Source organism: Lontra canadensis, unplaced genomic scaffold, assembly GCF_010015895.1.
Source record: "Lontra canadensis isolate GAN:19392208 unplaced genomic scaffold, GSC_riverotter_1.0 scaffold74, whole genome shotgun sequence".
Taxonomy (NCBI): domain Eukaryota; kingdom Metazoa; phylum Chordata; class Mammalia; order Carnivora; family Mustelidae; genus Lontra; species Lontra canadensis.
The window spans coordinates 5,993,663-6,129,012 of NW_022631068.1; the positions used below are offsets into that span (position 1 = coordinate 5,993,663).

A 135,350-nucleotide genomic window follows, 5' to 3' on the forward strand; every position below is an offset into this window, starting at 1 on the left:
TTTTCAGCTGTAATGTACAAAATTAATAAACCATTAGGAGGTAGAAGAGCACAGAAAGGGACAGCATGAGTTCTGGAGTCTATTTACTTCCATGAAAATTCTGACTCCATCACTTATGAGCTAGGTGACTTTGAGCAAGGTACTAAAACCCCTGTGCCTCAGTTTCCTTATCTGAAAAAGAGAGAGGATACCACCTGTTATATGAGGTTGTTAAAAAGAGTAAATGAGTTTATATGTGTAAAGTCCTTAGAACAGTGCCAGAGATACAACTGAAATCAGTTGATTAAAATGATTAAGAAGAATATCCTTAAATGTAAAGCAAAGGACACATGTTCTTGTACTATTAATCTTTTCTTATTCAAAACAGCTCAACTTACAGTGTGAGTTGAGTTGCAAACTCTGACCCAAAGAGAAACATGACAGGCTCCTACCAAATGAAAGTAAGGCACACAGAGTTTTATGAAGAATGACTAGTCATTCATCTATGCATTGAGAAAAAAAAAAAAAGTGACCTGAGCCAGACACACACCTGTTACCCCCCACCACACACACACACACACACACACCATTTTTCCCCTGTTTATCTTTTAGACTCGGTCTATATCTTGTTGTCTGAAAGATTATTAATTTTATGCAAGTTGAATTCAAAACCATTATAAAAACTATAGTACCATATTGTATAACATGATTTAGTACAGTACAGTATAGTATAATATAGTATAGTGTAGTATAATATAGTATAGTATAGATAGTATATTATAGTATAGATAGTATAGTATAGTAGTTATGAGCAGGAGCCCTGAACCATACTTAATTCCCTTATGTCTTCTGCTTATTTTGCAGAGAAGGAGATTGAGAAAAGGAGATGTTAAGATACTTGCATAAGAATATTGGGGACTGGAACTTTCACTGAGCTTCTGTAATGGGCTAGATATTTTAGAGTTTTCAGCTCATATAACCTCTACAACTTTCCTAAAAGGCACCACGCCCATTTCACAACTGAGGAAACTGAGCTCCAATAAGAATTGGAAGCTTGTGCAATGTTATAAAGCTAGAATTATGATTTAAAGTTGTTTGCCCACTCAAAATGTCATGGTTTTTCTTGGGTTCTCAGCTTCTATCACTCTTCAGTAGTTAGAAGGAAGCATATGAAATGAATATGAAATTAAATGGTCACATCTGAGAATTTCATATAATTCAATGTGTACTTAGAGATATGTCAGTTATATGCTAGATACTATATACGTATATGTACATGCTAGATACATATTTGATATGCTAGAAGTCATGACAACTCCTTGCTAATCCTCTTGCCTCCCTATCTTTTCAAATTCTTGCCTCCCTCTCTTTTCAAATTCACACCTTGACAGCTTAATCAGTCGGTACTGACATTGATTTGAATGAAACACCATTGGGAAGGATTTTGGAGGAATGTGAGATATGGTCTCTGCTCTCAGATGACTACAATCTAGTTGGGGAGATAAGACAATCACAAAAGAACTAGAAGAGAGCAAAACAATGAAGGAGAAATTCATCTGGCTATCCATCCATGAAAATTCATATGTCAAGCATGGTGCTTGCCTCTGGTGGATGCAGTTATGAGTAAAAGAGACACGGCTTGTGTCCTCATGGGGTAATGCAGGAAAGGATAGTGAACAAATAATTAAATAACTACAGATGTAAAATATACTTGAGGTTCCCATCAGTTCTTTCCTCTATGATTCAACACTCTACTTACTTGGACAAGTCATGGTTCTTCAGACCCTGCCTTGGGGTCATCTTCAAGAACTTCCCTGACCTCAGTGGAGTACATACATTATTAGTAATTTATCTAGGAGATAAGTTAACTTTTGAAGCAGACCTGTTTTTATTTTACAAATTCCCATTTCTCTGTTCTTGAAGTATAACCGTGTAACAGTTAGCACTCTGGACTCTGAAGAATGACTTTTCTGGCAATTCAGATTAGAACCATCCCCTTAATGTAAAGCAAATATGTACTTATGGCGGGTGGGCTCATTTTGTCTGTGACCTTGCAACAACAAATAAGTATCTAGCTTGGGGGAACTAAATAAAGAATGTGATTAAAATCTTTCTCCTGAAAACTTGAAATTACAAACCACAGCAGGATCAGTTGCAAGTATGCTCATGATTTGGGGAGAGCCAAATATATTCTTGATGCTTCTGATGCTACTGGTGAAAACCATGTAGCCACTGGGTTGGGTACTTGAAAGAGGATTTAATATAGTAGATAAAACCCCAGTTGTGACCACGGAGGCAGTGAAACTCTTTAATCACATTTTCTTTGTACTCATGGTTGAAATTATAACAAAATTAGATACTTTGAAGATAGACTATGTTTTTATAAACATATTTTATAAAAGGCCTCACTAATTTTAGCATACATAATTGTACACGTTGACTAACTTAAAGCTCGTGTATTTCAGTCAATTTTGGTTTTCTACTTAACCCAAGTTTTAAGGACTTCTTTAGAATTCCAGTAATGGGTATAATATATTTTAGGGAAAGCAAATTGGCAGACAGCATATTTGAATACAAGCATTAAATCATCTTTTAATGGGAATCTACTATTTCTCAGAAGCTTTTATTTCATTGCCACAGCACAAAAGATCCTCTAAATGCCACATAATGGAGCACTTGAATCAATATGTGAGTCCATTGGGTCTTAAGAGTTCCTTCTATTGCCTCCAGCAATATTTATACTAACATTTTTATGCACCATGCACTTGATTTCAAAGTCCAGAAATCTCTGGGTTTACTTCATAGATTACTAGAAGTATTATAGACTCATAAAAATAGATCCTTCCATGAAAAACAAAGGGATGAATAAGCATTTAACAATAAACAGCTCTAGCTTCTCCAGAACTCTACCACTTAAAGTCAACTGAACAAGAATAATAACAAATGTGATTAAATGAAAATGGCATGCCAAGGTTTAATATTTAAACAAAGGAAAACACACGAGTTATTATATCATTGCAGCAAAACAATCCTGTGAGTTAGGAATTATTTTCTCCATCTTACAAATAAGGGAAGGGAGGCTTAGACAGAGTAAGAGCCTCACCAGATATCATAGTGAATAACTGAGAGAGTTGACTTGAATCAGTTCTATCAAACCCCAAAGCAAACACACTTATCTCTAAAGAGTATTGCCTGATGGGAAGGAAGAAAACCAGCTGTCAGCCTGTCATAGGGACCTACGAGGGAGGCTGTAAGTGAGAGCAGCAGGAAATTACCTGGTATGACTTCCAACTAGACGAATGCATTTTCAATAACTGATGACTGAAAATTTTTAAAAGAAGAAATGACAGAAAACTGGTAAGTTAGATATATATAATAAACATGTTAGACAAAATCAAAGCTAATTTTAGTTTCCACTTTGAAAATCAATATAGTGATTAAGAGCATGATTAGAGTCAGGCTGTTCTGGATCTAAGCTCTCTTGCTTTGTGTTTTAATGCAGGGGAGGGAGCAACAAGATGCAGAAGAGTAGGAGACCTAAATGTTATCAGGTCCCAGGGGTTCAGTTAGATAGTTATCGAGCCATTCTGAACATCTACAAACTCGAAGGAGACTGACGAGAAGAAGCCCCGCAATTCTAGGACCAGAAAAGCAACCACTTTCTGGATAGCAGGATGTGTGGAGAAGTGAATCCGAGGTGATATATGGTAAGAGAGACTGTGGGGGTTGGGGCCGGCTCCCAGCAAGTGGCAGAGCAGGGCAGCACAAAATCGGGACTTTTAGAAGTCTACTCCACTGAGGGACATTGCTCTAGAGGCTAAGTGAGGGGTGGAGCCCTCGCAGGGACAGTGTGGTCTCAGGACTGGCAGGGTCACAAAAAGAGCAAGGGTGCCTGAGTTTCGGAGCAGGGAAGCTGGCTGCAGAGATGGAAGTGAGGAGGGGGCTCTCAGCTCGGGGTTACCTTAAACCATGATCCGAGGCACAGTTAGGCCACTGCTGTCCAGCAGGGACCCCACAAGTGGCAGATCCAGAGAGACTCCCCCTCCTTCCTCCTCCAGGAGGAGCAGCATGGGAGTGTGCTGCAGAAACCAGCTGGATTTGGAGACTCCAAATGGGGCCGTGCGCCGGAGACAGAAACCTGGTCACAGGCCAGGTGAGCACGGAGCGCAGCTGGAGACCAGGCAGACAGAAGTGATTGACCGCTTTTCTCCGAGGGTGCACCAAGAAGTGGGGCCCTGAGCTCTTTGCTCCTATGGGCCAGAGATTAGGAGGCTGCCATTTTCATTCCCATCCTCCAGAGCTCTACAGAAAGTGTTCAGGGAACAAAAGCTCCCCAGAGCAAACCTGGACAGATTGCTTAGCCTGGCCCCTGGCAAGGGCGGTGCAATTCCGCCTTGGACAAAAACATCTGAGAACCATGGTAACAGACCCCTCCCTCAGAAGATCAGCAAGAACACCCAGCCAAGACCAAGCTCACTGATCAATGAGAACAGTGGAACTCCAGAGTTAGGGGAATGTAACACCTCGAATTCATGGCTCTTTTCCCATGATTCCTTAGCCTTTCAAAGTTAAATTTTTTAAATTTTATTTTTTCTTATTCTATTTTTTAAAATTTTTCCTCTTTCCTGTTTTAACCTTTTTAAATTATTTTATCTTATCAACACCTTAAAAAATTTTTTTAATCTTCATTGTTATAGTTATATTTTATCCTTTCATTCTATTTAACCTTATTTTTTGTAAACATATGTTTTTCTTTCTTTAAAATCGTGGGATACAGTTTCTTCTAACTGATCAAAATATACCCTAAGTCTAGCACATGGCTTTGTTCTAGTCTCCAGCCTGATCACATTCTTTCCTCTTTTTTTTTCTTCAACCAACTTCTTATCTGATCAATTCCTTTTTTAAAATCTTTTTTAATCTTCATCCTTACAGTCATGTTCTATCCCTTTATCATGTTTACCCGTATATATACACATATACATATGTCTATATATATATTTTCTTTCTTTAAAATTGTGGGAGGCAGTTTCTTCTAACAGATCAAAATACCCCCAAAATCAAGTGTGTAGCTCTGTTCTATTCACTAGCCTAATCACATATATATGTATGTGTATATATATATATATATGTACATATACACACACATATATATATACACAAACATATATATGTGTGTGTGTGTGTGTGCATATATATATATATATTTTTTTTTTCTTTCCTTCTCCCCATGGCTTTGGGTCTCTTCTGATTTGGTTAGTGTATATTATAAAGAAGCAACTCAATCAATGTGATACAATACATTAAAAGAAAGGAAGCACATAAAAACAGGAAGCACAGCATACTCTCAATAGATGCTCAAAAAGTATTTGACAAAGTACAGCATCCTTTCTTGATCAAAACTCTTCACAGTGTACATACAGAGGGTACATACCTCAATATCATCAAAGCCATCTATGAAATACCCACAGCAAATACCATTTTCTTTTTTTTTTTTTAAGATTTTATTTATTTGACAGAGATCAAAAGTAGGCAGAGAGGCAGACAGAGAGAGGTTGAGGGGGGGACAGGCTCCCTGCTGAGCGGAGAGCCCGACGTGGGGCTCGATCCCAGGACCCTGGGACCATGACCTGAGCCGAAAGCAGAGGCTTTAACCCACTGAGCCACCCAGGTTCCCTGCGAATATCATTTTCAATGGGGAAAAACTGAGAGCTTTCCCCGCTAAGGTCAGGAACACAGCAGGGCTGTCTAGTATCAACACTGCTATTCAACATAGTACTAGAAGTCCTAGCCTTAGCAATCAGACAACAAAAGGAAATAAAAGGCATTCAAATCAGCAAAGAAGTCAAACTGTCACTCTTCGCAGATGATATGATACTTTATGTGGAAAACCCAAAAGACTCCACTCCAAAACTCCTAGAACTCATACAGGAATTTAGTAAAGTGTTAGGATATAAAACCAAAGCACAGAAATCAGTTGCATTTCTATACACCAATAGCAAGACAGAAGAAAGAGAAATTAAGGAGTCAATCCCATTTACAATTGCACCCCAAACCATAAGATACCTAGGAATAAACCTAACCAAAGAGGCAAAGAAAAGAATCTGTACACAGAAAACTATAGAGTACTTATGAAAGAAATTGAGGAAGACACAAAGAAATGGAAAAATGTTGCATGCTCATGCACTGGAAGAACAAATATTATGAAAATGTCTATCAAAATACCATCAATTTCTTTCAAAGAAATGGAACAAATAATCCTAAAATTTATATGGAACGAGAAAAGACCCCGAAAAGCCAGAGGAATGTTGAAAAAGAATGCCAAAGTTGACAGCATCAAAATTCCAGACTTTAAGCTTGGGAAAATTGGACAGCCACATGCAGAAGAATGAAACTGGACCATTTCCTTTCACCACACGCGAAAATAGACTCAAAATGATGAAAGACCTCAATGTTAGACAGGAATCCATCAAAATCCTTGAGAAGAACACAGGCAGCAACCTCACCAACTTCAGCCACAGCAACTTCTTCCTAGAAACATCGCCAAAGGCAAGTGAAGCAAGTGCAAAAATGAACTATTGGGAATTCATCAAGATAAAAAGTTTTTGCACAGAAAAGGAAACAGTCAACAAAACTGAAAGACAACTGACAGAATGGGAGAAGATATTTGCATGACATATCAGATAAAGGGCTAGTATCCAAAATCTAAAAGAACTTTTTAAACTCAACACCCGAAGAACAAAAAATCCAATCAAGAAATGGGCAGAAGACATGAACATACATTTCTGCAAAAAAAGATATCAACATGGCTAAACAGACACATGAAAAAGTGCTCAACATCACTCGGCACCTGGGAACTATAAATCAAAATCACAGTGAGATATCACCTTACACCAATCAGAATGGCTAAAATTAACAAGTCAGGAAATGACAGGTGTTGGCAAAGAGAAAAGGAAACCCTCCTACACTGTTGATGGGAATACAAGCTGGTGCAGCCACTCTGGAAAACACATGGAGGTTCCTCAAAAAGTTGGAAATAGAGCTACCCTACGACCCAGCATTCACACTACTGGGGATTTACCTTAAAGATACAAATGTAGTGATCTGAAGGGGCACATGCACCCGAATGTTTATAGCAGCAATGTCCACAGTAGCCAAACTATGGAAAGAACCTAGATGTCCATCAACAGATGAATGGATAAAGAAGATGTGGTATATATATACAATGGAACACTATGCAGCCATCAACAGAAATGAAATCTTGCCATTTGCAATGACGTGGATGGAACTAGAGGGTATTATGCTAAGCAAAATAAGTCAGTTAGAGAAAGACAATTATTATATGGCATCTCTGATATGAGGAATTTGAGAGGCAGGGTGGAGGGCTTTGGGGGGAAGGGAGGGAAAAAAGGTGAAATAAGATGGACTGGGGAGAGAGACAACCTTAAGAGACTCTTAATCTCAGGAAACAAACTGAGGGTTGCTGGTGGGTGAGTGGGGAGAGATGGGTGGCTGGGTTGTGGACATTGGAGAGGCTATGTGCTGTGGTGAGTGCTGTGAATTGTGTAAGACTGATGATTCACGGACCTGTTCCCCTGAAGCAAATAATATATTATATATTAATAAAATAAATAAAAATAGCCATGCAATTCTGGGTGGTTAATTTTTTTTTTTTGCCTCAGTTTCCTAAATGCTTTTAAAAAATAGGGATACAAAAGTCTATCTATCTTAGTATGGGTTTTCTCTAATAGTATGACATATGACTTATTTTCAGAAAGATTATTTTGGGAAGAGATTCTAAGGAAGCAGAGTGGGGAGGAAGGGAATGCTAGAAAGAGTCACACAGGGAAGGAAGAAAAAGATGATTGAAGGGCAAATGGGGGATGGTCCCTCTGGTATACCCTCGAAGACCTGCATTAAATACACCTCAGAAATGCCCCACCAAAGAATGGCAATAACCCCTACTAGTCAGAGTTGACCATGTTCTGGTAAATTCCCTGTTTTTGTTTGTTTGTTTTGTTTTGTTTGTTTTTTAAGGATTTTATTCATTTATTTGAGAGAGACAGTGAGTGAGAGAGAGAGTACATGCAGGAGTTGGGGAGGGGCGGAGTGAGAGGGAGAAGCAGACTCCCCGCTGAGCAGGGAGCTCTGTGATGCTTGATGCAGGGCTAGATTCCAGGACCCCTGGATCATGACCCAAGCCAAAGGCTGACACTTAACCAACTGAGCTACCCAGGTGCCCCTGCTAACTTCCTTCCTCTTAGAGGTTTGCACATGTGTCAGAGTAGCAGCGCAGACACACTTAGGAACCCCACTTCATGGTGGTAGAGAAACCTTAGGGAAGAAAGCATGAGATTCTCAGTGGAGTTCAGGCAATATCCTTTCCAGTTTTACATGTGGATAAGTAATGGCCATAGTAAAAACTGGAATGGAAAGGAGAGCTCCAGTACTGGTGACAGAAAGAATATCAGTGATTGCCAGGGGCCACGGGATGGGACAAGGGGACTGACTACAAATGCATGGAATAGTTTTGGGCAATAGTCTATGTAGTAAATGTTGTGATGACATACATATCACAAAACTTATCTAATTGCACGCTTTAATTGGTGAATTTAACTATTAATATAATCATAATTTTTATAAATTATCCCCAATAAGGTGATTTAAAAAAAAGGGGGTGAGGGATGCCTGGGTAGTTCAGTCAGTTAGGTGACTGCCTTCAGCTTAGGTCATGATCCCAGGGTCCTGCAATGGAGCCCCACGTTAGGCTCCCCGCCGAGGGGAGCCTGTTTCTCCAACTGCTGCTTCCCCTGCTTGTGCTCTCTCTGTCTCTTACAAATAAATAAATGATGAAATAAATGATATCTTAAAAAAAATAAAAGATAGGGTGAACTAAGATGTTCAGCACACACAAAAGGTATCTATAATAAGTACCTACTCATATCATCATGCAAAGTCAATGTAGTAATATATGCAAAGCACATTATTTAGTACATATATGAATAATAATAGCTATTATAATTAGTATCACTAGCTTGAGATAACCCTGAAACTCTGAAATAAGTAGGAGAGCTGGGAGCGGAACTAGTTTGAAGGAAGACTGATTTGTTCAAATAAAGGTAATATTAGAACACACAGGTGACAAAAATTTTCTGAGGAACTTAGAAATTTTCTTTCTTTTTAAATAATTAATTTATTAAAATAAATAAATAAATAAATAAATAATTTATTTATTTGAGAAAGAGAGATAGAGAGAGAGAGAGCATGTGTAAGCCTGAGCAGGGAAAGGAGCAGAGGGAAAGGGACAAGCAGACTTCACACAGAGCACAGAGCCATCATGGGGCTCAATCCCACGACCCTGAGATCACGACCTGAGCCAAAATCAAGACTCAGATGCCCACAAGACTGAGCCACCCAGACTCCCCCCGGAACTTATAAATTTTCAATGGGAAATAAGTGTGGACCCCTATATTTGAGAGAGAGCCTTAAAGAAGGATAGTTAATGAGGAAAAATAGTAAATGTGAATAAAAGGGACCTCTTGCTGAGAGAAGATGAAAGAGCCAAGGAAATCATTGAGTGTGTACAAAAGGAAGGTGAAAACTCATATTTATTTAATATCTCTTATGTGCCAAGGACTTGGCATTACTATTTAATTTTCATAACTGTTTTTATGATAGAGATGTGGGAATTAAGATTTAGAGAGGTAAACTCATGAGCTCAAGGTTATGCAGCCACTAGGTAGCAGAGGGAGGAGTCAAACCTGAGACAGGTCTGCCTGATCCAGAAGGGTCTGACTTTAATGTGTGCTTTAGGAGTGGGAGAGTGAGAATTATAGGGACTCGGAAGGGCATAGGTCTTGAGAACCACGGGGAGGATTTGGAAGTAGAAACTGCATGTAATGACTGATACAGAGCAGGGAAGGATAACCTCTAAGGGTGGTATGAAAACCTTTCAGGAGCATAATAAGGTTCAGTAAAAGATGTGACGGTAAGGAAAATGTAGGGTTAGTGAGTACAGACTCATCGGTGGAAAAGCTTATCTGTGGAAGATGGAAGAGAAATATAGTTAATAGGTGCAAATCCACTCAAGGCCCAGGATGCCAATTCTTCTTTGATGCAGCCAGTGTAGGCACATGGATTATTTTAAATTTTTATTCCCTGTTTATGTGTATGCCAAAGAAAAATAACAATACAAAACATCTGCCATTTATTTTTATTTTTATTTTTTTTAAAGATTATTTATTTATTTATTTATTATTTATTTGACAGACAAAGATCACAAGAAGGCAGAGAGACAAGGCGGGGTGGGGGGGGAGCAGGCTCCCTGCTGAGCAGAGAGCCCGATGTGGGACTCGATCTCAGGACCCTGAGATCATGACCTGAGCTGAAGGCAGAGGCTTTAACCCACTGAGCCACCCAGGCGCCCAACATCTGCCATTTAAAGAAGAAAATGTGATTATTTTATACTAAAGGACACATATTAGTACAGGAAGATAGTTGCACTAAAGCACAGATGGGTCAACTTGCCTCTTCTTGTTATTTGCTGCCACTGTTTGCCAAAGATCCAGCATCTGGGTCCAAAGAGAAGCCAAGAGATTGGTGCTCAGATGGTGAGATGAAGTCCTGATTTACTCTGGGTATCTGAGCTAATTCTAGTAGTTTCTTTGGGTAAATTTTATAGTTTCCTCAGAATTAGAAATTATTTCTCACAATGGCACTTGACATTTTTAAAGCCACAAGCCACTCCGAGTGTGTAGTAAGATTATTTGCCCAGCTACTAGAAAGCATGGGGCACTGGGGGAATCAGCTACTGGCTAGACTAAAAGAATAGGACATTTGATGATAAACCTTGGCCATATTGTTCATTCAAGAAATATTTATTGAAAGCCTTTCTGGGATAGGCAGCATTCTAAGTGCCACAGAAACAACTACGAAACCTCAGCCTCCACAGAGCTTATACACAAATAAATCCGCATGAGCAAATAAATATGGAGTCAGGAGGAGAGACCTGCTATGAAGAAAAATAACACAGGGTAAGAATATAGTTGTGTGAGATTGTTGCCTTAGGATGCTCGGCAAAGTTCTTTCCAAGGAAGTGACATCTGCATAGAAACTGAATGATGTAAGAGTAAGAGATCAAGCATCTGAGTGAAGATCTTTACGGGAGAAGAGCAAGGGCAAAGTGCTTGGGGAAGTAATGAGTAAGTGCTTATTATTTTAAGGAACAGCAATAAGACATGGCTGCCTTGGCTGGAGTGTGATGGGAGCGTGATGGGAGAAGTGGGAAATCATAACAGAGATGTAGCCAGGCCGAGATCATGGAAATAGAGCTTTGCAATCCTACTGACAAGAAAGGCATTCACATTTTCCCTTATGTGTAAGACAGCCATCGGCGGATTACAAGTGTTGCAGAGTCCTTTCTAACTCAGTTGCCGTCCCAAGCCGGCATGGGAGAGGATAACACACCTTTGTTCCTTATATTCTGCTGAGACCCTTCCCCATGATCTCTTTAGTCTGGGAACCAATGCCATTTTCCCAGTAACAAGGCAGAGCTGACATGGCATCCTGGGCATTTACAAGTATGTACATGAGGGCTAAGTATTAAATTATTTTGATGACTACAATGGTTCCAGAAGCCAGCTCGTGAAGTGAGGTTTTTCTAGGAGGGAAGAAGTCAAGATGACAGGCTGTGATAAAGGTGCTAATACATAGGACTAGGGCTCATTGTAAAAGTCCTGGACCTTAAAAGTAAAAAAAAAAATTAAAAAAAAAAGCCAAGATTTGAAGAAATAAGTTTTGCAACTACAGAGATGCAGACCCTCTGAAATCAGGGAGTAGTGCATGAGGAATCTTTATGGAGTCAGAAAGTGTCTGGAAATTCTGGGGAGATGGTTCAAGCAACATTTTGCAGGGGAAAGCAACCCAGGACTAGTGCCCCTACCCACTGGCAGATCTGTAACTTTGTGTCAGTCAATAAAACTTTCTCAGGTTTGTTTTCTAAATTCCTTTCAGGCATGTCATCTGTTTGACTTCACAACAACTTTGGGAGATGGGCAGAACGGGTAAGAGCTTTAATATTGACAGATGGGGGGGAACCTGTGGCTCATAGAAGCAAAGTCATCAGTTCAAGGTCATTGTGCTGTTCTGCTTATTAAGGAACAGAGACAAGGATAGGATTGTAGGTCTTTTGATTCCTGAGTCAAAACTCCATACTTTAGAACATGCTCTTTTATGAGGATTGTAGTGATATTAAAAACACAGCTGACATTAGCATAAGGAAGGGGAAAATGAAGGGGGCGGCAATCAGAGGGGGAGATGAACCATGACAGACTATGGACTCCGGGAATCAAACTGAGGGTTTTAGAGGGGAGGGGGCTAGGGGATAGCTTAGCCCAGGGACGGGTATTAAGGAGCACACATATTGCATGGAGCACTGGGTGTTATACACAAACAATGAATCATGGAACACTGTATCAGAAACTAATGATGTACTGTATGCTGACTAACAATACATAATTTTAAAAAATAGTTGATCCTTGAGCCCCATAGGTTTGATCCACTTACACATGGTCATTTTTGATAAAAACAGTAAATCCACTTTCTCTTCCTTATGATTTTAACATTTTCTTACTTTATTGTAAGAATACAGTATGTAATACATATAACATAAAAAATATGTGTTAGTTGTTTATGTCCTTGTTAAGGCTTCTGATCATCAGTAGGCTATTGTTTAAGTTTTGGGGGAGTCAAAAGTTATATGCAGATTTTTGACTGTGTGAGGGTTGATGCCCCTAACCTCTGTATTCTCCGAGGGTCAACTAAACATAAAATGAATGAAATTTTTAGGAGTTAAAAAATAATAAATGCCTAATAGCCCAAAAGAAGGAAACTTAGTCTAGGAAGTAAAGTATGATATGTAGAGAAATCGAGAAAGTAGACTGATCTATAGAACATGGACTGGAGGTGCCACATTCTTTCTTGAAATACCAAGAGAATGGAGAATTCATCAGATGAGTTCCCAAGGCCTTGTCTGGTCTCCAGAGTCTAGCTCATGAACTTGTCCTCTTCAGAGTTAAATCCAGCTCTTCAATCAAGTTGCTAGAATAAAAAATTACTCATATGTAAGTGTTGCTCAAGTGTATACATTTCACTTCCAGGCTTTCACATATTATATACTGACACCCCTGAAGTGTCTTTCCAATAGCAAATTCATACTTTCACTTGTCAGTTGGCAAATAATTCTTTTGATCTGTCAGTGAACAGTTTAATTTTCAAAGTATCACCATTTATATATATTTTTACAGCTATGTTTCTATTATTATTTAAATACCTTTGCATACCACCCTTAGTCTAAGAAACAAAAGCAAATATTTTTTCAAGTTATTTATTTTTATTTTTTATTTTTAATGACCTCCACATCTAGTGTGGGGCTTAAACTCATGACCCTAAGATCAAGAGTCAACTGCTCTACTGACTGAATGAGCCAGGCACTCCTAAGTTTTCATTTTAATCATCACAATAAGTACATTCCTTAATCCTCATCAACAAAAGGCATTTTTTTTTAATAGCACTACCTGATGATTGTAGTAACACTGAAACAAAGACCAAATAATCTTGAAACAAATGCAGAATTCATCTAGAGGGCTAAAAAGGACACTTTTTTTTTTCTTAAAGACAATTTTTGACCCCAATCCAATACTTAACTGTGTGTTCAATTACATTAAAAGAACATGTATTCATTATTCAGAACAAAATTCTGGAAATGTGTGGTTGATGATTCTGTTACAAGATGTAGGATGTAGCAATGGAGGAAATGGATAGATCCTAAAATTACAAATGGATAAGCAACATAAAATATTTCAGTGTTAAGGATACAGAGAAAATTTCCAAGAGCTAAAAGAATTGTGGGTAAGATAAAGACCTTTATCAAAGGAACAAAAGGAGCCTTCCAATTTTTAACAAAGTTTACAAGAAACTGATAAAATATCAGCAAATACACCATCAAAAAGTCCAATTACTTTTGTGCAAAATCATCAATATGAAATGTCTTCTCATATGTGTCACTTCAAATATGGTAGACAATCAAGAAATATAAAACATAATTTTATAAAATTATAAAAAACTTTATTGCATTTATTTTTATTTACTCTATGTACAACAAAGACTATTGTCATCTGCTTAATCACATATCCACAGCACCCAGCAGAGGACTGGTATACAGGAAGAACAAGAAATAAATCACGTTGTTCCACATCTTATTAGAATCAAAGAGTTATTAATAATCAAGAGGCAAAAACTAAACACTCATATCATAACTAGTGATTTATTATGATCACATTTAAGACTATTGCTTAACCTATGTACATTCGTGTTTCTTTTTTTTTCTTTGTTCTTGTTTTTTTAGATTTTATTTATTTATTTGACAGAGAGATCACAAGTAGGCAGAGAGGCAGGTAGAGAAAGAAGGGGGTTGGGGAGCAGGCTCCCTGCTGAGCAGAGAGCCCCATGCTGTGCTGGATCACGGGACCCTGGGATCATGACCTGAGCGGAAGGCAGAAGCTTAACCCCTGAGCCACCCAGGTGCCCCTACATTCGTATTTCAAACACAATTCCAAAATGCATCCAGTAAGGAATTGCCTCTAAGTCTCAATTCACTTGACCAGAACTGATGCCATTCCTAGAAGTTTAAATAGGGAACGGATAGCAGGGTATAGAAAAGGAAAGAATGGAGTAGAGGAAGGAAAGAAGAAAGAAAAAGAAAATGAAAGAAGAGAGAAGAAAAAGAGACCAAAAAAAAAAAAAAAAAGAAAAGAAAAGAAAAAAAGAAAGAAAAAAGATTTTCAGTTCCACAGTTAACCAAGACCTACACTAAAACATTTCTTTCTGGGCCTGTTTCCTCACCTGTAAAAGGTAATTCTCAGTTCCAAAATGTCAAAGGAAAAAAAAAAAAAAAGAATAGCTTGAAAATGAAGAAAGGTCAGGTTTTCCCTGGTCATCTCTGACTTTCCTCCTTATTCTTTTTTTAGAGGTGTTGTGTGTGTATGTGTAAGATTTTATTTATTATTAGAGAGACAGAGCACAGAGGGAGCGTGTGAGAAAGAAGCAGCCTCCACACTGAGCAGGGAGCCCATGTGGCTTAATCCCAGGACCACCACGGAATAAGAGGCTTAACCCACTGAGCCACCCAGGCGCCCTTCCTCCTCCTTATTCTTAAATCACCCCATCCCTGCTCCAAACTCCGTCACTCCCTTTTCAACATCGTCAAGGCTTTCCGCTCAGACCACTACCGCACCCTCAGTTCACCGGCACTCCTCTAGTTCCCCTCCTAGCACGGTGATTCTTACCTCTAAGTATTGGGGAGCTGGCAGTTGATAGGTCTCAGCCACACAGAACCAGTTCAGAGGAGGCTGTGAAGAGGGGGACCATTTCCTCCGCTCAAGGCAGTAAGGTGGAGGTGGAGCAGGGCTCAATGTCCTACGGCTGAGTTCTGTGAGCAGCTAAGTGTTAGCACCTTGCACCCCCACTCTCCACTCCTCACAGCACTCTGCGAGGTGAGTGCTGCTGTTCTTATTTTCAAAATGAGGCTTCTAGAAACGCGCCCAATGCCGTCCAACTTGTAAGGGGCATTGGCTGAATTCGAACTCGGGTAAAACAACAACAACAATAACAAAAAACGTCTGCACTTGCCCCCAACTATATTAGAGAGATTGGTTTAGGCCCAGGAAAGAGGCCCAAGGGAGAAAATTGAAGAGTCGCGCGGCAGGTGGCAGAGGCGGGGAGGGAGGGGCTGCAGGCTACGGAGCCCCGCCCACGCGCCGTGCTTAAGGCAGGAGCCCCCTTAAGGGAAGGGGGCTTTTCTTCCCCCGACAAAAAATAACTCCTCAACTGGGAGGGGGGCTCCCTCCGAGTGCCACCCGCGGAAGGCGGAGGGCTGGGCAGATGGAAGAGGAGGACCCGGCCGGTCGGCGGAGACCGGAGAAGGAGGGTTCGGAGAGATGGGAGGAGGCAGCCGAGGAGGTACAGCAGTCTTGGGTGTGGGCCAACCGGGTAGAAGGGGACCAGCGAGACCTGTTGATGGGGCTGAGCGGCCAAGAAAGCCGGGAGGCGGCGGGGCCCCCGGGGGTCCCGGAGGCGACGGACACTGAGGAGGCGAAGGAGCCGAGGCCCACGGACTCGGGCGGCGGGAGCAGAGCAGGGCGGGCGGGGTGGGAGCCCTCCGAGGAGACGGGCGGGGAGAGGGCGGCCCCCGGGGGAGGGGCGGTGGCGGGGCTGGAGGGAGGGAGCGGCGGAGAGGGGCGGGGAGAAAGGGACCCGGTGGAAGCCGAGGGGCAGTCCCGGGAGGCCCTGAGTATCAGCAGCCCAGAGGAGGAGTTGTGGAGCCTGGGCGTCCCGGGGCCCAGGAAGCTCCGGGAACGGTACTGGGAGGGCACCCAGGAGCGCTACCGGGAGAGGGAGGTGAAGCGCAGGGCCAAGGGCGCGAGGCTGCTCCAGAGTAAGTACAAGCTGGAGAAGAAGCCCAACTGGCTGAAGAACCCGACGCTGGTGGGGACCGAGCCGAGGGAGGTGCTCAAAGTGAAGACGGACGAAAACTTGGGCAACTGGGTGTCGGGGCAGCAGAGCCAGCGGGCCACGGTTCGATTCAACGTCTACCCCAGACCTCACCTCCAGTCGCAGTGGCCCATCTGCCGCCACTCGGTCAGTGTCATTAACGAGCTGGCCAAGATGGGCGATCCAGACGTCCTGGAGATGGTGCAGGAGGAAGGTAGGAGCCGGCGGTCTCAATGGCGCGGGGGAGGGCCGGGCTGGGCGCGCGGGGACCCCGGGGGACGTTGGCGGCCCTGCGGCCTGGATCCCGGGGACGTTCTCGGGGTGGCGTGCCCTGCGCGAGACAGCGGCTGCAAGACGCACAGTCCCTAACCCCGGCGGGTGGCTGGGTGTCAGCGCTCCGTGATTTCCCCTGCCGCTCGCGCTAGCCGGGGACCTGCTAGCCGGGAACCCGGAGGTTCCGAGACCGCCGTGCTGCTCCAGTGTGCGCCGCCGGGCGGTGCACTAATGCGGGCGGCGAGGCGAGCGCGTTGGCCGCGGGGGCTGTGGCGCTCTGGCCTCAGGCTCCCACGCGGAGCCGCGGTTTGGATGTGTGACAGCGGTCCCCGGTGTACGGAGCTAGCCCCCAGTTCTGCCTCTCTTCATTTGCCAATTACTGATCAAGCTGCGAGATCCTTGGTAATTACGCGAGGGGCAGACCCTACGGTCCATGGGCTTGAGATTCTTGTGCACCTGGAAACGCTGCTGTTTTACTGGCTTTCACTGAATCTTCAGTTCCGTTGAGAAATGTATGTTCATTGTTTGCTAAGGCCGTTGCACAGACCTATGTTCTGTGGATCTTTTTCAGTACACACATATGCCTAAGAATGCACGTATGTTTTGGGGACTATCTCCAGGACTCTCAATGACACTCACTTCCCTCCGAGACACTCTCTTTTCATGTCTTGTTTGGTATTAGGACTGAACATGGAAACAGTTTTTTTAAGTGATAAAACATCCAAGTAGGCCTTATTATTGAGTCTTCAGAGTCACCAAGAAATACAATGCATTTTTGAGTCCTCCTTTCTTTTCTTAACAGTTTTATGGAGATGTGATTTAGATACCGTAAGTCATCTATTTAAAGTGTACAATCGGTGCTTTTTAGTGTATTTACGGTTTTGCAATCATCTCCTCAAATAGAAACCTTAGCCAATAGAAACCTTAGCTGTCACTCCCCATCCCCCTACTTCCTACACTTAGTTCTAGGCAGTTATTAATCTATTTACTGTCCAAATGTACCTATTCCGGACACTTCAATGTGTGGTCTTTTGTAACTGTTTTCTGTCTCTTACCATAATGTTTCTGAAGTTCATCCCTGTTGTAATTTGCCTCCTTCCTTTTTATTGTGATGTACTACTCCATCATTATAGACATACCACATTTTATCTAGTCATCAGTTGGTGGAAAATTGGGTTGTACCTTTTTTTTCCATCACCACAGATAATGCTGCTCTAAAATTCATGGACAAGTTTTTGCATGAACACACGTTTTTTCCTAGAGACAGAATGCCAACATTTTACCTTTTAGACATAATAGTTAATGAGGTGTTTCTAGGATTTGTTACATTTTCTTTGTTTATTTTCTTCAAAATTGAATACATAAGCAATCAATCTTATCCAGTTAACTGTTTTCCCACTATCTAATAATTTTTAAACTGAATTGTAAAGGCAATGAGTAAATATATATGTGTATATGTGTGTTTGCATGTGTACTTTTTAATGATTTATTTATTTACTTTTGTGAGAGAGAGAGAGAATGAGTGAGGGGCAGAGGGGAGGGAGAGAGAACCTCAAACTCTGCACTGAGCATTGAGCCCGATTCAGGGCTCAATCTCAGGACCCTGAGATCATGACCTGACTGGAAACCAAGAGTTGGTCACTTAACCAACCTTGCCATCCAGGCACCCCAAGTATAACAATGTTTAAATAGTTCATAAACAGATACTGCTGGTAAAATGTCAGTGTTGCTGAAATTGAACTATTGACTGCTTGACATTGTAAGGAAGTTGTGATTTGAAATATTCATTCTTTAGTTAGTTTATGACACATTCAACATGGCAAAAGACAGTTTTAAGGGTTTAACATTAGAAAAGATACAAGTAAAGTTGAATGTAAAGTTGCTTGAATCTTTACAACTGCCTTAAGCATTGTATTTAGCCAAACCACCCTTCCTTTAGGATTGTGAATATTTGACTGTATGCATTTTGTTTTAGGCTGCTGGAAGAGGTGTAAACTGAGAAGATTATTTGGTAAATGCAAGGGCTATTTTTGGGCTCAGGGTTTGTTGGAGTGTGTATTCTTAGCAATGTGCTTTCAGAGAAAACTCAAAGCCCAGTCTTTGGGTTGGCTTTACTTTTGCTCATATTTTATGATTCTCCATAGCATTTGATGTTAAACCTTTTATATCTCTGGTTTCAAGCCCATAGGAAGAGTGTAATTATTTCTACTGATTTTAGAGGATGCCAGAGGAATGACAAGAGGCTGACTTAAGAGTTGTTGGCTTCACATCCTGCCTCAGATATGTTTGTTTTGACAAAGGTTTGGTGATTATGTGTAATTATGACAACTTCATACTTTGTGAGTGAGTGTGACAGTTTGCGTCTCTGGCATGTGCGAGCATCTGATTGTGCATGTGTGTGTCAGAGAGACAGAGCTAGTGTGCACTATGTGTGAGAGAGCACAGTGTGTGAGGAAATATATCTGTTTTTTTCTAATCTTTCTGCTTTTCAAAAAAGGGGAGAGTTTACAAAGTGTGTCCCACCTGGCTCTGGGGGCTTGCCCTCTCACAAAGGGTGATGTATTTGGGCTGGGTACCCAGAGAGGGCACCATTGGGGGGGGGGGGGAGCAGGAAGGATTCAAACACCGGACAGAGGAGGAGGTTTCAGGCCAGCACTGAAAGGAGAATGTCAGGAAGGATACAGTGTGAAAAATGAGCAATAGTTAGTTAAGGAAGAAGAGAGTTGTTAGTTCTAAGGAAGGAAAGCAAGTTGAAAGGGAAATGGGTAAGAGAATTAGTAGGGGTAGGAAATAACCTGGAGGAGCTTGTGTTCTCCCTTTTCCACATTCTCAAATAAACACACTGCATCCAGCTCAGATAGCAACTTGAAAATGTTTTGTTTCTAGGAGTTGTTTTATGTTAAATGCAGCAAAAATGCTAAGGAGAAGGAAGGGTTAGTGCTTACAGTTTTTCAACTCTCTCTTCTAAAAAACAGAATTCTAAAATACTCTATAATCCTAGCTTAAGGCTTGCACTTCTTCCCTCTGTATTCTGAACAATTCTTGTGCATAATGACTCTTTTTGTTCTCAAGAAAATAAAAGCCTCTCCTAAGTCAGAATTCAAGTACCCTACATTGAAAGACAAAGCATGTTTTCCTTGGAATTCTATTTTTTGTGTGCTTATTATAAGAGTTTGCTAGATCGGTTTTTTTCTCATTCAAAAAATCCAGTGAAAGGTGGTCACCATATTGGTTAATTTTGAGCTCTACATCTAGACAGTACTCATGGGTAAAACATTTTGGTGATGGTGCTGGACCATGTTTTATATCTTTTAAATAATTTTTATTTATACTTTTAGTCTTTTAGATGAGAAAGCCTGCACTTGGAAAAGTTAAATGATATAGCTATAGCCACAGTTTAGTTTTTGTGCTTTGCTATTGCTTTTGCTATTGACTTTTTAATAGCAGACCCTGCAACAAAAAAAGATCTAAATACCAAGGAAATTCTTTTGTCTTTATTCTGACACTCTCAAATTTATCTCAAAGAATTTAAGATTTGAAAATCAGTAACAGAATATATCCTAATAATAATAACAATATCAATAAAAATAACTTAGATTCATTGACCTCTGCACCCTCATAGCTGCATGAAACACTTCACATGCATTATCTCATTTAATGCTTGCACAGACCGGATGAGGTGGACATTAATCCCAGGTATATGATACTTGGAGGCTTTCAATTTATGCATATAAATTTCAATTTATGCAAGGAAGGCTGGGATATGTGCGTTTTGTTTTGTTTTTGGTTTTGCTAGAGCACATTGCTTCACCAGTAATTAGCATTTTATTAGTGAAGAGGAAGGTGGAGAAAGGATACTTCTGGGCAGCCAATGGCAGCCTCTCCTGTATTTGCCCACCGTTAACAATCTTACCCATTTTATTAAATAGAATCTTCTCAAATTGCTCAAGCCTAGGAGGGTCCTCAACTTGTACATCTGAAATTCGACAGCAGTTTATTTCAAATGTTTACATAAGTATCTGTGAGTCATTGATGTGTTTTCACACACACTTGCCCCCACTGCAGCAGAGACAGCCACACCTTCTTCCTGGTTTACTGGTTTACTGCAGCAACTCCTAATTTGTCTCTTTGGTCCATCCCTGTGCCTTCCTTTTAACCCATTCTTCACTGAGGGACCTGTGCTTTCCATACAGTGTAAAAATAAATATGACTTAAAAGTTTTTTGTGGGGGTAACTGGTGGTTCCATTGGTTCAGCATCTGACTCTTGATCTCAGCCCAGGTCTTGATCTCAGGGTCATGAGTTGAAGCCCCTGCATTGAGCTCTACCCTGAGCTTGGAGTCTACTTAAAAACAACAACAAGAACAACAACAAAAGCTCTTTTGTGGCTTTTTTACTTAGGAAAAAAAAAAAAAAACAGGTATACAGAGTCTTCCACAAACTGTCCCCAACTCTGTGCGTCTCTGTTCTGTCCTGCCCCTCAACCTCACCTCCTCATCTCCAGCTTGACCTTCGCTTCTTTGAACACGTCAAAACCATTCCTGCCTTCCAGACTTTATGTGTTCTCATACGGCTTGAATGTGCTCAACTTTCATACTTGATCTTAGCCAAAAGGCTGAGAAGCGATGTGTGCTCAACTTTCAGATCTCAGTGTATATATTCCTGCCTCAGAGAGATTTTTTGAATTTCTCATATGTAAATTACTCCCCTGCCCAGCTCTGTTTATAGCATTTATCTCAAGTTTTGGTCTGCTTCCTCTGCAGAACTGAAACTTCTTAACAATGGAGAATCAACACATGTTGGCTATTATCACATTATTATCATTGTTATGTTAATGATCCAATATTGAGAACTGTTAAAGGTCTGAAGCTGGAAGTTAACAGAATATCCCATTACAGTTTCATGGATACTGGTAGAAGATATAAGACACATGGATCAGAGACAAAGGACAGTTTATTACTCACAGCATTCACAGTAGCCCGAGTAGCAGGATTTTCTTCCCATTTCTTGGGCCCAAGTTGCCAAAAATCAACTCAAAGAGACCCAGAAAATACCTGCGTATGTGGTGGGTTGTAATACAGGAGAGCAGTCTCAAGTTAAGGAACTTGAGCCTTTTGTTCTAGTCGGTAATTATGCCTTCTGTTTGCTCTGGAGGAAGACACTACTGCAGTAGTCCCAGATGTGAGCAAACCTGCCCTTTGCTACAGAAGGAGATGCTGTATCCTCCAAGGTGTTCACTCAACCAGGATCCTTTAAAAGATAATCCAGAACAGAGGGCAGTCAATGTCTCACTTGCAAGAAACACAGAAACATGAGAGACCCACAGAGAATTATCTCTAAACAATATCTGCCTTTAAGTATTCATCCTTAAGTAACATACTTGGGTTTTGCATAATTAACTTTATGTAAGTGAAATATTAAAGTTTCTGCCCCCCCCCCCTTTTTTTTAACTAAATAATATTTTTTGGAGATTTATCCATCTTTTTGCATATAATTGAAATTCATTCAATTTTGTTACTAGATACAATATCTAGTATTATTATATATATTATTGGCTATAATATCACATACTTCTATTTATCCATTTCACTATTTCTGGATATTTGAGATGATTCCCAGCATGATGATATTGAGATGATATTCCCAGCAATACTTTTATGGACATTCTTGTACATTCCCATAATGCCTGTATTTCTTTTGAGTATACCTAAGATAGCACATCTCAAACTTTTTGATCTCAGGATCTCTCTTCATACTTTAAACAATTATTAGGAACCTCAAAGAGCTTTTGTTTATGTGAGTTATGTCTGTTGTTATTTACTAAGGATTTCCATTTTTACCTGTTCTATTAAAAATAGTATTAGAAGTTCTCACCAGACTATTTGGCAAGAAAAAGAAATAAAAGGCATCCACATTGGAAAAGAACAATTAAAATCCTCTCTATTCACAGATGATATGATCTTATATGTAGAAAACCCTAAAAAAGTACCCCCCAAAACCTCTTAGAACCTATAATGCATTGATAAAAGCAGAATACAAAGTCACTACACAAAAATACAGTTGCGGTTTTGTACACTAACAATGAACAATCTGAAAAGGAAATTGGGAAAACAATCCTATTTACAGAATAAGAGACATATCAACAAAAAGGTTGCTACAGCTAATGTCAAAAAAGTTACTGCCTTCCAGGATTTTTGTGGTTTCAGGTCTGACATTTGGGTCTTTAATCCAGGAGTGCACTTGTGATGAACACTGGGAGATGTATGGAACTGTTGAAATTTTATATTGTACACTTGAAACTAATGTAACACTGTTAACTAACTGAAATTAAAATGAAAACTTAAGAAAAGAACAATATTTAAGAATTAACCAAAGATTGAAAGACTTATATAAATAAAACTATAAAACACTCCTGAAAAAAAATTTTAAAAATGCAAACATACCTCATGTTCATAGATTGGAAGACTTAATAAGATGTCAATACTAACCAGAGTGATCTATAGATTCAGTGCAGTCCCTATTAAAATTCCAATGATGTTTTTTGCAGAAATAGAAAAACACATCCTAAAATTCATAGGAACTCTCAATGAATGCTGAATAGACAATCAATCTTAAAATAGAAGAATAAGGGGCACCTGGGTGACTCAGTGGGTTAAAGCCTCTGCCTTCAGCTCTGGTCATGATCCCAGGGTCCTGGCATTGAGCCCCACATCAGGCTCTCTGCTTAGCAGGGAGCCTGCTTCCCCCTTTCTGCCTGTCTCTCTGCTTATTTGTGATCTCTGTCTGGCAAATAAATAAATAAAATCTTAAAAAAAAAAAAAAGAAGAAGAATAAAGCTGGAAGATTCACACTCCCTGATTTCTAAACTTACCACAGAGCTATAGTAATAAAAACAGTGTGGAACTGGCATGAAGACAGACATAGACCAATGGAATAAAATAGAAAGCCCAGAAACAAATTCTCACATATATGATCAAGTGACTTCTGGGGAAAGGACAGTTTTTTCATCAGACGGTGCTGGGAAATTTGGATACCCACATACAAAAGAATGAAATTGGACCCTTACCACCACCATATACAAAAGTTAACTCAAAATGGATCAAAATATCTCAGAGTGGGAGAAAATGTTTCCAAATCATATATCTGATTCGGAATATATAAGGAGCTCCTGAAACTCAACAATAAAAAAAATTCTGGTTAAAAAACAGGCGAAGGATTTGGATACACATACATAAAAATATAAAATTGGCCAATAAGAACATGAAAAGATGCTCGATAGCAAAATCATTAGTGAAGTGCAAATCAAAACTAACGTGAGCTACCGCCTCAAAGCCATTAAAATGGCCACTATCAAAAAAACAAAAAAGTAAAAGGATTTGTTGAGAATGTGGAGTCATTAGAATCTTAAGGACTGTTGGTGAGAATGTATAATGGTAGAGTTGCTGTGGAAAACAATATGGCAGTTCCTCAGAAAACTAAAAATTGAATCACCATACAATCCAGCAATTCCACTTTTCAGTATATGCTCAAAATAATTGAAAGGAGGATCTCAAAGGGATATTTTTACAGCCATGTTGATAGCAGCATTATTCCTAATAGCTAAAATATGGAAACAGTCCAAGTGTTCATTAACAGATGAGTGGATGGATAAATAAAAGATGGTATACACATACAGTAGAATATTATGTAGCCTCAAAAAGGAAGGATATATGCTACAGCATTGATGAACCTTGCTAGGTGAAATAAACCACTCACATAATGGCAAATTCTGTATGATTCCACTTTTATAAGGTACATAGAGTAGTCAAGACTGTAGAGACAGAAAGTAGAATGGTGGTTGCCAGGGACTGGAGGAGAGGAGAATGAGGAGTTATTGTTAATGGGTATTGTGTTTAAGTTTTATAAAATTTAGTTCTGGAGATAGATGGTGGTGATGGTTGCTCAATATTATGAATATATTTAATACACTTAAAAATGGTTAGATAGTAAAGTTTGTTATCTATATTTTACACAATAAAAAATTGGGGAAAGGACAGAAAAAAAAGAAAGAAAAAAGAAATAGAAAGAGGTATACAAGTGGTAGATTTGTATTTTGTATATTTTTAGAAAATATATGAACACTTCCTAAGGTTAGAGTTACTGTGGATGGCCCTTTATTCCATTCCTATTGTGATTTTCTCCAAAAAATGTTTTTATATAGGAAGGTTCTGACTTGAAAAGTATTTCTCAGTGTTTCTCCAATGTAGAATCACTAGAGAATAAAAATCTTCTATGTTTAATTTTTTTAGCATCAGAAACTTATTCGAGGATGTATTTCAGCCCAAATGACTTAACACATAACTATCACAAAGATACTCATGTGTATGAGGAAAGTCATTTGGCCTGTTTAGAACTGGTGGTGTCCTTCAGTGCTTTCCTTGCAGACAGTTTGGTTCAATTCCAGGAGACCACGCTGACAGAATATTAAATCTCACACAGTGAAAACTAACAGGTAACGATGGACATCCCTATTGGATGCTTTCCTCTTTGCAGTTTTGTGGCTACAGATTAATAACTGCATTTATTAGAGTTAATTTTATTTCTTAGTGGGTAAGATTATACTTTACACATCAGTGTTTATTTTTCCCCGGGTTATAGACAGTTTTTGGTGCTGACTTCTACTAACAGCTATTTTGAACAACTTCACTCCAGGAAGGTTTTGGATGCTTCCTTCTGGTGTTTTTTCTTTGAACATTTTTGTTTAATTTTGGAATTTCTTTTTTCTCCTCATGTAGACTTTTAACCTATTCTGATCAGTTGGTCATTCTAACATGTTTTTTTTTTTTCCTTTCTTATTTAATTTAGAGAGACTATCCAATATAGAAGCAGAATATGTTTTCGGAATGAATGAGGTAAGTTAAATGTGTATGTATTCGCTTCTTATAAGTCAGAACAGAAAATCAAGACAAGGTTAGAAATGTACTTCATCTGAACACTTGGGTCTTTGTAATTTATTATTTACTCATACTACATTCTTCTTATTTTGTCCTCTGATCTATTCATGTTTTTGGTAAGGAAAGCAAATTCCATATTTCATACAGATTTAATATTCGATCTTTCTAGATGTGATAAGGCGGCAAATAAAAGTTTGGATTAGTTTTGAGGCTCCCTGTGAAACAAACTCAGATATTCTGAGTCTTGCAGTATAAGAGAAGAATATTTGGCTTAACTTTGTTAGAGTATAATGTGGGTGGGATATGTGACAGCTTTTTATGTTACCCTTATTGGTATGTGAAGAATGCTTATTGATGACTATGCTACATTTGAATGACTCAACTCAAATTAAGTACATATATTAAATAATAATAAAATTAAATACAAGTTGTAAAGGTAAAAAAAAAACTAAAGGCCTTATTTTATTTATATAAACTTGCAAAAATATACTAAAAATTCACATGTCTTGTATACAGAGTATAGGCATTCTAAAGATATTTCGGATAAAATAATCTTTCTGATAGGCTCTAGCTGACACAGAAGCACTCACAGAAGCAGGCTTCTTTGAATTGGGTTGGGGTGTTGAGCCAGATAGGAAAAAAGTTCTTTAAAAATAGATAGTTTTTTAAGAATGACTGAAATTCGCACCCTGGAAAACACAACCCACCAGATAGATGGACTGAATAAGCTGGTTGACTTAAGATTTACAGAAGTTATGGGATTCCTTTAAAACCTGTGACCAGAATGCTGGGAGAAATAGAATATGGCAACCCAGGGGACTATGAAAATCATTTAGTTCAGTGACTTTTACAGTGTAGTTTGTAGACCACCTGAATAACAATTATATTAAAATTTTCTTTAAAATGTAGACTCCTGGGCCCAATCTTGGACTGCTGATCATATTACTGGGGAATAATGTTATAGAGTCATGATTTAAAATAACACCCCAAGTGATCTTTATTGTTACTGAAGTTTGAAAACACTGTCACAAAGCAGAGTCTCCACAACTTAAAGTGATGTAATATGACCCAGGGAACATATTTATTAAATAAGTAAGTGAATCAAGGTCACTATGTGAAAAATAACAGGAAAATATTGTATGTCTCTGGAGTGGATGGAAGAAACAGTTATCATATGAGATTTACTGATCCAATTTAAATGGTAATAAATAGATTGTCATTTTCATGTTGTTCATATTGACATAATAGTAATAGACTCCTCACAGATCTCTATATGCATTGCTGAAGTTAATTTCAATTACAGTTCATTTCTTTGCTTCTGTGTGTATCTTTCATTTGCATACACACACTCTAGACGTAAACTTCTATAATAGAAAAACAATTCCATCAAGTCATATTTATTCTGTTCCTTATCTCTTTGCATATTTAAAAAGCAATGGATATTGCTTCCTTGCTTTCAACCTTGGATGGGTCTTCATTTGAAACAATTTTGCTTAGATTTTTAAGGCTTTACATTTGACTTAACTTTTTTCATATAAAGTACTTTGGAGTAAAAATAGCATCTCTCTGAAACATAATTAAAGAATGCCTAATAAAGGTTGGAATTATTAAATGAGTATATTATCAAATTAATCAGTCCAAAAGTATCTTTTACTTCCAGAAAGATGAAATAGAAAAAAATTTCCCTGTTCCTTCTGCTAAATACTACTAAAAACCTGGGCATTATATATAAAACAAGAAGACTCTGAAAGTTAGAGAGAGGAAGAAAACTGTCTAGTGACCTCAGGACCCAAGGGACAACACTGAAGTTAGTTCGCTGGGTTTTAGTGAGGAGACTAGGCTTTAACCCCTGTCTGGTGATAACAGGATGCCCCAAATCCTCCTAGAGTTTGTGTCAAAGAACTCTGAATGAGGAGCCAGGACTTTCATTCCCACTGGATGTTAACATGTCCATCTCTCACAATCCCCTGCATGAAGTCAGTGGAGACCATGTAAGCAGCTAGACTTCCTCTCTCATCAGTAGCAATAAGGTGCCCAACCCTTTTGTCAGGTTGGTATTAGAGGTAGCCCAATGGAGAGCCAGTAGTCTCACCACGGTCTGGGAGAAAAGCCACCTCATTATCTCTCCCTGACAGTGAAGGCCATGTGGGGAACAGGAGGAGGCACCCTTGCCCTTTCTAGCCAGCTTGGGATCAGTGAAGGTCCGATGGTAAGTTTGAACCCCCAACACCAGCCAGCATTAATGAGAAACACTTCTACCACCTTTATGACCATTTCATGTCCACAGAGGCTGAGTGGGGAACCTGGACTTCTACTTGCATCAGCTAGTGATCAGATACCACCAGAGTAGTATCAGAGGGGACTTAATAAAACATAAGGTTTGGGGCGCCTGGGTGACTCAGTTGGTTAAGCAACTGCCTTCGGCTCAGGTCATGATCCTAGAGTCCCAGAATCTAGTCCCACATCGGGCTTCCTGCTCGGCAGGGGGGTTGGCTTCTCCCTCTGACCTCTCCCCTCTCACGCTCTCTCCTCCCATTGTGTGTCTCAAATAAATAGATAAAATATTAAAAAAAACAAAAGGTTTAAATAAAATCTACTCATAATATAATACTCGAAAGTTCTAAAGTCCTGATTTCTAGAGGAAAGTCACATGTAATACCAAGAACCAGAAGGATAGCAGCTTGAATGAAAAAAGACAGATAACAACACTGAGGTGACCCGGATGTTAGAATTATTGAGATAAGGATTGTAGAGCAACATAATAATGCTTCAGTGAGTATTTGTGAACATTCTTTGAACAAATAAAAAAATAGAATTCTCAGCAAAAAAAAAAAAAAATAGAAGTTTTAATGAAGAACATAATGGAAAGCTTAAAACTGAAAAATAGAATAACTGAAATTAAAACAAAAAACAAAAAACAAACAAACCAAAAAAACCCTCAACAGCAAAGTGGAAAGGATAAAAGAAATCACTGAATCTGGAGATAGAATAGAAATTTTTATTTGTCAAAAGACCTAAAACTATAAATTCAAGAATCTGAGGGAACCACAGAAATAAGTAAGTCCAAAGAAATTCACACCAATTCACAAAACTAGATACAAGAAAAAGAAAATTTTGAAGGCAGTGAGAGAGAAACAATGTCTTAACTACAAGGGAACGATAATTAAAATTGCTCTAGATTTCTCATCAGAAATCGTGAGGCTGAAGGAACTGGTACACATGTTTTTTCAAATAGAAAGAAAGAAAGAAAGAAAGAAAGAAAGAAAGAAAGAAAGAAAGAAAGAAAGAAAAAGAAAAAGAAAAAAAGCCAATCCAGAATTCTACAGCCAGTGAAAATATCCTTAGAAATGAGCAAGACGTTCTCAAGTGAAGGAAGACTGAGGAAACTTTTTACAAATTTTTACCAGCACATCTACCTTAACAGATTGATCAAAGGAAGTTCTCCAACAGAAAATAGAAAGAATTTTGTAACATGAGGGAGGAGGAAAAAAACAACAACAGGAAGAATAAAAATAAGATTTTATCCTCTTATCAAACTTATGTTTGACAGTTGAAGTAAAAATTTTAACAACATCTGATGTGGTTCTCAGTGTATGCAGAGAAATATGGAAGATAATTATAAACAAAGTCTGGGATATAAAGAAAGGTGAGGATTTTATGTCTTAGATGAGAGAGAAAGCATGTAAACTGTGATAAGTAATGTATATATAATTTAATATAAAAAGCAACCATTTTTAAAACTATATGAAGAGATACACTCAAAAACTGTTTCGAGGGACACCTGGGTGGCTCAGTGGGCTAAAGCCTCTGCCTTCAGCTTAGGTCATGATCCCAGGGTCCTGGGATCAAGCCCTGCATCAGACTCTCTACTCAGCAGAGAGCTTGCTTCCTCCTTTCTCTCTGCCTGCCTCTCCGCCTACTTGTGGTCTCTGTCAAATAAATAAACAGAATCTTTAAAAAAACAAAAAACAAAAACAAAAACTTTCGATAAATAAAAGTGGAATTATAAAATAAGATTTCAGTAACCCACAGGAAGTCATGAAAAGACAGAGAAACACAAAATGGAGGGAACAAATAGAGACCAAAAAATAAAAAGGAAGAATTAATCTCTAATGTGTGTCAATAATTACGTGAAATGTAAGAAAGACAGAGATTTGAAAAGTGGCTTAAAAAGCATGACAATAAGAGAATTAAAAATATACATTATGGCTGAAGATATATGCAAATGTTAATAAGAAGAAAGTAGAGGTGTTACATTAATATCCTATGAAGTATACTTTGGAGCATAGAAAATTACCATGGACAGAGGGGGACATTATATAATGATAAAAAGGGTCCATTCAACAGTAAGACATAGCAATGCTAAATTTGTATGCACCAAATAATAGCATCACAATATGTGAAGCAAAAACTAATATAATGGAAGGAAGTAATACACAACTCTATAATTATAATTGGAGACTTCACCTCTTTCTTAACAACAGATGAAAAAACTAAATAGAAACCAGCAAGGATATAGGTGGGCTCAACAATAGGAGAGGATTGTTATCCAGTGGGATATAATTGACATTTATTGACTATTATACCTAACAGCAGAATACATATCCACCTCAAGTGTTGATGGAATATATGCCAGGAAATACCATAGCGAGAGCCATAGAAAAACCTTAACAAATTTAAAATAATTCAAATCATGCAGAGTTAGTTCTTTGACCACAATAAAATCAAACTAGAAATTGGTAAGAGAGAGAGAGAACAGGAGCAGCTCCAACACTTGGAAACTAAACAACATACTTCTAAACAATCTGAAGGACAAAGAAAGTCTCAAGAAAAAGACAAAACCAAAACAAAACAACATTCAACTGAATAAAAGTAAAAGTACAACATACTAACATTTGAGGGGTGCAGCCAAAGCAATGCTGAGAGGCAAATTGTAGCCCTAAATGTTTGTTAGTAGAAAGGAGAAGTCTCAAGTCAATAATAAGCTTCCATCTCAAGAAATAAGAGCAAAATAAACCCAGAGAAAACAAAACCATGGAAATAACAAAGGTAAGAGTAGAAATCAATGAATTGAAAATTGAAAAATGTTAGAGAAAATAATTGAAATGAAAAGCTGTTTCTTTGAAAAGATAATAAAATTGACAGACCTTTAGCAAGACTTACCAAAAAAGTACAGGAGAGAGAGAGAGAGCAAGGGAGAGAGAAGAGATAGACATACTATCAGGAATAAAATAAGGCATATCACTATAGCTTTTGTAGATATCAAAATGACAATAAAGGAATACTAAGAATAATTCTACACATATAAATTTGACAACTTAAATAAAGTGGATGAATTCCTTAAAATCACAAACTATCTTAACCCATTCAATATTAAATTGATAATATGAATAGTTCCACAATTATTAAGGAAATAAAATGAGTAACTTAAGGACTTCTTCCCCCACAGAAATCTCTAGGCCCAGATGGCTTCACTGGAGAATTCTACCAAATGTTTAAAGAATAATTAATACCAATCTTTCCAGACAATAGAAGAGGAATGAACACTTCCCAATTCATTTTAGAGGCTTGCATTACCCTCGTACTAAACCAAACAAAAATAGTACCAAAAAAAAAAGAGAGAGAAAACTACAGACTAATATTTTTCATGATCACAGACACAAAAATCCTTAGTAAAATACTTTGCAAATGGAATATAAAAAGAATATAATACCATAGCCAAGTGACGTTTATTCCAATGATGGAAGGCTCATTCGTTTTCCAAAAATCAGTTGATGTACTTGATTATATAAAAAGGATAAAGAATAAAAATCAGAGGATTTAACTTTTTTCAGAAAAAACATTTATTTTATATATACACCCACATATTTATCTATATATCTATATCTATATCTATATCTGTATCTATATTTAATCTCAGAAAACTAGAAATAGAGAGGCCCTTCTTTACCTGAAAAAGAACATCCATAAAACAATAGCATCATATTAAGCAGTAAAAGACTGAATGCTTTCCATTATGGTCAAAAACATGACAAGAATATCTTCCTTTATCCCTCCTATTAAACATAGTACTGAAAGTTCTTGCAATAAGGTAAATCAAAACACATATTGATAAGAAAGGAATAAATAAAACGCTGCCAGGTTGTAGATGACACAGTGGTCTAAACAGAAAAATCTAAGAACACTACAAAACAAACAAACAAAACCAACCCCTCCAAAAAACAAAACCAAACCAAAACAAAACAAAAAACCCCCCAAAAACCCTCCTGGAACAAAGAAGCTAATTTCATACAGAAATCAATTGCATTTCTATATATGACCAGTAAACACATGGAAGCCCAAATCGGTTTATGGGTTAACCAATTCCTATCAAAGTCTCAGCAAGACTTTTTATAGACATAGACAAAATTGTTCTAAAATTTATATGAAAATGCAAAGAAAGTAGAAGAGATAAACAGTTTTGAAAAAAGAAAGTGGGAGGAATCCTTTTTTTTTTTTTTTTCAGCTACAGTTTAATCAAGATATTGTGTTATTTCCAGAGAGAGGCATGTAGGTTAATGAAGCAGAATGGAAACTTCGGAACTAGCCCCACACAGTTACTCCCAAATGATTTTGGACAGATGAGTAAAAACAACTCGATGGAGAAAGAGCAGTCTTTTCAGCAAATGGTGCTGAACATTTGTATATTTATAGGCAGAATTATGAACTTTAACTTTAGCCTCACACCTTATACAAAAATCAGTTCAACACTCATCACAGATTTCAATGTAAATCATTAAACTATACAACTTTTTGAAGAAAAAAATAGGAGAAAACCTTTGGGAAGTAGGTCTTTGTAAAGAGCTATTAGACATGACACAAAAGCATGATCCGTAAAAGAAAAATTGATAAGTTGGACTTTTTCAAACCTAAAAACTTTTGTTTTATGTAAGATCGTGGTAAGAGGAACAGTCAAGCCACAGATCTGGAGAAAACATGTGCACACTGCATATCTGACAAGAGATCCCTATCTACAGTATTATAAAGAAACAGCAAAACCCAGTATTAAAAAACAACCAGCCCCAATGAGTGAAATACATGATATATTTCCTTAAAGAGGATATAGATGGCAAATAAATACATCTGGCAAATAAAAGATGTTCAATATGACTAGCAATTAAGGAATTGCAAAATAAGACCAAAGTGAGCTATCACTATATGCCCACGAGAACCACTAAAATGGAAAATAGTGACGATACCAAACAGCGGTGGAGATGCTAAGAAACCAGGGCTCTCAGACATTGTTGGTAGGGATGGAAAATAGGAACAGTCACATTAGGAAACTGTGGGGCAGTTTCTTTTCTTTTCTTTTCTTTTCTTTTTTTAAGAATTTATTTATTTAGTTGACAGAGATCACAAATAGGCAGAGAGGCAGAGAGAGAGGAGGAAACAGGCTTCCTGCTGAGCAGAGAGCCTGATGCGGGACTCCATCCCAGGACCCTGTGATCATGACCAGAGCTGAAGGCAGAGAGGCTTAACCCACTGTGGTGCCCTGTGGGGCAGTTTCTTACCAAAAAAAAAAAAAAAAAAAAAAAGCTAAACATACACTACGCTATGACTCCATAATCACACCCCTGGGCATTTATCCCACAGAAATGAAAACATAATCACATGAAAACCTTGGAACAACTGTTTTGAGTAGCTTTTATTGTAGTAGTCCAGAGTACAAATAACCCGAATGTCCTACAGTAGGTGACCGGTTAAATCAACTGTGCCATAGCTCACCATGGACTACTACCCACCAATAAAAGGAATCAATTATTGATATGCACACAGCTGAGATGGATCTCCAGGGCATTAAGCTGAACGAAAAAACAATCTCAAAGGCCACATACTGTATGATTCCATTTTTATATCTCTTGAAATAATATAATAGAGATGGAGAAAAAATTAGTGCTTGTTAGTGGTTATGGATGTTTGGGGGAGGAATATAGACATAACTCTTAAAGGAGTAGCACAAAGGAGATCCTTCTGGCTAGAATTCCTTTGTGTATTAATTGGACTGGTTCTTACTCAGATGTACAGATGTGATACAACACAGTGTTATGCAGCTATGCACACACATTGTACTCATGTCACTTTCCTGGTTTTGAGGTTGTATCATAGGTATGCGAGGCATTAATCATTGGGGGAAATTGGGTAATGGGCACATGAGATTTCTCTTCTATCTTTGCAAATTTCTAGGAATCTATAATTATTTCAAAATGAAAAGAAAAAAATAAATACAACTTAGGTAACTTTTCCTCAATGCCAATTTGATTTCCTTTTATCGACTCAAATGCTCAAATGCTATAAAAATGCAAAATCTACATTGTAGTCCATTTTTTTAAAAAGACATATTAATAAGAGAATATTCACCCAAGCTTTGGATTGAGGCAAAGATGACCAGAATAATTCAATTGAATTCAATTCAAGACAGAATACATATAAATTCTAGGCTCACTATTTTAAAATTTTCTTACACTTTCAAATGATCCCTTCTTTCACAATTGCTTAAACTTGAAAAGGACTGAATTCTAGACTATTACCTCTGATCTACAGTTGATGTAGGTCATCCCTGAACATTGTTCGTATTTTTTGGGGGATCCAGAGAATACATGTGAATTAAAAATTTATGGGATGATAAATATATTAAATTTATGATATGATCACTGGAAATTAAGCAAATATTAATTTTAAAATGTCAACACATATTGAAAACTTCCCACGTGTTACCGTATTTAATTTCACTGTACTAAAATTGTGGCATGGAGAGGTTAACTTGCTCAAGTTGATTATGTATCAAGTCATTAGTTTTGCATAACTGAAGAAAAAGGTTATGAAGAGTCTTTAAAATGAGACTAAACTAGTTTGCTATACCCATAAAATTCTGGTGTTGGGCTTCTGAACCCAAGCAGGCTGATTCTAGAGCTTGCTCTCTTAATCACTCTACAGTATTACCTCTTTAAGAATACTGCTTTAAAAAATCCTGTGTAGAAGTACTTTTTCCCCCCTGAATTTCAATTTCCAAACAATTGCTTCCTATGTTTAGAACAGCCGGGATTGCTACTTAGTTTCTATGGTGATGTACAGATCTACATACTGCCTCCTTTTTGTTTTGTTTTGTTTTTGTTTTTGCTACTGGAAGTTTGCATCAATCATTCATCTATTTATTCATTTCATTACACTTTGTACCATTTCATTCCATTCCTTAATGGTTGGGGTCCGGGAAGGAGGCAGCCTGAGACAGTAAAGTCACAGCTATGGAAGGGGGAAATGTAGAATTGAGAACAGCATGGATTCTCCCTTGGCCTGAGACTAAGGTCAGTGACAAATTAAACAATGAAATACTCAGCAAAAAATATGAAGGAACCTATGTGAATTTTATTTTGCAAACTGAAGATACACCCACAGGTTTTGATTGGAAAGTCACAACAGGTTCATATTTCTTAAAGGGAGAGATCATAAAGTGACTAGCCTGGTTGCTTTGGGGACATTTAATGTATTTTTTTTTTTGTACCTTCTTTTAAGTAAACAACTGGCCGCTTTCTACCATAAATGAAAAAGATTTTTTTATGAGGAGTCAGCATAAAGTGAAGCTATAATAAATTTATATATTATCTTAAAGGCAGAAATATAGGTATACAATTTATTAATAGAGGCTGCTACTTTAGAATTGAGGGATGGAGATATTCATTAGCTCAAATCTGATGTCTTTAGGTGAGTTAATGGGATTCATTCAAGGTCCATAGGCAGAACACACATCAGTGAAAAGAGGATTTTGAGCATATATTTACTCTTTGACTCAGGTTACCATAGTTCTTCCAACTGTTTCAGCATAGCTTTAATACCATAGATGACATCTATCTTTTCATGGGATTTATTTTGAATACCGTAATATGAAAATCAATAGGTGTTCAAAATTCTTTTCCTTGTCCTCCTTAAGAAAACAGATAAATTAGTTTTGTTTTTGTTTTTGTTTTTGTTTTTCTTGTGGCACCTGGGTATAATGATGCTGTTTGTGATTTTCCAAGAACCAGGTAAGTGAATTCCCCATTTAGCTCTGAGTTTAAGATTCTTTTTTGCTGACTGCGGCCTCTCCATAGCACCCCCTGGTGCCTGACTCCAGAGACCACAAGAAGTGTTCGGGTGTGGCTCCAGGCACTTGTGCTGTGATGTGCAGTGGATCAGGCAATATGAGGATTTAAAATCCAATATACAGAGGCCTAGCTATTACTTTAATTATAAGTGTTCTGTGTGTATTTATAGACAAGTCTGGCTTTTTTCTTGGGTTGTAAGTGTAGATCCTTAAGAATTCTGGTGGTGTGTTTCCTAAGGTATTTACTTTATTTAATAAATTAATAAATAAAATTATTTAATTATTTAATTTAATTAATATTAGTTCAATAATCCCCCCAAAATTTTGAAAAGCCTGAAATAGCCGGTTAATTCTGCCTTTCCTTGTGGTCCTGCTCACGACCCAGCATCATTCAAAGGGTGGTACTCTTTGCTAATTTCTCTATGATATAGTAGTTTCTTAACCACTTCCCACATCTTGGGTTTTTTGATTTAATAAAGCTACCTTCAAAATTCTCATTCTTTCTCAAGCTCTTTCTCCCTGCACAGACACACACACACACACACACACACACACACACACACACAGTTTTGCATTCAATTTCAGGTGTTCTGTAAGTTCTCTGAATTGCAGGTTTTGTATTTCTGTATTGAGAACCTAGAGTTTTTGTAGTTGAAAGTATATCCTCCCCACTTGCATTGTTATTAACAGCGTTCTGTCTCCCCATGTTACTGTTAGCAGTCCCTGAGCAGCAGAGAGACCAGCTTTCTCATCAGTGAAGAACCAGTGGTAAGCAGCCATCACTATACTTTCCTGCATGGACACAAACGGGGTATTATTGTTTAGTCAGAGCGGGTGATGCTCTCTTTCCCAGGTCAGTTATGTTTCAGGTCCTCATGCATGATATTTGAGAATTTATTACTTTGGGAAAAAATCAGCTTCTGATGGGGAAAAAAGTAACATCAAACGTATCTATGAGAAATACATAAAAATATAAAGCATAGTTGTTTGCTTGCATTTTAATTTCTCAGTTTTACAAATAAGAAAAAAAATAAAGGATCTCAGAGGCTTAATGACTTGACCAAAATCATCCTGACGTTGAAGAGGTGGATCCTGGCCTAGAACTCGAGTTTCTGAACTGTAGTTCAGTATTCTTTCTTCCTGTTTCATCCCTTCAGTCCTTTCTCCTTTGAGTACATGCCTAAGAATAACCATGAAGTACAATTTATTTAATAATCACATTTGAATATCAATTAAGAGGTTGGTAAAGGGATTTAAAAATTTTCACTAATTGCTTAGTAAAAAAAAAATGATGTTGTTTGGGAAGATGGGGAAATAGAGTTATATTCTTATACTGACAATTTTAACATGGGTGATGTTTTGCTTTCCGTTAGCATACTGATCTGTAATGTTCCAGAATGAAGGATGTGGGGTGATCAAATTATAATAATTGAAACTTTGTTGGTTCTTTTTGGGGGGGGGGGAGTCATGTAAAACATTTATATGATTCCGAAGTTGAAAGCCATAGATCAAATAAGGTTTAATGGAACCTAAAGCTTATGCTATTTTGCTGTCACTCTTTAAGAAGAATAATGGAACAATAATAATTTACTTTAAAAAATTTACAAACTATTTGACCATGAGGACCTATTGTTAGAATGTCCTTTGAAATACTTGGAGGGGCTGGTGCAAGCAAGAAGCATAAAGAAGAAAGTGAATAGATTTACCTTTATTAGCTTGAAGGTAGATCTATGTGAGGATGAAACTGTAAAACGCAGCATTTTCAGAGAAAATTTTCTTCCTTGTTTTTCCCTCTTAATCCTCTGTAGTAATCATTTGTACTTGGGTTATCCTTTTAACGTGTCCTTTACTTTTCCATTCATGGGTGTGTGTGTGTATGTGTGTGTGTACACATACATCTGTATATTTATATTCCTCCTACTACTTACACTAAAGGCAGCATACTGAATGTACTGGTCTGTTCCTTTGTTTTCACTTAACCTAACCTGAGTTCACGCAATATTGTATGTAGATTTCACTCCTATTCATTCGTATGTTGCATAATATTACATTGTGGGGGTTTAGCATGGTGTATTCATTCAGTCCCCTTATTGATGCACATTTGAGTTGTTTTTAATCTTTTGTTATCATAAATATTGTTATAATAAATACCCTTGAGAGTCAGTCTTGATAATATTCTGTCCAGTGTCAAATAAGATTTTTGCATAGAAGAATAAACACATATGTAATTTTGCCACATACTGCCAAATTCCCCTATGATTTACATTTCTAACAAGTGTAGGAGGATGCCTGCATGTTGTCATGAGTTTAGATTTTTGCCTGTCTGGTGTTGAGATGGTTAGTGGCTGTTGGGAGATCCATCAGTTAGCTGTGTATCTTAGTGTGGTTTATTTATTTTTCTTAAAGATTTTATTTTATTTATTTGACAGGGAGAGATAGATCACAAGTAGGCAGAGCAGCAGGCAGAGAGAGAGGAGGAAGCAGGCTTCCCACTGAGCAGAGAGCCCGATGCAGGGCTTGATCCCAGGACCCTGAGATCATGACCTGAGCTGAAGGCAGAGGCTTTAACCCACTGAGCCACCCAAGCGCAGCCTTAGTGTGGTTTAAATTTTCCTTTCTCTCAGTATGAGTGGGACATCCATCTTTTCCTATGTTGATGGTCATTTTAACTTATTTTTCTGGATAACTCTGTTCATTTATTATGTCTATTTTCCTGTCAAACTGTTAGGTGTTTCCTTTTTCTCTTGAAGTTTTTTTTTTTTTTTTGGAGCTGTTTACATATTTATTGTTATCCTCCTGCCTGTGATATGAGTTGTAAATAATTTCCCCATTATGTCATATGCTAGTGATTAAAATTCTAGATTCCAAATGATTTGAAAATTATTTATGATATTTCATTTTTTTTGATGACATTGTCTTTGGTTAAACAGTAAGTTTTGGAAATTAAAGAGTAAGCTTCTTTTTCAAATAAACTTTTAATCTGAGTACAGTTTTAGATTTACAGATTTACTGTGAATATAGTAGTACATCAAATTTCTTATACTCCATTTCCATTTTCCCTTGTTACTAGCATCTTTCATTAGTATGGTACAATTAATGAACTATTACTGGTACATTATTATTAACTGAAGTCCATACTTTATTCAGGTTTCTGTATTTTTTCCCTAATGTCCTTTTTTCTATTTCAGGATCCCATCAGGATACTACATTGCATTTATTTATTTATTTTTAGGTTTTTATTTTAATTCCAGTATAGGTAGCATACACTGTTTTATTAGTTTCAGGTGTGTAGTACAGCAATTCAGCACTTCCGTACATCACCTGTTCTCATCACGACAAGTGCACTCCTTAATCCCCATCACCTATTTCACCCGTCCTCCCACCTCCTCCCCTCTGGAAACCATCAGTTGGTTCTTCGTAGTTAAGAATCTGGTTCTTGGTTTCTTTCTCTTTCTTTTTTCCCCTTTGCTTCTTTGTTTTGTTTCTTAAATTCCATGTCTGAGTGAGATCATATGTATTTGTCTTTCTCTGACTGACTTACTTCACTTAACATTATACTCCGTAGCTCCATCCATGTCATTGCAAATGGAACAATTTTATTCCTTTTATGGCTGAATAATATCCCAACATATATATATGCCACGTCTTCTTTATCCATTCATCAATCGATGGACACTTTAGCTGCTTCTCTTATCTTTGACTAATGCTGCTCTAAAAATATGGTGCCATGTGTCCCTTTGAATTAGTGTTTTTGTATTCTTTGGGGAAATACTTCGTAGCATGATTACAGAATGGTAGGGCCATCTATTTTTTAACTCCTTCCAGAACCTCCATAGTATTTTCTACAGCAGCTGCACCAGTTTGCATTCCCACCAACTGTGCATGAGGGTTCCTTTTCCTCCAAATTCTCCCCAACACCTGTTGTTTCTTGTCTTGTTCACTTTAGCCCTTCTGACAGGTGTGAGGTGCTATCTCATTGTAGTTTTGATTTGCATTTCCCTGATGGTAATGAACATCTTTTCATGTGTCTGTTGGTCATCTGGATGTCTTCTATGGAGAAAGGTCCATTCATGCCTTCTGCCCATTTTAAAATTGGATTATTTGTTGTTGTTTTTTAAAAGATTTTATTTATTTATTCATGAGAGATGGAGAGAGGCAGAAAGAGAAGCAGGCTCTCTGCAGAGCAGGGAGCCCGATGTGGGACTAGATCCCAGTACCCTGGGATCATGACCTGAGCCGAATGCAGATGCTTAACTGATTGAGCCACACAGGCACCCCAAGATTATTTGTTTTTTTGAGTTGTTTCAGTTCTTTATATATTTTAGATCCTAACCCTTTATCAGATATGTCAAGATATTTGCAAATATCTTCTCCTATTCTATAGGTTGCCTTTTATTTTTTGTTGATTTTTCCTTTGCTGTACAGAAGCTTTTTATTTTGATGTAATCCTAATAGCTTACTTTTGCTTTTGTTTCCTTTGCCCTAAGAGACTTAGCTAGAAAAATGTTGCAACAGCAGTGTCAAAGTGGTTACTTCCTTTTTTTTTTTTTTTAAGTGGTTACTTCCTATAACCCCTTCTCTTCTAGGATTTCTCACATTTAGGTCTTTAACCCATTTTGAATTTATTTTTACTACACTGCATTTAGTAGGCATGTCTCCTCTTGGCTGTGACAGCTTCTTATACTTTTCATGTTTTTAATGACCTTCACAGTGTTGAGGAGTACTAATTAGATATTTTGTAGACTACCCCCAATTAGGATTTTTCTGATGTTTTTCTCATGATTAGACTGGAGTAAATGTGTTTTAGGGAGGAAGACAATAGAAGTTAAGTGATATTTTCATCACATTATATCAAGTGTATGCCCTGTCAACATGACTTACTTTGATCTCTGGTTTGATTGTTCGGTTTAAATGTTAACTTTGATTGTCTGGTTTAAAGTAGTATTTGTCATTTTGCTCTACTATAAAGTTATCTTTTTCTTCTCCCTTTCTATACTATATTCTTTAGAAGAAAGTCAACCTATGAAGCCTACACTTAAGGGCTAGGGGGTTGCTCTTCAAGTCCTTAAGGGTAAATGAACTATTTAGAATTCTCTGTATGGAAAATTTATCTCTCATTCATTCATTCATTTATTTCTATCATGATGGACTCATAGATATTTATTTTCTATTTTATGTTACAAACCCGATACTATTTATTTATTTTTGTTGTTGTTGTTCAAATTGTTGTCACTGTGGCTATTTGGGACTTTCTTAACCCTATTAATTTTTTTTTTTTTTAGCATTTACTTACTTTGTAGCACTGCGATGTGCCCTAAGCTCATTTTATTCATTCCCTATATCAGTCCTGGAATCAACCATTTCTCCAGGGAAATTTTCTTTTAATGTCACAGAAATATCACAAAAGAAGAATCTGTATCAATTAGGGTTCTATCAGCCATACTCAGAGTAGGATAATATGGGGAGGTCTGAATGAAAAACTTTTACAAATGTAGGGTGCTAGAGAATGCCGCTATGTATAGCTATAGTATTCATGCATCAATTATTATTGATAGAACTGAAGGGAATAAAAAGAGAGCATCATGTACTGACAAGATTCTTGAGAGGTTCAATGACCTTGAGTGGGAGGGATACAGCCTTTCTGAATCTGACCTCTGGAAGGAAGACACTCATTCTCTTTAATTTAACTTTTAATTAATTTTAATAATTATTTTAATTAATTTTAATTAGTTAAAATTAATTTTAATTTTTAATTTAAAATCTTAACAGAAGATTTTTATTTATTTGACAGAGAGAGACACAGTGAAAAAGGGAACATAAGCAGGAGGAGTGGGAGAGGGAGAAGCAGTCTTCCTGCCGAGGAGGGAGCCTGATGTGAGGCTCGATCCTAGAACCCTGGGATCATGACCTAAGCTGAACGCAGATGCTTACCCACTGAGCCTCCCAGGCACCCTGGAATAATTAATTTTTTTAACATAGCTCCCCTGCATGACAAAATATATTTTAGGCTTAATCATGAAATGAGTAATAATGTTGGCCAGAAAATAAATACATCAGTGAACATTTTATATTATTACATTTCATGTATGTATGTATGTGCACACACACACACACACACACACACATATGTTCTTGCTAGTTAAAAAACTTTTAAAAGTAAGTATGTTATTAAAAAAAGAATAATGTATATTTTAACATTATATTATTTGAATTTTTGGAAAAAAGGGAGCAACCATATCCCTGCATATTGGTCTATCTCAGCAATGAATTGCATTTGCCTGTTTGGGGGCCTTTTGCAAATATGTCATTGGTGTATTTAAAATTGAGCTTTGCATATTTAAATTAATAGTGTATAGCCAAATTTGTCAAATATACTCATAGTTGATAAAAATGATATATTTTATTCATTTTAACTTCAAAAATTTCTTTCCCGTGAAGCAATGGATAAGCACATAGGAAGAATCTTAAGCATAAGGGATTAGAGATTCATAAAATCCCATTTCACAGTAAATTCCTAAGAAGTAATAATACTTCACATGTCTTCAATTTTAGAGATCTGTTCTATCCACTTCAAATGTCTTCAGAGTAGAAAAAAAAATTCCATTTGAACTATCTTCACCAGGAAATGCATCCTAAATTCTTTTTGCAAAAAACATCCAAAGCTTTTCTTCTGCAAACTGCCCCCCACCAAACCACACCAAAACAAAAACAAAGAAAATGACCAAATGAGAGGGAGCATTGACATTATTTTTCCTATTTCTATAGAAGGAGTGTTGGGGCACCTGGGTGGCTCAGTCAGTTAAGCATCTGACTCTTGATTTTGTCTGGGGTCATGGTCTCAGGGACATGGGATCAAGCCCTGTGTTGGGCTCCATGTTCAGTGGGGAGTCTGCTTGGGATTCCCCTCTCACTCTCCCTCTTTCCCTCCCACTGCTCATGCGCGCTCTCTGTCTGTCTCATAAATAATAAATAAATAAATAAATAATAATTTTTTTTTTTTTTAAAAAGGGGGACTGGCTACTTCTTGGTGAAATTGATTGAGGAATTCAGATACTGAAATTTTGATTTTTCTTGCCATGTAAGACCAGAATATTTTGTCATTTTTCCTAGGATTCTTCTCATAAGTCGGATTCTCTTTTTATGTGCAAATATCCATTTCCTTAAATTTTTTACTACATGGTTAATTATTCTATGATTTTTATGTGCTGGTCTTTGAGGAACAGTCTTAATTAAAGCTTGGTGTTTCACTATACATTCTTAAGGTCCATTGCAAGTATATGCAAATATTTCTGTGTCTGATTAGCCCATTTAATATTTCAAACTAGAAAAATAGATAGAAAGGAAATTCCACATGGCTGTTACTGTATATTTTGAAGCTACAGTTTAAGCATAGAAATATAGACCACAGGGGCTGAGACTATGAAATACACTCAAAGCAATCTTCAAGGAAGTTACGCATATACTGTCAAAGCAAAGTCTGTTGCTCAGTCCACAAGCATTGGCATATCCAGATATGGTTACACATAACTGGGGATTCTCCAAATTAATTTCCATTTACTAAATTGAAACTTACATATACAATATTAAAACTTATCAGATACAACTTAGAATTTGTTTAGGATTTAGACAAACATATTTTTCAAGAAGGAATATTTTACCAGTATCATAAGAATTTGCTGGTAGTTGATTTTTTGTTATTTTTATTATTTTATTGGGTGAACACTAAGGGTGTGCAAGCCTTTTGTGTACCTAGTTGATTCTGTGTCTTTATTAGCATTTGCTGATAATTAACAAGAATCTACCTGATAACATTAAACATGCAGAGTACCCAGTGTTCGGCACAAAGAAATTAAGATATGGTAGCTTTTAATTAGTTTTTAATTGCTGTGGTTTTTGTTTAAATTTAGGACTTGTGTAGGATCCACTCAGTAAGTGATTTTCATAGTTTGTAGATTGAGTGTCTACATCCTTAACCTGAAGGGTTAATGTAGATTTAAATGTGAAATCAAAGCCTCAAGAGCAGCTGGGCTTTGTCTTGCTTAGGAATTCAGAGCACTGAATGGCTTCCTGTATTACAACTCCCTGAGTTGTACTGATTTTCATTCGCTTACAGTATGTATACCAGAATTGTCTATGATACTGGACTGTCATACCCTGCTCCTCTGTCACTAGTGATATAGTAGCTGAGACAGGAGCCAGAGTCAGCAATCTCTCAAGTGCTTCCTGCTCTCCCACACTGAGTAGTGCCTGTATTGGTCAGTAGCTGGTCTGTTGAAGACATTCAAAAATGGCCAAGGAAGGATGTGAGAAAAAACATACATAAAGAGAGAGGAATGCAGATGAGTGATCAGAATTACATATAATGAGAGAACGATGCCATTGACAACTCCTACTATGTGGCTCCAGTAATTCAGGTTATCAACACTACTCCTAAAGAAAGGACTCTAAAGTGTCTTCGTATGAATAAATTAGATTAAATTTAATGAATTGAAATTACGTAGGGAAAACTTTTATGAAAACTTTATAATATATGAAAGTTTATTTTAATATTATGGTAATATTATGAAAAAGGCAAGAAACTGTGTACATTAAATGATTTACTATATTAAAAAATTCAGTGCTTGAAGAAAGCCAGAAATAAATACATCAAATAGTTACTAAAGTAACAAGGAAATAGCACTGATTTTAAAAAATGCCTTTTCATTAGTTTCAGTGTTACCCATTTAAACATAATTTAGCACATGATGGAAATTTATAACAAAGTTATTAATTCTATAATTTTTTATCACTGGAACATAATTTTATCTTTTTGTGATCAAGTCCTTTGCTGGTGAACTTGTAATATATTTAAAATTAAGTTTAAAACATATTAACTGTTGAGGCAATATGTTTTCATGGTCAGCTGCTGGTATTGATCCGATTGGCTTTTATATTGTGAAGAGATGTATTGGAAAAGCTGCAAACTAACTTGATATTAGATGTATTTATTGCAGAAGGCTTTTTAGCAATCATCTGAGTAACTTTTTAAACCCTGCACTCTTAGCAAGTCTTAAATGGATGGTACTTAATTAATTCATGACCCTAGGCCCAGCTTAAGATTGTATTTATTTATTTGAGAGAGAGAGAGAGCACACACAAGCAGGGGGAAAGGCAGTGGGAGAGGGAGAAGCAGACTCCCCACTGAGAGGGAGCCTGATGCAGGGCTGCATCCCAGGACTCTGAGATCATGACCTGAGCCAAAGACAGACGCTTCACTGACTGAGCCTCCCAGGTGTCCCATGGGCCAGCTTACGGTATAGGCACAGTGGACTCTGTGCCTACTCGGGTCTACGACACTTTTTGGAGCCCATGGAAATGTTTTAATTTTAATTTCTTCTAAAATAAAAATTAAACAAAAAGAACCCATAAAAGGGCGCCTGGGTGGCTCGGTGGATTGGGCCACTGCCTTCAGCTTGGGCTGTGGTCTAGGGGTCTTGGGATTGAGCCCCGAGTTGGGCTCTCTGCTCAGCAGGGAGCCTGCTTCCCTCTCTTTCTGCCTGCCTCTCTGCCTACTTGGATCTCTGTCAAATAAATAAATATACTCTTTAAATAAAAACCATAAATATAATTGTATATATGTATATATGAAAAAATATATATACACATACATATGTATATTCATTTCTTTCTTTTACTTATTTAAAAATTTTTAAATATTTTACTTATTTATTTGTCAGAGAGAGAGAGTGAGAGAATACAAGCAGGAGGAGCAGCAGGGGCAGAGGGAGAAGCAGGCTCCCCACTGAACGGGGAGCCTGAAGCGAGGCTGCATCCCAGGACTCCAGGATTGTGATCTGAGCAGAAAAAAGACAGTTAACTGACTGAGCCACCCAAGTTCCCCTCATTTATTTCTTTTTAAATTGAAAAAAAAATTTTGAATGGTGGAAGGAGCCCACAGAAAGCAAATAGATCAGACAAAGCCCTTGAAATTTATAATGTGGTCCTGCATGACCCCTTAGAGACAACTCTTTCCTTTCCCTTAATGATTCTGTGATGAATTTAGGAAAAAGCATCTGAGAATAACAGTAACTTTTGGATCTCATGAAACATCCTAAGAAAATCAAAGTGCTAAGATGAAAAATATCAGCCCAGCAGAAAAATGCAGTTTAAAATGTGCTTTATGCAGGATGCCTGTGTGACTCAGTCAGTTAAGTGTCTGCCTTCTACTCAGGTCATGATCCCAGGGTCCTGGGATTGAGTCCCACATCAGGATCCCTGCTCAGCGGGAGCATGTGCTCTCTCTCTCTCTTTCTCTGACAAATAAATAAAATCTTAAATTTAAAAAATAAAAGGATTTAAAAAATAGAAAAAAAAATGTGCTTTATGCAATAACCAGCATCCTTCTGGTTATTAAGCAACAGTGGTAATAACCGCTATTATAGGTATATAACCATATTACCTTGGCTGTACATAGCTGGTCCTTGGTTTGTAGAACAGGGATTTTTCACTGCAACAGTCACCTTTGCTTAGGTGTCTAGCTTGTTGTAAGAAAACAACAGTTTCGGCAAAACTGTTTTCCATGAAAAGAACTAAAACTTTTTATCGACAGTTTTATTAGAGTATATTTCACTGTATTATAAAATACACATAGCACTTGCCTTTTTGTGCCATCGTTTGGTTTTCTTTAAAATATTATTGATTTTCCCAGATGTTTTAGGTAATTGCCTTGGTGTTTTAAAAATAACAGTCATAGGTGCGCCTGGGTGGCTCAGTGGGTTTAAAGCCTCTGCCTTCCGCTCAGGTCATGATCCCAGGGTCCTAGGATTGAGCCCCGCATCGGGCTCTCTGCTCAGCAGAGAGCCTGCTTCCCTTCCTCTCTCTCTGCCTGCCTCTCTGCCTGCTTGTGATCTCTGTCTGTCAGATAAGTGGATAAAATCTTAATAAATAAGCAAATAAATAAGTAAATAAATAACAGTCATAGTGACCGAAGATTGAATGCTGAGGCATTTAAGTAATCAAATGTCTTTCCCTTTCTTTACCCCAGTATTTTGGGAGGCTATGAAATATTTTATGCTATGAGGTGAACTTTCCATACCATATAGTAGAATTGTACTGATTTTACTTTCTTTGCCTGCTTTATATGGGCATACTTAATATTTTCCATCCTTCTCATGTTTTCCTTCATTATTTTTCCTCTCTGTCCTTTCTTCCTTAATTCAGTTCCACAAATACATATTATTTAAAGTTACTGTATAAATAACTTAGGGAAATTTACCTTGAAGTCTCTTTTCCCCCCTTTCCTTTATTCTTTATTGTTTTCTTCCTCTATTTGTTCTTCTTTCCCTCTCACTAGCTTCTCCCACCCTTGAACTTTATTTTTAATTTTTAAATTTAAATTCAATAAGCCAGCATATAGTACATCATTAGTTTCAGATGTAGCGTTCACTAATTTATCAGATGCGTGTAACACCAAGTGCTCATCATATCATGTGCCCTCCTTAATCCCACCCTCCAGATTTAGTTGTCACACACACACACACACACACACACACACACACACACACACACACACTCGAGTGATCATACTGAAGGTTTGTGTATTCGCATGCCTGCGTTTTGGAGATCTTTAATGTCAGGCAGAATTTGCTAACTTTCTGTTGATTGTTTCACAGTCTGCAAAGCGATTCAATTTGTTCCTGAGGCGACGTCTTATGGTAAAACAAGCCCTGAATGATGCTGCTTATGCTTTGGATGGCTGCATTGATAGCCCCAGTCCCTTTTATTCAATGTATACCTGTGATTTGGGGGGATTTTGTCACTGATTCCCAGTCCCCAGGCAACTGAGATCTTAGAATGGTGATTCTTAATTGTTTCTGGATCTGATTAAAGCTGTGGACCCTTTTTCTAAAAAATGTATATGTGTGTCTGTTCATATACATATAATTTATGTATATATTATATATAATATATATATTTGGTGTGTATACATATTTCTAGTTATTATGTATATTAATATATATTATAATATGTTATATATAATATATATATTTATATTTGGCATGTCCATATGTATACACACACACACACACACACATATATTACATACATATATACACAATTTGCCTACAGTTTTAGAAGTTTATGAGCTCCCAATAGGGATCCTGAACTATGAACCTTAGAACAACTACCTCATTCAAAGAAAAGGCACTCGGATATTTGCCTCATTATAAATTGGCATTTCTAAGAACAAATCAAATATAAACACAGATATGTAGACACATTGCAAAATATTATCTTATTGTCATGTCTTGAGCAAAAGAGAAGAATAATTTTTTTAAATAGCCTTCAGTTATATGTAACAAGGTTATCAGGCTTTTCTCCCCTAGTTTTCTTCAACCAGTATTTTGTTAATGGTACTAAGTCATGTGCCTCATGGTGATTGACAAGGTTACCAGTGATTTTTCCATATTTTTAAACATTTTACAGTTAATATTGGGGCATGAGATAATGAAGGAAGTTTGGGTTTTCCTAGGTAGCATTTGGCTTTCAGAAGGGAAATGTATATACCCATTTTGACTGAACACTCAGAAAAATTAAGACACTATTCTTCTAGTTACTTCGTTTATTCCCTAACGGTTAAATACTCTGAGTGTGATTTTTGTTGATGTCTACGTACACGTCTTCTGTCATCAGAACTTCTAGGTGGACCTAGATTTAGCTTGCCAAACAATAAAAGCACTTGTAAATATATATTGTTTCAAAAATAATCTCTACCATGCAAATTTCAGCCTTTACAAACTAAGAGCAAAATAAATTATTTTCCCCCTAATTTTTTGCTTTGATTATGTGTAGTCCAATTAGTCTTTTTTTTTTTTCCCTGCCCCAGTTTGGCTTCCATGAGCTTTGGTGGATTTCATAGAATATGCTAATATTATGATGATCTACAAGAGCTCAAATGATTTTTTTGTTTTATTGCTTTTCCTTCCTGTAGTGATTTATAGAAACCAAAAGGTAACATAAGAGTGAGTTTTCTCAGATTCTTTTACTTTCTTTTAGGAAAAGGGAGATGATTATGCGTCTTTTGTTAGGGTACAGAGAACTCAGACATAACATTTGAATTACTGTATTCTGATATTGACACTGGAGAGTCCCTGGATGTGTGTTGTTTCTTTGTTTATTTTCGCACTCATTTCCTCCTGCGCATTGGGAGCTAGTTCTTCCCAAGACACACCAGCCCTGCCTTCACTCAGATAAAATACAGTGACTTTGTTCAAAGACCAGGTCAAACATGAGATTTTTGTCTTATACATGACTGGTCTGTACCCATTCCTTTTTAGGGGAGGTCTCCTTGGCTTGCCTTGGGTGAAAAACAGCATAGAGTGCCATAACAGAAACTCATAAACTAACATAAATACCAGTTACGAAATGTAAAAATATACAGTTCTCCATTCACAAGTTGGCTGAAGCACTTAGAAAATTCACCATGTTAAATTATGCATCTTAGGGTTAGAGAGATCACTGACACCTACTGCATCATCTATTTGCATCATTCTAAGTATTGTATGTGGGATATTCCAAATATTACATATTGCGTATTACAAATAAACTGAGGAAAGCCAAACTAGTCAAACATGAGATCTTTTCTTCTGAAGCTCTCTCGTGTTTTTGTGGTTCTGAAAGTGAAGGAATTAATGAAATATACAACATGGGAACATTGAATTTGTCAGTCTGACTATTATAATGAGAGAGTTGATAACATAGCTTTTAAGCAAAGGATGGATTCTGGCTCATTTGGGGATTGGTGTTGGAAGGAAATCTGCATGAGTGTAGTTTACTTAGAGTAAACTCAGCTGGCAAGCTACCTGCTTTCTAATTTTTAACTGCACCTTGATTTTATTTTAACCCTTTGGAAGTTGAATTAAGGAGAGTGGCAGTTTTATGAAAATAGTATAAGCATGAGTCATCAATCAGTTTTCTTAGAGTGAGATGCATTAATTGGTCTATAATTAATTACACCTCCAAAGTAGCGTGTGAACATGAATTATCTGTTGGACTAATTGGCATGTGTTTTAATGAAGATAACAAGACTCCCTCTGAATATGAATTTTGGGATCAATGTATACATACGTTTATTTTATATTGCGGTATAATTGCAGTAGGGAAATGCTTAGCCTCATCTTGAATCTTTCATATATATATAGATACAGATATCTATATATATATATTCTTTATGGAATTTCACTTTCTAAATTAAACGTAATCTGTTGATAAAAATTCTGGTGATTTGTCTTCACCTGCCATTTCAGGACTGAAAAAAAAAATTAAACCAAATTTTAGCTAATTCTTTTCATGTTTTTGCCATTTGAAAATAAAACTGTAAAAGTTGTGTCATTCATGTCTCCTGCAGTTTAAAAAAGATGAACAAAGCAAAGATTCTATCTTCTTCCGAGATGGGATTAGGCAAATTGATTTTGTGCTCTCGTATGTTGATGACATTAAGAAAGAAGCGGAATTAAAGGCGGTAAGTACTTAGGTGAGAGAAATGGGAATCATGAAAAGAAGGCGTTTCTGTAGTTCAACAGGGTTGTTCCCATGGAATCAAATTATAAAAGTCACTGAAAGCTGAGACTTGGTCAGAAACCTAAGAATGGATTGAATGTGTCTAGTCGATTTGTTTTTTTGTGGAGTTTTCTGAACCCTATCTTCTTTATCTTCTTCCAAGTGACTGGTACTTTTTAATATAACTCCGCAGTATTAAATGTAACCTTCAAAATTTGAGGTGTATGTTTGAATATGATATTCATTTTTTGCAGGCAGTTTTCATTTTGAACACGTATGGCTAATCCATGCTGTCTGAAATTGCCTTCACATTATGCTCTATTCCTTATCCTGTTTTCTTTATTATAAGACATCAGTTTCTGAGCTTAAATGTATTCGTTGTTTAACTCGTTTACTGTGTCCAGCACCATAAATTAAGTTCATGAGACTGAGGACTATGTTCTGGTCACTGCTGTATATCCAGATGCCTTAAGCACCGGTGGCAGTATCAATGCTCGATAAATATTAGATATTTGAAATAGTGAATTGATAAATGAGTCTATGTGCGTAACATGTACACACATTTGCTAACTACTTACATGGGAAATAAATATCATATAAAATAAAAATAAAAAACAATACATACTCTCCCGTAAGACCCTGTCACTTTCTTCCATCATTTTTCCCGGGAAGCCCTTCCATCCGGCCTCTGAAATCCACCCACTGTTATCATTTTCCTTTTCTCTAAATGTCCCCCTGAAAATGGACTCTTCACTAAGGTTCGTTGCCTTCTCCAAGAGTCCGCTCAGCTAGTGGTTGGTTTTCACTCATGGGACCTTTTCTGGAGATGGGTAAATGCCTGCCCTCCTCCCATCTAATTGTTGATTACAGTCTGTTCTTCCTACCTTATCCCTAAAATTCCCTGAACTTGAACTCCCATCAGATTAATCATTGTCCTGCTTTGCTGCTGTCATTAATAATCTTACCCTGGATCTTCTATTTTATTTCTCAACAGTTTGAGCTCCTGGTTCACTCTCATTCTCTCCACCAATATTTCTCTTAAGACATTGATTATATAGATGACTGTTTTAGGATCCTATCCATTTTCTTCCTTGAGCTCCCTTTCCATTTATCTTAGTCTCTGGCTCCGCCATTCACTTCCCTAGAACTTGTCATTACTAATATCTTCAAGACTTTATCATCTTGTTCCGGGCATCTAACTATCTGACCAACCCCTCAAATATTTCTGACCAATACCCTTCCTTCAAGCAGGACCAGATAAGATAAAATTACTGTAACCCCCTTTTCACTGCTGGTCCTTACCCTCTGCTTTCCTATGCTGATCCAGCTTAAATCTCAGGCTCAACGAATGTAATCATTCTGTTTGCCTTTAGACCCCTGCCCCCTCTCATTGTGTTCCTTGGCAAAACAGCAACTGCAGTTAAACTCACCTTTCTACCGACTGGGTACCAAAACCAGGCAGAAAGGACACACAGTTCGCTTATAGATTTTAGCTCATGTCTGTGCCCATGGACCTCAGCTGAGTGCAGTCAACCATGCCTCTGCACTCATGCTTCACCTCCTTATTCAGTTCCCTTTCCCACTCTGCAAGAACAAAATCCTTCACTCGATCTCAGTTTCCCTGCCAGCTACTATTCTTTTCTCAAATCTCTTTTCTGTCCCATTTAAACCCATTCCCATCAGGCCATCACCTCAACCATTCTGCTCATTTTCATATAAATAAATTCAGTGATAGAGTCTCAACCCACATCTTACTTGACTTATTAGCAGCAGGTGCCACAGTTTCCCATTCCCTTCTCACATGTATGTTCTCCACTTGACTTCCAGAACTCCATATCCTCTTAGTTTTTCCCTTATTTTGTTAGCTGCTCCTTCTCAATCTTTTCCTCTCCCTGATCCTTTGTTATTGTGGTGCCTCCAGGTCCAATCCATAGTCCTCTTCTTTTCCCATGCTGCATGCGTTTCTTTGACAACACATTCAGTCTCGGGCAGTTGTAAAACCACATCTGTGTGAATTCTGAAGTTCACCTTCTGGTCCATTCTTCTCTCCCAAATGACTATTTTTTGTCTCCACTTGGAAGTCTCATAGACCTCTCAGACTTGGCAGGTCCAAAATGCGCTCCTGCACATCCTCCACCTCTCCTAAAATCCTGATCTATTTATAGGTCTTCCTCATCTACAGTTACTGATCCTACATTTCAGAAGTCTCAAAGTATGTATTTTACATACATACGTATGTATGTATGTATATAATTTACACTGTGTTGCTAATGGTCCAGTTAACCACTTTTTAGCATATGCCCATAGAACTTAAATATCATGGAAATGTGATACCCACCATCATTCATTTAAAAAAAAAATGTGTTACATGAAGAAATCCTTCTTCCACATTTGAAATTTTACATCATTTATTTTTCTCCTTTGCCTCAAATTTCCATCCCATTTTCCCCACTTAAATTTTTCCTGAAATAAATGTTTTACCTTTGGGAGTCTTTTGTTTGTTCATCTGTAAGTTTGCTGCAACAAATATATGTATACACATTAAAATGTTTTTATATCCCTTAACCAGAACACTCTAAGCCTTAAACTTTTCCTTTGGTTTTGAGTTTTTTAAACAATTGTGTAAGTATAACATTTATAAAGCATCATGAATGTGTTATAAAATTTGACAATCATCAAACATAGAAAAATAAACTCATCATAAGTTCATCAGTTAATGAGATGGACAGAGGGGCTTTAAATATATTTTATTTATAGATGAACAACAATTATCTCCCAAATAAGATGGTTCAATTTCAACTATATTCCTCTCTTGTTTTTACATGGTAGTATAAATTCAACTTGTTCAGGTAAATAAGTGGATTGAAATAGAAAGATTATTATTTAAGCAGTTTTAATCTCTTTTGGACTTCTGAATTCTCTCTCCAGATTATAGTGGTGTATCATAAAAGTAGTGTTTAATTGTCCATCGGCAACAGTCCTATTATATCTTCACTTTTGTTGAACACAGAGAATTGGCAGCCATGTAAATTGGAAAAGCATTTGTTACTAGAATGAAAAGAGTTGTTTGCTTTCTCAGTTCTGATAAGAGTATTTTGAATATCTCCTCGACTTTTCCTTGTTCCCTTCCCCTCCCCCTCTTTTTCTTTGATCTTCTTGAAGTTTGCTATTTGCCTCAATCTGATAACATAAAAGAAGGGCAATTAGGAAGGGGTAGTGGAGAGGAAACTTTGTACCAATATCAGACCTTTTCTCATCTGTAGCAAACTTTGCAAATGGAGAAAAAGAGGACATTAAATTATCTTTTACTCCTTGTAAAGTTTGAAGATATAGCAAGGTAGACCTATCCATTTGAAGGTAAACATTCTATATTATCATTATAAAAGCTTTTAAATTTTCAGGACTATAGAATTCTTCACACTTAATTATAATGCAGGTCAAAGGATTTTTCAGCAATCAGTGCATTGTTTGAAGCCCACAAGTAATGATCGTTTTAATTTAATTTAATTTAATTTAATTTAATTTTTTTTTTCTAAGTGAAGCTATTCTGTCCTTAAAGATTAAAAAGTCATAATGATATTTTGGCTTAAAATTGAGTTAAATATGTCATTTCTTTTTAAGAGTATTGCTGTGTTTGTCATACGGAGTCTTCCTAACTAGGAGCTTGATATCTCCCTGTTTACCAAGTTTTAAAAAATTCTCACTTAGTAAAGTTTTGCATGTATTTTCAGATGGAGGTCCTGCACATTTCCTGGAAATTATTCCTAGATATGTTAGATTTTTTATAGTTATATTGTGAATTTTAGCACAGGTGAATAGCAGGCCATGGTGGTAAGATGCAGGTAATACATAAAATACTTTTACAAATAACCATGGGAGGGGCAGAGGGCCATCTGGAATAATAAGCCTGTTTTGTCACTGGGCAAAGAAGAGTGTCCTAAATAATTCTATTGATTTGTTTTTCCATAGGAAAGGAGAAAAGAATTTGAACAAAATCTTAGAAAAACAGGTCTTGAGTTGGAAATTGAAGACAAAAGGGTAAGTGTAGTTGTTAATTTTTACCAGAGTCTTGGTGTTTAAAGCATCATTTTCTTCTACAGCCTTTGACCAGATGGACTTCATGTTTGGAAGTGATACAGTAGTTTCTCTGGCTACAGATACGTAGAGGTAGGGCCTGTGGTCTTCCTGGTAAATAAGTAGGTCAGAGCTCTGAATGTAAGATGATGAGTGGAACCTTGTAAAAATAGACAGACATAATTCTACTCAGGGTGCAAAGAAAGTGAAGACACAAGAGTTTTCCATACGCCTCATTTTTAAGGCTTCCTGTTATCTCACACTCTAGTTAACCTGGCTGTCTTATAACACAACCCACTATGTAAGCCAAGTTGACTTTCTCTTCTCATGAATATGGCAAATTCTTTCATTATTTTTTTAATTCTCTTGCCATGCACTGGTTTTCTAGAATTACCTTCAAAATGGTTTTTAAAGACCTATTTTGGATCCCCAACTGTCCATGAAACTCTGGTATTCTCTAGTTCTTATTTATCTTTTTTTACCAAACTAATAAATATGTGTTCTACCATGCAATGTGTAACTAGGTCATTCTTCTGTGTCCTGAACCCTTATTACTTAAAAGTGCTTCCTGTAGGTATAGCTGGGGAAGAAGAGTAAGTGTGTCTTATACTTTGTATGTATCCCTCATATACCCTAAGCACAGTTCTGAGCTCATGGTTAGTCACTAATAACTTTAGAGTTTGCCCAGAATCCCATATGTGTCTGTGGATTTGGGGCTAGTGTACACTGACTCTTAAATACATTTTTTAGAATATTCTTTCTCTGTCACACACACACACACACACACACACACACACACACACACGTATATGTCAATATAATATACAGATATGTGTTTTGAGCATTTGTTCCTCGAGAAGTTTTGCTGAAAATTTTCAATAAATTGAAAATGCCGTGACATCGTTAATTTGTTTGAGATTTTATAAAACTTTGTTTCTTTAATCAGGTTGGTATCAAATAAATCATGATGCTGCCTGTTATTTTGCCTCCTTTTTCGACAGAACTCCGAAGATGGAAGGACTTATTTTGTCAAGATCCATGCCCCTTGGGAGGTACTGGTTACTTACGCTGAAGTGTTGGGAATCAAAATGCCTATTAAAGAGAGTGATATTCCTCCAGCTGAGAATATCCCCTTTAGTTATATGCTCGGGCCTCTGAAGCTCCCAAAGAATGTGAGGCACCCTCGTCCTGAATATTTCACTGCTCAATTCACCAGACATCGGCAGGAACTCTTCCTCATTGAAGACGAGTCAAGCTTCTTTCCATCCTCAATGAGAAACAGAATTGTAGGTAGAGAAGACCTTTGGTCACATCCCTTGAAGTGAGGCATGTGTGCCTGCGTGTGCTTGTGTACTTGTGCATGTATACATGTGTGATGCTCTGTCTGCACTGTGTGTCTGCATACAATTTGATAAGTACATGGTGGTATTGAGCAGGTTCAAAAGTCTATCAGGATCATGTAAATCTGTTCCCCTACTGACTTATCAAGCTTGTTTAAACACCAAAGTTTGACAGTGCAGACATAGTTAAGATAGAAGCTTCATGTAATACTGGGGAAAACTCTTAACTGAGAGCCAGGGCTTAGGCTTAATTCGTTCTTTGTAAAATGGTTTTATAAACTTAGAGTTGGGTTTTATAAACACAGTGCACAGCAGGATGAATATTGGCCATTCCAAATGAAAATGGAATTTTAAAATTTCTTTATATAGAGATAGCATTTGAGAAACCTCAAAACTTTCTCCTCTCATTTAAAACCATTTTCAGTTTAGAATAATAATATTTCCTCTCTATTTGTAGTCCTAGCATCTTTATGTTTCCTGTGAAAAGCCTCTCCCCAAAAGACTCACGCTTCCACTACCACTGTTTCCTCATGTTAAGATAGGAATAAAGTCTACCTCATAGGGTACTCTGAGAATTACATAACTTAAAGTATGAAAGACCAGTATCTAAATATACTAGGTGCTTAGTAAGTGTTAGGTATTATTATTATTGACCTGACTTTAGAGGGGAAAAAAGTTCTGGTTCTTTGGTGCCCCTTCTCCTTGTTGCCTATGGATGTGATCACCAAGGTTCTAGCAATCACAGGACCCTCCTCCTGGAGGTCACTTACTCTCTTTCTGGATTTGAGACCATATTCCCTTTAGGTTCAGTACTCTTCAGTATTTAAGAAGGATTTTGAAATAATCATTTTTCTAGTTTCTTTCTTTTTTTTTTTTAATCACAGGCAGGAATATTAAACAAAATACAATGTGTCGGATTTACATATAAAAATAGGAATCTACAAACCCAAAAGTGTTCTCCTTTTTCTTAACAGAAATAAAATACTACCACCACAACCACAACTACAAACCTGAGATGCAACTTTTAAGGGAATGAAGAGCATATGACATGGAATCAGAAGACCTGGTTTCAAGTCATAACTCTGCTGCTTTCTCAATGAGATAACCTCTCTTAAGACAGAGATAATGATGGTCAATACTGGCATTATTGTCAAAGTCAAATGCAAGACTCCGTGTGAAGCACTTTGCAAACTGTAGAGTACTTTGGATAGACTTGTAATGTTAAAAAGTAGCTAAGGAAAGGCCAGTGAACCAGGAGGAGCAAATTAGGACCCTCATGAGGTATAGACATATCAGTATCTATTTCTCTTTACTTGTTCTGTGTAAAGAGTATGGATGCCTTAGATGAATTCAGCATTAAAACAGAAATTTTTCCTCCTTCACAGTGGAGCAGCACTATTTTGCTCTGTTGAAGAAGCTATTGGGGAGATTAACTTTCCTTCCTATCCTCATCCAGGACTCTCGAGTTTATGTATGTACACATGGAAAGTATTCCAAGAGCATCTTACACTGGTATTGAATTTCATACTTCTCAAAGTGTCTTCACAACCATCATGACATCTGAGCCTCATGATGTATATTTTGTAATATCTAGCATGTGTATATATTCCTCATTCTGAAAGCTATTAACTTTATTCCCAACTTTTCTGATTTACAAACAATTCTGTAGTTTTCAACCTGGTATTTACATATTTCAGCCTTTATGTAAATTTTTCTGCAAAATTGATACCAGATACAAAATTTCTGGATCTAAGGGCACACACATAAAAAAATTTTATATTGCACTATCTCTCTTTACAAAACGATGTACTAGTTTAGAGTCCTAGTGACAATGTATGAGAGTGCTCTGTGTTCCACATCTTTCTTAACGTTAGAATTTACCGATCTTTCTTTTTCTCTCTTTTTAAATTGTGGCATTGTATGAATAGAGGTAGGCCCCCAAGTTGTAACTGAATAGCTTACACAGCTGTGTAACTACCACCCACATCAAGGAGACAAACTTGTTAGCCCTCCAGAAGCCCTCCTAACTTCCCAGTCACTATTCCCATCGTCCTCAGCAGAAGCAGACTTACATTTTATAAAAATGGAATCATGCAGTATATATTGAGTCTTCAGGCTTCTTCGGTTCAATGCTTGTTTGGGTGATTTAACTCTTGTGTGAGTTTTTGTGCATTCATTTTCACTACTTTGTACTGAAGTTTATTTGTGTATGTGTCATTATGGTTTTAATTTGCGTTTCTCTAATGTGTGTTTGGATGTGGTATGGCTTATTTAGATAGGCACTTTTGTCAAGTCTTTTGTCTGTTTCTCAGTTAGGTCTTTCCTGGTTGATTGGTAGAAATCGTTTATGTATTCCTATGCTTATCATATACATTACTGATCTTTTCCTACCCGTGCTTCCTTTTTCTTTCTTTTAATGGATTCTTTTGCTAATCAGATGTTTTTAATTTTAATGTAGTCCAATTTCTCAGCCTTTTCTTTATGAATCATGCTCTTAATCTTTTAACTACCACCAAGACCATGACGTTAATTTCCTATGTTATTTTTTAGAGGTTGTATTATTTTACTTTCCACACGGAGAGCTAGTGTCCACCTGGAGTTCATTTTTGTGCATGGTGCCATTTCCCACTGTACGTGCGATCATTCAGTTTGTCACAATTATTGAAAACATTCAACTTTTCATACCGTTTTTCAGTTCCACCTTTGTCATACTCAAGTTTCTGTATACTCATAGGTCTAGTTCTGGGTCCAGTTCTGCAGCTTTGATCTTTTTGTCTCTTTTTGTATCGATACTGACAATGTTGAACTTTACTTGAGTTCTTAGTCCTAGAAAACAGGGACCGTTAAAGAAATCCCCCACTCTTCTCATTCTGGGAAGCTGTTTCCTGTAAAGGACTACCGTCCACGGTAGGAGTATTCCTGGATAACCACTGCCCCCATCTCCCATTTGACTTGACAGAACTACTTGCCACATAGTTTATCATAAATTCACCTGGCAATGGAAGTGTCGATCTATGTTAGTTGTTTTTAAAGCAAGAAAAAATTAAGCTTCTCATATCTCTATGCCAAGCAAGTAGTTACAGGTTGGAGTCAGGTGCGCAAGCTACCTTACCGGTAGAGCCAGGGCTGTAGGGATGCTATCTTGCTTCATGTTTACATTTAAAAGGGATGGCTCCTAGAAAACTTAAGGGAAAACACTTCCTGGGCTGTAAACTGTAAAGAGGCTTATTTAGCTTTGCTGCAGATTTACATAAACCTCAAAGGGATAGAGAAAGAATTTATACTTACAAGTTCCCTACAGGAAATGCTCTGAGAACAACATTTCGGCACCAGAGAAATTTCAGTTCTTTTAGATTTATAATTAGCCTTGTACTTTCTCCCTTTTGTAATTAGTTTGTAGCAATAAGAGTCAAACAGGCCCTCCATATTCTCACTCTTGGTCTAATAAACGGCCAGCTGAACTCTTCATCCCCACCAATCCATCAAAACAAAGTATGTGTTCGCTGAATTGACCTAACATTAATTAAACTTTGCTCCCACAGGAACCTAAACTGTGTTGTACCCTTAACCCAGGCCAACACTGGCATGTATAATAGCCTTTTCTTGCCACAAAGGACACTCCCTGAACCTGGCTTGCCTCTCCCAAGTGAATGAGTGAAGGAGTGAGTGAGTGAATGAATGAATGAATGAATGAATAAAAAGAAAAGTCCCTTTCTGCCTGACTTTTCAGATGTTCACAGGTCTCCCTATTACAATAGTTTCCGTCCTCCTCTTGTTGTAATCTTTTCACATAATATCGTTTCTAAGTCCAGATTTGTTTCTATTTGACAGTACCGTGCTGTATTTTTTTTTTTTTTTAACCATGGCTTCATAATAAGTCTCAGTATCTGATGGAGTAAAATTTTCTACTTTGTTAATACCCTAGGACAGAGTTCTAATTTTGGTGACTCTTTCCTAAAGAAATAATCCAAAGTACATAAAATAATTAATATCTATAATATAACAAATAGATAATAAGTATCTATTTATTTATAAAAATTAAAACTGCTTTCATAAATTGTGATTTATTTGCCAGCATAAAATAGTAAGCTGCACTTAAAGGTGTTACCGTATTAGCTAATGGTGATTCAAAAACAACCAGCACTCTGGCACACCAACCAACAAACCTTTAACATGGGAGATGTAAGAAACGGGAGGTAAGGGAAATAGATCGAGAACAGTGCTGAAAAGACCAAATTCAGCAGAAAAGCAGAAATTCTGAAAAGTTGCTGGAAAACAAAATGCAGGTAGAATGGAGATGGCAGGAATATGAAAGCAGAGGACACCAAAGCCCAAATTATATGGAGGAAAAAATGAATGCAAAGAGACAGGTGATTGCAAAGTAGTTGTAGATATATGGTAATCTTGTGTTAATAAATTCAGGTGTCAGGAAGGGGCCCTGCAGAAATCCTCAGAGTAATTGAAGTAATCAGCCTAGCTAAGTATCTGTTCTATCCCACGTTCCCCCAGACAAACCATTAGTGGTGATATTACACTCCCAACTTGAAGGCCTGATTGTAGAATTTTGGCACAAGACTTCCAGAGGAGCTTGGGACAGGAGAAGCAAAATAAATCATGATCCATTCCTGCCTCTCCCCAAAGGAACAGAGAGTGTTCATACTCAGGAGCTAACCTACCTACAGAGTCCACAGAAGCTCACCCTCCCCATCTTCCCTCAATCAACAGAGGGAAGGTTCCTTCTGTAATCAGAGCCTGTATCTACATTCAGACAAAGTTGGCCATTGCTAAATTGGGGTGGGAAAACAATGTGGATAGCATAAAGTTCTGAAATGTGTGTGTAATGCTTACCTCATAGGTTTATTACATTCTCTCACGATGTCCTTTTGGCATAGAAGATGGGAAGAAAAAGTTTGGGATTGAAAGACTGCTAACTTCTAATACTTACTCATCTGCCTATCCACTCCATGATGTAAGTATAAGATTGGTTTTGAAATACTGAGCCCATTTTCCCTCTGACATTAAAAGGTCACCTTGTTGGGAGAGAGACTCTTCCCTTTGCTTCCTCTTTTATGACAGGTTACTTAATTCTTCCTCATGTTGGTAGAGAGATATATAGTGGGGTAAAGAACACTATACAGTGGATTCTCTGTCAGTCTCACGAAAAGGCTCATTTCCTTTTAGAAGATTTTGAGGATTGTGGGTTTGTTTTAGGGCATTAATTCTCTTCTTACTATTACCAGGTCATTAAGCCAAGCTAATATCCTCAGACACCAGCAACTTTAATCTGTACATCCAGCCTCCCAGTAGAGTCATTTATGATCGCTAGAAAATCAAGGGTACTTAGCTGTGGTGAGAGGTAGTTGTAACTTACTGTTAGTTTTAATTTTTTTTCTTCTTTTTTTCTATCCTGAGTGCTAGGTTAGGTACTGGATTTTCTGTGCATTAAAGAATCATTTTTCAAGGTACCCAAATAGGCTGCCTTTTTATTTATTTCATTTCTCAAGATTCAGTAGGATTAGCTACAGAAGAAGAAAAGAAAAAAAGTTGGAATCTAGGTGATAAAAAATCTTATACCTTATCATATTGTGATTTTCTCATGTGCTTAATTTTCAATTGGATATTTATTTATGTTGTCTTCAGCAGTTCACTTGTCTGGGCACACAGTTAAAAAATGTGTTGAACTATGATGTGTAGACAGTACTCTATGTCTCAAAGGGATATTATTAATAAGGCAACTCAGTATGTAACAATGGGGAAAATGCATGACACAGTACTGTGGCTCTTAGGTGCTAACGTTTGCGATGCATGTTTTAAATTTTCTGGGAAATTGTGTCAGTGATTACCAGTGAGGAACAGACAAGTCTGGAAGAAATTTCTGTGACAGTAGTGTGACTTTGGATCATTCACTGAACCTTGCTTGAGTATAATTTTCCCATCTATAGAATAAAAGTGTTAGTGTATTTCTAAAGTCCCAGAAAGTCATACTGTTAGCATAAATCCCTGAGCTGTGAATATTCTGGTAGGATTTGAGTAGAGAAGAAAGGGCATTCCACAGGAAAGAAGAGCTGGAGTCAAGCCAGAGTCTCAAATTTTAACTGGGATTTTTAACTAACTGGGTGGAGGAATCTTTTTTTTTTTTTATGTTTTATTTATTTTTTTTAATTTCTTTTCAGCATAACAGTATTCATTGTTTTTGCACCACACCCAGTGCTCCATGCAATCCGTGCCCTCTCTAGTACCCACCACCTGGTTCCCCCAACCTCCCACCCCCCACCCCTTCAAAACCCTCAGATTGTTTTTCAGAGTCCATAGTCTCTCATGGTTCACCTCCCCTTCCAAATCTTAATGATTATCACTATTGTTATAGTTTATTATAGATTTTAGGAGATAATTGTACATCAATAGAATATGAAAACTCAAATCAAAAGCAAAAGAAAAATTTGCCTCATTCACTAATCTTGTAGAAGCTGTGTTTATTTACTTCACCCCTGTCTTCTGCTATGTCATTCAAGTACTTTCTTTTTGAACATCTGTAGGGTCAATATTGGAAGCCTTCAGAACCTCCCAATCCTGTCAACGAGAGGTACATACTCTTCCAGAATTGGGCTCGGTTTTCCTATTTTTACAAGGAGCAACCTTTAGATTTGGTTAGGTAAGTTCCCTACATACTATCAAACTGATTAAAACTTGATGATGTGGTTTTTATTCACGTGGCATCACATTCCCTTTCTTTTACCACTGTCTTCATCCACGGCGTGTTACATCTTCCCAGGTTTGTATCTGTCACTCAGTCAGTCATGACTAGAATGCCATTGCCAGAGTACTTCTAACCGCCCTGCAGTGGTTGCTGGGTAGTTCAGAGGTTGAGTGTTGATAGTTAGGTAGGCTGGGTTCAGATCCAAGTTCTTCCTCTTAGAGGCTACCTAAACTTGGCTAAATTATTTAACCTCTGTGAGGCTTGTCTGTAAAGTGGGAGTAACAATGGTGCTTTCCTTAGGGGGCTGTTTAATAATGAAATGAGACATGAGGTGTTTTTTTTTTTTTTTTTTTTAGCATAGGGGCTAGCACTTAGTGCTTCGTACAAATTAGTTTTGTTTTGTTTTGTTTTTCTCTGAGTCCAGAAAGCTTTTGTATGGAGGTGTGTGTGTGTGTGTGTGTGTGTGTGTACGCACACACGTGCAAATCTCAGAGATCCCTGAAGGCTCTTGTTCCCTGACCTCAGTTCTTTAGACCATTTCATTGGCTAAGCAAGAAGACCTGCATTGCAGGTTCCTGCTTTGAGCCCTAACAATGCCCCGTGCATACAGGGTGTCGGGAGACTCATGCTATGATTTCAGTAAAGGAACAATCTGGTGAGAGCCCTGGTTGCTCCACACCTGGAGTTCAGCTCAGTGGTTTATGCTGGCAGTGCTATGCTAGCGCACCATCACAGTGTCCCTTTTAGGAGACCCGTGTTGGCGCACACATCCAAGTCAGCTGAAGGGCTTTCTCACCAGTTTCCTTTAAGATAAGTAAGGGGAAACTTTTAAGAATAAATGAAAGGCAGATAACATAGGTAAGCTGGTACTTTCTGTAAACCATTATATGAACTCTTCGTTGGGTAGATGTTTTAATTGTTTTGAATAATGGCCATTTAATTTTCTAAATGACAAAAGAAGCACATTTATGAACCTTCAAATCGTAAAAAGATGCGCAAAGTCTTAAGTGAAATTCTACCTCGGTGGAACTTTGTAGAGGGAACTGCCCTTGATTTGGTATTATCTATTCAATTCTGTTTTTATGTGCATGCATAATCAAATGCATATGCAATCGTATTTTTTTCCTTAGGTGCAAAAACAATGAATACTGTTACACTGAAAAGAAATTAAAAAAAAATTTAAAAAATGAAAAGTAGACAAAACATGGCAATTGCAAATGAAATAAAGATATTTAGAGCTTCCAAAAAAAAAAGAAAAGAAAAGAAAAGAAAAGAAAAAACAACGGCATCTTTATTTACTTTTTTGCTGCCATTTTCTTTTTATGCTAAATAATATATTATTGGTACTCCTCCTGTGGATACATCTAGATCTATCTCGTGCTTTTTAACAGAACACAAAGTGCCATATTATAAATGTTTCATAATTCACTTATCTGTTCTTCTGTCGGAAAACAGGCTCTCCCAGATTTTTAAAGAAACATGGTCATCATTTAATTTTTTTTATTTTTTATAGACGTATAATGTTTTATTAGCCCCAGGGGTACAGGTCTGTGAATCGCCAGGTTTACACACTTCACAGCACTCGCCATAGCACATACCCTCCCCAGCGTCCATAACCCCACCCCCATCTCCCAACCCCCCTCCCCCCATCTCCCAACCCCCCTCCCCCCAGCAACCCTCAGTTTGTTTTGTGAGATTAAGAGTCTTATGGTTTGTCTCCCTCCTGATCCCATCTTGTTTCATTTATTCTTTTCCTATGCCCCAACCCCCCCACATTGCATCTCCACTTCCTCATATCAGGGAGATCATATGATAGTTGTCTTTCTCCGATTGACTTATTTTGCTTGGCATAATACCCTCTAGTTCCATCCACGTTGTCGCAAATGGCAAGATTTCATTCTTTTGATGGCTGCAGAGTATTCCATTGTGTATATATACCACATCTTCTTTATCCATTCATCTGTTGATGAACCTCTAGGTTCTTTCCATAGTTTGGCTATTGTAGACATTGCTGCTATAAACATTCGGGTGCACATGCCCCTTCAGATCACTACGTTTGTATCTTTAGGGTAAATACCCAGTAGTGCAATTACTGGGTCATAGGGTAGCTCTATTTTCAACTTTTTGAGGAAACTCCATGCTGTTTTCCAGAGTGGTTGCACCAGCTTGCATTCCCACCAACAGTGTAGGAGGGTTCCCCTTTCTCTACATCCTTGCAAGAAACGTGGTCATCAGAATGAAGGTTTACATAGCTTCTAGTGTTCAAAAATATATAGAAAATATGTATTCACTTAACATTTTTAAACTATCAACAGGTGTTTCTGCTATGAATATTCTCCAAAGGTTCATACTTATCACCCTACGAACACATTACCTCTTGGGTCAGTGGGGGCTAGATCTGTAATACTTTGTTAGCCCTTGCAAATTTCCTTTTACAACAAAATGAAAAGTCACAAAAAAAAATGAAAAGTCAGATATTTAACCAGGTGAAAGTATCTAGCATAAATTTAGTAACTTTTAAAAATTTTTTATCTTATAATATTATAGCAAGCTATATTGCTTTTCTATTTCAATAGTGAAATGGTATTTTTAAATAAATGTAAAATTTTCACAAAATTTAATTAAGGAACTGATAACTTAGGTGAAAAGTCTTTAACTAGTTAACTGAAAAGGCAAAAAAGAAAACACTATGTTATCACAGAGGTAACAACTGCAGAAAATAGCTATTATCCCTAGGGTTTCTTTTTAGTGTTTATGTAAGATAATATTCTTTTTCTAGGAACAGACAATGAAGTATTTAGGGGTAAAGGACCATGACATAATCAACCAACTTACTTTCAAAGGGCTCATCAAAAGATATCTACATCTATATCCATATCTCTATATATCTTTATCTATATTACCCAAAGGTAGATATTGATATATAGATACAGATACACAGATAGACAAACATATATATCTCTTCATATATACATATATATATGCAGGCAGAGTTGTATGAAGAGAAAGTACAAATGGAACAGTACTTTTGCAATAAAAGAATTAAAGAGTATATGGAAGTTATCTAAATTATTCTTATAACTTTTTCCATATATTTGAAATTATTAACAAATGGAAACTTTAATAAAAGGAGAGTACAGAAGTAGATCCACACATATATGGTCAACTGATTTTCAACAAAGGTGCTTGGTTATTTACTGGGGAAAGGATAGTCCTTTAAACAAATGATGTTAGAACAAATGGAAATCCATATACAAAACATGAATCTAGATCCTTTCCTACACAAAAATGTAAACTAATTTGAAACGGATCAGGGAACTTAGTGTAATGGCTAACACTATAGAACTTCTATAGAAGAATGTTTAGGAGAAAAGTTTTTAAGGCCTGGGATTTGGTATGGACTTTTCAGAAAAGACACAAAAAGTACAATTTAAAAATACATAAATTTGACTTCATAAAAATAAAAAAAGTGCTCTCTAAAAGACACCACTATAAAAATAAAAAGGCAAACCACAGGCTGGAGAAAATACTTGAAAGACACATATTGACAAAGGACATCTGGAATATTTAAGGAACTCTTACAATTCAATAAGACAAAATCATTAAAAATGGACAAAAGATTATAAAAGATACTTCACCAAAGAAAGATATTTATGGATGGCCACTTAGTAATCAAGAAATACACAGCATCTGTATCAACTAGAGGAAAAAAATTAAAATATCTGTCATTGAGATACTAATATACCACCCATTCTAATAGCTAAAATCTGAAGGATTGACAGTAGTAAGTGCTAACAAGGATGTGGAGAAACTTGAAATCTCTAAGTACTGCTGGAATGCAAATGGTGGAGCAACTCTACAAAAAAATTTGACAGTTTCTTATCAAGTTAAATATGTACTTTTTGTATGACCCAACAATTCCCCTACTAAGTCTTTACCTAGGAAAACTGAAGCACTTGTCTACAAAAACACAATTATTTGAGTGTTTATAGCAGCTTAACTCACAAGAAAAAACTGGAAACAACCCAAAGGTCCATCAATTGATAAATGGCTAAACAAATTATCATGTATTCACACAATGGATTTTTTTCCTCTGGGATACATTACTGATGCATGCAACATCAAAGGATGAATCTTCTATGTATTTTGCTAAGAAAAAGAGGCAGGCCACGAAAGGTTGCATAATCTTGTTTCCATTTATAAAACATTATTCTGGAAGAGGAAAAACTATAGGCACCTAAATTAAAGTAGGAGTTGCCCAGATCTGGGTTTTGGGGAAGGGGTTAAGTGCAAGGGTCTCAAGGGAACTTTTTGAGATGATGGTAATGCTCCATATGTTGATCGTGCTGGTGGTTATGTTGCAGAGTTGCAGGGTTCTTGTCTCATGGAGTTGAAGTATAAATCTTGTGGAAAATAAGGTGAACTGAAAGTTTATTAAGGGAAGTTGAGAACAGAAAGGAAGACTCTTTAGAGAGGGGTCCCAAATGAGTGGCCACTGAGGGCTTTCATGGTTGGTCTTTTATAGAAAACTGACCATGGAACTTGGCAAATATCTTGTCTATAACATTTAAGACAAACAAGGTAGACTTGCAAATATTGTGAAAATATCTCATCTACATTTAGAACAAAGTGGATTTGTTATTTTTTCTTCTCTCTAGTTAATATCTTGTGCATAACATTTTTCCACATCTGGAATTTCCTTTTTCTTTTTCTTTTCTTTCTTTCTTTCTTTTTTTTTTTTTTTTAGATTTTATTTGTTTGAGAGGAAGAAATAGCATGAAGGGGGAGGCAGAGGGAAAGGGAGAAGCAGACTCCCTGCTGAATAGGGAGCCTGAGGTGAGGCTCCATCCCAGGACCCCAACATCATGACTGAGCCAAAGGCAGACACTTAACTGACTAAGCCACCCAGGCGCTCCAACCCATCTAGGATTTCTGTGAGCCTGGTCACGTAGTCCCCTACCTAGCCTCACCTGTCTCTTACTCAGTTACATGAGTGTGTGCATTTGAACTTATCAAATTATATACTTAGGTATATTTTATTATATATGAAATATACCCCAATCAATTTGAATTAAAAAAAAAAAACACTCCTCTTAGAAGATTAACTTTCTGGGATAGAGGGTGAGATGGGGTTTGGTGGAGAAACTCAGAGAGGGGAGGGGGAATTCCTTCTTGGAGAAATGAGCACCATTGGCTTGGAGGAGCTGCCATCCTTACACAGTGACCTGGAGACAGTGTTGAAAGCTGTTCCCCAAACATATTCCTAGAATAGGAGAGACATATCTGGGGACTCCCCAGGATGCCTGGAAGGAAAGGACACAGGAGATGAGGGGCAAGGCCTGCAGTTGTGCAGGTGTGAAGAGGCAATTGGACAGCAGATTCCTAGATTAACACTGAATGTGATCTCATTTAGGTACCAGTCATTAAGCTATTGTTTCTCGGCTGCAGCCCACCTTTCTACAATCCGCTTTGTGAGATTGAGGCTGGAGCTCTGAGTGTCACCAGTATGCTTTGTTGGTTAGCTCACTGCTGGGCTCTGCCAGCAAGAAGCATTGAGGAGACGGAAAGATGGGGTGGGGGGAAGAGGATGCGTTTCTATTGTTTTTTGTTTTTGTTTTTGTTTTTTGTTTTTTTAATGTGTCCCTCTTTGCTTCCTATGAGCATTTCTCCAACAAGGCTTCTTTCCTGGCTGTGGCAGTGCCTTCCTATTGCTGGGGCGGAATGCTGTTTATAGTTCTGCCAACACTTGCAGATCCAACCTCGTATCTGTTCTGAGATAGCCTGCCAGCCTGCCAGCACCTCCTCCTCAGAGACCTGGGTCCCAGCCCCACAGGCCCCCTCCTGTGACTTTAGAGATAGCGCACCAGCTACAAACACCATCTTCTGGGATGACTTTTAGCTCCGGGGAGCACCAGGTTGTTGAATGATAATTTTGAGCATCTGGTCATAGTGTGATGCTGTTTCACAACTCTATATATAATTTTCCCTTGCTTCCAATAAGCCCCTCATTTTATATTAATTTTGATTGTCCAGTTGAAGAATTTGTTTGATTGCTCCACTTTTTTTACCCTGCTAGTAATAAACAATCTGTGGGAAGTTCTGCTACTCATTCCAATTTCTCCCTCGACTTAGCAGACAGAAGGATTCTCACCTGAACCAGTATTCACTGTTTTGGTTGCAAAATGAGTATCCAACTGCAGCACTCCTTCCTCATTTACTAGCTGTCTCTCAACGTTCCTTTACCAAAGTTCCACTGGGAGCCCTTGGAACTAGATCCTGTGTCTTTTTAAACATCTCTCCCTTTTCCTCCCCAAAACTCTACCCTTCTAGCTTCTGGCATAATAAGATTTATTTCAGGTACTTTTTAGTATTAGTTAAAGTCCAAGGAAGGAGCGGCACTCCTTCCCGGATCCCTTTTACTGTACCTTGCCCTCTTCTCTAATTCCTTATCCCTTATAGTTTGCTAGCCTCATTACTTCCTGATTTATCTTTATCAAAAGAAGCAGATATATGTATTCTCTCAGATTTCTCCTTGCTAAACAAAAGTGGCATTTGATATAGACCCCTCAGCACTTTGCTCTTTTCACTTAGCAATATGTCCTGAAGATCAATGTGTATGAATTCATGGAGACATCGTCATTCGTTTTTCTGCTTTATGGTACACCATTATGTGTTCTTAGACATTTAGGTAGTTTCCAGTACTTCACAATTACAAACAAAAGTGCTTCAGTGACTAACAATGGATATGTGTATTTCTGTATTGTTGGGAGTATCTTCAGGGTAAAACCATATAAGTGAGATTGTTGGGTTGCTGGGTAAGTGCATATGCAGTTGTATTAAAAATTGCCAAATTCCCTCTCAGTGGGATTGTACTATTTGGAATTCCCACCAACAATGTATGAAAGTGCAGAGTACACTGTCAAGTTTTCCAATTCTCGCTAGCTGATAGATGAGATATGGTATTTTAGTGTACTTTTAATTTGTATTTCCCTTAATAAGACTGAAATTGAACATCCTTTCATATGTTAAGGGACATTTTTGTAGCCTTTTTAATAAATTGTATATTTGTATCTTTTGTCGATTTTTCTATAGAATTTTTACCTTCTAAGTTTTTTTAAGTGTTTTATTTATTGGGGTTTTGTAACCCTTTATAACACATATTGCTAATATTTTCTCCAAGTTTGTCATTTGCATTTTGACTTTGCGTATGAGTTTTTTAAAATTTGTTTGTTTGGTTGTTTGGCTTTTGCTATGTAGAATATTTTCTTATTTTATATGAAGTCGACTTTATCAAAATTTTCATTGCTTTTGGATTTTTAGTGACAATACCTTTTTTTTTAAGATTTTACTTATTAGAGTGAGAGACAGAGAGAGAGAGAACAAGTGGAGTGAGGGTCAGAGGGAGAAGCAGACTCCCTGCTGAGCAGGGAGCCTGATGTGGGACTCCATTCCGTGACTCTGGGATCATGACCTGAGCGGAAGGCAGATGAGTAATGACTGAGCCCCCCAGGCATCCAGACAATGCCCTTTTTGTACACACAAGTTATAGAGGAATTCTCCTACATTTTCTTTTACTTGCATAGTTTCAATTTTTGTGTTAAATTCCTGATCCATTTAGAACTTATTCTTCCATATCATGTGAGGAGTAGATCTAATTTTATCTACTGTCCCAAAACCATTTATTAAGAAGTTTATTGATGTCCCAGTGATTTGAGGTACTACCTTTATCTTATACTAGGTTTCTACATGCAATTGAGTTTCTTTCTGAATGTTCTGGTTTTTTGTTGTTGTTGTTGTTGTTGTTGTTTGTTTGTTTTGTTTTGTTTTGTTTTCCTTTGGTCAGGCTGGCTACTCATGTGTCAGTACCAGGCTGTTTTCATTACAGCACCATTGCCACAGTATGTTTTACTATATAGCACTACATAGTGTGTTTTAAAATCTGGTTGGGCTAATACTTTATCATAGCTTTTACTCTCAGTGTTTCCTTGTACGTTCTGCATATTTATTCTTCCATATAAACTTGAGCATCAACTTGGTTAGCTCTTTACGAAAAAGCATATTGTTGGTATTTATATGGGGGTCACATTAAATTTATAAATAAGTTCATTTATTTATTAGTTAGACCTGATAGTTTGATAATAATTCAGTCATTCTAATCAAGGAAAAGGCATGTCAAGGAAAAGGTATGTCTTTTTTCAAGTCTAAATTGGGATTTTCAATCCTTTGTATAGATTAGGCACCTCTCTTAGGCTTAATCCTAGGTATTTTATATTTTTTGTTGCTGTTATATTTTATGTATTCTATATCTTCTAACTTGTTATTATTTATATATTGAATGCTGTTGATTTTTGTATCTTAATTTTATGTTCTGATACCTTGGAGAAATCTTCATTGAATTAGTTTTATCACTGATTCTTTAAGGTTATCCAAGTATATTACCATGTCTTATTTATATTTATTTATTTACTGTTTTTAAAATTATTTATTTATTTATTTGAGAGAAGGAGAGCACATGCATGAGTAGAAGGGGCGGAGGGAGAGAGAAATTCAAGCAGACTCCACACTGAGCATAGAGCCTCATGTGGAGCGTGATCTCACAACCCTGAGTTGAAATCAAGAGTCAGATACTTAACCAACTATACCAGCCAGGCATCCCACCCTGTCATTTTTAAATAGGAATAGTTTGCTTTATTCTTTACCAATTCTTAGGTCTCCAGTTATTTTCTTTTGTTCAGTTGCATTGGCTAGTAATTTCAGAACGGTATTAAATAGTAGTAGAGATAGTGGGTATCCTTGCCTTGTGGAAAAGTCTCCAGTGTGTCCTCATAAGTAGAAAATTCTTTTGTCCTTGAACATTACTTTATCATTTTGCTAAGAAGCTTTGAGAGTTTTGTTTGCCTGCTCATTTGTTTTAAAGTCTGATAGTTTTAACACATTATGTTTTGGAGGTGATTATTCTAAGTCTGTTTACCCTGGTTCCTACTGGATCCTTTCGATGCATATCTTCTTTTTTTATTCTTCTGGAAGGTGTTCTTGGATTATAATTTTAAAATATCAGTGCTTTCCCAGTATTTTGATTTTCTTTGGACTCTTGTTATATGTAAGTTGAGTCTTCTTTTGCCTGCCCTTTTATCAAACAATTTCCCTGAGAGTCTTTTACTTCTCCATGTCATTCCCATTCTTCTGATAGGTCTCCTGTTTTTCTGATTGTCTTTTATTAGATTTTCACTTAATTCCCCCTTTATTTACCCTTTTGAATACCTCATTATTTCATCATCAATTCCGATACAACCTTTTGCGATTTTTCTTTTTCCTCTCTTTGTAGAGTTCTTTCACCTCTTGTTTTATTTATTCCAATTCCCACACTTCTTGTTTTTATATTTCTGGTATGTTCTTATGTTCTCAATTATTTATTTGAGAAAATTTAATTCAATTTGTAGTGCTTTAGTCCACCATTTCTTATGTTCCTTTGGGAAATATTCATTAGCTGAAACTATTTGTTTAACATTGTTGGTTTTTCTAATATAGTTTTGTATGGACATGGTCTGCTTTTTTCTATTTGTAATTAAATCACAGAGTTTCTAGCATTAGAGTGCACTCTTCTGCTAGTCCTTTACTATTCCATGCAGTTTCTTCTATGAATGATAGTATGTGGCTATTGTCTAAGGATCCAAAGGATCCACAGGATCCTAACTGTCCCTCTTATTTTCTTCTTTCTCTATACTGCCACTACTTTAAGGAGTACCACCCTTTATGTATGAGTCTTCCCCCAGAATGTTGCTTCTCTGAGGCTGCCACTCTTGCTTATTTTCAGATCCCTTTCTTTTGGCCAGCGCTAGGAATTACCATGTCCCAACATGTGTTCAGTATTATGGCATTTAATTACGTCTTTTTCTCCCCCTGGGGGTTATTTTGTCTAAATTTGTCTAATGTCTTTCCTTACTTTATTTTTTTTTTTTTCAACCTGGAACTTCTTAAGCATCTTCTTCCTTGCTCTCTGGTACCTCAGGTTTGTGGCAGCAGGTGGCAGATGCTCTGTTAGAATTGGGCTTTTTTCTTTACTTACAGGTAATTTGAAGATCATGGGGTCCTTTTCATGATGCTGAAGCCTGTTTTGGGTGTAGTTTTATTTCTTCTCCTTGTTGATCTTATGGTTTTTAGGAAAAGTTTTAGAGACTTGGTAGCTCTTGATAGCAAGATGATAGAAAAACATCCCTAAAAAGAGAAAGGAATTATCCACAGATGCATTATTACAATGCACACAGTTCCTTTAATGAGTATTTATTTATTAATTTATTTTAAAGATTTTATTTATTTATTTGACACAGAGAGAGAGTACAAGCAGGAGTAGCAGCAGGGAGAGGGAGAAGCAGGCTATGCTGGGCAGAGAGCATGATGTGGGGCTTGATCCTAGGACTCTGGAATCATGACCTGAGCCAAAGGCAGATGATTAACCAACTGAGCCACCCAGGCACCCAGTGAACATCACTAGATACCAGGCAAGAGAGTAGGGCTACAAAGATAATCAGAACATGGTTTCCTAATATGAATATATTCACAGGAAGACACCCAAATATATAATAATTATAACAGAGAGATACTCATGAAAGAACAGAGCACAGATGAAAAAGCACCTACTTTTATGATGACCTCAGGGAAAGTCTTCACAGCACTTATGCTGGAGCTGTGTCTTGAAAGATAGATAGTAAGTTCCAAAGTAAACAAGTTAGGTAAGAATGTTTCAGGCAGAGAAAAGTAGTACAGAGCATGGGGCTGAGGAAGAGCTTTACACATGTAGTTCTTCATGTAGGAGCCTAAGCAGGCAAGACTTGAATGTTTATCAGCAACATCATGCAGAACATTGCTAAAAGAAGGGATAAAAACCATTTGAAGGAGGAAAAGGACATGGTTCAGTTTTTGCTTTAGAACCATCACGTCATTGGAAATAAGGAAGATGAAAGATGGATGCAAGACTGAAGTCAGGGAAGTAAAGAGGCTATTAAAAATTTTCAGTAATAGGTATTCAAGGTCATATGCAAGATACTGGTAAGAGAAAAGAGAGGAGACTATGAATTAGAAAAATATTTTTATAACAAAATTTATTGCATTTAGTGGTTGATTGAACATGGAAAATTAAAAAAAAAAAGGAAGACAGGATGACTTGGTAGAAAGGGGTTTAGAATTTAAGAGTCTGATTTTTGAGATTTCACATAGTTCGCGTGACCTCTACACCAAACTTAAGTTCCATGTTCAAACATTTGTAGTTTTCCTGTCTTTGGGGTGCTGGTCATTTTGTCACATTACATTTTATTTTTAAAGAAAAAATAGAAATACTGAGGTTGCCGTCATTGGTTTATCGGTCTTCAGGGTTATATGCCCTCCAATCCTATTTTTTTCTTTCCAGTTTAAGAGCTCTCTATATTTTTTCTTTTGATGTCACCTATTTTGAGTGACTTAATACTTGGTATATGCCTATATAGCTAATAGCTTAGAATAAATCTATTTATAGTGAGTATAATAGTGCTATTCAAATGCTATTAAATTTAATAGCTAAGAATCTCAGATGTCCATAAATTCACTATAAAAATGAATCCCTTTTAACCAAATGTTTCCACATGTTTGCTCATTCCTCAAGCCCATACTCAGCTCAATTATATCATCATTCTTTTGATTATTTGCTATGGCTTAAGCTAAGTCTTGGAAATACAAAATTGGACCAATACCTTCTTACTAGATCTCACGAACAATATTAATGAATATCTCCTACCTGTCAGTGGGCTGTTGAGATGCTCTGGGGCCACAGATGGGCTCAAAGTCTACTAAGTGAAATGGGCAGATTAAGAAGTACCATACACCATAGGTGTGAATATAAGGCTCATTTTTCTAAAAATAAATACTCAAAAGAAAGATTCTCTTTATATTTGAGTCTTTATAGAATATCTCATATTATTAGAGTTCTCTCATTTTCTTTGTTATGAATAGTGAGATAATTTAACATCTTAAATGTTTCAATACTGTGTACATTTTTATCATAATACAAATTTGAGATGTCTTTTGCATTTTACATTTGTAAGAGATGTATTAGTTGTTAATCTGTGATTGTTAAGCTTCCCAGTTCAAAGTTTAGTAAAATAACTTCTATGATTCCATATAACAAATGCTCATCTGAGAATTTCTCTTTTAAATATTTTTTAAATACTAATTAAAGGTCTGGAGTTCTTGAGGACTTTCTTCTTTTAATTGTCAAGGAATAAGATTCTTGAAAATTGAAAGGGAGAAAAAGATAGTTCTTTAAAAATAACGTTTGTTGAAATATCCAGTTTCTTTATAAATTCCCAAAGAATTTTTAGGTTAAATCTGTAGCAGTAGTATTGATATCTTCACTTCAATAAATGATTGGTTTTGTAATTTTTAAAACAGCACATAGAGGGGCACCTGGGTGACTCAGTGGGTTAAGCCTTTGCTTTCAGCTTGGGTCATGATCTTGGGGTCCTGGGATCAAGCCCCACATTGGGCTTTCTGCTCAGCAGGGAGCCTGCTTCCCCCTCTCTCTCTGCCTACCTCTCTGCCTACTTGTGATCTCTGTCAAGTAAATAAATAAAATCTTAAAAAAAAACCAAACAGCACATAGAAATAGATATGATGAAAAATCAAATATTTTTATCCTTTATTAAAAGATTTTGATGTTATGGGGTGCCTGGGTTGCTCATTGGCTAAGCATCTGCCTTCAGCTCAGGTCATGATCTCAGGGTCCTGGAATCCAGACCCGTGTTGGGCTCTGTGCTTAACGGGAAGTCTGCTTCTCCTTCTCCCTCTGTCCCTACCCCAACTCATGCTCTCTCTCTTTCTGTCTCTCAAGTAAATAAACAAAATCTTAAAAAAAGAGAGATTTTGATGTTATGCAGTATTGAAGTAATTGCTATATTTTTCAGCAGAAAAGAAAAGAAAAAAACAAGTTCACTTGTCCCAAATGTAAGTGAACAAGGAATTTGTGAGTGGCAAATTAACAAGGGACTATGCTGGAGTTGTGATTTAATTTCAAGTTTATAGTGATTTGAGGACAGAGCAAGAGAAATGAAAGATGGTAGAAGCAGTGAGATGCCTATTTAATTAGAAAAGATTAGGAATTTTGAGTACTGAAGAATATGAGGCTCAATAAAATTAATATTGAATACAAGAAAATATGTAAATATTTGGAAATTAAGTTTATACCCTTATGTTCATAATTATCTTCTTTTTGAACATGTATGGACATTACAAGCTAATATTAAGTGATGTAATAGATTGTGATACAGCTTGCTATTAGAACCCAGAAGGGATCACATCTATCTGTCTTAGAAACTGTGGAAAGGTTTCACAGATTTGATAAGCTAAACTCTATATGGATAGGTAGGATTAATCTGGTTTTAAGAAATGTGGTTTTTGAGACAGAGAGAACTATATTCTTAGATTCCTTAAGGGATACCTTAAGGGGGGCTTGGTCTAAAAACAAAAACAGAAACAAGAAAAAAAGCATTTAGGACAAGTAGTGCTCTAACTTTTTAACTTTTTGTAAAGCAAGGGCTGAACTGAGTATTTTATGGAACTCTTATTTTTTTTTAAGATTTTTATTTATTTGACAGAGAGAGAGAGAGAACACAAGTAGGCAGAGAGGCAGGTAGAGAGGGGGTGGGGAAGCAAGCTCTCTGCTGAGCAGAGTCTGATGTGGGGCTAAATCCCAGGACCCTGAGATCATGACCTGAGCCAAAGGCAGAGGCTTAACCCACTGAGCCACCCAGGCGCCCCTTATGGAACTCTTATTAAGTAGTCATTTTTAATTCCTTGTTTTGCTACCTATCTCACAATCCTATAAATATCCATCAGAGATTAAAAATTGCAGGAAGAAGGAAGTTTATACATAGAACCACTCTTGTCTGATGTAGTCAGAGAACCTTCTTTATATTAGAAAGAGAAATAAAATGAAACTCCACTCACATTGTGAAAGTGATTTTGATCTTGCTAATTGCTAGAAGTTACATTGTAGAATGTTCTACAGTTTATTTCAATACGTTAAAACTCTCCTTAAAACTTAGAAGCTTTTCAAATTACCTTACTCTTTCAAAATTAAAACTTAATTTATACTCAGTTGGTGTCTGACTTACGTGTGTTCTCTCCTTCAGTCCTTATACCAATTCTGTGGATAAGCACCCTCCTGCATTTTGTGCTGTGGAAACCAAAGTGAGGAGAGTTTAGTAACTTTACCAAGATTTCAGGGCTAGAGAGCAAGGCAGAGAGGAATGTAGGTCTTGTCTGAGTACAAAAACCAAAGCTCTCTGGAGGGTATCATGCTTCTAACCTTTGATCTTATTTCTACCTTCTTTCATAGGAATTATTTTGGAGAAAAAATTGCCATGTATTTTGTCTTTCTTGGATTTTACACCGAGATGCTGTCCTTTGCAGCTATAGTTGGCTTAGCGTGTTTCATTTACGGCTTATTATCCATGCATAGTAACTCAAACAGGTGAGTGCAGCTGAATTGCCCACACAGAGAGAACACTTTGCTGTTACGCTGAGGCTGTTGCTATGATTTCCCTGGCATGTGTTTCAGAATGTTTCCTGATGGCAGGCAGATAATTGATATTAAAAAAAAAAAAAAATTCCCAGTGTAACAGCTGTCCCTCACCTGGTGCTTTAGGGACAATCTGTTCTAATGATCAGCTCTAAAGGTTCTGTTTCTCAAAACATCACTTGACCTACTACAGAAATTGCTGCTTTGTTGCCCCCCTGCCGTATGTGAGAAGCTGTATAAAGAGTGGTTCTACCACCTGAAAACACATCACTTTGCAAATAACTTGGCTATTCCCTGTGCAGCTCTGAGATCTGTGACCCTACAATTGGAGGTCAGATTATCATGTGCCCACTCTGTGATCAAGTGTGTGATTATTGGAGACTAAATACCACATGTTTGGCTTCCAAGGTATGTACGTACTATAGAACAGTGAAAAGACTTGGAATTTCTCTCTTTTTGTATGGCATTTGATACTAAGTAGACTTTGTGATGTTATTGCCGTTTTTACAGATCTCCCATTTGTTTGATAACGAGTCGACAGTGTTCTTTGCAATATTCATGGGAATTTGGGGTGAGTAAATAGTTACATAAAAAACAACTTTCTCCGTGTTATGTATTCTATGGCCCATCTGTATAACATATACAGATGGCATACCTTATACCAAAGATGATTTTGGACCTTTGTGTCTATGCCAGCTAGCATCAGTACACTGATGGAGTCTGCATCAGTGGTCTGTAGTCCTTTGTCCTTGGTCCAAAAAGGTCTTTATTAATTATCTCTTAATTTCTCTGAGATAATAATTTTTGAAGCTTTGTATATATTCATTCAGCTTACACTCTCTCCCAGGGCTGTGGTAAAAACCCAGTTCAATAACTACTTAATGCAAGAGAGAATACACATGAATATTTGTTGGCTGAAAGCCACTGAATCATGGGCACAAAGTTGAATAAGAATCAACAACTGTTGAGGGCTAATAAATCCATGTTTGAGTTGAAAGTCCCTAAGTTTAATTCTGATTCCAGCTTCTAGTTCCATTTGTTAAAAATCTTCATGTAAAGTGGAGTTCCCCTTAATTTTGGAAATGTACCAGTGTCTCATCTTTTTCATTTTACATGAGAAGAAGAGGTGTTATGAAGTTGTTCCTGCCATCAGTGAGGAAAATATTTTATGTAAGAATAAGTCAGCAGGAAGAAGCCTAAAGCCTTCTAAAACATGTCCCAAATCTCAGGGGACTCTGGGGAAAATTAGACTTCTTTTCTTTCCAACTTAAAAAAAAAAAAGTCTTCAACAATATGTGCATTTAAAAACTGGGCAAGAGAACCAGGGTAGCTTAATCCAGGCAAAAAGACACCAAGACATGGGGATGTGGTGTGAAGCAGAGGGATTTAGCAGAGCTAAATGCAGAGCTGCTATGCTCTGAAGAGAGCAGCCTAGATTTGAAAACCAGAGAACAGAGAAATCTTACCAACAGTCCTCTAGTTGCCCAGCTCCACGTGTCTTCATCTGTGTGGCCGCCAAGTCCTTCCTTTGTCGTGACTCGGAATCAGCAGCGCAGGAGAAGTGCACCAATGGCAACAAATACGACAGTTTGCAGTTAAGTTTCCAATGAGAGAGATGGTGCACCCACAGCCACCTTCTGTTTCGTCAGAGATAGAGAAGCAGCCGCATGGGGGACCCACAGACACTGGAAACATGGTGAAAGGTGCCACCATCCGTTCTTTGGGAAAAGTTTACTCTTGTAGTGAATTGGTTTACCTCTGGTTTTTGAGGATCATGGCCAAATTCTAGGAAAACAGAACTTTGGGGATATTTGTTTTAGTACAACCACTAATAAATAATTGAGCCAAACCGAAGGATGAGTTGGCGGAATAGGTGTGATGATAAAATATCCTAGGTTAAAGGAACAACACTAGTTCAAGGGGTTGAGACCTGAAAATAATGCTTACTATGCATTGTACTGGCAGAAAGGAAGTACTTTTTACGTTTTGTTCATAATGAAAATACGTACCCATCATAGAAAATTCAAGTAGTATATAGAAGTAGAGAGAAAATAATATTAACATTACTAGAAGTAGAAACATTATCTTGGCCATGATTTTTCAGAATCTTCTGCTCTGTGTGTATGGGTATGTGTGTTCATATAATTTTACGTAACTGTTATATACAGTTTTAAATCTACTCATTGTTTAAACAATGAGTGATGAGACTCCTTCCAGAGCAGTGGATGTGTGTGTGTATGTGTGTGTGTGTGTGTGTATGTATGTGTATTTATGACTGAATAGAATTGCCTTACATGAGCTTATCATATTTTATGTAACCAGTTCTCTATTGAGACATTTAGGTCACTTCTCCCCCCGCCAAGTTTTATTGAGATATATTTGATGTATAATATTGTATCAGTTTAATGTATACAACATGATGATTTCATATATATTTATATATTGTAAAATGATTACCAAAGTAAGTTTGGTTAACATCCATCATTTCACTTATTTTTCTTATAATGAGATCAATTAAGGTCCAGTCTTTAACAACTTTTAGTTTTAATTATAATCACCATGCTGTTCATTATATCATAAGGGCTTATAGTCCCACTTGTTTATTTTTGCCTTTGTTGCCTTAGCTTTAATGTCAAATCTAGCAAATCATTGCCATGGCAATGTCAAGGAGCTTATTACCCACGATATTTTCTTCCAGGAGTTTTCTGGTTTCAGGTCTTACTCTCAATCAGTCTGTAATCTATTTTGAGTTGATTTGGACATACGGTCTAAGACAGGGATTAAACTTTGTTCCTTTGTACCTGAATATCCAGTTTTTACAAAACCATTTATTGAAGAAAAGTCCTTTCCCCTTTGACTATTCTTGGCTCCTTTGTTAAATATTAGTTGATCATACATGCATGGGTTTATATCTGGGCTATTGATGATGATACATAGGTCTATGTGACTGTTTTTTTGTGGGTATTCTATTGTTTTGACTAATATAGCTTTGTAATATAAATTATAAAATTATAAATTATAAAATTTAATTATAAATTAAAATATAAAATAAATATATAAAAATATAAAATTATAAAGTATAAAATTATAAAGTGTAAAATTATATAATTACTGTAGGTTTGAAATCAGGCAGTGTGATGGCTACTGCTTAGTTCTTCTTTCTCAAGATTTCTCTGATTATTCCAGATCTTTTGTGGTTCCATACAAATTTTATTATTGTTTGTTCTATTTCTGTGAAAAATGTCATTGGAATTTTGATAGGGATTGCATTGAATCTGAAGATTGCTTGGGTAATATGGACATTTTTACAATATTAATTCTTTCACTCCATAAGTGTAGAATATCTTTCCATTTATTTGTGTATTCTTTGTTTCTTTTATCTGTATCTTGTAGTGTTCAGTATACATATCTTTCACCTCCTGGGTTAAATTTGTTCCTAGATATTTTATTCCTTTTGATGCTATTGGAAATGGTATTGTCTTCTTAATTTATCTTTCTGACAGTATGTGGTTAGTTTATAGAAACAACAAATTTTTGTATATTAATTTTTATCCTCAAACTTTACAGAATTCCCTTATTCTATTTTTGGTGGACTCTTTAGACTTTCTATACATAATTTACTGCCATTTGCAAATAGAGAAAGTTTTACTTTTTCCTTTCCAAATTATATGCCATTTCTTTCTTTTTCTTGGCCAATTGCTCTAGCTAGGACTTCAGTACTTTATTGAAAACAAGTGACAAGAATGGGCATCCTTTGTCTTGTTCCTGATGATAGAGGAAAACCTTTTGGCTTTTCATCACTGAGAATGATCTTAGCTGTTGGCTTGTCATATATGACTCTTATTATGTTAGTACATTTCCTCCTATTATGTTGTTACATTTCCTCCATACCCATAATGTTGAGAATTTTTATCATGAATTCTTTTAAATGCCTTTGTTTCATCAGTTGAGATGACTGTAAGATTTATCATTCATTTTATTAATGTAGTATGCCACATTGATTGATTTGTGCATGTAGAACCATCCTAGTATCCTGGAATAAATTTTAGTTAGTCATAGTGTATGATCCTTTTACTGTATTGTTGAATTTGACTTGCTGCTATTTTATTCAGGTTTTTTGCTTCTGTGTTCATCAGGGATATTGAGCCATAGTTTTCTTTTCTCGTGATGTCTTTGGCTTTGGTATCAGAGTAATGCTGGCCCTGTAAATTGAGTCTGAAAGTCTTCCCTCCTATTATATTTTTGGCAAGAGTTTGAGAAAGATTGGCATTAGTTCTTTAAATGATTAGTAAAATGTACCAGTGAAGTTATCTTCTTCTGGACTTGTCTTTGTGGGGAGGTTTTTGATTACTGATTCAAGATTCTTGCTAGTCAGTGGTCTGTTCAGATTTTCGATTTCTTCATGATTCAGTCTTAGGTTGTATGTTTATAGGTATTTATGCATTTCTTCTAGTTTGTCCAATTTGATGGCATAAATAGTAGTCTTTTTGTGATTCTTTGTATTTCCGTGATAGCAGTTGTCCTCTTTCCTCTTTCATTTCTAATTTTATTTATATGAATCCTCTCTATTTTTTTTCCTTGGTAAGTCTAGCTAAAGTTTTGTCTACTTTGTTTATCTTTTGAAGAAGAAAACCAGCTCTTAGTTTTATTGATCTTTTCTATTGTCTGTTTAGTCTCTTTTTCATTCATTTGCACTCTGATCTTTGTTATTTCCTTCTTTCTACTAACTTTGTGCTTAGTTTATTCTTCTTTTTCTAGTTTCTTGTGGTCTAAAATTAGGTTATTTATGCTGTTATTTATGCAACAATTCACAGTTAATATAATGTACTACCTGAATTTCGAGTCATGCTGGAGGACTTGTGTTGTGTCACTAACCCATGGAAACTGGAACATGCCTCCTAGAACCATACAAAGCAAACAATACCCATATTGCTAAATATCTGGAGGAATAATAAGCCACCCCATGCTCGTGGATTGGAAGACTTAACATTATTAATTTTTCCGTACTACCCAAAGTGATCTAAATATTCAATATGATCTCTACCAAAATCCCAATGACATTTTTTACAGAAATGGGAAAAACAACTGAGAAGAATTCATGTGGAATCACAAGACTCTTGAAGTAGGCAGGTCGGTCTTGAGAAAGAACAAAGCTGGAGACATTACACTTCTTGATTTCAAAATTGCAAAGTCTACAGTAATCAAAACAATATGGCACTGGCATAAAGACAGATACACAGACCAGTAGAACAGACTGCAGTTCAGAAATAAACCCACGCATGTATGGTTCACTGTTCTTCGACAAGAGTTCCAAGAATACACAATGGCGAAGGGCTAGTCTCTTCAACAAATGATGTGGAGAAATTGGATATCCACATGCAAAAGAATGAAATTAAATCTTTATCTTACACTATACACAAAAATCACTTCAGAATCGGATAAAATATCAAATGTAAGACCTGAAACTATATAAAGCTCCTAGAAGAACAAAAACTTCATGACATTGATCTTGGCAATGATTTCCTGTACATAACATCAAAGCCCAGGTAACAGAAACCAAAACCAATCTGGACTACATTGAGCTAAAAAAGTTTCTGTGCAGCATAGAAAACAGCATAGTGAAAAGACAACCCATGGAATGGCAGAAATTATTTGCGAATCATATCTCTGATAAGGGGTGAATCTCCATATCTCCTACTTAAGGAATTCCTGAAACTCAATAATGGAAAAACCCAGGGCACCTGGTTGGCACAGTCGGTTAGGCATCTGACTCCCTTTTGGCTCAGGTCACGATCTTGCAGTCATGGAATTGAGCCCTGCATCAGGCTCTGTGTTTAGTCTGGAGTCTGCTTCAGATTCTTTCTCCCTCTTCCTCTCTCCCTCCCCACTCATGCTGTCTCTCTCTCTCTCAAATAAATAAAATATTTTTAAAAATAGTGAATAAGCCCTAATAACCTGATTTTAAAATGGACAAAGGATTCAAATAGATATTCTCCCAAGAATATATACAAATGGCCAATAGGTACATAAAGAAATACTTATGATTACTAGTTATCAGGGAAATGCAAATCAGAAATCACAGTGAGATGTCAACTCATACTGTCAGGATGGCTGTTACCACAAAAACAAAAGACAAGAGCTGATGAGGATGTGGAGAATTATCATAAATTGTTGTACATTGTTAGTGGGGATGCTAAATAGTGCAGCTGGAGAACAGTATGGAAATTCCTCAGAAAACTAAAAAGAGAACTACGATATGATCTAACAATACCACTCATGAGTAATTTACTCCAGATAATTGAAATCAGGTTTTTGAAGAGATGCTGGGACTCCTGTGTTCATTAAAGCACTATCCACAGTAAGTGAGAGGTAGAAACTACCTAAATGTCCATGGACAAATGAATGGGTAAAGAAATTGTGATCATATATATATACACACACACACACACGCACATATATATATATATACACACAAACACATTATGCATATACATATATACATATATGTATATATATAATGTGTTATGGTATATACATTTGATATGTTATTCACCCTTGAAAAGAAGGAAGTTCTAAAATATGTGACAACATGGATGAATCTTGAAGACATTATGATCTTTGAAATATGCCAGTTACAGACAGAGAAATCCTTCCTGATTCCATTTACATGAAGTAACCTAAAATGGTCACATTTATAGAATCAGACAGTGGAATGGAGATTGTTGGGGGTTAGTGGAAATGAGGGCAAAGGCGAGTAACTAATCAAAGGGAGTAGAGTCTTAGTTATAAGATAAATAATCTCTAGAGAGCTGCTATACAATCTCATGCCTCTTGTCAACAATAAGGTACTATAGACTTAAAATTTGTTAAGAGGGTACAAAGCAGGGTAGCTGTTCTTACAATAAAATAATTTTTTTTTAAAGGAAGAAAAAGGGCACCTGGGTGGCTCAGTCAGTTAAGTGTCTGATTCTTCATCTCAGCTCAGGATTGATCTCAAGGTTGTAGGTTCAAGTCCCATGTTGGGCTCCACACTGGGCAGAGATCCTATTTTTAAAAATTTAAAAATAAAAAAAAATTAAAAATTAAAAAAATTAAAGAAAATAAAAGTAGGCAGGGAATGAGTCAGATGAAACATTAAAATTTGAATCACAGGTGATAAAATTATATGTTAATATTGATTGTGTTAGTATTCCATTCTTAGATATATACCAGAAAGGCATGCATATGCCCACCAAAAGATATGTACAAGAATATTCACAGCAACAGTATTTGTAATAACAAAAAACCTGGCAATAATCCAAATGTCTATGAGTTCAAGAATAAACAAAATTATGGTTTACTTAAATAATAGAACACTGCAGCAATGAAAATAAATGAACTTTTGCTACACACACCAATATGGATTTAGTTTACAAGAAAAGTTGAACCAAAACAAAACCTAACGCAAAAACTACCTATATTATGTGACCATTTATGAAAAGTTCAAAGATAAGTGAAACTATCCTATGACGTTAGAAGCTAGGATACTAGTTATACTTACATCTTAGAAGAGTCATAGGGTGTGTTTTAGGGGTGCTGGTCATGTTCTATTTTTTTTTTATATTGATGCTGTTCCATGGGAATGCTTATTTTGTGAAAATTCTTTAAATTTTACAGGTGTGTTTTATGTACTTTTCTGTGAGTATGTTATGATGCAATTGAAAGTTTATTAAAAATTATATGTATATATAAAGAGAGAGAGAGAGAGAAACAGAGAGAGAGGTGGACAGGGACAGAGAGACAGAGATTGTGCTATGGGAATGGCTCTCATGTTTTCCTTAAATTTACCTAAGCCTGAAAAACTGGTATAATTGCTTGAATGATTTCAGTGAAAAAACAAAAAAACAAAAAAACAACCATGCAAACAAAACCTAGGTTTTAGCAAAAAGGTAAGTTTAAATATTACTTCAGATTATTTGAATGAAGAGAGAGTAATGTGCCTGAAATTGTTTATCTTGCATGGACTGCTATGAAATTGACTTGAGTTTTTACATGAATTACGTCAGTGTTATCACATGTTATTAAGCCAACATAGTAGCGACAGAAGAACCATCATTCAACCAACATTTTTTTTAAAAGTGGAGAAAAAAAAAACAGATTATTTTCTTATGCATTTTATTCTCCATCCCTTGATTACAGTTGTTTTTATGCTTTTCTTTGTCTACAGTCACATTGTTCTTGGAGTTTTGGAAACAGCGACAGGCCAGAATGGAATATGAGTGGGACCTGGTGGACTTTGAAGAGGAACAGCAGCAGCTTCAGCTGAGACCGGAGTTTGAAGCGATGTGTAAACACAGAAAGATGAATGCGGTGACCAAGGTGGGTCAGCGCGCTGACGGCCAGCATATCTCAGTGGAGTCCCCGCTCTACACAACCACACAAATAATAGTGGATGTTTTAATTTGCTTTTAAAATATTTTCCAACAGAGAAATCTTACAAACTTCTTTCCTTGTTTCTCATATGTATTTAAAATCTATACGAAAAAAGTAGATAGAGAAGTATAATGAACCCCAGGATGGACCTGTCACCCAGCTTCAGTGAATACTAATTCACGGACTGTCTTGTTACATTTACACTTGCTCCTCTCCCCCACCGGATGATTTTGAAGCAAATACAAAGCATCATGTCATGATATAACATAGTTTTGTAACAAATGGAATAAAAGGAAAATGGAAAAGAATTGTATATGCAATGGACTTAGTATATAAATATATATACACGGAAATGATACTAAGTTAATACACCAAAATTAAAATAGTATTATTTTAAGATAGTGAACTTATGAGTGATTGTTTTATTAGACCAAATTTTATTCACCCAGTCTCTTTTAATTTATTATAATGGGAAGATCATTGCATTAGTGTCTGGACGGCAATGTCTAAGTCTGGGGCTCCTTCACTGGCAAACCACCTATATGTTGTCGACTGAGTAATTTGACTTCTTGGTGCTTTTTCTTCGTTTTTTTGCTTTTTGTTTTTTAATGTGAAAAATACGAGGTACTTTGCCTTCAAAGACCAGACTCAACCGCATATTCTTAGCGTCCCTACCTTTCCATCAACCATAGTCACTGTGTGGCCCAAAGCTGTTAAAGGGAGAACAGAATATGTCTCTAACACAATCTCTCTAGCAGAATTTCCCATTATGTTCAGGACACTGTTCTTGTGGTATAATACTCAAAATTATCTTCACAGTTTAGGCATTCATGCACGCACTAGGCATCTATTGGCTTTACTGAGACATTACAAAAAAATCCAGTAAGTGAGCAAAGGGGAAAAAATGCCTCAGACAATATATTAACAACTTGGGTGGCTGTCTGACATTAAGAAAACATATTAAAAGAGACTTGCCATGATAATGATGTGATGTGTATCTATTAATATTTCATGGTATAAAAAGGAAACTAAAAGCAGGCCTAAAATTATTGCCATAAAAACCAGAGGTGCTGATTGTTTGCGTATGAAACCAGCTGAAAAACAGTATGAATGGACTGGCTGTGAATCATCCACTTGAATGGTTTTGAAATCAAGGTTCTGACTTAATTGCAGGGCTTCTTCCATGGGTCAGTATGGCCAGAGCCCTCACATTTAAGTCTGTATTGAGAACACATACATGTATGCATGGGCACACACACACACACACACACACACTCGTGCACAAAAAACATGCACACACACATACACACACATTGGACACACACATGTGCACACATGCACACACATTCGGTAGAGCTCTTGGATAGCGGTTCTGCCTGTCAAGTTCTGTTTGCATTCAGTCTTCCCTAAAAATCCTCCAGGTATAAAAATCCTCCCTAAAAATCCTATCCTTTAGATAGAATTATATGATTTAGATTTCTGCTGATGGCTGTTTTTTACTCTATGGCAATTTTGTGGGGGTAAGATCTCACTGCCTCTTGATGTAGCTAAGAATTTCAGCTGATATAATGAATATCTTCTGTTAATAGCTTAGAAGAACATCAAGGTGGAAAAGCCTGGTCCCCTGAACTGTGCAGAAGAACACAGTCCTGTAAATATAAAGATGGTGCCCTGTTTAATATCATGTGTAGCAATTATAGAGCAGTGCAATTTGATTCAATTCAATTAGAAGCAAGCTGTAGTATCATTAAAGCATGTGCACTTAAGCAGCAGCTCTTGGGTTCTGACGTCGTTTCCTCTCTCCCAGGCCCTGAACGCCACTCTCATTCAACCCTGAGGATACAGCATGTATCCGTCATGGCTCATATCATGTGTGAACGATCTCACCTGAGAGCCCTGAAGGTCTCTACCTGAAGGGAAGGAACCAGGGCTAGAATGTAGCTGCCCGTGAGCTGTCGTGGACTCGGGGAGGTTTCTACTCTAACTGGGTTTTGTGGTTTTAACTACTGTTGGCGTCCCAATGTTGAGGGTAGATTTTGAATTTTGCTGTGATTTCTTCAAAATTGCAGGAGATGGAACCATACATGCCTCTGTGGAGTCGTCTCCCATGGTACTTTTTATCAGGAGCTACAGTGACGTTTTGGGTGAGCATGTTTGGGAACCTGCTCTCATCTCTTGATGTGCAGTCTTATTAGGATAACCTCCGTAGTTTCATCTGCCATGGCTCTCGAGCCCCTCTCTACCCTCCCCCTCCCCTGTCTTTTTATTTTGAATAGAGCTCATATATAAAGTCAAGGGTGACCCACATGGATGTGCCACAACTGAACCTTGTAAGAAGAGCTTGGGGAGAGACCGGTGCCTCATCTGAGTGCCTGCCCCTCCCCCTCCCCCAGCAACAAGCACATGTAACAGATTCATTTGCAGACTGTTTGGTTTTTGTTTCCTTAAAAAAAATCATTGATTTATCTTTATATCCACTTAAAATATATACACAAAATGCAAAGAAAAAAAAGCATATACTCAAAATTTATTTTCTTGCTGAAATAAATAGAAGAAAGTATGACTTCTACTTGAAGAATTTAATTAGCGAGTCCCATTGTGAGGGAGTCAGGTTTTTTTCCATGCCTTTTAGCTACCAGATTCCTCCACCACCACAATTCATTTCCCACCCTCCACTTTCCAAATGTGGGTCCTCTCACAGCTGGCCTTGAATTTTAAGGAAAAGAAGCAGTGTTAACCCTCTCAGAGCTTAACATGTTGAAGAATAAATAATTAGCAGTTGTTGACTAGAGTTTAACCTTATAGTTCGTATTATCCCATAATTTTTTATCTTTAACATTTCTAGTTAAAGGTATTGGTTTTTCTCTTTTATTTATTTATTTGATGGACAGAGATCACAAGTAGGCAGAGAGAGACGGAGAAGTGGGCTGTCTGATGCGGGACTCGATCCCAGGATCCTGGGATCATGACCTGAGCTGAAGGCAGAGGGTTTAACCCACTGAGCCACCCAGGCACCCGGTTTTTCTCTTTTAAATGTGTGTTTTCTTAGATGATATAACAGTCACTGAGAAGAAGTGATAGTGTAAGTAATATTTTATTGATAATAGAGCAATAATCAAGTCAGGGCACTGCTTGAGAAATAATCTAGAGTTTGGTTCCAGAAAGATTATTCTATCTTTTATTTCTAGAGTCATTCCATTTGATTCAGTCCCTCAACTTTCACAGTCAGATTTTCCAATCATCAAGGTAAAGGCTTCACCAGATCTTTGGGTTTTTGCAATATGGGAAGTGTTTAAAATTTATGTAGCATCTATATAAATATCTAAACTACCAGGCATATCAGAACACGAATGGCAACATTCTGAGGGGAAATGAGACGGGATCTCTAAATGTGTCCTTCTTGGGAAAGTACATAGTCTTCACACTACCTGTTTAACTACAACCTGGGGCAGACAGAGTTTGGCAACAGTTTTCTGTGGAGGGGCCACATGTATTTTAGGCTTTGTGGGCCACAGACAGTCTCTGGCATGTAATCATCTTTGTTTTTTCCTATAACCTTAAAAAAAGCAGCAAAAAGCCATTTATAACTCAAAAACCATATAAGAGTGAGTAAGGCCACAGGCAGGATTTGGCCTTGTGACTAGTTTTCCAATGCTTGACAGATGATGAATGGGCAATGGCTACTCATCTGTTTTAGACTCACCCAGCTACAACCACAGGTCTTGTCTTCTCTATAAACCTTTTGCCTTAACAGTGTTCTTTCCCTGCCATCTATGTGAGAGGGACTGGCTTGGTCTGCTTCCCAACATAATGAGATGAAGAGAATAGTATGTTTCAGATGGGTACACACGGCAGAGATAGAGACCAGAGTGACTGATTCCTTGTTTCCCTTTTCCAGATGGCCCTTGTCATTGCCTGTATGGTAGCTGTGATTGTGTACCGCCTGTCAGTGTTTGCTACATTTGCTAGCTTTATGGAAAGTGAAGCATCCTTTAAGCATGTCAAAAGTTTCCTCACTCCCCAGATAGCCACGTCACTCAGTGGATCCTGCTTGAACTTTATCGTCATCTTGATCTTGAATTTCATTTATGAAAAGATATCTGTATGGATTACAAAAATGGGTAAGTTGGCCAGGTCATCTGTATGGCACTGAAAAAATATTCTACCAGTGCTGTACATCAGTTTTGGACCATCCCTTGGGGAGTTCATTTTTTTTAAATTAACATATAAGGTATTAGTTGTTTCAAGGGTACAGGACTGTGATTCATCAGTCTTACACAATTTACAGTACTCACAATAGCATATACTCTCCCCCATGTCCATAACCCAGCGACCCTGTCCCTCCCCCTGACCCTCCAGCAACCCTCAGTTTATTTCCTGAGATTAAGAGTCTCTTATGGTTTATCTCCCTCCCCAGTCCCATTTTGTTTCATTTTTTTTCCCCTCCCTGCCCACCGCAACCCCCTGCCCTGACTCTCCAATTCCTCATATCAGAGATACTATATGATAATTGTTTTTCTCTGATTGACTTATTTCACTTAGCATAATACCCTCTAGTTCCATTCACATCATTGCAAATGGCAAGACTTCAGGTTTTTGATGGCTGCATTATATATATATATATATATATATATATATATCACATCTTTGTTATCCATTCATCTTTTGATGGACATCTGGGCTCTTTCCATAGGTTGGCTATCGTGGACATTGCTGCTATAAACATTGGGTGCACGTGTCCCTTCAAATCACTACATTTGTATCTTTGGGATAAATACACAGTCATGCAATTGCTGAGTCATAGAGTAGCTCAATTTTCAACTCTTTGAGGAACCTCCATGCTTTTTCCAAAGTGGCTGCACCAGCTTGCATTCCCACCAACAGTGTAGGAGGGTTCCCCTTGCTCCTCTTCCTTGCCAACACCTGTCATTTTTAAAGGCAGTTTTTAAAGGCACCTCCTAAGGCAGTTTTGTTCTATAGGTAGACACATAGGCTGGTAATCAGAATTCCCTAACAGCCACATTTAGACCCATTATGGTGGAAGCAAGAAAAAGAACTAAAAAGAAGAATTAGGACTCAGTAGATCTTCCAGAGTATTCTTGTCTTAATCCTCCCTTGATCAGGCTAGTTGAATTTTAAGTAAAATCCTCACTTTTCTCAAGACAGATAATTTTTATTTCATGTATATGGTTTTTGGAAGGGATTTGCTTTTGAAAACCATTGTGGGAAAAACAAAACAATCAGCTCCTCCTGAATATATCTAAAATGTAATACTTTTCTTTTCAGTTGTCATGGGTCTTAGACCCTGGATTATTTTCCTTCATTAATGAACTGATTAATTAATTTTGAGAGAGAGAGAGAGAGGAGCGTGCATGCGTGCTGTGGTGGGGGGTGGGCAAAGTGATAGGGAGAGAGAGAATCGTAAGCAGGCTCCATGCCCAGGGTGAACCCTACATGGAGCTTGAGATCACGACCCTGATATGACCTGAGCCAAAGTCAAGTCAGACACATCCGACTGAGCCACCCAGGTGCCCCTCTTTTCCTTTTAAATTATTAAAGTTCTCCTATAGCCATGAGGGACAGTAAAGGAGTCACAGTCAAAGTGGGAGATTTAGTCAGGGAGAGGGGTGTGGAGCACAGTTGCTTCTTGCCTTGCCCCTGGCAAGTTGGAAGTGAGATCGAGACCCCAGTCCAGGCGTCAGCTTCTCCTCTGAGTGTGCAGGTCCCTCCTCCAAGTCCGTATACCATCACTGCACCCAACAGTAACCAGGAAGAGCACATTACTCATTCAGCACCAGAGTTTGCTCTAGGAAGCAACTTTCATTAAAGGCTATCTTCAGATTTGTAGTTCTCGCTCAGCTTTACTGCTTTTTTTGTTAATAAAAAAAAAAAAAATCTAGCACATAGCACTTAAAAACAAAGCATCTAAAAAATCAGAGATTTCAGTGAGAAAAATCACTAAGTACACATTAGAGATTTTGTAAGAATGCAGATAATTTCTCTAAAAAGGAGGAATTCTCTGTGTCTTTAGAATAATATTGTTACCATTTCAGTATCATTGAAACTGTTACCACTTTGGCTAGATCAGCTCATGCTGCTGGGAGATCATCAGCTCAGAAAAACATGCTCTCTGACTCTTTCACACCTCCTGATGCTTATCTGTGATGTGAAGGGAATCTAACTTTTTTTTGTCTTTGGAATTCACTAAATGTTAGATCATGATCCTGCATTTTAAATAAAGGAGAGAGAAAGTGTATTATTACTGCCACCAATTGTATGACATTCTTTTCAAAATTGATATAAGCATTAATTCATGAGAGGAAAACACAATTTAGTTTGGAAATCATCCTCTGTCCTTGTGGAAGCCCTTTACTTTATTTAAACCTGACTGACAACAGACAGAGAGAGATCTGTTATGTTTACAGGATATCATACAGTGTACCAGGGTAAGCATAAGCCTCTCCAGTCTGATATGGGTTTGAATTCCATATTCTGACTGTGTGACTCCAGGCAAAATATTTTATCCATCTAAGTATAGTAATAACTGCTTCTTAGGCTTCTCCAGTGATTAGATTAATACAAAGCCTCTTAACAGAAAGCTGAGCACAAATTGTTACTTAATATTGGTCTGTTAGGACAAGAATGGCTCCTATTTCAACAGGCTCTCAGAATAATATGACTAATAATGTGACTTGTCCCAGGCAATACAGAATTGAGGGAGAAACAGGAAAGTGCATAATTTAACCTTGGTGTTTTATTACTTAACAGAAATTCCTCGAACTTATCAGGAATATGAGAGCAGTCTTACCTTGAAAATGTTCCTGTTTCAGTTTGTGAATTTTTACTCGTCCTGCTTCTACGTAGCTTTCTTTAAAGGGAAGTTCGTGGGCTATCCTGGAAAATACACATATTTGTTTCATGCGTGGAGAAGTGAAGAGGTAAGAGTTGTCTTGAGAGGCTTGTGGCTTCAGGAACTCAGTATTAACTAAATACTTGTTGTGTGCCCAGCAGTAACTCAGATTTTTATCAAGATCCCAGAGAAGTGTAAGACACCAGCTCTCTCCATAGAGAGTATTGGTCTTACCATCCTATCATCTGGTAGACTTCCCAGTTCTTTTTGGGCAAGGAGTTATTTTGTGCCTATTATTTAGGAATAAGATATGAGCTATGGAATGGAATAAGTGAGTTCTCTATTCCAGAAGGCTTCCTGCCAAGGATGAGCGATAGCGTTCCAGAAGTACAGCAGGAAGGCTCCACCATGGGTCATAGAGCTAGACCACATCAATGGTTTCCATACCTGCCTTGCATCCAAATCACATGGAGAAAATAACAACCCCTACCCCTAACCCCCAACAGAAAGATTCAGGATGTTCTAAGAATGAGACCCAGCAATCCAAATATGTTGCAGCTGTCTTGTAACTGGTTAGTTATCCTGTTTGAAACTATTGAGCTTAATATCTGTATCCCTTTAATATCCGTTCCTGTCAAAATCTTCAGATTGTAATCTTGGGTCTAAAATTTCTTTTGTTGGCAAAAATCCATCTTTCATCGCTCCCTTTTCTTTTTTTCCTTGCTTCTGACTAGTGTGACCCTGGAGGCTGTCTAATAGAATTGACAGCCCAGTTGACCATCATAATGACTGGAAAACAGATCTTCGGAAATGTCAAAGAAGCCATTTATCCGTATGTACAACTTACAGGTTTTTCTTGAGTCAGGTAACCCTGAGAGATTTCCTCTGGAAAAAGATGGAATTCTGTGATTATCATGGTATCATTGTTAGCAAATGGTTGAGTCAACAACAAAAACTCACTTTTAATCAACAGTCAGGAATGCATTGAGGTAATATAGGCTGTTAAACAAGGATTTTTACTGCTTGAGTGAAATTGAGGAAAAGGTATTATTCCCCTCTCCTATGGAGGTTCCATTGGGAAATCTAAATGTTTTATCCTCTGTACATTATTCTATATGTTGCCTATTACTTCTCTAGGTTACTGAAAGTTAAACTCTAAAAATATCCATGTGTTGTGTACCTTAGGCACAAAAATTGGTCATGAATTAAGTTTTGGTATATGAAGGTATTGTTTTCTATTCCAAAAGCATGACAATAATAAACACGTTATGAAAAGAGAAAACCAAAATGACAGTTGATCTCAAATAAAAGTTGAAAATTTCCATGAATAAAAAGAGAATCATAAGCCTATCATCTTGCAGGGCTCCTATTTAGGAAGTGACAGCATCAAGGTTTAGCACCTATAATGTCAGGTGGACTTAAGTGCTCTGATTAAGACCAGGGCTTGGCCCATGTAACTGTACTTGAAGTTAGGGATTGGGTTTATTCTCACCTCTTCGTGAAAGACAGTTGAAACCTCCTCTGCTTCCACCTCTCCCCACAGTTCATTAGTTCTCCTGGGGTTCTATTTCATGTACTGACAAAGGAAGAACATGATGTAACTCCACAAAGAGTATTTGATAAACCACATCCAATTACCATAGAGAAATAACTCTAAGCTATTATCTTAAGTCCTAACTCTAGATTGAGAATCTGGAGGGCAAAATGGGGATAACTCCTAAACCAAACACAAGAGGGAGAGTAAATATTCACAGAGGAAAAGAAACACTCAGGGAGATAAAAGAAAAAAGAAGCAAGTAGAATTAAGCCTACAAACAAACCAAAGTTCCAAAACTGCTGATGAGATTTCATGCTACAAAGGCTGCTAGCAAAATCAGTTTTTAGAAAGTGAACTTAACTCTAGCTAGAAGATTCTGGCAAAGCCTAAAAACATAAAAGGAAGTCATACCGTTATTTAAAAGGGTCGGAAAATAATTTAATTAAAAACAGATATAAATGAAACAAGAACAAATTAATATGAAAAAGAACCCATTCTACATAAATGAAACATGTTACTTTAAATAAAGAGTGCAGTAGATGACATTGATTGCAGATTTGACACAACTGAAGAATGAATTAATGAATTGGAAAATAGTACTGAGAAATTTCCACATTGTATAATACAACAGAGTGACAATGAGATTTAAAAATTTGAAGTAATAGGAAGCTATATTACATAAAAAGGTTTCCATATTAACTTACTAGTTGTTCCAGAAAAAGAGAACTGAGTAAATGTTGGAGGAAAAAATTCTCTCACCAATTCTTTCTTACCAATTCTTTGAATTAGTAATTCCTGAAAATTTTCCAGAAATGAAGAAAAATGTGAGTTTCAGAAATGAAAAAGAACTTGGAGTATGAAGTAAGATAAATAAAGTTAAATTCATACCCAGATACACTATAATGTAAGAACATGAGAGCTAAAAATATCTTAAAATCTTTCAGGAGAAAAAAGAGTATCATCTACACTGTCTACAGATATCTTACTCCTTGCATTAGATACAGAAGACAGTAGAATATTTTCAAGATGCTGAGTAAAATTAGTGTACACCTTAGATTTCTAGAAGCAGTTTAACTAGTGTAAAAAGTACAGGTGAAATAAAGACAACTTTTAGACATTAAAAACAAGAGTTTACATTCATAGACCATCACTGAATGGTGTAGTTGAGCAAGAAAAGATTACAAAATGAAAGTTTGGGATGCAAGAAACATTGATCAGTACAAAGGTAGTTAGCACCAAAAAAAGAAAAAAAAGAAATACTTTGATATGAATCTAAAAAGTATATGGGATTAGTATACAGAAAACTACAGATCCTGACGGGAAAAAAAGTTTTAATCTGTATGAATGGAGAGAAACGCCTTCACGGATTGAAAGACTCAAATTAGTAAAGACACCGGTTATCCCCCAAGTTGAAATATAGATTTGTTATTCTAATCAAAATATCAGCAGAATTTCTTTCTGTACATGTAGCATATTCTAGAATGTATATAGAAGATGAAGAAATAAAATAGGAAAACAATTCTCATAAAAAATAAAGTTGAAAAAATTATACTACTCGATTTGAAGGCTTCTTATAAAACTGTATTGATCAAGATGTTGGGATTGGTGAAAGAACACATAGTTGTATTAATGGAACAGAGTAGGTATTGCAGAAATATATCTACATAAATATGACCATTTTGTATTTGACAAAGGTGCAAAGGCAGTTTATTGAAGAAAGAACAGTCTTTCAACAATGCATGCTAGAACAATTGGACCTCCATTTGCAAAATAGCAAAACTTGTAAATCTTATGACTCATTTAAAAATTAACTGAAAATGATCATAGATGATCAAGCCATATTTAGGAAAACAAGGAAGAACTTATAAAATTCAAGATAATGGTTACCATGTGGGAACTGAGGAGTTAATAAATGGAAGTGCTCCTGGGGTTCCTAGGAGATTTTTCTTGCTTAAACTGGGTGGTCCCCTTTTCTTTGTTTTTCCAGTTCTATCTATGCCCATCTTTTTGATATTGTCTGAAAAATGTGAGGGGTTCTGTGCCCTTTCTCTTTCAGTTTGGATATAAGCAGCATGTAAATGTTCATTTTAATGTACATTTACTCTAGTACTTCATGTTGTCTTTTAAATTTTACAAATTTGGGAGGTACAAATGATATCTCACTTTGGTCTTACTTTGCATGTCCCTGATTAATAACATGAATGAGCAGTTTTAGCTACTGTGTTTCCTCTTCAGTGAAACACTTGTTGGTGTTGTTTAACCATTTTTCTACCGATTTACCCTTTTCTAATTGATCTGTAGGAATACTTTATAACTTCTGGTGACATTGTTTTTGTTTGGGATTTGGTCATATGTGTTACATTTATTTTATCCGAACATAAGTTTTGTCTCTTTATTTTTTCTCAACCCAGCACTATTGACAATTTGAGCCAAATAATTCTTTGTTGTAGGGAGCTGTCCTCTGCATTGTAAGAGGTTTAGCAGCATGCTTGGACTTTAGACAGACTAGATGCCAGTAGCCCAGCCTCTCCCCAGTTGTGGCAACCAAAAATGTCTCTGACATTGCAGTGTACCCTTGTACCCTTGTGTGTGTACTCTCTGCAGAACCTCTGGTATACATGGATAAAAGAATATACTTTTAATACAGTAGAATTTACCAATCTTTTCTTTTATGGGTTAACATTTTTCAAGTCTTATTTAATAAATCCTTCCCTACCCCAAGATCAAAAAGATATTTTCATATACTTCTAAATTTTTAACATTTTAACATTATTGTCTTTACCTTTTAAAGTTTGAATATACACAGAAAAGATTTTTGTGTTTGCTCTAAAGTTCAAATTTAATTTCTTTCTCATATGCACATATATATGTAATTGTTGTGTTTACCATTTATTGAGAAGTTCCTCCTCCCCTCTCTCCATGATCTACAATATTACCTTATGCCATGTAGCAAGTGCAAGGCTAGTGCTAGGTTTCCATTCTGTTCCAGGATTTGTCTGTCCTTGTACCAATACTATACTCTCTTAATTAATACAGCTTTATAGTAAGTCTTGATCTCTGGTGGGTCAAGTCTTACCAACTTATTCTTTATCTATAGAAATATATTGGCTATCTTTTGTCTTTTGTCTTTCTGTACAGATTTTAGAAACAGCTTGCCAGACCTCATATGGAAAAATATTTGATTTTTTATTGAAATTACATTTCAGTTTTTTCAATAAAACAACTGGCATTTTCATAATACCAAGTCTTTTTATTTCATGAATGTTTATTTTGGACTTCAATGACTGTAAAGAGATTTAAACTTAGGCATATAGGTCTTACAGATCTTTTGTCAAAACCATCTAAAAGTACTTTCAATTTTAGTTGCTTTTGTAAATGGTATCTTTTAAAAAATTATGTTTTGTACTTGTGTTTTATGGGTATATAGGAATAAAATATGTAGATAAACTCCATTTTTTAAAATAATTCTTATTGAACCTCGTTTGGGTTTTTTAAGCAGGCATTTCATTCTCATTACTATTCATAATCTGAATCAGAGATTTCTTCTCTTCATTTCCAATTCTTTTGCCTTTTTCTTTTTCATCTTGCTGTGCTAAGATCTCCTATAGAGTCTTTTTTTTTGGTTTTTGCAGAAATTTTTTTTATTAAATTGACCATGAGTTTGTAACATTTGCTTGGTATAGGGCTACTTTATTCAAGTAAGATGACTTTTTAAATTTTAATTTATGTAGTTAACATACAGTGTTGTATTCAATTCAGATGTACAATATAGTCATTCCATAATTCCTTATATTACTCAGTGCTCATCAAGCTAAGTGTACTCCTAATTCCCTTCACCTATTTCACCTTTTCCTTCACCCCACCTCCTCTCTGGTAACCATTTGTTTGTTCTCTGCAGGTAAGAGTCTGGTTTATTTGTCCCTCTCTTTTTTTTCCCCTTTGTTTTGTTTCTTAAATTCCTTATATGAGTGATATCCTCTGGTACTTGTCTTTCTCACACTTGTTTTGCTTAGCATTATGCTCTCTAGATCCATTGTTGTAAATGGCAAGATTTCATTCTTTTTTATGGCTGAATAATATTCCATGGTGTGTGTGTGTGTGTGTGTGTATGCACACATATCACATCATTTTTTAAAAAATATTTATTTATTTATTTTAGACAGAAAGAGAAAATAAGTTGTGGGGAGGGAAGTAAAGAGGGGGAGAGAATCTCAAGCAGGCATCTTATGAGTGTGGAGCCAATGAGGGTCTCAATCCCACAACCTGAAATCATGACCTGAGCCAAAATCAAGATTCAGACACTCAACCAACTGAGCCACGTAGGTGCCCTACCACATCTTCTTCATCCATTCATTTATCTATCAGGGGACACTTTGGTTGCTTCCATAATTTGGCTATTGTAAATAATGCTGCAATAAGCATAGGGGTGATTGTATCCCTTTGAATTAGTGTTTTTGTATTCTTTGGGAAAATACCTGGTAGTGCAATTACTGTATCATAGGGTAGTTCCATTTTTACTTTTTGAGGAACCTCCATACTGTCTTCCACGATGGTTGAACCAGTTTGTATTCCCACCAACAGTGTAAGAGGATTCCTTTTTCTCTGCATCCTTGCCAACACTTATTGTTTCTTATGTTTTTGATGTTAACCATTCTGATGGATACAAGGTGATATCTCATTGTGGTTTTGATTTGTATTTCTCTGATGATGAGAGGTGTTGAGCATCTTTTTATGTGTTTGTTGGCCATCTATATGTCTTCTTTGGAGAAATGGCTTTTCATGTTGACATTTTTAAATTGGAATATTTGTTTTTTGGGTGGTGAATTGTATCGGTGCTTTATATATTTTGGATATTAATCATTTATTGGATATGTCATTTGTGAGTATTTTCTACTTATTAGGTTGTCTTTTAGTTTGTTGGTTGTTTCCTTTGCTGTGTCTAATAGATTCTTGAATAAGATGTCTTACTTTGTTCTTGATTCTAAAGGGAATGCTTTTAGGTTTTCCCTGTTCAGAATGATATTTGTCCCAGGATTTTGGCAGATGTTTTTTATCAGAAGGAGATAATTTCCTTCTTTTTCTGCCTTTCTGTCATCAATAGGTTTTACTAGGTGCTTGAAATATATCAAATGCATTTTTCTCATTAGTCAACATAATTTTATATTTTTCTGCTTAAATCTGTTAATGTCATTTATTATATTGATTGCTTTTCTAATAAAAAAGCCTTTCTTTTCCTAAAGTATTCCAACATTACCATGATACATTATTTTTCAAATACGATGGAATTTAGTTAGGTAATATTTTGCTTAGGGTTATTGCATTTATTTTCATGTGTTTGATAGGCCTCTATGTTTCCTTTGTTATATATTTTCTCTTGTAACCAATTTCTCAGTTCCTTGAGCATACTTCTGAGTATCATGACAACTTAAAGGTTCGTAAATTAAATGGTAAAAAAAGTGGTCCTATGGTGACCCTCTCTTCCACATGCTCTTTAACAGAACTGTCTCTGAGTAAAGTATTTCCATGGGGAGAGTCAGGGTAGTCTTATTTTCTTAACACACCAATAAAGAACTTTGACCTCGAACACTAGATTCTTAATTTGACTTTAGCTGTAGTTATACTCTCTTTGCTCTGTGATCTTTAGTTACTTAACCTCTCTCACCACCAATTTCTAGATCTAACACCCTGGTTTTCTGACCACTTTCTTTTAAATTCTAATCATGTATTTACTTTTATCACTTCCAACAGTATGGTTCTGAATTGGTGGAGACGTCGAAAAGCTCGGACCAACTCTGAAAAGCTATACAGTCGATGGGAGCAGGATCATGACCTTGAAACTTTCGGATCTCTTGGGCTCTTCTATGAGTACTTAGAAACAGGTAAGTTTTAACCACTGTCTTGAAACATAGGCTGAGTAAAGTAAGTTTTGGGGTTTTTTTGGTTTTTTTTGTTTGTTTTAGCTCTTAATGTTTCTTCCTGCCTTGTAGCTAGTAGGTGTCCAATAAACCATTGGAATGTGGATAAAAATACAGGTGGATGGTTGTATTCCTTACTAAGCAGAATGCAGAATGAAACTGAGATTCAAACACCCATGTTAGAGATATATTTCCTATCAACTGAATGTTAAGATTGTTGAACCAAATAAAGGAAGAATCACTTTTTTTTAACTCCTCTCTCAGATTAGCTTGCATAGTTCCCCTGTTTGCCTCACTTACAGCCCAGAGAGAGAATAACTTGGTAGACATTTCCAGAGTCTGACATACATTTAGAGTAAGTCCTTTATTTCAGGCTGAAAAGAAGAAGGCTAAAAACAGTTGTGTAGGGGGAGTTCACGTTGAACACAAGAAATGCATAAAAAATGCTAAGGATTGAACAGAGAAGAGACTTTGAGGTGAAATTTTAGGAGGGATGATGAGGAGACTGCTCGCAAAGTCTATGTAAATGTTTCCTCTGAAGTTACTTCTCTGCTTCTGTGATGAAATTAAGGAGGACAGTTTGCTTTACTTAAGACTCTTAAGGCCCATGAAAGCATGGTGAAATGAAAAAGTGACCTGAAATTGCTTCTGGTTTCTCCACTGTGATACATACACAAGATACCTGAAATGAAATAGGTAAATTTAGGACAAACTGAGAGCAGCCTGTTTCATATAACCGGTTGTAAAATTGGGTAGTCCTTGCTTTATGGGGTGATAAGGCTCTAATTTTTAATTAATTGTGTATCAAATGTATTTGTGCATAAATGCATTAGGGATTATCACTGAAATTAAAAAATGAAATCAAAGTTTCATAAGAAAATTAACTACCATTTACTGAGGTGCAGCTGAATTAGTTTATTGTGGATGTCTTGTGTACATCATAGCATCTTGAAACATTCCACAGAGAACTCATCATTCACTGCGTTTTGTTTTAGAGGATATTGGAATTAGGATGGGTCAATTTATGCTATGGGCCAAAAAGATTTTAAGTAAAATGTGGGATTTGAACACAGAAAATTCAAGTTGTTTCTACATAATGCTTCCTCTGAAGAGGTGTTCAGCTGGGTTGGAAAGTGGCAAGACTAATTCCTTTGAGAAACTTTTGTGAGAAGAGTTGAAATCCAGAAACGCTTGAGATTCATCTAAAAATAGAGGACTAGTAGAAGCACCTTCCTCTCTCCCTTCAGTGGAAAGCCATTCTTGTATCTCTTATTATATGGTTTCCACTTATGGGGGAAGCCCAGACTGCCAGTTGAATGTATGCTTGTACCTCAGTCATTGTTGGAAATAAAACAAAAATGGGAAGAGAAATTAACTTACATAGGTGTTAAGTCTTAATGAGGAAAGAAAATAAAATTTATTTAGAAAAATGTCAAGATAGTATAGAGGACCAGGACCTAAACAAATACATCTTTCCAGAAAATTGTGTTATATTTACTTGGCCCACATATAATTTATATATGTTTGTAATGCTTTAGATGATTCATTTTCTGATTTATTCTCAAGCATCTTCCTTTGCACTGTCTTTTCATCTGTTAGCACCTTCAAACCTTAAACAGTGTAGTTTGTACACTGTTGTAGTTGAGTATGTTTATATAACCAACACACGCTGGCTCTTGGAAACACACAAATGAATCAGACATTCTCCCTGATCTCATAGATTCCTCAAGATAGAAGAACTTGATTACCCCACTAATGTGTCACTACCAGTGTAAAGACTAGACCAGCATAGACCTAAACATAGCCCCTAATAAAAGGCTGGGTTTTAAGAAGAATAAAAAGAATCTCTTATCTAACAAGCAGAGATGCTTTCTTCAGACAAGCAGATGTCAAAAGAAAACAGCAAGGACAGAACTGAGCTATATATGCCCAGTTTCTCCTCTCTGTGCTAGCCAGTAACTAAGTCACTATGCTTCCAGTGGGGAGGAGGAAGTGGGCCAATGGAAAGAGGCCTGGAGTGTTTTGCTGATGTAGATCCCTCCAAAAGGAGGACGTTGTGGAATTTGGGCAGAGTTTTCCCCCTTTTCTCCTTCACGATAATGAGTTCACTAATTTTTCTTTTTTTCCTACAGTTACCCAGTTTGGATTTGTTACATTATTTGTGGCCTCTTTTCCTCTGGCTCCTCTTCTTGCTCTCTTGAATAATATTATAGAGATCCGAGTGGATGCCTGGAAACTTACAACTCAGTATAGGAGACCCGTGGCTGCTAAAGCTCACAGCATAGGTGTTTGGCAAGACATTCTTTATGGAATGGCTGTCCTTTCTGTGGCAACTAATGTAAGTGGCCCATTTTGCTTGGGCAGCTTTGTATTTCATTTTGTTTTCTTGGCAATGGGAAGATGTGCATGATGCTTAACTCAATCTTTAGCTATGTTGATTTCATCATGGTGACAGTCCATAAGATACATCATCCCTATGCTTTTTTTTTTTTTTTTTTTTTTTTTCCTTAAGAGAGAGAGAGAACATGTGTGTAAATAGAGGTCAGGGGAGGAGCAGAGGGAGAGGGAAAGAGAATCTTAAGCAGGTCCCATACCCAGCACAGAGCCTGATACCTGGCTCGATCTCACAACCCAGAGACCATGACCTGAGTCAAAATTAAGAATCAGATTCTTAACTGACTGAGCCACCCAGGCGCCCCTCACTTTTATGCACTAAACAAAGAGAAATTTATGACATGCAAACTCTTAGAAATACAAAGAAAATTGTAAAACCACTGTCCTTGAAATACCATGTTACAGTTTTATAACACATGACAAAGTAGATAGAAAATATGTAATGGTACATAAAAGATTTGAATAACACAGTTAAAGCTTGATTGTACATGATGTTGTATACTACAAATAGAGAATATACAACATTTACATGTTATGTTTATGGAGCACTTATTAAAAAATGATTATAAAACTAAATTCCCCCAAAGCAGAAATTTTTACCATATATATTTACATATAAAAATGGTATAAAAATTGAAGTTGATAATGAAGATAATTTAAAAAACTCTAACCACCTAACATTCACACTTCTAAGTAAGTTTTATTATATAAAGAGGAAGCAAAATTGAAATTATAAAGAGTACTTAACTAAGATGAAAACCAATAGGAATTAACCAAAACCACAGTTACAGAAAAATTCATAGCAATAAATGCTTTTATTATTAAAAAAAGAAGACTTGAAAGCATGAGCTGAGCATGAGTTCAGAAACGTAAGGAAAAATGTAAAACTAATCAACAGAAAGTAGTAAGAAAAAATTAATACAGATACAATCAGAAATAACAAAATTGGAAAACAAATAAAAAGCAGTATAATTACTAAGTGAATTAAGAGTTGGTTCATTGAAAAGACATATAAAGTAAACAGAACTCTGAAAATCTCCATCAAGAAAAAGAGTTATAAGATACAGGTGAGAAAATTGTGAGACTGATATATGTTCCATTATTCCAATAAATTTTAAAATCTATTTTTGAAATTCTCACCTTTTTAAGAAAATAAAGACTGCCAAAGTTTATTCAGTAAGTGGTAGAAAACCTGATTGGACCAGTAGCTATCAAAGTATTAAAAGTTTTTTAAAAAGCTACCGCTAAGGGGCGCCTGGGTGGCTCTGGTGATTAAGCCTCTGCCTTCTTTTCAGGTCATGATCCCAGGGTCCTGGAATCCAGCCCCATGGGCACTGGGCTCCCTGCTCAGCAGGAAGTGTGCTTCTCCCTATACCCCCTGTCCATGCTCTCTCTCGCTCTCTCACTCTCTCGCTCTCTCTCTGTCAAAGAAATAAATAAAATCAACAAAACTAAACAAAAGAACCTACCAGTAAAAATGTAGAGGGCAGAGCCAGATGGTTTTAAATGGACTTACCTGGTAAAAAGAAACATGATATTTATACCATTCCAGAGCTTGGGGAAGGATGGAAAAATACCATTCCTATAGAATCAAATATTGAAATTAATTGCACTGAACTGTGGGACATTAACCATCACATGGTCTTCTCTCTCCATCACCTCCCCACCAACCACCAACCACCTACCAGTGCGAGGGCATGAACACACACGCACGGATGTGTGCACACTCACGGTCCCAGCTTATGGAGTTGGTTCAGGCAAATGAATTTGGCTAAGGATGGTGTAAATGTGCTGTGAAACAGATGTAAGAAATAACAAGGCATGGTGGAAAGAGCATGATTTTTGGAGCCAGATACATTTAGGTTCAGTTTTCATCATGGCCGCTCTCTAGCTTGGAAGTCTTGGAATACTAATCACAAACTTGAAAAGGACTATTTCATGTTGCAGGGCAAAGACTCCTATGTTAACGTAACTTGTAATAGCATTTTAATCGCTTGCATCCATATGGAACCGAGAAATATGCAAACCAGACATTTTTTAAAAACTAGATTGTTAGCTCAAGATTTCCCTCTTGCTTTGTCTTTTAGGCTTTTATTGTGGCATTTACATCGGACATCATTCCCCGTTTAGTTTACTACTATGCCTACTCAACAGATGACACTGAGCCCATGAGAGGATATGTTAATGACAGCCTGTCAACATTCCTTATAGCTGATTTTCCAAACCACACTGCACCTTCGGAAAAACGAGACTTTGTCACTTGCAGGTTTCTTCTTAATTTCTTAGCTTTTAATTTTGCTTTTTAAAATGTGTTTTTTAAGTTCTCCATTTCCCCCATGGCTTGAGATACAAAGGATTTACTTAGGACAATAAATATCCTGGGTAAAGTGCATCGATTTTAGACTTTACTGATCTGATTTGGAAAAGTAGAAAGGCCAAACATAAAAGGATATTATGGATAAAATAGTATCAATTTTGAATTGTTTCTTATTTTCTAAATTTATTGGAGAGATTTCTCACCAACGAATGCCCCTTGGCCCCACGATATAATACTATCTATTAGATCATACAGCATGATCATAGTATATCTGCATTTAACCTATTTGAATTTACACCATGATCATATATCTGCATTAAACCTACTTGAATATAACTATGTGTTCTTAAAAAGAGATAGAGTGAGAAAAGGAGAAATAATATGATAAACTTACCATCTGTCCCATGTAAAAGTTTTCCTCCAGGCAGAGAGCATGAAATTAGGTTTGTGAACCTGTTTCCATACTCAGCATCTCCTGTGCTATGAGGGTCTTTTTAATCTAATTTAAAGATTATATATGACAAATATATATGACATAAAGATTATATATATAGTACATAAAGATTATACATATAATATATACCTAGTACATCAAGACCACTTAACTTAAACCTTAAGCGAGCTACTTCTTCTGGGAAACAGCAAGAGACAGCAAAATGTTGGTAGACATACAGGTAGCCAAACCATGTTCGATTTTAGATCTGCATATAGAGGAATCATAGTATGGTGTTTATGAGCATGGGCATGTGTCCATTTTCTTGATTTCATCACTTCCTAGGTGGACTTTGAAGAACATCAATGTCTAGTAACTTTGCAGAAAACAGTGGGCATACAAAGCCGAGCACTAAGAAAAGTCCAGAAGAATAGTAAGAAAAATAAAACCAATGCAGTGTCAGATAAGCCAAAAGAAAGGAGAGTTTAAACAATAAAAATAAGAACAGTCAACAATATCAAGTCCTGTTCTCGAAATATCAAAACAGGATTAGCATGTTTCTTCGGTTTAATGACAGGAGACAACGCATTTCAGTGGGGTGTGGACAGAACTAAGCGTGTTAAGGCGTAGGAAGGGAGCGAATGGAGACAATCATTTTGCTGACTCTTTTGAGAAATTGGACTTTGAAGGGCAGGACAGAAGTTTCACCGGTGTCTCCTGCTACACCAAACTATATGTAAATAACACGTGGCCATGATTTTATCTGTGCAAAAATGAAATGTATCATAACGGCAGTTACCTTCCTATGACTGGACTTTTGTAGTAAATTAAAAGTGTCTCTTAAGAGAAATGGTAAGAATGTACGCTAGGTCTCTCTGTGAAGCGATAGCTAATTTTTTGCGTTTACTTCTGTTTTTCAGGTACAGAGATTACAGATATCCTCCTGATCATGATCAGAAATATTTCCATAATATGCAGTACTGGCACGTCCTCGCTGCCAAGATGACCTTCATCATTGTTATGGAAGTAAGTCTCGCTTAACTTACATTCCACTTAGTCTGTCCTCTCCCTCCAGATTTCTAACGGTATCTGCTCAGCAGAAAATTAGTATTATCTCAGGAAATTGTTTTGAAGGAAGTATTCGTTGTCCTGAAAAGCAACATAGGGATATTTTCAGTACAATGTATTGTTGCCTATTATTCACCTACTATTGTTGAAAATATCCAGGTGACATAAAGAAAAGAAAACATAGGGCCTCTTCCCTCGAGGTCAGGAAAAGGACAAAGAATGCACTGATGTTACTGAACAGCTATTATATACTGGTTCCAGACACTGTAATGATAACCTTGTAGGTTAGACTTTATTGTTCACTCCTGAAAAATGAATCTGATTCTCAGCAGAATTGACAGTGTGTTTAAAGATAATCAGCTAATGTTGGAGCTGGGCTTCCATGCCAGTTACATATCCCTCCCAGGCCTCTGCTCTGTCCACTATATTATGTTTCCCCCTTTGTGGAATATCAACTCTTATTGTAGATATAGGGCATGCATTAAAAGAGAACAAATACAGAGGGGGGATTTGGGTAAGTTTCATGGTGACGTTCTATATCAAAAGACGTGAGGGCCAATGAAGGAAAGAGAAATAAAGGGAAGGCACTTTTTCACTCTGCCGTGAAGTTCAGTAGTAGTCAAGTCTAATGCAAACACATACAATTCTATGTGATGAAAAAGAGAGCAGTCTTATGTATATCCTTCCCTATGTTTTTCTTCTCTCTTTCTCTCTCTTGTTCTTTGTGACCTTATCTCTCTTTTGTTCTCATATTTTCCATCATAAGTTTAGATCACCTTTCACTCTGGTCAGTTGCACCGGGGATTTTTTGATTTTTGTCTATTATTCTTATTAATGTTTTTAATTATGACAGGCTCTGCCTCACCATCTGTGACGATATGCCCATCTGACTCACTGGGACTTTCACCTTCTCTTCACCTTCTCTTGTACTGAAAACGATTTTCTGTGGTCTGTGTTTCTCCCATTCTTGGTTTACTAGCTTATTTTGATGAAGTGCATTTTTCAGTAATTTTCTGAGGAAAGTTATGAGTGGTCAATTGTTGAGAACTTGAATATTGAATATTTCTTTTACTTTCCTCACAGATGACTAAATGGCATAGAATTCGAGATTAAAAGTCATTTTCCCTGAAAAATTTTCAACTAACTTTATTTAGGTATTCCTGACATTTTTTTTTATAAACATATAATATATTTTTATCCCCAGGGGTACAGGTCTGTGAATCGCCAGGTTTACACACTTCACAGCACTCACCATAGCACATACCCTCCCCAACGTCCATAACCCCACCCCCCTCTCCCAAGCCCCCTCCCCCCAGCAACCCTCAGTTTGTTTTGTGAGATTAAGAGTCACTTATGGTTTGTCTCCCTCCCAATCCCATCTTGTTTCATTTACTCTTCTTATTCCTGACATTTTTGAAGACAATGCTCTTTTTTCTGTCTGCTTCAATGTTGTTAAAAAAATGCGATACAATTCCAATTCCCCAGACTTTGTTTATGATCTTTTTATAAATCAGTAAGCTTTAAGGATTCTCTCACTAGTCCTTCTTTTATGAAAAATCACAAGTTCTTATTATTGGATAATACTCATTTTTCTGGACACTTGCTGAGCCTTGTGAATCTGAAAAGGTACTTACCCTTCAAGTTGAGAAAATTTGCTTGTACATATTATTTTTTGAATTATTTCCTTCTTTTCTCTGTTCTGTCTTCCTAGAAGTTCTATTACTCAGGTGTTATACTTCCTGTTTTGAAATTGTAATTATTTTCTGCCCTTTAGATGAACTCATATTTTTATCTTTTTGTTTTGCAGTTGTTTTGCTTCTTCATTATCTCTGTTTCCTCTTAGTTTCTATTTGTCTGTTTCAGTCTTTTTCTTTTGCATTAGATATTTTCTTTTATATACCTGCTGATTCTTGGCAATCTGCTTCTGCTTAAGAGCAAATAAGTGAAAGCTAATTATAACCTTTGTGTGCCTACAGGAGGAATGTCACTTGGCAGGTTTCACTGTAGGGTGATGAGGTAGTGAGGGGACCTTTTCATTTGAAACCTACAAAATTTGGTATCTGCCATTGTAATTTCACAGACTACTTACTTTCCCCAGAGAAAAGTCTTCCAAACTCCTTTCTGTTGTGCTCTTTTACGGCTGCCTGTGTTCTGAGACCTGAGTGAGACAAAGATGACTAAGGATCTTAGGATTCACTGAATTTCACTTACTTGCCCTATTTTCAGTATGGCGCCACTCCTCCATCCTCCACTGTCTCTGGTGCTCCTGAGCTCATGGCTTTCTGTTTTGATTTCTGCACAAATTACTCAGTTGCTGCCAGGGTGAGGTTGGAGGGAAGTAGTACCTGGCTGGCAATGGGAGAGAGGTCCTGAAAATTCCAGCTTTTCCTTATACCAGATGTTGGCTAATCCTCTGGTTAGCTGCCCACAGGTGTGCTTTCACAGTCCTTAGGACCATTTTTCCTGAACTTTATTGAAGATCTAAACAAAGTTGGCTTTTGACTTGTTGGGTTTTACCACCATCATATCATCAATTGCAAGCTGAAGTGCCAGCTTTCGTTACTCTCTTGAATCTGTTATCGCTGTTCCCTCCCTTTTTTTTTTTGTCTTTGTGAGTTACACCATTTTTTAAAATTCCCTTCCAAGTATCTTATTAGGTTTTCAGGAGTGAGTACCGTTAAACAGTATATTCAATAACCATGATCACCTGGAATTTCTGTAATTACGCATTTTAATAAACATTTATTTGTTTAATGTTTGTCTTTCTGTCTTTCTGGGAAAGTTCCAGGACAGGAACCTGATCTTTTTGCTATTCCTGATACCTTCTGTATTGAGCAAAGTTTATTGAATGAATGAAGTGATTTGTAAGAACTTCCTGCTGAACATTTGACAGTTCTAACAGTGTCCTTGATTTTCTCTTATGTTTCTTCCAGCATGTTGTGTTTTTAGTTAAATTTTTGTTGGCCTGGATGATCCCTGATGTTCCAAAAGTTGTTCTGGACAGAATCAAGCGAGAAAAGTTAATGACTGTCAAGATTCTTCATGACTTTGAGCTTCACAAATTAAAAGAGAACTTGAAAATTAGTTCTAATGAACTTGCCAAACAAGTCTTGATTCAGGAAAACAAAGCACAACTGGCTAACTCAGCAGTCTAATCACCATAATGAGCAAGCAGTTGGTTGCCTCTCTGGCGTCAAAACTTTCCCTGGGTTTTGGTTAGAGGCCCGAAGGCATGTGTCAATTTCACCCCACGTCCTCTTCCTTCTTCTTTTTTAATTCAGAGTTTTTGTACACTTTTACAGAGGCCTACTTTATGAGGTTGGAAGAATACCATTTGTCTGCTTTATTGGCTGAACTCTTCCCAGATACTGTTTTCTAGAGTTCTAGAAATGATTGTTAAAAGTGCATGTTGAATCAGAATATTGGAAAATCATGGAATGTTGCAGTTTAGAATTAAACATTGGACTTGGGCTGTCCCATCACGTCCCAGTGCATCTGCACATTTTCATGGTCTTCTGTTGGGTTGTTTTATAACTCCTTCCCATCAAGAAAAATGTTGGTACAAAAGGAAAGGAATTGAAGTGGCCTCCTGAGCCATGTATCTCCTGCCATTGCAGACTATGTGAATGAAAAAACAAAATCAGACGACTTAAGAAAACTCACATATTAAAAATGTTGGGTGGATATCATGGCGGGGGTTTGTTTCTGAAATCATCCTGAGTAAGTTAAGTTAAACTTCCATCAGAATCCCAGATTCCCCTTCCAGGTCAATGCAGAATTGATTTTTCAAGAGACTGAACATTTGGGTTTCAACGAAAGACTAACAACTCTGGTCTTTAAAGATAACATTTTGGTAATAGTAGTTTCAAGGTTGGATTGTCTTATCTGGAAAACAGCCTTAACAAGTTGTTAGGTTGCTTCAGTTCTTCAAGTAAATGAAAGATATTATAGAGAAGTAAATGTGTCTTCTTAGTAGCTAACAAATGCAAGACAATGAATATTGACTAATTTATTGACCTTAATCTGAAAAAACTTGAATTATTTTTAAAAAAATCATTTTTCTTCTATAATGCGTATTTTGCATCATGAAGCCTGTTTGAGCATTAGCTCTTTGTATAAGTTAGGTACAAGTTGTTTATGAAACTTGATCTGTTTGAAGCAATCTTGAATCTTTTAATGAGTTTACCCTGTTTTCTATTGATGCATCACTTCATACAATACTCAGTGCCTTGTCCCTACACCTTTGACACACAGGAAGTGGTTGTGCTGTTCATGTAATGTGATGTAACATCTCAAATATTAGCTTGTTGTACAGAAATTGTCAGTTTAACATCAGTCACAGAGTTGAACACCAAAAGTAGATCAACCAAGTAAGAAAGGGGTGATGGATTTGATTGCTAAGTGGAAAAAAAAATTAATTGCATTATTTCTCTTATACTTAGGCCTATGGCACATGTACACCAGTTCCTTTTTCTCTTATGAAAAATATTTCATATACATTTTTAACACTACAAAGTGAGGGATACAGTTCAGATATAGTACTTGCAACTCTAGCTTTCAATAACACTTCAGTTCCAAAAGAATAGTGTTTTTTTTAATTCCATACAAAAGAAGACACTTTATCACAAGATATTTTTAAAGTAGTTTTATTATTTGATACTAATTCATTTTTGTAGAATTGCCAATATTAATTATATGGCAGGTAGTATTAACTAATGATAGATATTAAACATGTAGAAATGAGGATTATGAATTTTATAAAACCATGAGACAGTTACCCCAATATTGGCAGTAATAACTTGTCATCCATTGGGTAGATTTTATAAAAAAAAATTTTTGTGTAATTTAAAATGATCTCATTATTGAAGAATGATTTCATAGGAGGAGGAGGCCTATTTCTTGCTTGAGAACACTAGTGTTACTATGAAATAAGCCACAGATGCAGTATCTTTGGCTTGTCATATCAAATTCTGTGTTACTACCATGTTGTCCCTTTGCACAGCTCATATATATTACTTTCTTCCTAGGTGCTAATAAAAATAAGGAAGAGTGTGGAAATTGGTTTCTTGGATATAAGTTTTAGTTTCTATGGCTTAACAGTATTTATAGACCTAGAGTGTTAAGATAAATAAAGACAAATTTAACTCACAAAGTTATCTGTACACTGCAATCTTAAAAACAAACCAACTCAAGTGTTGGGTTTCTAGAATGTATGGAGAAACTGGCAAGAGAGGAAATAAGTATTAAGATAAGTAAATAGTTCCTATGATTGGTAGATATTTCCTTTTAAAATGTTATTGATAAATACTTTGTATTGGTGTTTCAATTTTCTACCAAGAACCTTTTCCTTGTTTCACAGATTTTAAAATGAAATAAAAGTATCCCTCACTTTCCTAAAAGCTTGCTGACCAAAATCTAATGTCAAATCAATTCAGGTAGATTTGGCCCAACTAATTAAACTCATGTTATTCTGGGAGGGCTGAACTAAGAGCACCTGACACCAAGTGTAAGTGGATATTTATCAGCATGGCTGATGTGTTTATCATCATCGGATCAAACCCATACTTACTTTTTTCAGAAATGTTCCAGGAAACATTGGAGATTTTATTTGAAATAATTTAAAGTGCAAAACAAAAAAAAAAAATTATGTAACTCTTTCAAATGTCATCTCTAATCCTTGCCTTAATCAGTTTTTCTTTGCACACAAGAAACAGAATCCCTTCTAAACATTTATTCTAGAGGACTCCATTAAGAAGGGAGTAACTTAATTAGATGGAATGCTGTCCTAGTTTTGCTACATCTCATGACTCCTCTTGGCTTTAACGTTCTTCTCTTAACGAAGCCATTAAGTCAGTTTTCCAGGAGAAGATGGGAAGAAGATGATAAAGAGGAGGAGGGACAGAGGATGAATGGGGTAAAAGAGTTCTCTCCATATAAAGCCATGCATGCTTCCTTGGGGGGAGGCATTGGTGAGGCAGCATGGCGCGCTGTGGGTGGTAAGGGGGATGTCTCTCCTAAGCCATCTTAGTGAGGGTGAGAGAAAAGCCAAAGAAGTTTCATGTTGAAAACTGTTACCTGTCAAAAGTAAACTTTGATTCCAAAGTGATTTTGTACTGTCAGGTGCTATTCAGAGCCGTGAATATCTGTTGATCAACTCCAGTCCAGGGTGAGGAGCTCATGCTGCTTCTTCAAAAGGGGAATCTATTGTTTTGAAAGAACCCCTCCATAACAGTTGTTTTTAGTTAGCAATAGTTATTATGTTATCAAAGAATGTTAATAGGGAAGAGACTGTTTCCAGAAGTACCATTGGCTAGGCTTGGAAATCTGCTACCATGATTCACTATAACTATTATCTTATTCCTTTTCTAGACAAATTTTTACTCTTCTGCTTTATGTGTGATAATTCAAGTATGTCAATTATTCCAGCATCGTGCAGAAATTCATGAGAATATTAAAAAGAATAGCATGGTTCAATGTATATGAGATACCTTCTCCTATTCCCCCACTCCAAAACATTTGACTAGGAATGTCTTTCCTATGAGTGATTTTGTGCCATGGTCCTAACCAAGAAAATAAGTGCTCCTTTTTCTTTTCTTTCTTCCGTTTTTCCCCTCCCCCGAAGGGATGTGTATGGGGTTATGCAGGGAAAGTTGCTCTTTAGTAACGGGTATATAAATCTCAAGAGATTCAGACTCATGCAGTGAATAAAGTAATACTTTGACATGAATTCAACTTATTCTTCCAGTAAACATTGATATAATTTGAATGCTCTGAATTTGAGTGCTCTTGAAGGTTTTTAGACCTCTTTTTGTTTAGAAATATTAAATGCAATTAATATTAAATATTAACAATTAATATTAAATATTACTTTTAACATGTTTAATTCACCAGATTACATGTTTGTCACATGTAGAGATGCAAATTCCTCAAAATAAGAGGCTGCAGGGTCCAGAAAATTTGGAGAAAGCGGTACTTCTCATAGTTTTGCCTCTATTTTTGTCTACTTTGGAAAATTGATAAAGGTGAATAGAAAGTCCTATATTCTGAATAAAGGTCTGAAAAATCCATTACCACATGCATTGGAATTATCTGGGATAGTTGTGAGAAATTCATATCCCTTGGTCCTAATCCAGATCTCTAGGAACAAAATCTTTGGGAGAGGAGCTTTAAAAAAAAACCTCCCAAGTTACATTTTGGTGGGTATAAGACTCAGTTTCCTAAGAATGCCAAATTTCCTAGCCTTACTAAAGCACTTTTTCATAATAACTCTCAAACTTGTCATTCCATCTCATCAAGGAAATATGTCAGGGCTGGTAAACTCAGGATTTCAAAGTTCATAGAACTGTTCTAATTCTGCAGTGTGCAGAAGTTATACAAATTTTATACCTTAAGAGCCCTAGACTTGTAGTTTCTACTTAATTAAAAAAGAGAGAAAGGATAAAATAAAACACATTTGCTTTTACCAATGTATTCAAGAAAAGAGAAGTGCACACTGGCCAGAAATCAAGGTGAATTCATCACATTCTCTGTATGAAAGACACATTTTAGGTTGAAAGAATACATATATTTTCAGAATTTAATCAGGACAGCAAAATGATGAATATTGTAGAATAAAGAATTTGTTATAGAAAAATAGAACTTTTGAAACTGTGGAAGAAAGTGGGAAACAATGGTGCTGAAGTGGGATTTAGAGAGTCAGAAAAAAACACTGTTGACCTCTCCTGGAACGCTGCCATCGGTGAACAAATTCGAGCACTTCAAGAGCTGAAGTGAGACTGGGAAGGAGGGCGAGTGAAGGAGTCTTGCTTTTGGCGAAGATAAGTGTGGAAGGTCATTGCTTCTGCACAGCTACTTACTTTTGTGGTTTGCAGCCCAGCTTCCCTGCTGGTCAGCAAGGTCTGGACATGAAGTGGAGAAGAGTGAGACCAGATTCTTGTCATCAGTCACTGCAAAGCTCTCTAGAGGCAAAGAGCAGCAGCTTCACTTCTGTCTGCCTTTTTTGCCAATCTCACCAGACACCAGATAAGGGAGTGGGAATTACAGCTCCAGCTTAACCAAAACTACCATATAAACAAAACTGCCAAATTAATGAAACTATTGATCATTTGAATGATGTGGTTAAAAAACAGAGCCAATGTGCCTTCATAAAATGTTGTATTCAATAACTAAGAATAGGACTTTCTAAGAACACTGTCAGTACAAAATCTGACCAAATGCAAGGCCATAAAAAAACAAAAACAAAAACAAAACCAGAAAATTTCGAAGAACTAAAATCAACCAGAAGGTAATTTTCTCTGTCTACAATAAAATGAAACGAGAAAACAATAATAATAACTAGAAAATTATGTGACAGATTTTTAAATAACGTATGAATCCAAAAAAATCAATCAAAATAGAAACTAGAAGGGCACCTGGGTGGCTCAGTTGTTAAGCGTCTGCCTTCAGCTCGGGTCATGATCCCAGAGTCCTGGGATCCAGCTCCAGCCCCGTGTTGGGCTCCCTGCTCAGCCAAAAGCCTGCTTTTCTCTCTTCCACTCCCCCTGCTTGTGTTCCCTCTCTGGCTGTGTCTCTCTCTGTCAAATAAATAATAAAATCTTTAAAAAAATAGAAAATAGAAGATAATTCTAATTACATGGAACCAAAAGTACTGAGCAGCTCAAATTGTGTGAGTGTACTCAATACTGGTGGGTTGCTTTCAGGGAAAGTGTATAGCCTTCAGTTAGGCTCTTCAAACAGAACAAAGGAAAAAATAGGTTAAGCATCAAAAGAAGTTAGAGAACAGCAATGTAAACAGGAAAAGGAAGGAGAAATGAATTAAGAGGAGAAATTAATGAAAGCCTTACAGAAAACATTATTTTTAATGGGAATATGTTAGACCCACCCTTTTATAATTAGCAACAAGAAATTACATTTCCGGTAATAATAGCCTGGGTTTTGTTCAGATCACGGAAACTCTGAGAACAACTAGAAAAATTGGGTAAAATGTTTTAAAAAGTTGAAAATATCAGAAAACTACATAGCCAAGGGGGACTTGCAGCCTTTTAGAATCAGTATCCAGGAGAGGGGAGGAAAACCTAGTGAGCAAGACCAACCCATGTTTGTGGTGATTTTCCTCCTTGAGGAAATTGGAGATTCCAAAAGCAAAAGAGCGAGCTGAGAGGGAGAGAAGCTGAGCTGAGCATTCAACAGACTTGGGGCTTGGGAAAAATATTTAAATTCAGGGCCCGCCAAAAATAAGAAGCCTTGGTACAATCCCAGGGTTGTCTGTTGAGACTATACATACAAGGACACAGAGAGGTTGAAAGGCACAGAATGGAAAAAAGAGACTCCATGGAAACACTAATTTCAATGAAATAAGATAGATCTATACAAATGTCAGGCAAAGCAGATTGTGAGGCAAAATATAATAACTAGAATTTGGGATATTTTATAATGAAAAATGGTAATTTTTAAAAGAATACATAACCATACTAAAGATGTATATCTAATAAATACAAGAAAATATATAAAAGAAATGTTGGTAGAACTAGAAGGGATCATAAATCCACAACCATGAGAATATGCTTTCATAATTGGTAGACAAAGCAGGAAAAAGAAAATGCAACAAGGACATGGGATATTTAACAGTGCGATCAATCATCATGACCTAGAGATAAAATTACATCAAAAATAGCAAAATACACCTTCTTGCACAGGTGCACGTGAAACATTTACCAAAATGGAACATACCCTGAGCCACAGAGCGAATACAATTTCAGAGAACTAAAATCATTTAGAGTATGTTCTCTGGTCCAGTGGATTAAACTAGAACTCAGCAACGGAAAGATAACTAGAAAATATTCAAAATACCTGGAAATTAAGCAACAGAGTTCTCAATGCCATATGGATTAGAGGAGAAATCTCAATGGATATTAGGTAACATTTTTAAATGAAAATGAATATTGACATTTCATTATTTGTGGGAAGAAGCTAAATCACTGCTTTAAGAAAAAAAATCTGGATCTTAATGCATGCATTAGACAAAATTATGAAAATAGATTAAGATAAGCTTCATCTCAAATATATAGGAATAAAAGTAGCAACATAAAGCTAAAGAATGGAGAAAAAAGAAAATAAAAATAAAATAGCAAGCATATAGCAGAGAAAATTAACAAAGAGAAAAGTTGATTCTTTGAAAAAGCTAACAAAATTGATAAATACCTAGCAAGAAATGACCAAGAGAAAGAGAAATCACAAATTACCAAAATCAGGAGACTATCTTCATGGCTGGGGATAGGCAGAACAATAACCGTTAAAGAAATGAAAGATACCTTAACTTCTTTAAAATTAGGAAATTCTACTCAATAATAGACCTTAAGACTGTGGCAATATATGCCACAGATAAAGAAAAAGTATTTCCAAAATGGCTTGTACCCAGAATATGTATAAGTTCTGTAAATATAACAAAAAGAGATGGCCCAATTTTTTAAAGTGGGCAAAAAACTTTAATCAGACATTTTACCGAAGTCCAAATTACCAATGAACTATGGAAAGGTAAACAGCACACTTAGTCATAAGACAGATGCCGTTTAGACCAGTACAACCCTACCCAAATGGCAGATGTGAAATGACCAACAATACAGAAGGGAAAGAAGCCAGTGGAACACTCATCCACAGCTGATGGGACTGAAAATTATTACCAACACTTTGAAAATTGTTCGATATGAGCTACTAAGTCTAAACATTAGTTTACCCTATGACTGAACAATTTTTAAATACTTAAATCCACCAGAAGACATGTAAAGAAGGTCTGTAGCAGCTTTATCTATTATACTCCAAACTAGCTACCATCTAAAAATCTAGAAACAACATAATGGAGAATTAAGTTGTGTTATATTAAGTCAATAGAATGCTAACAGCAATGAAATAATGAACTATCATGATTAAAGTTCACAAAGTATAAAAGAAGCTCAAAACAAAGGAGTACATTTGCATGTCTAACGTACATATTTTTGACACACATAAAGTGGAAAAACATGGCAAGATGAATCCATGATCATAGCGGTCAGAAAAATTGTTACTTTTGGGGAGAGTTTTCATTTGGGAGAATGCATGATGGAATTTTCTGGGCTATTGAAAATGTTTTATATTTTCGTTTGAGTTGTGGTTACACAGGTGTACACATAACTGTGAATTCATTAAGCTGTACATATCTTTTCAGTATACTCTGAATATTATGCATCAATAAAAATTGAAATTATAACCGTGGAATAGGAAAAGGTATTAACAAGATATATTTCTGACAATGACATATCCACAATATTTTTGGAAACTGCTACAAATTTGTAAGATAGGCAATCTGTTATTGAAAATGGTTAAGAAGCTTAAACAGACAATACAAAAAAATTCCAGATAACCAATACATGACAAAGAGCTCAACTTCATTATTATGCAGGAAAAATATTAAATCCAACAATGTATAAAAAGAATTATGCACCACAGCTAAGTGGCACTCATCCCAGGAATGCTAGACTGGTTCAATCTTCACAAATCAATTAGTTAATCCACCAGACCAACAGGCTAATGAAGAAAAATCACATAATCTTACCAATAGACACAGAAAAGCCACTTGACAAAATCCAACACCCATTCATAATAAAAACTTTCAGAAGACTACTTTTTTCATCTCAAAGTGGATGATGGAATCATGTTTAAATTTTAGGTATGGTAATGGCATTATTGCTATGATTTTGAGAGTATGTTTCTTTTCGAAACACATCCTAACCATTTGTGGGTGAAATGACATTGTGATTATTTCACTTAAAATGATCCCTGATGGGGAGGGGAATTAAATGGGAGGAGATAAAAACAAAACAAGATTGCCAGTGTTCACATTTGTTCTAGTTTGGTACTGGGGACATAAGGGTTTTAAGAGCTATTCTTTCTACTTTTGTATATGTCTGAAGACTTTCACAATTAACAGTCAAAACAACAACAAACTACAAAGTGTCTGACAAGCAATTTAACTAGAAATTTATGTTACAGAAATAATAAAAAATTTGTAGGGGTGCCTGGGTGGCTCAGTGGGTTAAGCCTCTGCCTTTGGCTCAGGTCATGATCTCGGGGTCCTGGGATCGAGCCCCGCATCGGGCTCTCTGCTCAGCGGGGAGCCTGCTCCACCCCCTTCCCTGCCCTCTGCCTGCCTCTTTGCCTACTTGTGATCTCTCTCTGTCTGTTAAATAAATAAATAAAACCTTAAAAAAATTTTGTAAACTGTAGATAGAGAAATTTGTGTGGGAAGTTGATAGTTAAGTATATTCTTTACACCGAAGTATTGTTTATAATTCGCAAATATTGAAAGTAATTAGTAAAGACTAAGTAAGTTAACATTCTGGGATATAGCACGGTCTATTGTTAAAATTAATATGGAGGTTCTACAAAATTGTAATTTCATGTGTATACAGTTGCGTTCACAGTTTAACTCACATCTGAAATTGAGATAAGTTTTTCTGTAATTACTTTTATCTTGATTGCCACCTGCTGGTAGCAAGGAGAAATATATATTTTTTGAGAAATAAAATTTTTTAAAAGATTTTATTTATGTATTTGATAGACACAGATCACAAGTAGGCAGAGAGGCAGGCAGAGAGGAGAGGGGAAGCAGGCTCCCTGCTAAGCAGAGAACCCAATGAGGGGCTTGATCCCAGGACCCTGAGATCATGACCAGAGCTGAAGGCAGAGGCTTAGCCCACTGAACCCCCCCAGGCGTCCCTAGAAATAAAATTTTTAACCATTACCCAGTTTCCAAGTTAGTTGGATCCAAAGAAGCAAACAGAATGCTTAGGTAATCCCAGTAATTCCTGGATAAAAATGCTCAGTCTCTCAGGGAGCCTGCCTCCCTTCTTATTTCTTATAGCAAAAATGGAGTTCCAGTTTATTAGTGAAGGGAAATGTGGAATGGGAGAAGGGTCTCTTGTCTCACACTGATTTGGAGTGTATACGTGCACTGTTCTCCACTGTTCTTTGGCAAATGACCCTTGTAGGAGTGGCCACTGGGAGCCTGGTGGCATCCTAGGACAAGTAAACCTGTGACATTGGCATGGATAACACACCTCAGGGGGAGCAGCTATCTTCCTCCCGCCAGCTCTATTTGCCCTCAGGTTTTGCTAGCTAGCTGCCTCTCAGCTTATGTCATGGCCCCATGTGGCCCCCTGGCCCAGGGGCCTGCTGACAACCTCTGCTGGATAGTGCCCTCCGTCTCCCAAGGGCGCTAAATGGCAGTTCCACAGGTTCTCCGCTTAGGATCCACTATACACAAGAGTTGAGGGGGGCTTGAGGAGGACAACTAGATAGTCCACCTGATCACACCCATCCACTCTTTGTTTCTATGCTGGGCTGGTCGGAACTAGCACAGAGTCCTCCGTGTAACTTCCTAGTTTCCTTCTTGAGACCCCAAATGGATCTCAGGACAAGTACTTCCCACTTTCAGTCTTCCCGTGCTTGTTGCAGGGAATGCAATAAGGATTGGGTGAAATGATTTCTTTAGGATGTAATTCCAAGGACTGAGAAGATGAGGCAGGGAATAAGGCATGTGTTTATCGGTGGACTACCATTATAGGAAACTAGAGTTCAGCCTTACGGAGAATCCTCAGAGACACTGTTGAAAATGAAGTCCAGAATTCTTACGCTGAGGGAGGGACAAGGTGGGGTCTTTATCCACCAACGCCATCCCTCATTGATTAAAGGTTGCTTCTAGGAATGACTCTCATGAAGTTCTACCTGTCCCTGCAAGCCAAGAACACTCTAGCAGCCAGAAAAAATCATTCTGAAAAAGGTAAAGAGATGCAGGCACTTGGGGTGGAATGCCAACAGTCTGATGGAAATTGTCCACTGAAGGTGTAGTAAACTCTAGGTGAGTGAAGGACAATGGGTAGGGTACCAGTAGCATCTGCTTACATCCCCTCTCCTTATTAGGATACTATTCCTCTCTGGACTAAAGCCTAGGAAGGGGAAATTGAAATTCATGTCTCATTAATATGCTTTCCTCTTTTTGACTTCACCTTTCTGTCACCATCCCGCAAAGCAGTGAGATTTCCCATTTGCCATACACTTTTTTCCCCCGTTCTAAATCCATTATTGCTCAAGATTTTTTCAATAGCAAACTGAAATTGTTTTTTTTTTTTTTTTTTTGCAATGAAGAAACTCTATGGGTGACACCTCTAAGCTTAGCTCTTGGTTTGCAAATGGGAACCACATGCATTATAAAAAAAAATTATTGAAATATAAATACATAGTATACAATTCAGTCATTGAAAGTGTACAAATCAGTGGATTTTAGTTTATTTACAGACACATGGTGATTAAATAATTTCCTAAACATTGATTTATTGCTATGTGAACTGAAAGGTGGGCAGGTGAGGGGAAACAGTAATTATTAACACCACTATTCCTGACTTTGTGTTGGAGAACTCACATACATGAGTATTAAATTCCAACGTAATACTCAGATATTATTAAGACCTTATGAGGTATACTCATTAACTGGTCCTGGACTTGCCCGCAAAGAGTAAACAACTAGACCTCACTGACTCGAGCTTCTTGAGAGAAGGGAACGGAATGAAGCGAAGTCTCTTACCCCTTGGGCTCTCTGCCTGGAGGCACTTTCAAGGCTGAATAATAGGAAGAGGAGGCCCACACAGTGCCTGGTTGTTGAGTGGAGGGGACAGAGACTGGAGTTCTGGAAGCTAGGAAGGCTGATATTTGCAGGACATACCACTGGAAAGGAAGGATCTATGTAGAGAAAGAACTCCAGAAATCTGCACAGGAATTCCCTTGATTCTCTTGCCAACTATTAAACTGTGTGTGAGATCAGGCAAATGATTACCAGATGGCTCTCAGCTGAAAAGTTCTCAAAGCTCACGTTGGTATGGGGAAAGGCAGAGTTCTGACTGTATGGTGGAAAGAACTTGTGAACACCTGTGGCAATCAGTAGAGATCCTAGAAAGGTCACACCTTCGTATGACGCCTTAGGCTTGTCTCGTGTGAGACAGATTTAAATTAGCCCTAGAGTATAGCCTATTCTTAAACTTAACAATGCTTAAAAATAAGTCATGAAAGAATCAGATTCATAATAATATAACAGCATTTCAAAAATAGTTTCTAGAGGAAGAAAGAAGAATCCAGACATTCAACAGTGTAATATTTACAAAGCTCAGCATATAATAAAAAATTATTAGACACATAATGAAGTGGGAAACTATGATCCATAATGAGGTCCAGTAAGTCAACAGAAACAGATGTAGAAATGACAGCGATGATTAAATTACTGGGTATTGACTTTAAATTGGTTAATATCTCCATATCTAGTATTTATCTGTCTGTCCAAGGACTTAAAGGAGAGGTTGCTTCCAACTCATTTTATGAGGCCAGCATGACTCTGCAAAAGCAGAAGCAATATTACAAGGAAGTGAAAGAACAGCTTTCTATGCCTTAAGAAGATAGAAACAAAAATCTTTAAACTGGTGTTAGCAAGCCAAATCAGCAACACGTTAATATTACAATACCTCATGACCAGAGGGGCTTATCCTGAAGGGGCCAAGCAAGTTGTCTTCTTAGTCAATAGTTCATTGACATAATTAGCCACGTTTAAAGAATAAAGGAGAAAAATCACACAATCATGTTACTCAAAATTTTGGAGGAGAAAAAAAGACAATTCAACCCATTTGTGACAAAAACCCTCAGCAAAACTGGCAGCAAAAGAGAATTTTTATAACTTGATAAAGAGCATCAACAGAAAACTACACCAACATCAAACAGGGGAAATTTTGGCAACAAAACCAGGGTTCTTGCTTTAATCCATTTCTATTCAACATTGTGCTAAAGGTACTAATCAGTGTAATAAGGCAATAAAAAAAGTAAAGGGTGTAGAGATTGGAGAGGAAATAAGAAAGCTGTATGTATTTGTTGATAGCATGATTGTATATGTAGAACATCTTAACAAATGTACAAAAACCCTAATAGAATTAATAGCTAAATTTATCAAGGTCATAGCATATAAGGTCAATACACAAAAAATCAATTTTAATAAATAGTTGGAAAATGAATAATCTTCAAGTTCTAAAATTATGTGCCTCAGTAAAAAATAATTATATATGTATATATATATGTATATATATATATACATATATATATATATATATAGTTTCAGCTCCCTCTATTTAAGGAAATACAAATGACTTCAGCCATCAAGCTGTCAGCCCCTAAAAAGTAGATTTAAAACCTGTGTGATTCATGATTCATTTAAAAAAAGTGACATTTCCATCAGAGTTTTAAGCCGGGTCAGTCCGACGGCAACACTGTACCACTCAATGGCCTCTAATATTGCATGCTCTTTAATGGGCATCTCCCTTCCGGAACGCCGATTTATACTTAGGGTAGTGGATAATCTTATTGGACATTTTAAAGCTGGCTTTTTGTGTTCACACAGCACTGTTGTTGTTTTCCTAGACCGTAGAGAAGCCCATTAAAAGCTGCAAAGTCCGGGTGAGTTTCTGCCCCTCCTTACACGAAAGCATTGCGGCGTCCGGCCTCGTGTCACTCACTAATAAGGAACTAGACTTGCTTAGCCGGATCTCTTTCACTGCCCTTCCAAAGGCCTTTCTCCATCTCCAAAAGACCACCCTAGGGCTAGAAAGAAATTGGATTCTCTGACCTGTTTTTTTTTTTTTTTTTAATTCCAGTTCTAAATGGGATTGTAAAGGTTATAAGAAAGAAAATTATTTGGGGGCAGTGGTGTTAGGCAGGTCTTCCCTTGGGCTTTTTAGCTCCTTTTGTTAGAGAAAATCTCTGATGAGGACAAGGTCACTGGAAACTACTGAATTGCCACGCTCTTCTGTGGCACAGATTGTATTCCTAGATTTGACCAATAACCTGGCTCATGGCGCATTCTTTCACTGAACCCACTAAGTGCCAGCAACAGAAAACAAAATACTAATTAGTGATTTCAAAGCTCTTGGCATGTGAGACACACTGGGAGCTCTGTGTGTTTCAGGTAGGATCTCATTTAATCCTCCCAACAACTGCCCGGTTGAGTCATGACCATAAAGCCACTTTGCGTGAGGAAACAGACGTGCGCAGAGGAGCTCTGGCAAGGCAGAAGACTGAAGGGACCGGGATCTCATCCCAGCCCATCTGAGTCCCTATCAAACTGGACAGAGTGCTTGTCCCTGTGGAGCTTATACCTCCATGGGGAGCAACAGATCGAATGTTAATTCCCTAAACTACATTCAATTATTGTTTTATAATAGTTCATCATTAAACGATTGTGATTAAGACTGAACGAAGGACTATGGAGGACTATTAGATCCCACTGAGGATGTCAGAGAACGCCTCCCCGTGGGAGTAAACCTTACGCTGAAACACGAGTGTTTAGGAGTTAATCAGGTAAACAATGGGAAGGGGAGTGAGCTTTCCAGGCAGAGAGATGGGCCCTGTAAAACAAAAAAAAAAAAAAAAAGAAAGGAAAAGAAAGAAGGAAAGGAAAGGAAAGGAAGGAAAAAGGAAAGGAAGAAAAGAAAAGAAGCCAACATTTACTGACAACCAGGCTACCCTACGCCCTTTGTAAGGATTATTTCTCTTAATTCTCACAGAAACTCTTTAAGGTAGATATTATCACTATCCTCATTTCCCTTATCCAGAAACCGAAACTGGGTATAGTTAAGCAATGTAACTGAAGCCACACATCGTGGAAAAGGCCAGGGCCTGGTCCAGTGCAGTGTAGTTTTAGAATTTAGATTCTTTTTTTATTTTTAAATATTTTAAAAAGATTTTTATTTATTTATTTAACAGACAGAGATCATTTGTAGGCAGAGAGGCAGGCAGAGAGAGAGAGGGAAGCAGGCTCCCTGCTGAGCAGAGAGCCCAATGTGGGGCTCGATTCCAGGACCCTGAGATCATGACCTGAGCCGAAGGCAGAGGCTTTAACCCACTGAGCCACCCAGGCGCCCCTAGAATTTAGATTCTTAATTACAGTTTGTTATAAGGAAGAAGGAACCATGGATTTACTTATAGTGGATTGAACAGTGTCTACTCCAAATTCATGTCTACCTGAACCTGGGAATGGTACCTAATTTGGGCCTTGAGATAAAATGTTCTGAGTTTAGAGTGGGCCATAGATCCAATGACCAAAGTCCTTCTAAGAAGAGAGGACACAGAGACACAGAGAAGAAAGCAATGTGAAGACAGAGGCAGAGGTTGAAGTGACCCATCTATAAGAAAAGACAAGGATTGCCACCAACCACCGGAAGCTAAGACCCAGATATGAAGTGATTTCTCCCTCGTGGAAGGAATCAACCCTGCTAACACCTTGAATTTGAACTTTAAGCTTCCTAAACTGTGAGAGAATAAATTCTGGTTATTTTAAACCACCCAGAATGTGGTAATTTGTTGTAGTAGCCCTAGGAAACCAATACAGCACCCTTTCCCACAAGCAGAACCTAGTAATGAAGTTTAGGAAGATATATTTATTCAACCTTATTTATTGTTTGTCTGTCTGGCAAGAATTATGGAAAATAAACATAATGTCAATATGAACCCCATTTTCAAAGACTGCAGGGTTGAAAACGGCATTTCATATAACAGTTTTAAATAAATCATCATCATCATCATCATCATATTAATAATTACTCCCATGTGCCAACCACTGTGAGAGGTGGCTTACATGCATTATTTAATTTAATTTGCAAAAGATAGATATAACTCATTCCATTTAACAGATAATGAAACTGAGGCCTGATGGGTTTTAATTACCTTCTCTAGTGTTGTTCATTTTTTCCAATGACAGAGCTGATCTCACTTTCCAGTGAGAGGATAAAGGAAGGAACTTCATTAAAGAGCATGCATTTGATCTGGGTCTGGAATGATGCGCCATGCTGGGCACTGGTAAACGAAGGCAAGGGCAATGGCATTATGGGCGAGTGGTAGGGAATGAATAGCCAAAGGAGAAAGGAGTGGGAATTTTGTGGGTAATAGCAGGCTTCAATTTGTTGGAATGTGTATAACACTAAAAAGGAAAAGTGGGAAATCCGTTTGGAATGGCAGATTCAGACCAGCTATTCATCAATGAACAGATGTCATTGATGTCAGGAGGAACTATGAAATGATTTTCAAAGAGACTAGAGTTCTGAAAGATTTTGCGAAAACAGGTGGAAAGATCTGAGTGTTGCTTCCGGCAGATAAGTCCCACTGGGGCGTGAAAAGTGGACTGGAGCCCAGGAGAGACTAGTGACCGAGAACCCACTTAGGAGCCAAGTGCCATTAGAGAGGACAAAATCTATTCACTTTTTTCAGGAAACAACTCTAAGTTCAAACACCAATTACTCATTTATTCAAAAACACCTGCTGAACCATTCAGTGTTATCCAAACAGTGCTCTCTCTATAGGGCAATGTCCTGGGTTTCCATTCTAACTTAAAGGGAAATGTTTCCATGTCTGGAGCCCAGATATCTTGCAAGTGAAGAAGGATGTCCTCAAATTTCTTGGAGCAGGAGCCCACTTCAGTGGCACTAACATTGACTTGCAAACTCGTGATGTGATGTGACCTGACATGGACGTGACATGACGTCATGTGATGGCATCTACGTCATAAATCTGAGGAGCACCAGGAAGCAGCTTCTGCTGATGGCTCCCGCCGTTGTTGTCACTGAGGATGTGGCTGATGGCAGAGTCACATCCTCCAGGAATACCAGCTAGGGGGATGGGCTGAAGTTTGCCGCTTCTATGAGAACCCCTCCCACTGTTGGCTGCTTGGCTTCTGGAAACTTCCCTAGCCAGATCCAGGCAGCTTCCCAGAAGCCACATTTTCTGATGGTTACTGATCCCAGCGCTGACCACCATCCTCTCGAAGACATGTCTTATGCTAACCTGTCTACATCACTCTATGTAACATAGAATGCCCTATGTGGACATGCCACTCTGCACAACAGCAAGGGGTCTGATGTGGATGCTGACCTAGAAGTTCCGAGTATGTGTGGTGCCCTATAAGAACCCATGCCTAATCTCTACTTATTTTTTTTAAGATTTTATTTATTTATTTGACAGAGATCACAAGTAGGCAGAGAGGCAGACAGAGAGAGACGGGAGAAGCAGGCTCCCCACCGAGCGGAGAGCCCGATGCGAGGCTCGATCCCAGAACCCTGGGATCATGACCTGAGCCAAAGGCAGAGGCTTAAACCACTGAGCCACCCAGGTGCTCCCTGATCTCTACTTCTACAGGGATCCAGAAGAGATTAAAAAGGAAGATCATGTTGCTGCTGAAAAGGCTGTGACCAAGCAGGGATTTCAGGGTGAGTTTACTGCCACTCAGCCTGAGGTCTGAAGGCATACCTTCCTCTATTCCTACCCAGTAGTTCCCTAGTAAGGATGGGAACGCTCAACCTGCCACTGGGGACTGGTCCACGGGTCACTGAATGGATAGGGATGGCCATTGAGTGGTCTTAAGTTGTTTTTCCATTGGCTCTAATGCAGAAAAATGAAAATCTAGATCTAGAAAGAAGAGAATTTTACCTTTTTTTTTTTTTTTTATTTTGAGAGAGAAAGAGAAGGGGGGAGAGAGCAGGGGAGGAGGAGAGGGAGAGAGAGAACCTCAAGCGGACTTCACACCCTGCGTGGAATCTGACATTGGGCTGGATCTCACAATCCTGATATCATGATCTGAGCCGAAATCAAGAGTTGGATGACTAACTGACAAGCCACCCAGGCTCCCTGTAATGAAGAGAATTTTTAAAAAGATAATATGATAGTAAGCCAGAAGAGGTCCTAACACAAAAACACACTTATCCTGTGTTCATGGTGTATAAAGAGTAAGAATGAGATTAGTTAAGATGAAGGTGTAGAGGTAGACTTCCCTAGGGAGGATTCAGCTAACCTTGATCAGAATGGTATAAACTGAAATATTAGAATTGCTTCTGTGATAAATATGCTATTTTTTTTCTATCCCTGAAAAAGAGAAACATGAGATCGGCTTCAAGGTTTACACAGTAGTCTTTTTAAAAATATTAAGACCTATTTTTTTAGAGGAGTTTAAGTTTCATAGCAAAACTGAGGGGAAGGAACAGAGACTTTCATACACACCCTCCCCCATACCCAGTATCAACATCTCCAACTAGAGGATTACATTTGTTACAACTGACCTACATGGACACATCATAATCACCCAGGTCTATAGTTTATATGAGGTTTCAATCTTGCTGTTATACATTGTGTAGGTTTGGACCACTGTGTAATGACATGTATCTATCAGTATGGTATCATATTTCACTGCCCTAAAAACCCTCTGTGACCCACCTGTTCTTCCTTCCCCCTCCCAGTCCCCAACCCTTACAATTCCTGGGAACCACTGATCTTTTCACTTTCTCCATAATTTTGCCTTTTCCAGAATGTCATATAGTTGGAATCATGCAACATGTGCTTTTTTCAAATGGGCTTCTTTCACTTAATAATATGCATTTAAAGTGTTTCCATGTCTTTTCATGGCTTGATAGTTCATTTCTTTTCCAGTGCTGAATAATTTTCCATTGTTTGAAAATACCAGAGTTTAGCGATCCATTCACCTACCGAAGGACATCTCGGTTGCTTCTACATTTTGGCAATTTATAAATAAGCCTCTGTAAACATCCATGTGCAGGTTTCTGTGTGGGCATAGTTTTCAATTTTTTTTTTAAACTTTAAAATAGACACTGATTTCCAGTTAAATCTGGATGACTGAACATATATAGCTTATGTCCATTTTCTCCTAGGACCTCACTAAAATGATAGTAAGGGATTTCTCTAAGTTAAAAATGCCCAAGGATAAAGAGAATAAAACAGAAGTTTCCAATATGTAGAGGACGTTAACAAGATTTTAAAAGATGGAAGGCTGATGGGCAAGTGGAAAGTGACCTAGATGGAGGGAAAAGATGAACTTTAAATGCTTTTCTGTGGGAGGTAACCTGATTCATATGTAAACTATGGAAAAAACTTGTGAGTTGAAGTGACCAGGTCACTCTGAAAGCAGCATTGTGGGCCTGTGGTTAAAAACAGATGGTGTGCTGCAATTCCATATAAAGAAGATTTAGACCTACCTTAGCCTATGGAGACAGGCAAATAGACCTCACTCAAGCAGAATATGGACATTTATCCCCGCAGGGTGAACCATAGAGACCTGGGTCTCAAGGAAGGCAGGCACAGCTGAGGTCTGGGGGGACATGCCTTATTAAAATCAGGAGGAAACATGGTAGTGTGCATCTGACCAGCGAGATTCTATGAGTAGCTCTTCTCTTCTCGGCTTCTAGAATACTGGTTGCCAGATGTGTGATCTTCGGGAAAGAGATTGGAGGACTCCTATATAAAGAAGCTCATCAACTTAAGAAAAACAAAAACAAACAAACAAACAAAACAAACAAGCAAACAAACCAATGTTGCTATCCAGGGCCCACAACTGAAAGGTTGAGGTTTTGTGTGATTCATCTCAGTTGATAAGGCCCATATCTACGGTGCTCTACTCTTTTCTTTTCTTTTTTTTTTTAAGGGTTATTTATTTATGAAAGTGAGAGAGAGATCAGGGTGAGGGGCAGAGAGAAAGAATCTCAAGCAGACTCCACGAGCTCAGTCTCGTGACCCTGGGATCATGACCTGAGCTGAAATCAAGAGCTGGACACTTAATCGAATGAGCCACACAGGCGCCCCCACCATGCCTTACTCTTGAATACAAATGGACTGCTGAGGACTCCTATGTTTCTGAGGAAAAACGCCAAAAGAACCTAAAACAAAGTGAAAAAGAGGAAATTAATAGAAAAGCAGGAACAAAAAGAAAACTAAAAATAATAACAGTTTTCTGAAAATATTAATGTTAGCTGCTCTTATTTTTGGCAACAACTGGATCATGACATGGGAAGGAAGACTAATTTTTAAAACATTTCATCAACTGGTAGACTATTGCAATAGTTGTCTTCCGAACTGAGAAGACTGTCTCCATTTTCTCTTCACAATTTACCACATTATTGCCTGATTAAAGTTCTAAGAATGTTATCCTGATTATTTATAAGAAAAAAATATAAAATTCTTAATTAAAATCTGAGCTTTCTGAGAGCAAAATCTGTGTATTATATTTCTGTTTCCCTGGTATCCTTCAAAAGACCTGGAACATAATTATAACTTAGAAATGTTGAATAAAAGTGTAATTGAATTCACTTGAAATTCTTTTGTCTTATGCAATTCTGCCTTTCTGCTATTTTGTTCTGTAATTACTTTTGTATGACCTTTCTTGCTTTCTAGTGCTTTTAATTTATATTCTATGCCTCAAATCTATCTATTTATCCTTTTTTTCTATTCACTCATTTATCCATCTATGAAATTCTTTTACGGTGCTAAATCAGGATTATTTCAGTTACCAGTAATGAAAACCCTGACTCAAACTGGCTTAAATGTTAATTAAAAGGGACTCAGTGGCTCAAAATTTTGGAAAATCAGTCTAGTGAGAGAGCAGGTTTCAGGTATGATTTGATCAGCTCTCTGGTTCTGTTTCTCCACAATGAATGAGCAAAGGAAATGGCACTCAATATCCAGTGTCAGTGAAGGACCACAGCCTCTCCTTTTTATACAATAAGACCTACTCACCATGGTCTCACCATAGTATAATTGTGTCTTTACAATTACCATAAAATTACCAAAAAATTATTTAAGTTGTAGCACAATTTTTCCATGGTAATTAATCAGTGCCCTTTATTCTTTGTGTTAAGAAAAAACAACAAATAATATGAATATTATTTGATACATGTTTACCTGCTGATTTTAAAATAATTTAAGTCAGCATGCTTTAGGTTAACCTTTTAAACTGAAAGACCTCTTTTTTCTTTTTCACCACTAGAGGGCAGAGGTTAGAAAAGATTTATAGCCAACACTGTGTTTCATTACATCTTTTCACTGTTGTTACTTCTGTTGTTTTTACTTCCCCAAAATTGTGATAGAGTTTCCCTACAGCAGTGAAATACTCTGTATTTTAAATACTCTGTCCTACTAAAAAAAAACTATGTACCCATAGCTTTACTTTGGGAAATGTCACTCTAAATATTCTAGAAGTGAAATTCCCCCACCTTGTGCCTCTGATAGCTTAAGTAACTTAGAAAATGTGGACAATTTAAGCAGAAGATACCTAGGTGTTTGCAGCCAAGTGGGAAATTTCAATAATGCTAGATGCTTTTCTCCAAGGAACATAATATTCCACAATCTGGAATGACAAGCCTCCTAGGCCCTTCCTTTGAATAGGAGGATAAAACCTAGGAGGTTTAACCTAGGAGGATAAAAGCTAAGTAGGATTCTTAGGACCCAGAGAGAGAGGAAGACATTTCAATTAGTAAGAGTTCATCACACTTGAAGGATACTACTTGTTACTTGTCACTTAATCTCTTTATTTACATATATAATATCTTAAGTCATGGTAATTTCTGCCTTGGTCTCCTTTATATTGAAATATATATTTATTTTATTCTTTTTTCAAGTTGCATCTCTTTTCTGTCCTAGTTTCTCCCAGTATTCCTTATACAATCACATCTTTCAGTTTGGGAAAATCTTTTTGAGAGTTTAAAGTGAGTTCAAAGTCCTTCTGTAATTTATCACATTACTCTCTACATATACTACGGAATTCAAAATTAGAAGTACTTTTCTGACATTGAGAACAACAGTATTTGGTCTCCATTCATGTTAAACTTGGATTTTTCTCAGAAAATAAGAAGTTGTTTTTTTTTCCTTGAGTACAGAAAGAAAAGATAGGAATAAAATGGATAAATCTTTCTAATGGTAAATTATACAGAATAAGATACACCCTAAAAGAACACATAGCATAAGTGATTATATACATACATTTTTGGTAGTTACAATATATACTTAGGATTACAGTGTGCTTTATTGAAAGCTTCCAGTTTTTTTAAATCAGATCACAGGGAAATCAAAAGATACTTTTTACTAGGTCACTAAATATAGCAGTGCAACCAACATATTGGCTTATGTACACAGATGTGGATAAGACAAACTAAATTATCTCTTCTATCTCCAACACTCAAGAAATTGCATAATCATAATTTCTTGGAAATGTCTCTGAGGCTAACACTGCCAAGTAAAATCAAATAAAGCTGAACTAAAAGCTGTCCACTTAAAAAAGCCTTGATAAGAAACAAGTCACAGATGAATCCTCGAGCTTATTTGTATAGCCTCCACCTGAAAGAAGTGTGTAATTATTAGAGTGAATGTTGATTTAGGAATTCACATCAAATACTAAAGAGTGATACTTTAAAAAATAGCTTCTCAAAGCACCTTCCTCTTCAGGAATATACACTTCCTCCATCTATTATAACATGTATTATAACAAATGATACAGTATCATTTGTTATAATACATGTTATAGTAAACCAAGCTCTTGGTTTACTATATTCCAGGAAAGGGCCTAAAATACATGTGCAAATTATCTGTTGAGTATTTGTTGAAAAAAATAATAGAAAATGTTGCATTTAAAATATCCCTGGAATTAGATACATCGAAGAATTTTTTTTGAAATAAATTTGCCTTAAGAAATGCTCCAGGAGAGATTTGTGAATGCCATTAAATATGATGCTTTAAAATATATTTTTTGGTAATGGAGAAGGAAACATCAAATTTACATTACTGTTTTGCAATATTTATAAAATTATCATAAATTATTCTATTGAGATTAGAAAATTTAACCCATTTTACCACTGTCTGATTACCATATCATTTATAAATCTTAATAGAGTTAAATTTCCATATAATAACTCTGGTTAACTGATTCTTAGATAATCAACTTACTTCTAAAGACATATAGTACTTGGTTAGGCATTTGCAAGTGTGTTGTCCACAAAAGAGACTTCATATTTTTAGCTGTAGATATTAATTTAAAAAGTACTAAAAAGAGAAAAAGAGTGAATGAGGGGGAGAGAGACTGAAAGAAAGGAAGGAAGGAAACAGTGGTTTTAATTACATTATTAAGGACTACAGTTGCTTCTAAAGTAATTGTGTATCCTTCCACCAGAGGGCAACATTTGCAAGTCGTTTAAAAGATCTCTCAGAAGTATTTCCTCATAGGTGGATATAAACTAATGCAAACCTATCACATTGTTATTGGGTAATATCTTCTATAAATTTCAAAGAATACTATAGAGACAATTATTGAAATGATTGCATATAAAACTCGATATCTACTTATAGTAAAACAGGCAATAATTTATTCTTTGAATATGTAAGAAGATTCAACTCAGGAAGAAGCACACTTCTCTCATGTTACTGGCATTTTCCTCTGTTCATTATCAACCATTCACCTCAAATACAATAGAGAAATCTCATGGTGGGACAAGCAAAGAAAACGTAGCTTTGAATCAATGAATAAATTAAAGAAAAAGTCATAAAATTTTACAAGTAGAAGGGGTAACAAACCACTTACTCTAACCCATCATCTGCACAAGTAAGGAACTGAAGTTCATTAAAGTGAGATGATTGCTTAAAAGTTAGAAGGGTGATAACCAACAGAATCAGGATCCAAACCCACGTCAGCCAATTTCACCTTTTATACTGTAATGTCGTCTAGATTTGAAGTGTGACCCGTGAACAAATGGTACCGGAAACTTGTTAAAATTGTTGAGTCTTAGGCTCCACTCCGGATCTATTGAATCAGAATCTGTGTTTTAACCAAGATCTTAAATTGTGACAAACTACTCTACCTCATGTCTTCAGGCAACTCATTAAAGCTAATTTTTCTCCTCAATAAAATGGGAATGAAATTAGTTTAGTCTGAAGAATAATTATAAGGAATAAATGTGATCATGTAAATGAAAGTCATTCATAATTTCTAGTAAGTTACACACATTAAATAAATTCAATGAAACCTCCTTTTATTTTTAAGAGTGCTTGGGTAGAGGGGTCAATTCTTCTATAGGAAGACTTGTCTAATAAATCAATTTAAGACTGTTAAAATTGGATGGAAAATGGTGTAAGGGGTAAGGGAGGTAAGTGAGTAAGGGAGTAATCTCACCAGATTAATACCATATGTGTAACCACTAATGTTTCTTTGCATAAAGATAAATCTGATCATGATTGATCTTAAGGTTGATCTTAAGGTCACAAACATACATGTTCAGTGTTTGAATTTGAGGATCACACATGAAGAAAATATGTTGGTTATGTTCATAGTGCCGGGGTATATGTCTCTTATATTGGGAACTATTAATTTAAGAAAAGCCTAAATGGCATTCTTTGGTCTCAGGTGGCCTAGTAACAATTCTTGTAATTTTCCATATACAATATTTTTCCTTTGTTTATGACTTTGCTCAAGATGTCCCCTTTGGCTGGGATGCTCTCCAATCTTAGCCAGTTCCACTGGGCTGTCATCACCTTTGTAGAGCTAAGTTTTTCTTCAAGTATTAAGACAGATGAGGAAACATCATTTCTGGGGATCTTTTCTGTATACTTTAACTTCCAGGCGGGCTTTTTTACTTATTTACTTGTCCAATTGCATCCATAATTGTTTGTAATTGTATTTCTGTGTCTATTTCCCATAGCTTGTGAAATCTTTCAGGGAATATTCCCAGAACCTAGTGCAATTCTTGGCACTAAATGAGTATTTTTAGAATGAATAAATCAATATTAGCAATAATTCTGATTCAAGCACTTGCCCTGTTATCGAGAGAATGGAGGAGCCAGATGACATTCATTTCAATGAAGGTGAATGTAATTATTTTACTACAGAAACAATGTTCTCATGTTGGATTTGTATTGCTTGGTGTCCTTTCAGATAATCTATAGTGCAGAGTTAGCAATTCCGTTTAATGGTAGTTTATATCGCTAGTTATTTGAGGTGACATGTAAGCAGGAGATTGAGGAGAATCAGTTTTATATCACCCTCCTAACTTCACAGATACTTATCTAACTTCTATTTTTTTGTAGAACTTCCCAGAATTCCGAAATCATGGAATCCCTAAGTGAATTTGATCTAATGAACTTGGTCACTAAAGAACTGAAAAAACATAAATATTTTGAAAATCACCCTAGATGAGTAAAATCCTGGTTAACTTGAACCTTTTATTTGGAAGGAGATAGATGTGTATGTGTGCGTGTGTGTGTGTTTCTTCCTTACACTAGATCATCTTTGGGGATATTATTTTGAAGGATTCCAGAGTTCCAGTGTTTTAGAAAAATCTGGTTCACTGTTTTATAGGGATATATATTTTAATACATATTTATCAAAATGATATATTGATACATAATATAACTTAATAATGGCAGATAGTTTTAGCTACTTTTGGTTATCTTTGTTTGACTATCCATTCACTGTATACATATCCATTTTATTTTTTGGCCTATTTAGGGAACATTCTTACATGATTCTGTATTTAGATCCATACTTTAGAAATTTGGTCCCAAAATCCCTAAGAAAAATCTACTCCCCCTGTTGGCTTAAATAAAATTCAAAGATTTTGACCTTCATAATGTGGCTCAAGGGCAATCAGTTTTGTAATCACTTGGCTGAATGGCATCTAAGAGGTTTGTGATTCTTGTTAAATGCATTAATAATTAACATTAAGCTAGCATAGCTTTCTTGCTTTGCTTAGTGAAATAGATTCATTGATGCTATATCTATGCATGTAATAACAAAAGTCTTATATGAATGTCTCTCTAGAATTCTGCTTTAGGGGAAGATGGTACAAAAAAGTCACATTTTAAAGGAATATAAGTGATTTCAAATAAATCTTGAAAATATCATTACTCATAATTTGTTAACAAGCACAAGATATAGCCACAAATTTTCTCGGTATATTGACATTTCCATAGTGTGCTGTAAATCAGTTAAGTGAAGAATCATAAAATTCTAAGGAATTTATATTAAACTAGCTGTATATTATTTAACCAAGGGCACTGAGGTTGCAACTCATCTTTTCTTTCTCTTTCTCTCCCTTTTCTCCTTCCCTTCTTGCCTTCCTCCTTTCTCTCTCTCTTTCTTTCTCTCTCTTTCCTTCCTTTCTTCCTTCCTTCCTCCTCCCTCCCTTCCTCCCTCTCTCCCTCCTTTACTCCTTTCTTCCTTTTTATCAGAAATTAAAACAAAACACATGAACAATATAACTATACATTCTGTGTACAAATATTTTATATCCCAGGGAGACCAAGTGCCCCAGAATTCCACAAACATAAATGAAATATGTTGTAAGCTTCCTTCCCTGCAACACTGTCAGCGCTGGCGGTAGTGCACTGGGCAAAATGTAGAAAACTAGAAGTAACTTGTCAATTTTTAATGAAGTCTTCCTCCTTTGAAGAGTCAAATGCACTATTCTCTCTGCAAACTCTGGTGATGATGACATATTTTCACT

The 135,350-nt window shown here is 36.9% G+C and overlaps 1 protein-coding gene across 3 annotated transcripts; it reads left to right on the top strand.

The window, feature by feature from the left end:
- Nucleotides 1–15,844: 15,844 nt before the first annotated feature.
- On the top strand, nt 15,845–110,802 carry ANO5 (anoctamin 5). Of its 3 annotated transcripts, XM_032881216.1 has the most exons (23): nt 15,845–16,738; nt 25,641–25,687; nt 35,782–35,787; nt 36,564–36,614; nt 47,498–47,539; nt 50,233–50,346; nt 54,354–54,422; nt 55,460–55,744; nt 60,654–60,767; nt 62,335–62,450; nt 76,861–76,995; nt 77,346–77,451; nt 77,554–77,614; nt 85,250–85,401; nt 87,525–87,599; nt 89,354–89,576; nt 92,224–92,393; nt 93,040–93,137; nt 99,591–99,721; nt 101,890–102,095; nt 104,239–104,417; nt 105,822–105,927; nt 108,903–110,802. In XM_032881216.1, the coding sequence occupies exons 1-23, from the start codon at nt 15,916–15,918 to the stop codon at nt 109,122–109,124; spliced, it is 3,531 nt and encodes a 1,176-aa protein (XP_032737107.1). In that variant the 5' UTR covers nt 15,845–15,915; the 3' UTR covers nt 109,125–110,802. The 3 variants fall into 3 exon arrangements, with proteins under 3 accessions (XP_032737107.1, XP_032737108.1, XP_032737109.1); XM_032881217.1 differs by lacking the exon at nt 35,782–35,787 and having other exon boundaries at nt 16,589–16,738; XM_032881218.1 differs by lacking the exon at nt 35,782–35,787 and having other exon boundaries at nt 16,589–16,738; nt 36,567–36,614.
- Nucleotides 110,803–135,350: the final 24,548 nt, after the last annotated feature.

Excerpts from the sequence above, each read along its gene's own strand:
- ANO5 (XM_032881216.1), top strand. The coding sequence starts at position 15,916 with ATGGAAGAGGAGGACCCGGCCGGTCGGCGGAGACCGGAGAAGGAGGGT. Across the intron at positions 47,540-50,232 it reads TCCTGAGGCGACGTCTTATG|TTTAAAAAAGATGAACAAAG; the intron begins GTAAAACAAGCC and ends TGTCTCCTGCAG. Across the intron at positions 102,096-104,238 it reads TCCTTTCTGTGGCAACTAAT|GCTTTTATTGTGGCATTTAC; the intron begins GTAAGTGGCCCA and ends TTTGTCTTTTAG.